Source organism: Leucopleurus acutus (assembly GCF_964270905.1).
Source record: "Leucopleurus acutus genome assembly, chromosome: 9".
In the NCBI taxonomy this organism is placed as follows: Eukaryota; Metazoa; Chordata; class Mammalia; order Artiodactyla; family Delphinidae; genus Leucopleurus; species Leucopleurus acutus.
In genome coordinates, this window is record NC_139144.1 from 91,038,666 (window position 1) to 91,145,033 (window position 106,368).

Sequence of the window (106,368 nt, forward strand, 5' to 3'; positions counted from 1 at the left end):
TTCCTTTTTCAACTGAATTATTTACGTGATTTGTCTTATTCTGACTTGTCTCTTTCTTATAAAAATGGAGAATTTCTTCAAATCTTTGAAATTAAAGGTTTAATTAGCTGTGTCTTAATTTACTTTTTAGAGAAGCCTGTTGTCACTGTTAATTAAATAAAATTGAATATATTTGGGGGTACACATTTAATGTGTACTTAAAAAGAAAACTGTCAAGTAAGTTCCTTACAAATTGTTTTACAGCCTACCTACATAATAAAAGAAATTTCGAGCCAGATACTGGAAGAGATGTCAGAAGATTCAGAAAAGGAAGACTATTCAGACAGAACAATCAGTGAAGATGAATCAGTATGTTTTTCTCAACTTAATCCTACTTAGAAATAAAACTTGTTATAAAATATAAATTCCCAGTAAAAATACTATAAATTCAGTTGGCTGTAAAAATCCGTTGGATATTTAAATCACTTTTCACTGAAGTTGGGAAATAAATTGATTGAAAGCAAAGCTATTAATGTGTGCAGTATGCCCTATCTAGAAAGAGAATCTATATTGATTTTGGGGGTTTTTTGGGAAAATATTTTGGCTGAGATTCTTCTGAGTTTTATTAAAATGTGTGTAATAAGTAATTATTAGGGTTTTATTTTTATAATTCATGTCCACTTATTTTCTTATATGTACTAATTCTATGTTACATTATAATGTGTATCATAATAGTGAAACCTATTTCTAAACCTACTGTGTGTCACCATCATAGGTTTCATGTGGCACTGTTGTAACAAAGGAAAGTACATGGAGGAAGAAGGGGGTAGTGGGGAAACAAAATGCAGTAGTTACAAATATTTTGTCTGGTCCCAGCACATATTTCTAAGAAATTTCCTTCACATTTTAGTAAAGTATAAATTATCTATGTAAGTTAAGGTCCCAAAATAAACTCCCCAAATGATGTATAACCCTTTAAGTCAATGGCTTTCTCCCCCCCAATAAATTTATTTATTTATTTATTTTTGGCTGCATTGCTTGCTGTGCGCACGCGGGCTTCCTCTAGTTGCGCCGAGCGCGGGCTACTCTTCGTTGCGGTGCGCGGGCTTCTCATTGCGATAGCTTCTCTTTGCCGGGGGGCACAGGCTCTAGGTGCGAGGGCTTCAGTAGTTGTGGCACTCGGGCTGAGTAGTTGTGGCTCGCGGGCTCTGGAGTGCAGGCTCAGTAGTTGTGGCGCACAGGCTTATTTGCTTCGCGGCATGTGGGATCTTCCCGGACCAGGGCTCAAACCCGTGTCCCCTGCATTGGCAGGCGGATTCTTCACCACTGGGTCACTAGGGAAGTCCCGGCAATGGCTTTCTGTGTTTCTTTTTTCTTCTTTTTTTGGTTAATTTTAGTCGTAATTTAACCTGTTTTGCCAGGTTTACCAAGAATCTTTAAACTGTTCCTTCTCTATAATCATTAATATGAGCTTACCTTGTGGAAGAAGAGAAATGAAAGATGAAAACTTTGTTTCAGGATATTTGAAGTGTTGGGTGCTTTGAGATCAATAGCCAATAATAACCTTGAATTTTTTCATTTATTAAAGATTAAAGACACACTCAATTCTAAGTACTAAGGTAGATGTAAAAAATTTCTGGATTGGGAAACCGCTGGTTTTTAAAAGATAAATAATTTAAAACTCTCTTGTTTTAGGATGAGGATAACTTTATGAAGTTTGTAAATGAAGACATCCATCAGTGTGCACTTTTAACAGGTTTGACATTATTCATATATTCCCCCTTCTCTTTCTGATAATACCTTAAGTGGATGAAAAATGAGAGAGCGCTAGAAAAAAAAAGTCAGTGAATAATATAGGGAATTATTATTCTATTTTTGGTAAGGAGATATGTATTTACTTTTATAATAGTATTTTGGACTTCAAACTTTTTTTTTAATTGAAGTATAGGTGATTTACACTATTCTGTTAGTTTCGGGTATACAGAAAGTGACTCAGTTGTATATATATATTTTTCAGATTATTTCCCATTATAGGTTATTTCAAGATAACATAATTCCCTGTTCTATTCAGTAAATCCTTGTTCTTATCTATTTTATATGTAGTAGATTGTTAATCCCGTACTCCTAATTTATCCCTCCCCCTTCCTTTCCCCTCTGATAACCGTTTGTTTTCTGTGTCTGTGAGTCTGTTTCTGTTTTGTATATAGATTCATTTGTATTATTTTTTAGATTCTATATATAAGTGATATAATATTTGTCTTCCTCTGTCTAACTTATTTCACTAAGTATAATACTCTCGAGGTCCATCTATGTTGTTGCAAATGGCAATATTTCATTCTTTTTTATGGCTGAGTAATATTCCATTATACACACACACACACACACACACACACACACACACACACACACACACCCCACATCTTCTTAAGCCAGTCATCTGTTGATAGGCACATGGGTTGCTTCCATGTCTTGGCTATTGTAAATACTGCTGCTATGAACACTGGGGTCTTTGTATCTTTTTTTTTTTTTTTTTTTTGTGGTACACAGGCCTCTCACTGTTATGACCTCCCCAATTGTGGAGCACAGGCTCCGGACACGCAGGCTCAGCGGCCATGGCTCACGGGCCTAGCCGCTCTGCGGCATGTGGGATCTTCCCGGACCGGGGCACAAACCTGTGTCCCCTGCATCGGCAGGCGGACTCTCAACCACTGCGCCACCAGGGAAGCCCTGGGGTGTATTTATCTTTTTAAATTAGAGTTTTAGTTATTTCTGGATATATACCCAGGAATGGGATTGCTGGATCATATGGTAGCTCTACTTTTAGCTTTTTAAGGAACCTCCGTATTGTTTTCCATAGTGGCTGCACCAATTTACGTTCCCACCAACAGTATAGGAGGGTTCCCTTCTCTCCACACCCTCTCCAGCTTTATTATTTGTAGACTTTTTGATGATAGTCATTCTGACCTGTTTGAGTGATACCTCATTGTGCTTTTGATTTACATTTCTCTAATAATTAGTGATGTTGAACATCTTTTTGTGGGCCTGTTGGTCATCTGTATGTCTCCTCTGGAAAAATATCTAAATAAGTCTTCTGCTTATTTTTTGACTGGGTTGTTATTTGTTTGTTGGTTGGTTTTTAAATTTTATTGGCGTATAGTTGATTCACAATGTTGTTTTAGTTTCAGGTGTACAGCAAAGTGATTCAGTTATACATATACATATATTCATTCTTTTTCAGATTCTTTCCTCATATAGGTTATCACAGAATACTGAGTAGAGTTCCCTGTGCTATACAGTAGGTCCTTTCTGGTTATCTATCTTATATATAGTGGTGTCTGTATGTAATCCCAAGCTCCTGATTTATTCCTCCCTGCCCAACGTTTCCCCTTTGGTAACCATAAGTTTGTTTTTGAAATCTATTAAGTCGGTTTCTGTTTTGTAAATAAGTTCATGTGTATCATTTTTTTAAATTAGATTCCACATATGAGTGATTTCATATGATATTTGTCTTTCTCTGTCTGACTTATTAGTATGATAAGCTCTAGGTTCATCCATGTTGCTGCAGATGGCATTATTTCACTGTTTTTATGGCTGAGTAATATTCCATTGTATATATGTGCCACATCTTCTTTATCCATTCCTCTGTCAATGGACAGTTAGGTTGCTTCCATGTCTTGGCTGTTGTAAATAGTGCTGAACATTGGGGTGCATGTAGCTTTTCAGTTATGGTTTTCTCTGGATATGTGCCCAGAAGTGGGATTGCTGGATCATTGTAGTTCTATTTTTAGTTTTCTAAGGAACCTTCATACTGTTCTCCATAGTGGCTGTACCAGTTTACATCCCCACCAACAGTGCAAGAGGGTTCCCTTTTCTCCACACCCTCTCCAGCATTTATTGTTTGTAGACTTGTTGATGATGGCCATTCTGACTGGTGTATGGTGATACCTCATTGTAGTTTTGAATTGCATTTCTCGGATAATTAGTGATGTTGAGCATCTTTTCATGTGCCTGTTGGCCATCTGTGTGTCTCCTTTGGAGGCATGTCTATTTAGATCTTCTGCCCATTTTTTGATTGGGTTGTTTGTTTCTGTTTGTATAATTTGAGATTAATCCCTTGTTGGTCACTTCGTTTGCAAATGTTTTCTCCCATTCTGTGGGTCTGTTCGTTTTGGTTATGTTTTCCTTTGCTGTGCAGAAACTTTTAAGTTTAAATAGATCCCATTTGTTTATTTTTGCTTTATTTTCATTACTCTAAGAGGTGGATCAAAGAACATAATTGTTGCAATTTATGTCAAAGATTGTTCTCCCTATGTTTTCCTCTAGGAAGTTTTTAGCATCTGGCCTTACATTTAGGTCTTTGATCCATTTTGACTTTATGTGTGTATATGGTGTTAGAGAATGTTCTAATTTCATTCTTTTGCATGTAGCTGTCCAGTTTTCCCAGCACCACTTATTGAAGAGACTGTCTTTTCTACATTGTATATTCTTGCCTCCTTTGTCATAGATTAATTGACCATAGGTGTGTGGGTTTATTTCTGGGCTTTCTATCCTGTTCCATTGATCTATGTGTTTATTTTTGTGCCAGTACCACACTGTTTTGTAGTATAGTCTGAAGCCAGGGAGCCTGATTCTTCCAACTCTGTTTTTCTTTCTCAGGATTGATTTGGCTATTCAGGGTATTTTGTGTTTCCATACAAATTTAAAATTTTTTGTTCTAGTCCTGTGAAAAATGCCATTGGTAATTTGATAAGGATTGCACTGAATCTGTAGATTGCCTTGGGTAGTATAGTTATTTTGACAGTATTGATTCTTCCGATCCAGGAACATGGTATATCTTTCCATCTGTTTGTATCATCTTCAATTTCTTGCATCAGTGTCTTACAGTTTTCAGAGTACAAGTCTTTTGTCTCCTTAGTAGGTTATATTTTTTGATGCAATGGTGAATGGGATTGTTTCCTTAATTTCTCTTTCTGATCTTTTGTTGTTAGTATATAGGAATGCAAGAGATTTCTGTGTATTAATTTTGTATCCTGCAACTTTACCTAATTCATTGATGAGCTCTAGTACTTTTCTGGTAGCATCTGTAGGATTTTCTGTGTATAATATCATGTCATCTGCAAACAGTGGTAATTTTACTTCTTCTTTTCCAATTTCGATTCCTTTTATTTCTTTCTCTTCTCTTATTGCTGTAGCTAGGACTTCCAAAACTATGTTGAATGAAAGTGGTGACAGTGGGTGTCCTTGTCTTGTTCCTGATATTAGAAGGAATGCTTTTAGCTTTTCACCATTGAAAATGATGTTAGCTGTGGGTTTGTCATATATGGCCTTTATTATGTTGAGGTAAGTTCCCTCTATGCCCACTTCTGGAGAGTTTTTATCATTAACTGGGTGTTGAATTTTGTCAAATACTTTTTCTGCATCTATTGAGATGATTATATGGTTTTTATTCTTCAATTTGTTAATGTGGTATATCACACTGATTGATTTGCAGTTGTTGAAGAATCCTTGCATCCCTGGGATAAATCATGGTGTATGATCCTTTTAATGTAGAATATGCTTGGGAGTGTTCCTTCCTCTGCAATTTTTTGGAAGAGTTTGAGAAGGATGGGTGTTAGCTCTTCTCTAAATGTTTGATAGAATTTGCCTCTGAAGCCATCTGGTCCTGGACTTTTGTTTGTTGGAAGGTTTTCAATCACTGTTTCAATTTCAGTACTTCTGATTGGTCTGTTCATATTTTCTGTTTCTTCCTGGTTCAGTCTTGGAAGGTTGTACGCTTCTAAGAATTTGTCCATTTCTTCTAGGTTGTCCATTTTATTGGCATATTGTTGTTTGTAGTAGTCTCTTATGTTCCTTTGTGTTTCTGTGGTGTCCATTGTAACTTCTCCTTTTTCATTTCTAATTTTATTGATTTGAACCCTCTCCCTTTTTTTCTTGATGAGTCTGGCTAAAGATCTATCAGTTTTGTTTATCTTTTCAAAGATCCAGCTTTCAGTTTCATTGATCTTTTCTATTGTTTTCTTTGTCTCTATTTCATTATTTCTTCTCTGATCTTTATGATTTCTTTCCTTCTACTAACATTGAGTTTTGTTTGTTCTTCTTTCTCTAGTTGCTTTAGGTGTAAGATTTAGGTTGTTTGAGATTTTTATTGTTTTCTGAGGTAAGATTTTATTGCTATAAACTTCCCTCTTAGAACTGCTTTTGCTGCATCCCATAGGTTTTGGATCATCGTGTTTTCACTGTCATTTGTCTCTAGGTATTTTTTGATTTCCTTTTTGATTTCTTCAGTGATCCATTGTTCTTTTAGTAACATATTGTTTAGCCTCCATGTGTTTGTGTTTTTTTACTGTTTTTTTCCTGTAACTGATTTCTAATCTCATAACATTGTGGTTGGAAAGGATGCTTGATATGATTTCAGTTTTCTTAAATTTACTGAGGCTTGATTTGTGGCCCAACATGTGATCTGTCCTGGAGAATGTTCCAGGTGCACTTAAGAAGGAAGTCTATTCTACTGCTTTTGGATGGAATGTTCTATAAATATCAATTAAGTCCATCTGGTGAATGTGTCATTTAAGGCGTGTGTTTCCTTAGTGATTTTCTGTCTAGATGATCCAAGCATTTCTGTGCCTATTTAAATGATCATGTGGTTTTTGCTTTCCTCTTGGTAATGTGGTGTATCACATTGACTGATTTCCATATGATGAACTATCCTTGCAAACCTGGAATGAATCCAACTTGACCATAGTGTATGATCCTTTTTATGTATTTGGCTTACTAATATTTTGTTAAGGATTTTTTGCATCTGTTTTTATCACAGATATTGGCCTGTAATTTTCTTTCTTTGTAGTCCCTTTTTGGTTTTGTTATCAGGGCGATGGTAGCTTAATAGAATAAGTTTGGAAGTGTTCCCTCGTCTTCAGTTTTTTGGAATAGTTTGAGAAAGATCAGTGTAAGTTCTTCTTTGTATGTTCCGTAGAATTCCCTAGTGAAGCCATCTGGTCCTGGACTTTTGTTTGCAGGAGGTTTTTTTTTTGGTTGTTGTTGTTTTGTTTTGTTTTTTTTTTTGCGGTACGTGGACCTCCCACTGCCGTGGCCTCTCCCGTTGCGGAGCACAGGCTCCGGACACGCAGGCCCAGCGGCCATGGTTCACAGGCCCAGCCGCTCCGCGGCATGTGGGATCCTCCCGGACCAGGGCACGAACCCGTGTCCCCTGCATCGGTAGGCGGACTCTCAACCACTGCGCCACCAGGGAAGCCCAGGAGGTTTTTTTATTGCTGATTCTATTTCACTTGTAGTGATTGGTCTGCACAAGTTATCTGTTTCTTCTTGACTCAGTTTTGGCAGGCTGTGTGTTTCTAGAAACTATTTGTTGGCATATAATTCCTCATAGTATTCTCTTAACAGTTTTTTGTATTTCTGCAATATTGGCTGTTATTTCTCCTCTTTCATTTCCTATTTTGTTTATCTGGGTCCTCTCTCTTTTCTTCTTGGCAGGCCTGGCTAGAGGTGTGTTGATTTTGTTTATCTTTTCAAAAAAACCAGCTCTTGGGTTTTTTATCCTTTCTATTGTTTTTTGGATCTCTAATTTATTTATTTCCTCTTTTAACTTTATTATTTCCTTCCTTTTGCTGACATTGGTTTTTTTTTGTTCTTTTTTTAGGTGGTAGGTTAGGTTGTTTTTTTGAGTTTTTTTTTTTTCCTTCTTGAGGAAAGCCTATATCACTATGATCTTCTGTCTTAGAACTGCTTTTGCTGTGTCCCATAGATTTTGGGAGTTTGTGTTTTCATTTTCCTTTGTGCTCAGGTATTTTCCAATTTCTTCTTTGATTTCATCACTTACCCATTGGTTTTTTCAGTAGCATGTTGCTTAGTCTCCGTGTGTTCATTCTTCTCCCATTTTTCTTTCTGTGGTTGATTTCTAGTATCATACCATTGTGGTCAGAAAAGATACTTGAGATAATTTCTATCCTCTTAAATTTGTTGAGACTTGTTTTGTAACCTAATATGTGGTCTATCCTAGAGAACGTTCCATGTGCACTTGAAAAGAATGCGTATTAAGGGGTGGGGGGCTTGACGTAGTGTCCTGTATGTATCAAGTCCAGCTGGTTGTGTCATTTGGGATCTCCGTTGCCTTACTGATTTTCTGCCTGGAAGATCTGTTCATTGATGTCAGTGGGGTGTTAAAGTTTCCTACTATTATTGTATTCCTGTCAAATCTCTCTCTTTATGTCTGTTAGTATTTGTTTTATATATTTAGGTGTTCCTATATTGGGGGCATATATGTAAATGAGTATAATATCCTCTTCTTGTATTGCTCCCTTTAGCATTATATACTGTCCTTCTTTGTCTTTCTTTAAAGTCTATTTTGTCTGATATGAGTACTGCTATTCCTACTTTCTTATTGTTTCCATTTGCATGAAATATCCTTTTCCATTGCCTCACTTTCAATCTGTGTGTGTCTTTTGCCCTAAAATGAGTCTCCTGTAGGCAGCATACTGTTGGTGTTTGTTTTTTAATCCAGTCTGTCACTCTTTCTTTTGATTTGAGTATTTAGTCCACTGACATTTAAAGTAATTATTGATAGGTATGTACTTATTGCCATCTTATTTATTTTTCTTCTATTTTATTTTATTATTTAGTTATTTATTTTAACATCTTTATTGGAGTATAACTGCTTTACAATGGTGTGTTAGTTTCTGCTTTATAACAAAGTGAATCAGCTATACATACACATATATCCCCACATCTCCTCCCTCTAGTGTCTCCCTCCCACCCTCCCTATCCCACCCCACTAGGTGGTCACAAAGCACCAGGCTGATCTCCCTGTGCTATGCGGCTGCTTCCCACTAGCTATCTGTTTTACATTTGGTAGTGTATATGTGTCCATGCCACTCTCTCACTTTGTCCCGGCTTACCCTTCCCACTCCCCATGTCCTCAAGCACATTCTCTACCGTCTGCGTCTTTATTCCTGTCCTGCACCTAGGTTCTTCAGAACCCTTTTTTTTTTTAGATTCCATATATATGTGTTAGCATACAGTATTTGTTTTCCTCTTTCAGCCTTACTTCACTCTGTATGACAGATTCTAGGTCCATCCACCTCACTGCAAATAACTCAATTTTGTTTCTTTTTATGGCTGAGTAATATTCCATTGTATATATGTGCCATATCTTCTTTATCCATTCATCTGTCAATGGACACTTAGGTTGCGTCCATGTCCTGGCTGTTGTAAATAGAGCTGCACTTAATTTCCATTTTAAACCTTGTTTTCTAGTTGTTTTTGTAGTTCTTTCTTGTTCATTTCTTCTTTTTGTTTTCCCTTTTGTGGTTTAATGGTTTTCTTTTGTATTATGCTTGAGTTCCTTTCTTTTTGGTTTCTGTGAAACTATTGTATCTTTTTGATGTGTGGTTACCCTGGTTTTCAAGTATGTTAACCCATAACTATATCTACTTGCTTTAAACTGATAGTCATACAAGTTTAAACACATTCTAAAAGATATTCATTTTTATACTCCCCTCCCCTACATTTTGTGATTTTGATGTCCTATTTTACATCCTCATGCCTATCCTTTTACCATTAATAGTAGATATAATCACTTTTACAATTTTTTTGGATTTTTAAAAATTTATGTACTGACTTATTAAAGTGATCTTCAATCCTTTTATATATTTGCCTTTCCTATAGATACCTGCTTCTTTTCTATTTAGAGAAGACCTTTCAATATTTCTTTTAGGTTAGGTTTAATATTGCTATATTCTTTCAGTTTTTGCTTGTCTGAGAAATTCTTTATCTCTCCTCCTATTCTAAATGATAATCTTGCTGGGTAGAGTATCCCAGGTTGCAGGGTTTTCCCTTTCAGGACTTTGAATATATCATGCCACTCCGTTCTGATCTGCACAGTTTCTGCAGAGAAATCAGCTGATAGCCTTATGGGAGTTCCCTTGTAACTGACTCTGTTTTTCTCTTCCAGCCTTTAGAATCATCTCTTTAACTTTTGCCATTTTAATGCTAATAATGTCTTGGTGTGGGTCTGTTTGTGTTCACCTTGTTCTTTAGATTTTAGGAAGTGTTCAGCCATAGTTTCTTCAAGTACATTTTCAATCCCCTTTTCTCTCTCTTCTCCTTCTGGAACCCCTATTATGCATATATTATAATATTATATTTTATATTTATATAAATAAATATTATATTTAATATTATATTTATATTATCCTGTAAACCTCATGTGTTGCTTTCATTTTGTTGTCTTTCTGTCTGCTATTCTGATTGGGTGATTTCCATTATTCTATCTTCCAGATCACTTATTTATTCTTCTGCAGCACTTAGTCTGCTATTCATTGCTTCTAGATTGGTTTTTTACTTGGCAATTGAATTAGCTAATTTTGACTGTTTCATTTATATAGTCTAGTTCCTTGTTACAGTGATCTGCATTTCTACTGATAATCTTTCTCAATTCCTTTAGCATTTTTATTACTTCCTTTTTGAAGTTGGGGCTTAGAAGACCAGTGAGGTCTGTTTCATTAGCTGTTCTTTCAGGGGAGTTCTCTTGTTTTTTTAATTGGGAGTAGTAGTAGTTCCTCTGCTTTTTCATTTTACTTAACTTTCTCTGTCTCTATGAATTTAGGAGAAACAGTTATCTACTGTGGTCCTAAGGGGTGTTTTTATGTGGGAGCACCCCTGGATAGACTGTGTGAGTTCAATATTTTTGGTGCGAGGGCTGGTTTTGGTATGGATACCAGCCACATCTTTCTTCAGAGTTTGCTGGCCATTATCCCCTTGATAAGGGGTGTGATTTGTTTTGTAGTGTCTAGAGTCTGTGCTTGATGTGAGGTGGGGTTTCCTCTTTCTCCGTGGTTGTCATTGCCTCGTTGGGTTCTGGGTCTGCTCCCGGGTTTTGGAGTAGAAGTCCTGAGTAGAAGTCCTGAGGGTTGGGTTCAGTAAGGTTCCATTGCCCTTGAGTGCGTGCCTTTCCCCAAAGGAGATGATTGCTGAAGCAAGTGAGGTTCTTGTGGTCACAGCAAACCTGTGCACTGCCTGTGTAGGTCTCTGCGCTTCCTCTCAGATGCAGCCCAAGGTCATATCCCTTTCTCCGTTGTGTTTGTCCCAGGTCTAGTACAAGGCTGTGGTGTGGAGTAGGCTGAGGCTGAGGATGTGGGCATTGTGGCTGCAGAAATTGAGGTAGCTGTGCTGCTGCCTGGGGTCTGGGCTGCCTCTGTGGCACACTTCTCCCTGGACCTGTCTGCCACATATCTGGTGCTGAGCTGCAGCGTGGAGTGGGCGGAGCCAGTGTGCTCTCACTGGGGAACAGATTGCTTCACACTCCTCACCAGGACCTGTCTGCCCAAGATTCAGCACGTAGCTGCTGCATATTGTGGCACTGCCTTGTGTGTGTGCTGACAGTGGTCACCACAGCTATGCCTGGATCACACCGCATGCACCCTGGTCTGATCCTGTGCAGTTAGACCAAATCTTTGCCCTGATCTCGCACCAGGCTGTGGTGTGGTTTGAGCAGAGACAGGGCGTTCACCCCTTCCAATTGGGAAGTGCAGGAAGTCAGCAGCTGCCAGTGCAAGGCCCTCTCCACCTTGATTATTAGCAAGCCAGCTCACGTGCACTCCTCACAAGTAGAGTCTAGGCTTCTCCAGCTCTTCTCTCTGTCTCAGTGGATTTCCCAGCAGGCAAGAGGGCTTGTCTCCTTTGTGCAGGACCCCAAGACATGGATGCCCAGATTGTGAGTCTGTCTGTTCCCTCCCCAGGGTACGGGTCTGCCCATATGGACCTTCTCTTCCTTATGGATCCCTCTCAGAGGCACAGGTCCTGACCTGATACCTTTTTTCCTGTCCTACCCAGTTACATGGAGATCTTTCTTGCAGCTTTAGTTGTATAGGACATCTTCTGCCAGTTTCCAGGTTTTCTCTGAGAATTGTGCCACATGTAGATTTTTTTTTTAAATGTATTTGTTGAGGAAGGTGAGCTCCACGTCCTCCTACTCTGTCTTCTTTTTTTTTTTTTTTTTTTTAAAGAAGATGTTGGGGGTAGGAGTTTATTTATTTATTAATTTTTGCTGTGTTGTGTCCTCGTTTCTGTGCAAGGGCTTTCTCTAGTTGTGGCAAGCGGGGGCCACTCTTCATTGCGGTGCACGGGCCTCTCACTATGGTGGCCTCTCTTGTTGCGGAGTACAGGCTCCAGATGCGCAGGCTCAGTAGTTGTGGCGCACGGGCCTAGTTGCTCCGCGCCATGTGGGATCCTCCCAGACCAGGGCTCGAACCCGTGTCCCCTGCATTAGCAGGTAGATTCTCAACCACTGCGCCACCAGGGAAGCCCTACTCTGTCTTCGTGATCCTCCCATGAAGTTCAAACTTTTAAGGTTTGTTTAAGGTTTGATTTTTAATTAAACTAAATGAAAGTGGTCATTGTAAAGGACTTCACTTAACAAAAGAATTTACCTTGACATTTCTTTAAATAATTAGCTCTTTAAATGCATTTACAGTATGATTCAAATTTTTATGGACACAACGTTTTGGAAGTACATCTTTATTTAAATGAAGTATGCCTGTGTGAAGAGTTTCCTTAATAAAGTCATTCATTTGCAAATATATATGGCCATTTTGATGTATACTTGATTTTTAAAATTTTATACATTTAGAGTGCTTTCAAATACACATGAAAATATTTCTTCTAAATATTCACATATCTATCTGAAGATATTCTGAAATTGAAGATAAGGTTTTTATCCTTTTTTTTTGATAATTTTCACCGCCATCCTATAACAAATCTTCCTTTTTGAGAAAACAATTATTCTCAGTTTGGTATGTATCCTTCTAGACCTTTTTCTTTGGATTTATACACATACCTATACCCATATTCATAGAAAGTTTATAGTACTATTTTGCAGACTTCTTCACCCACTTTTTTGTCTTTAAAATTTTGCCTGTCTGTTGGAAGAAAGAGGGTACCTCACTATTTTAAGTAACATTTCCTTGATTGCTACAGAAATTGAGAATTATTTCATATGCTTGACTATTTATATTCCACCTTGTTATGAATTGCCCATTCATAGTAATCCTTTGTTAACTTTGTTGCTTCTGTTGTTTAGAATTATTTTGATGTTAAGTTTATCATTCATTTGTGGCTTTTTATTTTTATATCTATTTAAGCTACAAAGACCTTCCCTACACCGAGGTCATGAATATAATCATCTAAATTTCCTTTAAGTACTTTTATCTACTTGTTTGAATTTTGGTATTTAATTTCTCTATGATTTACAAATAGTAAGCGGTATGGATCTAATTTTATTTTCCAACTCATAAATAGCTACCTTGCCTTTTTTTTTTTTTTTTTTTGCGGTACGCGGGCCTCTCCCGTTGTGGAGCACAGGCTCCAGACACGCAGGCTCAGCAGTCACGGCTCACGGGCCCAAGCCACTCCGCAGCATGTGCGATCTTCCCGGACCGGGTCACGAACCCGTGTCTCCTGCATCGGCAGGTGGACTCTCAACCACTGCACCACCAGGGAAGCCCTAGCTTTTATATTTTGAAAGGTTTTGTTATAAACGTTTCTCAAAGTCCTTTCCCTATGTTCTAGAACAATTTGAATAATACTGCAATTAACTGTTCTTTTAAGTTTGATAGAATTTCCTTAAAGCTATCTGGACATAATTGTTGTTGTTTTAGAGTTACAAAGAATATTTTTATTATACAACTTATGTTTCTTCTTTGTTAGTTTAGGTTTTCTATCTATTCTAGGGACAGTTTTGGTTATTTGTATATTCCTAGAAAAATAATGCTTTTCATGGAGTGTTTTTAATTTATTTACATAGTTTTAGGCAAAGAATTCTTTTATAATTGTTATAATTTCCTTTGAACCTGAGATTTTTTCTCTGTTCTCATATTTTATGTTAAGTATTTGTGCATTCTTATTTTCTTCTCCCTGATTATATTAGTGGGATTTATCTTATTTTGTCAAAGAGTCAATGTTTGAATACATTTATTCTGTTGTGCTGTTTTCTAATTCATTAATTTATGATTATTATAATTATCTCAGAATTATTGATAATATAGTAATAAATTATGTTGATGTATCTAATTGTGGCATACCGTTAAGGGAAGTTTTAACTCCTAGTCTTTAACTTAAAAGGTTAATGCTATTTAGCTTCTTAATGAATTTATAGTACTGGTGCGGATCATTTTTCTAAGTATTTTAGTGGTACTAGTTCAAAGATGATAGGTATAAAACTATAATTTGACCCACAAATTTTCTGAACATTGTCTGTAGTACAGACCTGGTCGTGTTGATATGAGAGTTATTTGATTTAGGCATCCTGGGATTGCATCTGTCTTTAGGCCTAGTGAAAGCATGGCTCATGAGTATAAAAATCTTCTGAGGAGATTAGTATTTGGATTGTTATTTCTATGGGTAATACTACTTGGTTATTTACTTCTAATAGTCATAATTCTCCTGTCTTTAGGTCTGATGTTGGGATTATGTAGGATCAAAGTTTAAATCCTCATAGTCTGTATATTCTTAGATTCAGTATCACTGATGTGCTATAGTTCTTACGGTAAGGGAAGGATTATTAATTTCATCTATCATGTAAAGAATTCTTAATGATGGCAGGGCAGTTAGAATTAGGATAATGGCTGGTAAGTTTGTCGGGATAGTTTCTACTTATCGTGCTTCTGTTGTACTTGTGTTAGTTTAGTTGTTAATATTAGTGAAATAATATAGAGGACCAGGGAGCTGATTAAAAACACAGTTATCAATGTGTGATCATGAAAATGTAGTAATTCTTCTATAATGGGTGATGTTGCATCTTGAAAACCTAATTGTAGAGGATATGCCATGGAGATATATAGGACTTTCACCTATAATTTAACTCTGATAAAGTTATGGAAAATTTTACTAATATCTCATTTATTGAGAAAGACATAATGATTATGATGTTGGCTTGAAACCAGTAGAAGAGGATTCGATTCCTTCCTTTCTTAGCTATTTTGAGTTAACATAAGTGGGCTCTTCGAATGTGTGATAGGGTGGACATCCATTTAGTCATTCTAGTTAGCTCTACTGTTAAGACTTCTCATTTTGATGCAAATGCTTCTCAAATTATGAAAATTATTAATATTACTGCTGTTAGTGAAATGAATGAGCTTATTGATGAGATAGTGTTTCATGTTGTGTATGCATCTAGGTATATCATTGTGGTATTCCAGATAGACCTAGGAAATGTTGTGGGAAGAAGGTTATATTTACACCTACAACAAATATAGTTACGAAATGAATTTTTGGTCATGTTGAGTTGAGTGTATAGCCTAAGAATAGTGGGAATCAATGTACAAAGCCTCCCATAATAGCGAATACAGCTCCAATTGATAATACTTAGTGGAAGTGTGCAACCATGTAATCTATATCATGAAGGACAGTGTCTAGTGATGAGTCAGCTAGGACAATTCCTGTTAGTCCACCTACTGTAAAAAGGAAGATGAAGCCTAGGGCTCATATTATGGCTGGAGATCATTTGATATTACCTCCATGAAGCGTTGCTAGTCAACTAAATACTTTTACTCCTGTTGGAATAGCAATAATTATAGTGGCTGATATAAAATATGCTCATGTTTCAACATCTGTATTTACTGTAAACATGTGGTGAGCTCATACGATGAATCCTAAAAGTCCAATTGATATCATAGCTCATAGTATACCTATGTACCCAGAAAGCTCTTTTTTCCTGAGCAATAAGTTACAATATGTGAGATTATTCCAAATCCAAGTAAAATTAGAATATAGACCTCAGGATGTCTGAAGAATCAGAATAGGTGCTGATATAAGGTTTGATCTCCCCCTCCCGCAGGGTCAAAAATGGTTGTGTTTAGGTTTCGTTTCTGTTAATAGCATAGTAATTCCAGCTACTAGAACAGGTGATGATAGTAGCAGTAGCACAGCTGTAATTAAAACTGATCATACAAATAATGGTGTTTGATATTGGGGTATAGCATATGGTTTTATGTTAATAATTGTAATAAAATTAATAGCATCTAAAATTGAGGCAACAGCTGCTAAATGCAGGGAAAAGATAGTAAGGTCTACTGAAGCTCCAGCATGGGCTAAGTTTCTGGCTAAAGCCTGTACCAGCACTGGCTTCAACAATAGATGATGAAAGAAGTAGTAGGAAAGAGGGTGGAAGTAATCAGAAGCTTATATGATTTATATGGGGAAAGGCTATATCGGGTGCCCCGATCATTAGTGGAACTAGTCAGTTCCTGAAGCCTCCAATTATAATGGGCATAACTATAAAGAAAATTATTACAAATGTGTGGGCTGTTACAACTACGTTGTAAATCTGATAGTCTTCAAGCAGTGTTCCAGGTTGACCTAGTTCAGCATGAATTAGTAGGCTTAAGGTAGTGCCCACTATCCCAGCCCAAGCACCAAGTAGTAGATATAAAGTACCAATGTCTTTATGGTTAGTTGAGAATAGTCTGTGGTTTATGAACATAGGTTAAATGGCTGAGTAAGTATTAGACTGTAAATGTAAAGATGGGGGTTGAGTCCTCTTTTTGCCAAGTCCTGTGGTGAATTTTACACATTGAATTGCAAATTCAAAGAAGCAGCTTCAATTCTGCCAGGGCTTCTCCCACCTTTTTTTTTCCTGGTGGTAGGAGAAGTAGATTGAAGCAAGTTGACCAGGGTATTTAGCTGTTAACTAAAAGTTTCTTGGGAAGTGTAATCCCACCAATCTAGTGAGGATTTAGCTTAAAGTGTTCAATTTGCATTCAGTTGATGTAAGATATAGTCTTGCAGTCCTTATTAAGCAGGAATTAAGTAAACTTGCTTAGGGCTTTGAAGGCTCTTGGTCTGTGTAACCTAAATTCCTAATCCATTACTCAGAGTATTGGTGTAAGGGGTAGGAGTATTATGGATATTACAATTATTGTTGGTAGGAAAATTGTTTTGCAAAATCAAATTGTCATTTTATTTTTATATTATTTATGGAGGGAAATATAGTTAGTGCTGTAGAGTATGTGAGTCATATGTAGAAGTATAGGTTGAGTAGTGCTGTAATAGCTATTAGTTTAGGTAAAATAATGTTGTTGTTTTTTGTTATTTCTTAAATGATTATTCACTTTGGCATAAATCCTGATAGTGGTGGAAGGCCTCCCACTGAGAATAGGGTGATGGGGATGAGGGTTGTAATAATGGATATTTTGTTTCATGTGTGTGATAGCGATAGTATAGCCGTAGCTGAGCTGTAATATGTTATTGTAATATAAATTATAAGGTTTAGGGTTGTTATAGTTGGGTTTTACAGTATAATGGCTGATAGTCATCCTATGTGAGCAATTGATGAGTAAGCTATAATTTTTTATAGTTGGGTTTGGTTTAATCCACCTCACCCCCAATTATGATGGATAGTATGGTTATAGATAGTACTTGGTTTAGGCTGATGGATGGTGAGATTTGGTATAATACTGACAGGGGTGCAAGTTTTTGTCATGTTAGTAAGATGAAGCCTGCTATTAACGAGATGCCTTGTGTAACTTCAGGTACTCAGAAGTGGAATGGAGATAGTCCTAGTTTTATGGTTAGGGCTATGGTTATTACTGTCGATGCTGTTGGATTAAAGATTTTTGTAATGGTTCATTGGCCGGAATATAACACGTTAATAATAACGGCTATTATACGTAATATTGATGTGGTAACTTGTGTTAGGAAATATTTAGTGGGTGCTTCTAGAGCTCGTGAGTTAAATTTTTTTATTAAAATGGGAATAATGGCTAGTATATTTATTTCAAAATCGATTCAGATTAATAGTCAGTGGGAGCTGGTTATTACAATTATGGTTCCTGAGATAATGGTTGTTAGGATGATGATAAAGATGATGGGATTTATTAGTACGGGAAGGGTATAAACCAACATTTTTTGGGTAAGCGTCCAATAGCTTATTTAGCTGATCTTACTATAGAATATGGTGTAATGTGGTAGCACGAATTTTGAACTCTTAATCAATTCCTATGATTCTAGAAATAAGATGATTTAAACCTCTATTATTTACTCTATCAAAGTAACTCTTTTATCAGACATATTTCTTGATGGATGCTTGATATTGTAATAGGTAATGAGGTGTGTCATATGCATAGGGCTGGCGTTAGTGCTAGGAAGTTTTTTCAAAGTAAATATATTAATTCATCGTATCAAAATCAAGGACAGGATGCTCAAATTCATAGGAAAGAGATTGTTTGTAATAGTGTTTCGATGATAAAGTTGGTTGTGTATAACTCTGACATATAGGGGTTATAGAATGCTCCTAGAAATAGTATTGTTGGGAAAATGTTTATTATGATAATGTTGGCGTATTCTGCTAAGAAATGGAGGATGTAGCTGGTCGAAGTGATTCTTTACTGAGTAACTTGACTGCATCAGCAATGGGTTGTATTAGACCACATGGTCCTATGATATTTGGCCCTTTTCGAAGTTGCATATAACCTAAAATTTTTTGTTCAATTAATGTTAGGAATGCTACAGCTAAAAGAATGGGGATAATAAGTGTTAAGATATTAATTATAAACATTTTGTTGGGGAGAGGATTTGAACCTTTGGTTGTAAAGTTTTAAGTTTTACGCAATTTCCAGGCTCTGCCACCTTAACAAACCCTAGTCTTGGGTAGATGTTTTGTATCTGTTAATTAAGTTGAGATTATATCATTATTTAGTTTTAAGGCACTTTTTAAAGTGGGCCTTATTTCTCTTGTCCTTTCGTACTGGGAGAAATGTATAATAGATAGAAACCGACCTGGATTACTCTGGTCTGAACTCAGATCGTATAGGACTTTAATCGTTGAACAAATGAACCTTTAATAGCAGTTACATCATTGGGGTGTCCTGATCCAACATCGAGGTCGTAAACCCTATTGTCGGTTTGAACTCTAGAATAGGATTGTGCTGTTATCCCTAGGGTAACTTGTTCCATTGATCAGCTTTTTAGATCAATAAGTGATAATATGTTTTGACTGGTAAGTCTAGACTTTAATTACTCGGAGGCTTTTTTGTTCTCCGAGGTCACCCCAACCAAGTTGTCAACCAATATAAATTTTTGTTATCACTTGATGGTTTAGTTATTTTTTGGGGGGGTTGACAAATTAAAGCTCCATTGGGTCTTATTTTGTTTTTCCCGCCTCTTCATGGGAAGGTCAGGTTCACTGATTGAAACTAAGAGACAGTAAAACCCTTGTGTGGCCATTCATACAAGTCCTTATTTAGAGAACAAAGGTTTGTGCTACCTTTGGTCAGGATACTGTGGCTATTTAACAGTTGTCACTGGGCAGGCAGTGCCTCTAATACTTGTTATGCTAGAGGTGATGTTTTTGGTAAATAGGTGGGGTTTATGTTTGCTGAGTCCCTTTTACTTTTTTTAATCTTTCTTTGGGTGCATGGCTGTTGGATTAATAGTGTGTTTGATAAATAGTTTAACGTTGAGTTGTATTTATTTACTGTTAATTATTCATATATTATTAGTTACTGATGTAAACTTATGCAAGGAGAAATACTTCTTGTTACTCATATTAACATTATCGCCTCTATTGGTTAATAGATTAGTCCAGTATAAACCTATGAGTTGATTTGCTTGTTATTGGTATTAAGGTAAAATTACTGTTGAGCTTGAATGCTTTCTTAATTGGTGGCTGCTTTTAAGCCAGCTATGGTGTTGCTTATTTTTACTCTCTACATAAGGTTGTACCCATTTCTAAAAGGCTGTACCTTTTTAGACTAACATTTAAAAATACATTAAAATTTATAAAAGGTTTCTGGTGATTTTTAAAGTTGAACTGAAATTCTTTTCCTGGACAACCAGCTATCACTAGGCTCATTAGGCTTCTCACCTCTACTTATGAATCTCCTCACTATTTTGCTACACAGAAGAGTTTGTTCTAATAAACTGTTCATAAGTAGTTCGTCTGGTTTGGGGATATTTAACTTAAGTTCTCTTTGTTGAATATTAGTTAAATCATTATGTGAAAGGTACAGAGGGTAAACTTAGCTTTTTGTTACTTTTAATGCTTCTTTCATCATTCCCTTACGGTACTTTCTCTGTAGCGCCAGGGATATTTTAAATTTCTATCTCCTATAATTTGAATGTTGAGTGAATGTTTTATTTAGTTTGCTTGTACTAGTAGAATGGAAAGGGGTGTTGGCCTAGATTTATTTCAAAGTATTCATAAATTATGAAATCTACTAGGTGAAAACTAGGTATTTTGGTTTTTTTTTACATCTTTATTGGAGTATAATTGCTTTACAATGGTGTGTTAGTTTCTGCTTTATAACAAAGTGAATCAGTTATACATATACATATGTTCCCATATCTCTTCCCTCTTGCGTCTCCCTCCCTCCCATCCTCCCTATCCCACCCCTCTAGGTGGTCACAGAACACCAAGCTGATCTCCCTGTGCTATGCGGCTGCTTCCCACTAGCTATCTATTTTATGTTTGGTAGTGTATATATATCCATGCCACTCTCTTACTTTGTCACAGCTTACCCTTCCCCCTCCCCATATCCTCAAGTCCATTCTCTAGTAGGTCTGTGTCTTTATTCCTGTCTTACCCCTAGGTTCTTCATGACATTTTTTTTTCTTAGATTCCATTTATACATGTTAGCATACGGTATTTGTCTTTCTTTTTCTGACTTACTTCACTCTGTATGACAGACTCTAGGTCCATCTACCTCACTACAAATAACTCAATTTCGTTTCTTTTTATGGCTTAGTAATATTCCATTGTATATATGTGCCACATCTTCTTTATCCATTCATCCAATGATGGACACTTAGATTCTTTCCATCTCCTGGCTATTGTAAATAGAGCTGCAATGAACATTTTGGTACATGACTCTTTTTGACTTATGGTTTTCTCAGGGTATATGCCCAGTAGTGGGATTGCTGGGTCATATGGTAGTTATATTTGTAGTTTTTTAAGGAACCTCCATACTGTTCTCCATAGTGGCTGTACCAATTCACTTCCCACCAGCAGTGCAAGAGTGTTCCCTTTCCTCCACACCCTCTCCAGCATTTATTGTTTCTAGATTTTTTGATGATAGCCATTCTGACTGGTGTGAGATGATATCACATTATAGTTTTGATTCGCATTTCTCAAATGATTAATGATGTTGAGCATTGTTTCATGTGTTTGTTGGCAATCTGTATATCTTTGGAGAAATGTCTGTTTAGGTCTTTTGCCCATTTTTGGATTGGGTTGTTTGTTTTTTTGTTATTGAGCTGCATGAGCTGCTTGTACATTTTGGTGATTAATCCTTTGTCAGTTGCTTCCTTTGCAAATATTTTCTCCCATTCTGAGGGTTTTGGTCTTGTTTATGGTTTACTTTGCTGTGCAAAAGCTTTGAAGTTTCATTAGGTCCCATTTGTTTATTTTTGTTTTTATTTCCATTTCTCTAGGAGGTGGGTCAAAAAGGATCTTGCTGTGATTTATGTCATAGAGTGTTCTGCCTATGTTTTCCTCTAAGAGTTTGATAGTTTCAGGCCTTACATTTAGCTCTTTAATCCATTTTGAGCTTATTTTTGTGTATGGTGTTAGTGAGTGTTCTAATCTCATACTTTACATGTACCTGTCCAGTTTTCCCAGCACCACTTATTGAAGAGGCTGTCCTTTCTCCACTGTACAGTCCTGCCTCCTTTATCAAAGATAAGGTGACCATATGTGCATGGGTTTATCTCTGGGCTTTCTGTCCTGTTCCATTGATCTATATTTCTGTTTTTGTGCCAGTACCATACTGTCTTGATCACTGTAGCTTTGTAGTATAGCCTGAAGTCAAGGAGCCTGATTCCTCCAGCTCTGTTTCTTGTTCTCAAGATTGCTTTGGCTATTCTGGGTCTTTTGTGTTTCCATACAAATTGTGCAATTTTTTGTTCTAGTTCTGTGAAAAATGCCAGTGGTAGTTTGATGGGGATTGCATTCAATCTGTAGATTGCTTTGGGTAGTAGAGTCATTTTCACAATGTTGATTCTTCCAATCCAAGAACATGGTATATCTCTCCATCTATTTGTATCATCTTTAATTTCTTTCATCAGTGTCTTATAATTTTCTGCATACAGGTCTTTTGTCTATTAGGTAGGTTTATTCCTAGATATATTATTCTTTTTGTTGCAGTGGTAAATGGGAGTGTTTTCTTGATTTCACTTTCAGATTTTTCATCATTAGTGTATAGGAATGCCAGAGATTTCTGTGCATTAATTTTGTATCCTGCTACTTTACCAAATTCATTGATAGCTCTAGTAGTTTTCTGGAGGCATATTTAGGATTCTCTATGTATAGTATCATGTCATCTGCAAACAGTGACAGCTTTACTTCTTCTTTTCCGATTTGGATTCCTTTTATTTCCTTTTCTTCTCTGATTGCTGTGGCTAAAACTTCCAAAACAGTGTTGAACAAGAGTGGTGAGAGTGGGCAACCTTGTCTTGTTTCTGATCTTAGTGGAAATGCTTTCAGTTTTTCACCATTGAGGACAGTGTTGGCTGTGGGTTTGTCATATATGGCCTTTATCATGTTGAGGAAAGTTCCCGCTATGCCTACTTTCTGGAGGGTTTTTATCATAAATGGGTGTTGAATTTTGTCGAAAGCTTTCTCTGCATCTATTGAGATGATCATATGGTTTTTCTCTTTCAACTTGTTAATATGGTGTATCACGTTGATTGATTTGCGTATATTGAAGAATCCTTGCATTCCTGGAATAAAGCCCACTTGATCATGGTGTATGATCCTTTTAATGTGCTGTTGGATTCTGTTTGCTAGTATTTTGTGGAGGATTTTTGCATCTATGTTCATCAGTGATATTGGCCTGTAGTTTTCTTTCTTTGTGACATCCTTGTCTGGTTTTGGTATCAAGGTGATGGTGACCTCGTAGAATGAGTTTGGGAGTATTCCTCCCTCTGCTATATTTTGCAAGAGTTTGAGAAGGATAGGTGTTAGCTCTTCTCTAAAAGTTTGATAGAATTCACCTGTGAAGCCATCTGATCCTGGGCTTTTGTTTGTTGGAAGATTTTTAATCACAGTTTCAATTTCAGTGCTTCTGATTGGTCTGTTCATATTTTCTATTTCTTCCTGATTCAGTCTTGGCAGGGTATGCATTTCTAAGAATTTGTCCATTTCTTCCAGGTTGTCCATTTTATTGGCATAGAGTTGCTTGTAGTAACCTCTCATGATATTTTGCATTTCTGCAGTGTTAGTTGTTACTTCTTTTTCATTTCTAATTCTATTGATTTGAGTCTTCTCCCTTTTTTTCTTGATGAGTCTGGCTAATGGTTTATCAATTTTGTTTATCTTCTCAAAGAACCAGCTTTTAGTTTTATTGATCTTTGCTATCGTTTCCTTCATTTCTTTTTCATTTATTTCTCATCTGATCTTTATGATTTCTTTCCTTCTGCTATCTTCGGGGGTTTTTTGTTCTTCTTTCTCTAATTGCTTTAGTCACAAGTTTAGGTTGTTTATTCGAGATGTTTCATGTTTCTTAAGGTAGTATTGTATTGCTATAAACTTCCCTCTTAGAACTGCTTTTGCTGCATCCCATAGGTTTTGCGTTGTCGTGTTTCCATTGTCATTTGTTTCTAGGTATTTTTTTATTTCCTCTTTGATTTCTTCAGTGATCACTTCGTTATTAAGTAGTGTATTGTTTAGCCTCCATATGTTTGTATTTTTTACAGATCTTTTCCTGTAATTGATATCTAGTCCTATAGTGTTGTGGTCGGAAAAGATACTTGATAGAATTTCAATTTTTTAAAATTTACCAAGGCTTGATTTGTGACCCAAGGTACGATCTATCCTGGAGAGTGTTCCATGAGCACTTGAGAAAAATGTGTATTCTGTTGTTTCTGGTTGGAATGTCCTATAAATATCAATTAAGTCCATCTTGTTTAAGGTATCATTTAAAGCTTGTGTTTCCTTATTTATTTTCATTTTGGATGATCTGTCCATTGGTGAAAGTGGGGTGTTAAAGTCCCCTACTATGAATGTGTTACTGTCGATTTCCCCTTTTATGGCTGGTAGTATTTGCTTTATGTTTTGAGGTGCTCCTATGTTGGGTGCATAAATATTTACAATTGTTATATCTTCTTCTTGGATCGATCCCTTGATCATTATGTAGTGTCCTTCTTTGTCTCTTCTAATAGTCTTTATTTTAAAGTCTATTTTGTCTGATATGAGAATTGCTACTCCAGCTTTCTTTTGGTTTCCATTTGCATGGAATATCTTTTTCCATCCCCTCACTTTCAGTCTGTATGTGTCCCTAGGTCTGAAGTGGGTCTCTTGTAGACAGCATTATATGGGTCTTGTTTTTGCATCCATTCAGCCAGTCTGTGTCTTTTGGTGGGAGCATTTAATCCATTTACATTTAAGGTAATTATTGATATGTATGTTCCTATTCTCATTTTCTTAATTGTTTTGGGTTTGTTATTTTAGGTCTTTTCCTTCTCTTGTGTTTCTTGCCTAGAGAAGATCCTTTAGCATTTGTTGTAAAGCTGGTTTGGTGGTGCTGAACTCTCTCAGCTTTTGCTTGTCTGTAAAGGTTTTAATTTCTCCATCAAATCTGAATGAGATCCTTGCTGGGTAGAGTAATCTTGGTTGTAGTTTTTCTCCTTCATCACTTTAAATATGTCCTGCTAGTCCCTTCTGTCTTGCAGAGTTTCTGCTGAAAGATCAGCTGTTAACCTTATGGGGATTCCCTTGTGTGTTATTTGTTGTTTTTCCCTTGCTGCTTTTAATATGTTTTCTTTGTATTTAATTTCTGACAGTTTGGTTAATATGTGTCTTGGCATGTTTCTCCATGGATTTATCCTGTATGGGACTCTGTGTGCTTCCTGGACTTGATTAACTGTTTCCTTTCCCATATTAGGGAAGTTTTCAACTATAATCACTTCAAATATTTTCTCAGTCCCTTTCTTTTTCTCTTCTTCTGGAACCCCTATAATTCGAATGTTGGTGCATTTAATATTGTCCCAGAGGTCTCTGAGACTGCCCTCAGTTCTTTTCATTCTTTTTTCTTTATTCTGCTCTGCAGTAGTTATTTCCACTATTTCATCTTCCAGGTCACTTATCCGTTCTTCTGCCTCAGTTATACTGCTATTGATCCCTTTTATTTTTAATTTCATTTATTGTGTTGTTCATCATTGCTTGTTTCATCTTTAGTTCCTCTGAATCCTTGTTAAATGTTTCTTGCATTTTCTCTATTCTATTTCCAAGATTTTGGATCATCTTTACTATCATTTTTCTCACTTATTTTTCAGGTAGACTGCCTATTTCCTCTTCATTTGTTAGGTCTGGTGGGTTTTTATCTTGCTCCTTCATCTGCTGTGTGTTTTTCTGTCTTCTCATTTTGCTTAACTTACTGTGTTTGGGGTTGTCTTTTTGCAGACTGCAGGTTTGTAGTTCCCGTTGTTTTTGGTGTCTGTCCCCAGTGGCTAAAGTTGGTTCAGTGGGTTGTGTAGGCTTCCTGGTGGAGGGGACTAGTGCCTGTGTTCTGGTGGATGAAGCTGGATCTTGTCTTTCTGGTTGGCAGGTCCACGTCTGGTGGTGTGTTTTGGGGTGTCTGTGGACTTATTATGATTTTAGGTTGCCTCTCTGCTAATGGGTGGGGTTGTGTTCCTGTCTTGCTAGTTGTTTGGCATAGGGTGTCCAGCACTGTAGCTTGCTGGCCGTTGAGTGAAGCTGGGTGTTGGTGTTGAGACGGGGATCTCTGGGAGATTTTTGCCATATTATATTACATGGAGCTGGGAGGTCTTTTGTGGACCAGTGTCCTGAAGTTGGCTCTCCCACCTCAGAGGCACAGCACTGACTCCTGGCTGCAGCACCAAGAGCCTTTCATCCACACAGCTCAGAATAAAAGGGAGAAAAAGTAGAAAGGAAGGAAGGAAGGGAGGGAGGGAGGAAGGAAGGAAGGAGATAAAAGAAAATAAAGATAAAATAAAATAAAGTTATTAAAATAAAAAATAATTATTAAGAAAAAAATTTTTTAAGAAATAAAAAACAACAGACGGATAGAACCCTAGGACAAATGGTGAAAGCAAAGCTATACAGACAAAATCTCACACAGAAGCATACACATACACACTCACAAAAAGAGGAAAAGGGAAAAAATAATAAATCTTGCTCTCAAAGTCCACCTCCTCTATTTGGGATGATTCATTGTCTATTCAGGTATTCCACAGATGCAGGTCCATCAAGTTGATTGTGGAGATTTAATCCGCTGCTCCTGAGGCTGCTGGGAGAGATTTCCCTTTCTCTTCTTTGTTGCACAGCTCCCGGGGCTCAGCTTTGGATTTGGCCCCACCTCTGCGTGTAGGTCGCGGGAGGGCATCTGTTCTTTGCTCAGACAGGACGGGGTTAAAGGAGCCGCTGATTCGGGGCCTCTTGCTCACTCAGGCCGGGGGGAGGGAGGGGCACGATGCTGGGTGAGCCTGCGGCGGCAGAGGCCGGCAGGACGTTGCACCAGCCTGAGGCGTGCCGTGCGTTCTCCCGGGGAAGTTGTCCCTGGATCCCGGGACCCTGGCAGTGGCGGGCTGCACAGCCTCCCTGGAAGGGAGGTGTGGATAGTGACCTGTGCTCGCACACAGGTTTCTTGATGGCGGCAGCAACAGCCTTAGCGTCTTGTGCCCATCTCTGGGGTCCGCGCTGTTAGCCGCGGCTCACGCCCGTCTCTGGAGCTCCTTTAAGCAGCGCTCTTAATCCCCTCCAGGTACGTGGGGAGTTCCTTGCCTTTTGGGAGGTCTGAGGTCTTCTGCTAGCATTCAGTAGGTGTTCTGTAGGAATCGTTCCATGTGTAGATGTATTTCTGATGTATCTGTGGGGAGGAAGGTGGTCTCCGCGTCTTACTCTTCCGCCATCTTCCCCCTCTCCTACTCCCTAGGTGCTTTTTTGAAGCTATGCTTTGATTTATTCAAGCACACTTTCCAGTATGCTTACCTTGTTATGACTTGTCTCCTCTCATATGATTAGTGTTTGCTAATAGATTATAGAAAATTATTATAATACTTAAGGAGGGTGACGGGCGGTGTGTGCGTGCTTCATGGTCTTAATCAAGTAAGCACTCTATTCTTAATTTACTACTAAATCCTCCTTTGGTTTTTAGTTTTCATAAACTAAAACTAAAATGTGGTGAAAATATATTCTTGAAGTAGAAAATGTAGCCCATTTCTTCCCATCCCATAGGTTACACCTTGACCTAACGTGTTTATGTATAATAATTATGCTTACTTTTACTCCTTTTAAGGGTTTGCTGAAGATGGCGGTATATAGACTCAATTAGCAAGAGTTGGTGAGGTTTATCAGGGTTTATCGATTATAGAACAGGCTCCTCTAGAGGGGTGTGAAGGACCTCCAAGTCCTTTGAGTTTTAAGCTGCTGCTAGTAGTACTCTGACGAATAATTTTGTTCTTGTAATTATTTGGGTTTAGGGCTAAGCATAGTGGGGTATCTAATCCCAGTTTGGGTCAGGAAATACTAAAGTCACTTTCATAGTCTACTTTTATTTTAGTTACGGCTTTTTATGACTTAATTAAAACTTTATTTTATGTAACTCTTTAACACGCCTTACATCATATTTTTATTAATTTGGGTTAATCGTATGACTGAGGTGGCTGGCACGAAATTTACCAACCCTTGTTGGTATAACTTAGTCGAACTTTTGTTTATGGCTTAATTTTTGTCACTGCTGCTTCCCGTGGGGGTGTGGTTAAGCAAGGCGTTATGAGCTGCTAATGTTAATGTGCTTGATGCCTTCTCCTTTTAATCGTAATGATTTAGAGGGTATTCTCACTGGGGTGTGGCTGCTTACATGTGTAATTTTATTAAAAACTAATAGGCTGGGACCAAACCTACGTGTTTGTGGAGTTAGTAAACTCATCTAGGCATTTTCAGTGCCTTGCTTTAAGGTTTTAAGCTACATTAACAAGTTGTTTTCACATATTGAAGTAACATGTATATAGTTGTTTTATGTGATTTATGTTAGATTTAGTGTTAAAATTTTGATTAAAATGGTCGGTAGATCTAGGGAGATGTCTGTCTATATAAATGGTGAATAAGTAGTTTATTGGTATGATTGGGGTTTATTTTCTAGGTCTGTCTAATCTTGGGCATTAAGTGGTCCATGTTATTGCGTAGATGGCTAAGTTCTACGTACTTACGTGTTTTTGCCTTGTTTTGGGGGCTTGACAGGGCATTATAGGGATGCAGAGCATGGGATTTAGTGGGGGGTAAAGGGGGTTTGTTAAACAGGTCCTTTACCTGTTCATATGCATATGTGTGTACATGTATGTGTGTCTGCAGTTATCCTTATGTCCTGTAACCACTGACTGAATAACACCTTATGGTCGATGATGTTGGTAAATAATATTCAATTAAAGTCCAGCTACAATTTATTTGACTGTGTTAAGGCCTCAGACGGCCATAGCTGAGTCATAGCATCCCTTAAAAATTAGAAAATACTGAATGCATGAAATCACAGTTATGGGTGAGCATGGGCTGATTAGTCATTAGTCCATCAAGATGTCTTATTTAAGAGGAAAGAGTGAGTGATTTTAGGTGAGATGGTCTTGAAGTAAGAACCAGATGTCTGATAAAGTTCATTAACAGAAACTCCCACAAATTATGGGCCCAGAGCAAGAAGAGGGACACCTCTTTCAATTTATTTCAAAGTAAATTGTAGACATTCTTACATTTCTCCTCTAAAGTTCAGTCTTTGTGATTCTTTTTCTATTTTGAGGTAATTTCTACATTAAATGAAATGCACAAATCTAAGTGTTATCAATCAGTGAATTTTAGCAAACGCATATACATCTGTGTGATCCAAACCCCTACCACAATATACAGCATAATCACTCAGAAAACTTAAATACTTAGGTGTAAATTTCACAAAACATCTACAAGACTTGAATGCTTAAAACTACACAATGCCAATGAAAGGAATCAAAGAAGATCTAAATAAATCAAGAAATATACCATGTTCATTGATTGGAAAACTCAGTCTAGTAAAGGTGTCAGTTCTTCCCAAATAGATATACGGGTTCCAGGCAATTCCTATCAAGACTTTTTTTTAAAGATATAGACACGTTTACCTGAAAAGGTAAAATGACTAGAATAGCTAAAATAATTTTGAAAAGAAGCATAAAGTGGGAGCATTAAGCTTATCTGATTTCAAGAACTTTTATATAGCTACAGTGGTCAAGGCCCTGTGGTATTAGTGGAGGGATATATACATAGATAAGTGGAACACAATAGAGAGCCCCAAAGCAGAGCTACACAAATATGCCCAAGTAATTTTTGACAAAAGTGCAAAAGCAATTCAATGGCAGAAAGTGCCAGTCCTCTGACCTCCGAAGTCCGAGCCTCAGCTCCCAGCCCCGCCCGTCCCAGCCGGGGAGCAGACAAGCCTCTCAGGCTGGTGAGTGCTGGTGGGCACCGATCCTCTGTGTGGAAATCTCTCTGCTTTGCCCTCTGCACCCCTGTTGCTGTGCTCTCCTCCGCGGCTCCGAAGCTTCCCCCCTCCGCCACCCGCAGTCTCCGCCTGCAAAGGGTCTTCCTAGTGTGTGGAAGTCTTTCCTCCTTCACGGCTCCCTCCCACTGGTGCAGGTCCTGTCCCTATCCTTTTGTCTCTATTTTTCCTTTTTTCTTTTACCCTACCCAGGTATGTGGGGAGTTTCTTGCCTTTTGGGAGGTCTGAGGTCTTCTGCCAGCATTCAGTAGGTGTTCTGTAGGGGTTGTTCCACATGTAGATGTATTTCTGACGTATTTGTGGGGAGGAAGGTGATCTCCACGTCTTACTCTTCTGCCATCTTTAAGCTCCCCCAGGAACACCTTTTATAATCAATGCCCAAAGAATTTCTATTAAGAAAATACTGTTGTTACAGGAAGTTGTCATCAGGGTTTCTGAAGTAGTTTCGAAGTTTACAGGGACAGCAAATCATACTCCATTTGAACGCAGACATTAGGTTAATTCCTCTGTGAGCCAAATAGGCTCCTCTTGCTTTTAAGAGAGAGAGATGAAAATGAAATAACTTTGTAACCTAAGTATGAAAAGGTATCCTCAAACAAATTGCGCAAAGATATAAAATGAGATGGCTGTACTTTTTTTTTTTTTTAAAAGGGGAAAGATGTAGTGCTAGGAGTGGAAACAGATGCTTTTGTATCTGGGAGGAAAGAAGTGCTGTGGAGGCCAAGTTGAGGAAAGTATTTCTTTCTTTTTTTCATTAATTTATTATTTATTTTTGGCTGCATTGGGTCTTTGTTGCAGTGCACGGGCTTCTCATTGCCATGGCCTCTCCTGCTGTGGAGCACGGGCCCTAGGCACGCAGGCTTCAGTAGTTGTGGCTTGCTGGCCCAGTTGCTCCGCGGCCTGTGGGATCCTCCCAGACCAGGGGTCAAACCCGTGTCCCCTGCATTGGCAGGCGAGTTCTTAAGCACTGTGCAACCAGAGAAGCCCCGCTGAACTCTTTTTAAAGGGCAGATATATAGCTTTATATATCAAGGTGTTAAAAAAAAAAAGGCAAATGGCTGAAATTCCCAAAAATTTCAGAACAGATGCTATATTATCAGTTAATGATTAATTTTGGTTTGAGGTGATTAAGTTTTCAACTAATGAGAATCTCACTTTTAAATTTTAGTTTGCTTTATTGTTTATTGTCAGTTTATTTGGTTGTGTGTTGTTCAGTTAACGCTACAATGTACACTGATGAGTCTTTGCATCAATATTCTAGTCCATGCTTTTTCTGTAGCTAGACTTGACCCCTATTCATTGTGTCAAACACACTTCTGTTGCTAAAGCAGTTGTACATATTATCCCAAAAACATGTTTGCCCAGTGATACTTGTTTCATGTCACCAAGTTCTTTTGTTTATTGTTTCAGTGAATATATTTGGGATCATAGAGGCTGGCTTCCTCTATTGGAGCATATTTTTTCCCAGAGCCAAGCATAGTCTGACACATAACAGCCAATAATAAACGAGAAGTAGGAGAATGAGTCATCACCAATTCTTGTCCACTAAAAAGTGGGAAAAATGAGGGTAGTTGGGCCATAAAGTCATTTTTTTCCAATCAGATAGATCATGGTAAAAAATTTGGTCCTAAAAATAACGAAGAGGGCTTCCCTGGTGGCACAGTGGTTGAGGGTCCACCTGCCGATGCAGGGAACACGGGTTTGTGCCCCGGTCTGGGAAGATCCCACATGCCGCGGAGCAGCTGGGCCCGTGAGCCATGGCCGCTGAGCCTGCGCATCCGGAGCCTGTGCTCCGCAACGGGAGGGGCCACAACAGTGAGAGGCCCACGTACCGCAAAAAAAATAAATAATGAACAGTACGAAAGCTGGTATAGATAAGGAAAATGGTGGGGCTCCAAGGATAGCCTTCCTGTGGAGAGACAAAAGAAACTTGAACCATGTGTATAAGCTTAGGGGACAACCATTATCAAGCAATAAGCTGAAGATGCAGGGAAAGGGAGAATAGAATGTGGAGCAAGATTCCCAGAGGTAGGTTAGAAAGGCATCAAGCACCCAGGAGAAATGAAACTTTAGTATAAAATCTGTGATGACACAAAATAATCATGAACTATATAATAACTTAGAACCAAGGTGCAAATGAAATGTTATGGGTTTTGTTAAAGTGTGACCATGCTCATTGTTACCTTCAGTGAACCCCTGGTAAAATCCAGTTTTGCATAAAACACTAAATTTGAGCCTAGATCTACCAATGAATAATTTGAAAATATACAATAAAATTTTCCTCTTTTCTTTTGAAGTCATATTCAATTAATGTTTTTCCTTTTTTTATTTTTTAACATCTTTATTGGAGTATAATTGCTTTACAATGGTGTGTTAGTTTCTGCTGTATAACAAGGTGAATCAGCTATACATATAAATATATCCCCATTTTTCCTCCCTCTTGCGTCTCCCTCCCAGCCTTCCTATCCCACCCCTCTAGGTGGTCACAAAGCACCAAGCTGATCTCCCTGTGCTATGTGGCTGCTTCGCACTAGCTATTTTACATTTGGTAGTGTATATCCATGACACTCTCTCACTTCGTCCCAGCATACCCTTCACCCTCCCCGTGTCCTCAAGTCCATTCTCTACGTCTGCATCTTTATTCCTGTCCTGCCCTCAGTTCTTCAGAACCACTTTTTTTTTAATGTTCCATATATATGTGTTAGCATATGGTATTTGTTTTTTTCTTTCTGACGTCACTCTGTATGACAGTCTCTAGGTCCATCTACCTCACTACAAATAACTCAATTTCGTTTCTTTTTATGGCTGAGTAATATTCCATTTTATATATGTGCCACATCTTATTTATCCATTCATCTGTTGATGGACACTTAGGTTGCTTCCATGTCCTGGCTATTGTAAATAGTGGTGCCATGAACACTGTGGTACATGACTCTTTTTGAATTACAGTTTTCTCAGGGTATATGCCCAGTAGTGGGATTCCTGGGGCGTAGGGTAGTTCTATTTTTAGTTTTTTAAGGAACCTCCATACTGTTCTCCATAGTGGCTCTATCAATTTAAAGTCCCACCAACAGTGCAAGAGGGTTCCCTTTTCTCCACACCCTCCCCAGCATTTATTGTTTTTTGCTGTTTTGATGATGACCATTCTGACCCATGTGAGGTGATACCTTATTGTAGTTCTCATTTGCATTTCTCTGATGATTAGTGATGTGGAGCATCCTTTCATGTGTTTGTTGGCAATCTGTATATCTTCTTTGGAGAAATGTCCATTTAGGTCTACTGCCCATTTTTAGATTGGGTTGTTTGTTTTTTTGATATTGAGCTGCATGACCTGCTTATATATTTTGGAAATTAGTTCTTTGTCAGTTGCTTCATTTGCAAATATTTTCTCCCATTCTGAGGGTTGTCTTTACGTCTTGTTTATGGTTTCCTTTGCTGTGCAAAAGCTTTTAAGTTTCATTACGTCCCATTTGTTTATTTTTTTTATTTCCATTTCTCTAGGAGCTGGGTCAAAAAGGATCTTACTGTGATTTATTTCATAGAGTGTTCAGCCTGTGTTTTCCTCTAAGAGTTTGATAGTGTCTGGCCTTACATTTAGCTCTTTAATTTTGAGTTTATTTCTGTGTATGGTGTTAGGGAATGTTCTAATTTCATTCTTTTACATGTAGCTGTCCAGTCTTCCCAGCACCAATTATTGAGGAGGCTGTCTTTTCTCCATTGTATACTCCTGTCTCCTTTATCAAAGATAAGGTGACCATATGTGTGTGGGTTTATCTCTGGGCTTTCTATCCAGTTACATTAATCTATATTTCTGTTTCTGTGCCAGTACCGTACTGTCTTGATTATTTTAGCTTTGGAGTATAGTCTGAAGTCAAGGAGCCTGATTCCTCCAGCTCCATTTTTCGTTCTCAAGATTGCTTTGGCTATTTGGGGTCTTTTGTGTTTCCATACAAATTGTGAAATTTTTTGTTCTAGTTCTGTGAAAAATGCCATTGGTAGTTTGATAGGGATTGCACTGAATCTGTAGATTGCTTTGGATAGTATAGTCATTTTCACAATGTTGATTCTTCCAATCCAAGAACATGGTATATCTCTCCATCTATTTGTATCATCTTTAATTTCTTTCATCGCTGTCTTATAGTTTTCTGAATAGCGGTCCTTTGTCTCCTTAGGTAGGTTTATTCCTAGGTATTTTACTCTTTTTCTTGCAGTGGTAAATGGGAGTGTTTCCTTAATTTCTCTTTCAGATTTTTCATTATTAGTGTACAGGAATGCCAGAGATTTCTGTGCATTAATTTTGTATCCTGCTACTTTACCAAATTCATTGATTAGCTCTAGTAGTTTTCTGGAGGCATATTTAGGATTCTCTATGTATAGTATCATGTCATCTGCAAACAGTGACAGCTTTACTTCTTCTTTTCCAATTTGGATTCCTTTATTTCTTTTTCTTCTCTGATTGCTGTGGCTAAAACTTCCAAAACTATGTTGAATAATAGTGGTGAGAGTGGGCAACCTTGTCGTCTTCCTGATCTTAGTGGAAATGGTTTCAATTTTTCACCATTGAGGACGATGTTGGCTGTGGGATTGTCATATATGGCCTTTATTATGTTGAGGAAAGTTCCCTCTATGCCTACTTTCTGGAGGGTTTTATCATAAATGGGTGTTGAATTTTCTCAAAAGCTTTCTCTGCATCTGTTGAGATGATCATGTTTTTTCTCTTTCAATTTTTTAATATGGTGTATCACATTGATTGATTTGCATATATTGAAGAATCCTTGCATTCCTGGGATAAACCCACTAGATCATGGTGTATGATCCTTTTAATGTGCTGTTGGATTCTGTTTGCTAGTATTTTGTGGAGGATTTTTGCATCTATGTTCATCAGTGATATTGGCCTGTAGTTTTCTTTCTTTGTGACACCTTTGTCTGGTTTTGGTATCAGGGTGATGGTGGCCTCGTAGAATGAGTTTGGGAGTGTTCCTCCCTCTGCTATATTTTGGGAGAGTTTGAGAAGGATAGGTGTTAGCGCTTCTCTAAATGTTTGATAGAATTCGCCTGTGAAGCCATCTGGTCCTGGGCTTTTGTTTGTTGGAAGATTTTTTTTTTTTTTTTTTTTTTTTGTGGTACGCGGGGCTCTCACTGTTGTGGCCTCTCCCGTTGCGGAGCACAGGCTCCAGACGCGCAAGCTCAGCAGCCATGGCTCACGGGCCCAGCCGCTCTGCGGCATGTGGGATCTTCCCGGACCGGGGCACGAACCCATGTCCCCTGCATCGGCAGGCGGACTCTCAACCACTGCGCCACCAGGGAAGCCCTGTTGGAAGATTTTTAATCACAGTTTCAATTTCAGTGCTTCTGATTGGTCTGTTCATATTTTCTATTTCTTCCTGGTTCAGTGTCGGAAGGTTGTGCTTTTCTAAGAATTTGTGCATTTCTTCCAGGTTGTCCATTTTATTGGCATATAGTTGCTTGTAGTGATCCCTCATGATCCTTTGTGTGTCAGTTGTTACTTCTCCTTTTTCATTTCTAATTCTATTGATTTGAGTCTTCTCCCTTTTTTTCTTGACGAGTCTGGCTAATGGTTTATCAATCTTGTTTATCTTCTCAGAGAACCAGCTTTTAGTTTTATTGATCTTTGCTATCGTTTCCTTCATTTCTTTTTCATTTATTTCTCATCTGATCTTTATGATTTCTTTTTTTCTGCTAACTTCGGGGTCTTTTTGTTCCTCTTTCTCTAATTGCTTTAGGTGTAAGGTTAGGTTGTTTATTTGAGATGTTTCTTGTTTCTTGAGGTAGGCTTGTATTGCTATAAACTTCCCTCCTAGAACTGCTTTTGCTGCATCCCATCGGTTTTGGGTCGTCGTGTTTTCGTTGTCATTTGTTTCTAGGCATTTTTTGATTTCCTCTTTGATTTCTTCAGTGATCTCTTGGTTATTTAGTAGTGTATTGTTTAGCCCCCATGTGTTTGTATTTTTTTACAGATTTTTTCCTGTAATTGATATCTAGTCTCATAGCATTGTGGTCAGAAAAGATACTTGATACAATTTAACTATTCTTAAATTTACCAGGGCTTGATTTGTGACCCAAGATATGATCTATCCTAGGGAAAGTTCCATGAGCACTTGAGAGGAAATTGTATTCTGTTGTTTTGGGATGGAATGTCCTATATATACCACTTAAGTCCATCTTGTTTAATATGTCATTTAAAGCTTGTGTTTCCTTATTTATTTTAATTTTGGATGCTCTGCCCATCGGTGAAAGTGGGGTGTTAAAGTCCCCTACTATGAATGTGTTACTGTTGATTTTCCCTTTTATGGCTGTTAGTATTTGCCTTATGTCTTGAAGTGCTCCTATGTTTGGTGCATAAATATTTACAATTGTTATATCTTCTTCTTGGACTGATCCCTTTATCATTATGTAGTGTCTTTCTTTGTCTCTTGTAATAGTCTTTAATGTCTATTTTGTCTGATATGAGAATTGCTACTCCAGCTTTCTTTTGATTTCCATTTGCATGGAATATCTTTTTTCCATCCCCTCACTTTCAGTCTGTATGTGTCCCTAGGTCTGAAGTGGGTCTCTTGTAGACAGCATATATACGGGTCTTGTTTTTGTATCCATTCAGCATCTGTGTCTTTTGGTTGGAGCATTTAGTCCATTTACATTTAAGGTAATTATCGATATGTATGTTCCTATTCCCATTTTCTTACTTGTTTTGGGTTTGTTTTTGTAGGTCTTGTCCTTCTCTTGTGTTCCTGCTTAGAGAAGTTCCTTTAGCATTTGTTGTAAAGCTGATTTGGTGGTGCAGAATTCTCTTAAAGAGCTTTTGCTTTTCTGTAAAGGTTTTTTAACTTTTATTTTTGGCTGCGTTGGGTCTTCGTTGCTGTACACAGGCTATCTCTAGTTGTGGCGAGCCAGGGGTACTCTTCGTTGTGGTGCACGGGCTTCTCATTGCAGTGGCTTCTCTTGTTGCAGAGTACGGGCTCTAGGTGCGTGGGCTTCCGTAGTTGTGGCTCGCGGGCTCAAGAGCACAGGCTCAGTAGTTGTGGCGCATGGGCTTAGTTGCTCCGTGGCATGTGGGATCTTCCTGGACCAGGGCTCGAACCCATGTGTCCTGCATTGGCAGGTGGATTCTTATCCACTGCGCCACCAGGGAAGACCTCTGTAAAGGTTTTAATTTCTCCGTCAAATGTGAATGAGATCCTTGCTGGGTAGAGTATTCTTGTTTGTAGATTTTTCCGTTTCATCACTTTAAATATGTCCTGCCACTCCTTTCTGGCTTGCAGAGTCTGCTGAAAGATCAGCTGTTAACCTTATGGGGATTCCCTTGTATGTTATTTGTTGCTTTTGGCTTGCTGCTTTTAATATTTTTTCTTTGTATTTAATTTTTGATAGTTTGATTAATATGTGTTTTGGCGTGTTTCTCCTTGGATTTATCCTCACTGGGACTCTCTGTGCTTCCTGGAGTTGATTATTTCCATTCCCACATTAGGGAAGTTTTGAACTATAATCTCTTCAAATATTTTCTTAGTTCATTTTTTTTTCTTTTCTCTTCTGGGACCCCCTGTAATTCGAAGGTTCATGCATTTAATGTTGTCCCAGAGGTCTCTGAGACTGTCCTCAATTCTTTTCATTCTTTTTTCTTTATTCTGCTCTGCAGTAGTTATTTCCACTGTTTTATCTTCCAGGTCACTTATCCATTCTTCTGCCTCAGTTATTCTGCTATTGATTCCTTCTAGAGAATTTTTAATATCTTTTATTGTGTTGTTCATCATTGTTTGTTTTCTCTTTAGTTCTTTTAGTTCCTTGTTAAACGTTTCTTGTATTTTCTCCATCTATTTCCAAGATTTTGGATCATCTTTACTATCATTACTCGGAATTCTTTTTCAGGTAAACTGCCTATTTCCTCTTCATTTGTTTGGCCTGGTGGGTTTTTGCCTTGCTCCTTCATCTGCTGTGTGTTTCTCTGTCTTCTCATTTTGCTTAACTTACTGTGTTTGGGGTCTTCTTTTTGCAGGCTGCAGGTTCCTAGTTCCCGTTGTTTTTGGTTTCTACCCCCAGTGGGTAAGGTTGGTTCAGTTGGGTTGTGTAGGTTTTGTGGTGGAAGGGACTGGTGCCTGTATTCTGGTGGATGAGGCTGGATCTTACCTGTCTGGTGGGCAGGACCACGTCTGGTCGTGTGCTTTAGGGTGTCTGTGAACTTACTATGATTTTAGGCAGCCTCTCTGCTAATGGGTGGGATTGTGTTCCTGTCTTGCTAGTTGTTTGGCATGGGGTGTCCAGCACTGTAGCTTGCTGGTCGTTGAGTGGAGCAGGGTCTTTGCGTTGAGATGGAGATCTCTGGGAGAGCTTTCACCATTTCATATTATGTCGGGCAGGGAGGTCTCTGGTAGACCAGTATCCTGAACTCAGCTCAGGTCTGACACCCAGCCAGAGCACCAAGACCCTGTCAGTCACTTGGCTCAGATGAAAAGGGAGGAAAGGGAGGGAAAAAACAAAGAAGGAAAGTAAAACAAAATAAAGTTACTAAAATAAAAAATAAATATTAAAAACAAAAGTAATAAAAATAAAGAAGGGAGCAAGCAAACCGAAAAACAAATCCACCAATGATAACAAGCGCTAAAAACTACCAAGAAAAAAAAAGACAACCCTAGGAAAAATGGTAAAAGCAAAGCTATACAGACAAAATCACACAAAGAAGCATACACATACACAGTCACAAAAAGAAAAAAAGGAAAAAATATTATATAAATTTAAAAAAAGGAAGAGTGCAACCAAATCAATAAACACATCTACCAACGACAATAAGCTCTAAATATTAAACTAAGATAAACATAAAACCAGAAACAAATTAGATGCAGAAAGCAAACCCCAAGTCTACATTGCTCCCAAAGTCCACCGCCTCAATTTTGGGATGATTTGTTTTCTATTCAGGTGTTCCACAAATGCAGGGTACCTCAAGTTGATTGTGGAGATTTTATCCGCTGCTCCTGAGGTTGCTGGGAGAGATTTCCCTTTCTCTTCTTTGTTCGCACAGCTCCTGGGGTTCAGCTTTGGATTTGGCCCCACCTCTGTGTGTAGGTCGCCGGAGGGTGCCTGTTTCTGCTCAGACAGGACAGGGTTTAAGTAGCAGCTGATTAGGGGCCTCTGGCTCACTCAGGCCAGGGGGCAGGGAGGGGTTTGGAATACGGGGCGAGCCTGTGGCGGCAGAGGCCAGCATGACGTTTTAAGAGGCTGAGGTGTGCTGTGTGTTCTCTCGGGGAAGTTGCCCCTGGATCACAGGACCCTGGCAGTGGCGGGCTGCACAGGCTCCCAGGAGAGGAGGTGTGGATAGTGACCTGTGCTCGCGCACAGGCTTCTTGGTGGCGGCAGCAGCAGCCTTAGCGTCTCATGCCTGTCTCTGGGGTCCGCGCTGATAGCCCCGGCTTGCACCCGTCTCTGGAGCTCCTTTAAGCGGCACTCTTAATCCCCTCTCCTCACACACCAGGAAACAAAGAGGCAGGAAAAAGTCTCTTGCCTCTTTAGCAGCTCCAGACCTTTTCCCCGGATTCCCTCCTGGCTAGCTGTGGTGCACTAGCCCCCTTCAGGCTGTGTTCATGCAGCCAACCCCAGTCCTGTCCCTGGGATCCAACCTCCGAAGCCCAAGCCTCAGCTCCAAGCCCCCACCCGCCCTGGAGGATGAGCAGACAAGCCTCTCAGGCTGGTGAGTGCTGGTCGGCAGCAATCCTCTGTGCGGGAATCTCTCTGCCTTGCCCTCTGCACCCCTGTTGCTGTGCTCTCCTCCGTGGCTCTGAAGCTTCCCGCCACCCCCAGTCTCCGCCAGTTAAGGGGCTTCCTAGTGTGTGGAAACCTTTTCTCCTTCACAGCTCCCTCCCAGAAGTGCAGGTCCCATCCCTATTTTTTGTCTCTCTTTTTTCTTTTGCCCTACTCAGGTACATCGGGAGTTTCTTGCCTTTTGGGAGGTCTGAGGTCTTCTGCCAGTGTTCAGTAGGTGTTCTGTAGGAGTTGTTCCATGTGTGGATGTATTTGTGGGGAGGAAGATGATCTCCACATCTTACTCCTCCGCCATCTTGAAGGTCCCTCTGTTTTCTCTTTTTCTCCAGATTGGACCCCTTCTAATCCTGAGCGAATGTACATCCCAACAGGCCTGGAGATAGAACCCCTTTATCCAAGCTCCAAGGAGGATCCTGTGGTTTACCTAGCTGAAGATGGTGGGTATATGAGACATGTTGCTATAAAAAATAACTTGGTACCTGGGCTAATCTCTTAGTTATATTTGTTCTGCTGTTTATAGTGGAAATTGTAAATTAACAGGAAGTCCCTGACTCCACAAACACGTCTGGTTACATATTAATCCAAATGTTGATTCAGTGCTAATTATGTTCTTGAAGGTGCATATTGCAGCTTATGCATACTTACTTTAAGATAAAGCATCATGTTGACCATGAGAATGAAGAGTCTTATTGCGATGGAATTAAGCTTCGCATCAGTTTTCAAAGGTAAATCCAGCAGAGTGCTCTGCAACTATCATCCCCTTTCCATCTATAGGTCATTTTCATGCAGTCTTTCAGGTGATTTATTTTCATATTATGCCAGTTTGATGCATTTCTTGGGACTGCATTCTTGAAAAGAGGAAAATATCCCACATTGCAAATAACATCTAAGATTACATCTCAGGAAAGTGTTCTTAACACTCAGGATTAATAAGTGCACCTTGAGAGCTCTGGTAATGCAGAATCTCTGCTTCATGTTAGAGTACGCTAATAATCAAACATAGAAGTCTCAACCTACATTCTAAACTGCGCTGCTCCTGAAGCACCAATGTAAGGAAGTATGGGACTCCTGTACAGTTTCACCACATCTTATGGAAAAACCGGAATGAACTTTTTGGCCAACCCAGTATCTTAGACTATATATTAAAGATGACTTCCAGGAAGCAAATGTATTTTATTTAAAGAGCTGGCAAAACAGAGAAATTCACGGGAATTTCTTCTTACACAGTAAGCAATTACAGAAATCATATACTCATGCATTTTTAAGCAACTGGGGTGAGAAAAGCACCTCTGATTTTTTATATTTGATTTCAAATATTTACATAGCTAATGTACCTCATAACTTTCACACATAAATGAGATCTAATATGAAATTAAAGTAGATGAGGTGAGTCGGTCAGGCTCTTGTCAGGAAGTGGATGGCTTACATAGAGTAATTTAAGAAACTTTAATGAAAGGATAACTTACAAAAGGGTGGACAGAATTAAGGGAGACTAATAAGGGATGGTGAAGCAACATAGAATTGTCAATAGAACAGAACCATTATTCCTCCTAGGCCTGAAGGGGTAAGAGAACAGAGTGGTTTCCAAACCTGTAGCTGTAGAAGGAAGTCCCCAAACAACTGAGTATATAGAATTCTGGGTTTACATTTTTTTCTTTTAAATATTTTTCTTTCTTTAAAGATATTGTTCCATTGTCTCATGACATCTGTTCTCTTTAGTAAAAAGTCAGCCATAATTTATATCATTGTTCCTTATATGTGATGTGTCTTTTTCTGTTTGGCTGTTTTCAGCAATTTGACTGTGACCTGCCTAGATTTGGTTATCTTTATATTTATCCGGCTTGGAGTTTGCTGAACCTCTTAGATCCATAATTTAATAGAGTTCTTTGTTTTTTTTTCCAAATTTGAGAAATTTTCAGCCATTATTTCTTCACGTATTTTCTCCATAATATTCTTTCTCTTCTGTCCTTTGTAATTCCAACTCCAATCCATATGGTAGATTTCTAGCTATCTCCCACATGTCACTGGGTCTTTGTTCTTTTTTTCTCCTCTGGCCTTGGGTTTGGATAATTGTATTCATTTGTTTTTAAGTTCACTGAGTCTTTCCTTTGCAATATTCAGTTTCTCTTAAGCCCATCTGGTAAATCTTTCATTTCCATTATTGTACTTTTTATTTCTAGAATTTTCATTTCATTCTTCTTATAGTTAACATTTCTTCTTTTTTTGAATTACTTGATCTGTTTATTCACTATCTCTATCTTTTCCTTTAAGTATTTTAACATATATTCAAAGTCCTTCTCTGTTAATCGTACCATCTGAGTTATCTTTGGGTCTGTTAAATATTTATTGGATCACATTTCCTTCTTTGTGTGCTTCATAATTTTTTTTTATCATATGTGGGAAATTGTGAAAGATATGTTGTAGGAGTTTGTATTATGTTCTTTTTAAACATGCTGAATTTTTTTCTGGTAGGCAGCTAAATTGCTGGCAAATCATTTTGCTTCCTTTGGAATTGGTTTATTTTTTATAAAAGCAGGTCTGTTTTCATTTTGTCCTTAGTCCTAGGTCATGGCCCTTACTCCTGAATGCGGTTCTTATGCCTAATATACAACCTTTCTAGAGTCACGATTGAATGCCTGAGGTGCTCAGTGAAGTCCTTGTATTCTGGATAGGTTGAATTTCAATATATCCTAGAACGTTTATCCTCTGGTATCTCAGTCCTACAGTAGCACTCTGTCCTATCTTCCCTAGTCTTATCCTGTGCTTGTAGAGCCAAGCCTTCAGCCAAGGACTGGGGAACCACCATGTAGACTATTGAAGCCCTCCCTTCTACATAGCGTTCTTCTCTCTGGTACCCAGGGTACCAATTTCAGCAGCCCCAGGGAACAATCTCGCCTCCTCAGCTCAACATGACTGTTATGCTATCCTTAAGTGCCATCTTCCTAAGAGGTAAAAAGTACCCCCAGGAAGAAAACAAGAATTAAACATGGGCTTATTTCATGTATTTACCTTCTTTCAAGAACCATATGTAGTTCTGGTATTTGTGTTGTCCAAATGCATGAAAACAGTTAATTCATATTTTTTGTCCAGTTTTATAGTTATTTACAGTGAAAAGATGACTTCAGGACCAATTACTTCATTATAACCAGAAGTAGAGTAAGTATTTTTACTGTGAGAAATATATGAATTTATTTCAGGCATTGCTTTTCTAGTCTAAATACTTAGACTTACTTATTTCAACATAAACCTATATATGCTAGTGTCAAATTATGTTAAAATTTATAATCCTTAGTGACACTTCAGTTATACTGTAGTTCCAAACTCTATGCAGAATAGCCTATATACGTTAGCTATGGCTTGATATCTTTATGGTTTCTCATCAGCCTACAAAGAGCCTTGTTTTGTGTATTCCCAAGTTGGGGGCAACCGAACACCCTTGAAGCAGCCTGTGAATAACTGTGATGATACTTTGATGTTTGAAGCAAGGTTTGAGAGTGGTAATCTACGGAAGGTAGTCAAAGTGTAGGTTTTAATTATTTTTATTTGAGGAGGTAGACTATCAACTATTTATTATTTCCTGTATTAGATACATTACTTTTAGTATCCATTACTGAACTATAAGTCCTTGAAGTATAGATGCTACTTAGAGATTATTTTAAGGGGGTAGGTATGGAAGGTTCTGGATTCAAACAATTTTGAGAACTATGAATTAAACAGGTTTCTGTAGTGTACATTTTCAGTATGCCAATATGAATTGTCACACACACACCCCGCTTCTCAGACTTTTTAATGGAGTAGTTCTTCAGATGAGTGTTCTGTAAAACGTGCTTGGGAACATGCCTGCAATCCAAGGATATTTTTTTTTTAATTTTTTAATGAAAAATTTTAAACATACACTTAAGTACAGAGCATAATACAGTTCTACATTAACTATCATATACCCATCACCTAGACTCAATGGCTCTCAAGGTTTTACAACATTCATTTCCTAGTTCGCTGTTTATAACTACACACACAAACACATATACACACACAATAAGTGCATAATGCTGATAGAAGTACTTGGTAAAAAAAAGTCACAACTAACCAGGTAAAATTGTTAGATATGTAAGTAATATACTAATGAAATTATTTTTGCCTTTAAGTATCTTCAATGATTAAGTATGGGGGATGCACACAGTTATGAAATACAGTTCCTGTCCTCTCAGAGTTTACAGTTTTATAATCCATATGCTTATAGTAATTTATATAGGTTTTTAACCTTTCTTAGCGATAGGTATTTCAGATTCCTAGAGCTAGAATCTAATATAAAACAGAAATATATGTCTGAAGTAAAAAAAGAAATATTGGACTTGAATTCTTAAAAACTTAAGAACTCTTTAATCACTTCTTTTATAGGAAACATAACCTGGTTGACATATATAATTTTTGTCAAATGCCCATTTTTTTATGTGCTCTCTCGAATTACAAAGGAGTAAAAAGACTTTAGAATTCACATAGAAGCAGTTTTGCATCCAATAAAAGAGAAAGCTTCAAAACATTGATTTTTTGCAATTACTTGCTTATTGGACATTGCCTAAATAAATGTTGTTTCCCAAATAAAAAGCTTTCTGTGAATAGGTAGTTTATTATTTGTATATTTATTATTACTTTTATTATTTAATTTAAACTTGAATGTCATTTTTACATTTTTATGTGCTTTTTTTCCCCTTCCTTTTTTTGTGTTTTAGGGCAGAATATGAATACCAGCTGACTGTGTGCCCTGACCTGTTCACAAATAAACACACCCAGTGGTACTACTTCCAAGTCACTAATACCCAAGCAGGAATAGACTACAGATTCACTATTATCCATTTCACCAAGCCTGCTAGTCTTTATAATCGGGGTATGCACCCACTGTTTTATTCTGAAAACGAGGCCAGTGCTCATAATATTGGCTGGCAGAGAATAGGAGACCAAATGAAGTATTATAGAAGCAACCAGGGGCAAGACGGGTGCCATTATTTCTCTTACATGGACATTTCAATTTCCACACAATAAAGATACCTGCTATCCATACACTTACACAAACCTGCAAGAATACCTTTCTAGCATCAATAATGACCCAGTACAGTCAAAGCTTTGTAAAATACGTGTCTTGTGCCACACAATTACTAGGAACATGGTGTATGTTTTAACGATTACTACCCCCTTGAAGAACAGTGAGTCAAGAAAGCGAAAGGCCATGATTTTGACTGCAAGGGTACATCCAAGAGAAACCACAGCTTTTGGATCATGAAGGGCTTCCTAGATTATATTTTAGGAGACTCAAGTGATACACAGTTGCTCTGGGACACTTTCATCTTCAAGGTGGTACTCATGCTGAATCCAGATGGTGTGATTGTGGGAAATTATCGGTGTTCCTTAGCTGGATGGGATTTAAACCTTAACTATACATCTCTCCTGAAGGAGTCATTTCCTTCTGTTTGGTATACCCAGAACATGATCTGTAGGTAAAATAAGCATCAAATTACCCTATGCTTATTTAGTAAACTTGGTAGTAAGAATTTTGCTCCCACAATCCCACTCATTTTACTCTAGATTTTCTTAAGATAGTTTAACTATAGCTACTTAATTTTTTTCCTTATTCTTCCCAACTCTGCTTCTGTACCTTTCTGGCATTATGCCACTACGTTCACTAGCTTTCTTTTAAGTAATGAAATAGACTCTAGAACATTTTAATGGCTTAGTGAAAATGTATAGTTACATTTGCCTATCCTAAAATTTGGTTAGCACTGATGTTTATTTTGGGATCCTTGAATCCCTTATATGTGAAAATTAGTTACATCTACAGAGCCTTCTGGCACTATGTTGACCATACATTGCTCTATGATGAGTCTTTTGATGATAGGTTACATACTTATTTAAACTTTTATGAATAGTCTTATTTGCCCCTGGAAAAAATGAACAGCTTTAAATTTTCTAAAGAATCAGAACAGTAAAATGCACATAGTATTTAAAGCTTTGTTGAATTACTGGGTGAATTCTTTAATAGATTCAAGTAATAACAATCAGGAATAGGCATTGCTAGAGTAGAAAGATTTATTGGAGTCAAAGAACACCCAAATCCTCTTAACCTTTTTGGTTAAGAATGTGGAGACTAGAGTGGAAACATATCAGATTGGAATCCCTGCTATATCATTTGCTAACTGTGTGATCTTGAGTAATTTTAAAAACAAACCCAAACCTCAGTTTTCTCATCTATAAAGTGGGAATAATAATGCTTACCTCACAGACAAGAGGATTAAATGAGAATATTACTACTAAAGTGCCCAGAATAAAGTGCCCAATATTACTGGAACACTGGAAGCTCTAAATATATTCAGTGTTTCCGCAGATGTAAAAAGAAAAGAAGTTAATGAATTAGATATAGATGTAATAACTCTTCGTAAACTATTTAGGATTGTTCAAATGTTACAATGATAAGTACTATTATAGAGGGTGTTTATATCCTCATCCAGCTCTGTCATCAGGGCCCCTAGTAAAAGCATAAGAGCCCTGTTTCAAGGAGGAGGACCTCAAAGATACCTCCAGTCCCTCAGAGGAGCTGACAGGCTTCAGGAGCACCCAGCATGGCTCTGGTTACTTAGTTCAGCCGCAACTTTCATGTTAATCCTTTTATCTTTATAGACACGTGGGGAGTGAAGTGCAGATCTCCACAAAAATGAGTAAAAACTCTTGTTTTATACCCCTCACAAATGTGGACTTCAGGATTCTCTGAAATTATTTGGGAAATATTTAAGTCATAAAGAGTAACCCATAACTAATTTTCCTGGGGATGGCACACAATGGAGAGAGCTGAGTAAATGCAATGTGGTATCCTAGATTGGATTCTGGGACAGAAAAAGGACATTATTGGGAAAACTAGTGAAATCCAAATAAGGTTGGGAGTTTAATAGTAATGTACCAACGTTGGTTCCTTAGTTTTTGACAATGTGCCATGGTTATGTAATATGTTAACATTAGGGGAAACTGGATGAGGGGTAGATATATGGAAACTCTCTCTACTATTTTGCCAGTTTTGTGTAAATCTAAAGTTATTCCAAAATTTAAAGTTTATTTTTTAATAGAAAGGGAGCTGATGGGATGCCCATTAGAGTATTTATAATGTCTACTTAATGCTCTTTGACATTAAGGGTGCCTGGCCCAACACAAGATGGATTACAGGCCAAGGCCCTTTGGCTTGTCTCTGTGGAAGATATTTTATATGTCTTTGTTCTTCTTAAATTGCCTCATAAGAAGGTTAAGGCAGGAATCTATTCAATAAGTTTCAGAAAGACTTCCAAGAAAGAGAACTACTTTAATGCAATTAATTAATCATAGGCAGATAAATGGAATAAAAGTCAGTCACATACGTGTGGAAAGGTGAGAGGCTGTAAGTATGTCTAAAACTAAATATATTTAAAGTATTTGAGGATAACAGAGAGTAGCTTTTAATATAGGATACTTAGTGTAAGGTACTTAGGATATCTTAACTGGCTAAGAAAGGAATCCCAACTGTTTCTAAAGTGATTTAAATTAGTGTTAAGATGAGAGACCCTATTATGCTGTTTGACTTCAAAAGTAGTAACATTTCTTTGGGATTTAATTACTTAGAGGTTTCTTTTGACTCACTTATAAGAAACCAAGTGTTCATTAAAACTGGGGAAATGGTTTAAAAATGTACAGCATATCTTATTTAAGGAGCTAACTTGATAGTCTTACTTTATAATCTAGTCCTTTTCCTAAAAACTTGTAATGATCATTTGGTGACTTTATGTCAATTTTATGTTATCAGTTAGAATTTACTGGTCATCAAATGAAAAAGGGCAATAAATTAATACATGTAACAGACTTCAACTTGGGATTTCACTATAGTTTAAAGAAGTATTGTTTTGGATAGAAGCTACACTTTGAATATTTAGATTTTAGGATTTAATATTTTGTTATAAAAGTATTACATTTCATGTTACTATAAATTATTAACATTTGGTATTCTTACAGATGTAAGCAGTATATGTAATTTTAGTTATTTAAGTAATATAATAATGCTATATGAAGTTTGGAAATATGATATGAAAATAAAGGCAAAAATGTCGGTAATCCTACCACCTTAACACCACCACTTTTTCACCTTTTGAAAGCCTCTCTGCTAGTTATTTTCACCAACCAGTTTGGGGGACTTATTTTTTATTAGTTTAATATTCATTGAATGCCTAAATTATGCAGGCTAAGAATTCTGCTCTTGAGAAATGATTTCTTTAAATTATTTATTAGAAATTTACCAGAAAAACAATCAATTCAAACTTTGGTACTATTTTTCTCAAAATGATATTTACTCACCACATTACTCAAAGGTTAAATATTAATTGGCTTCAGCACTAAGTCGTCAGGCACTCAATTTTTAACACATATTTTGGTACTTGTGTGCATAGCACTGTTTTAGATGTTTTGAAGCATTCCCTATCCATGTTTGATTAAATATCAAAAATATGAAAACTTACCTAGGCAAGTGCCAAGTAAATGGTACCAACATTAAGTGCTACAGGAGTTCAAAAAAGAAAAGTCTGTGGGCTTGACTAGTCAGAGAGGAAGTGAGACGTGAGGTTGGTGTTGAGGGATAAGGGGTAGTATTTGCATTTACAAAGATGAAGAAAGAAGATACTTCAGTCAGAAAGAATCTATGTGAGAGCTAAAAGGCAAAGATAAGAGTGAGCTGTTTTCTGTGTACAACAAAAAACACAATCAAAAAAGCAGAGAGATCCTCTTGGAGAAAGTCTTGGGAGTAAGGTAAAAATTTTGTCCTTATACTGGAAGGCTGAAACATTCATATTTTATATACAATTAATAGGAACTTATTGTAGGTGTTTAAAAAATTATATGTTAATAATCATAAGAGGTAAGAAAAGAAACTGAAAAGTAGGATATAAGAAATTGTTTATTTGGATATTAGACTTGTTAATCCATAATTACAGCCATAGAAGAAAAATGCAGAGGTAAAATGTAGTAACTTGTTCTTTTTCTTCTTTGTAGATTGATGGAGAAACGAGAGGTTATTTTGTATTGTGACCTTCATGACCATAGTAAGAAAGAGAACATCTTCATGTATGGCTGTGATGATAGTGACAGATGTAAAGCATTATACTTACAGCAACGAATCTTTCCACTTAGCAAAATCTTTCCACTGAGCAAAAATTGTCCAGATAAAGTAAGCACCTTTAATATTTTGACTTTTTCCTATTTTGACTTTTCCTTTACTACATGTTGCCCATGCAAGACAGCAAAATGGATAATTTTAGTTAGTAAACTGCTTTTTTATTTAGTTATTCTGATTGGTTTATACAATTGACCATAAGAAAGCAACTGTGTGAAATGTTTAATGACCAGTAATTTGAGATATGAAAAAAAATGCCCAATATCCTACCACCATACTTAATGATAAAAGACTGATTGTTTTCCTCCTGAGGTCAGGAACAAGGCAAGGATATCCACTTTTACCCCTTCAATTCAGCCTATACTGGAGGTTCTAACAAGTGCAATAAGGGAAGAAAAAGAAATAAAAGGCAGACAGATTGGAAAGGCAGGCGTGATTGTGTTCATAGAAAACCCATGCAATCCACAAAAACTCCTAGAACTAATAACTGAGTTTAGCAGTGTCATAGGATACAAGGTCGACCCACAAAAACCAACTGCAGTTCTATATACTCACAGTGAACAACTGGAAACCAAAATTTAAAAGAATATCATTTACCATCACTCCAAAATAAGTGAAATACTTGTGACTGCAAAGGGATGGCACAAGGGAGTTTTTAAGAGGTGATGGAATTGTCCTATATCCTGATTTGTGGTAGTGTTTACACAAACCTATACATGTGTTAAAATTCACAGAATGGAACACAAAGTAAATTTTTCTAATTGTAATTAAATTACAAAAACTCATTGTAGATACTGATGTTATAACAGTACTTGAGGGCGACTTTCAAATTATCTTTCATGTGATAATAAAGCATCGTATTCGATTCTGAAAATCTACAACACTGATCTTCATTCCTAAACATGTTTAGGCTCCTTCCTATAGCCTTTTAAAGTCAACACTATCAAGAATTCATCAGCTGGTTTTGAATGCATATGTTATATATAGATAAAAAATAAAATTTATTTCAGAATTTAAGTCTATAATTCTCAGAAATGTAAATATGTCATCCTTAAAATGAGTTATTTTCATTGGTCAGGATATAAAAGGTCCCAAAGCTTTAGAGAGAATTATTGCTTTTGCACAACTACTTTTTCATTTCCAACCTTACTTCCTATGAAAGACATTGTGATTAGAAAAGCAATGGGTCTCATTTTCATTTGCGTCTTTTCAGTTTTCATTCTCAGCTTGCAAGTTTAATATTCAGAAGAGCAAAGAGGGAATAGGAAGGGTGGTAATGTGGAAAGTGGGAATCAGGAACAGCTTTACCATGGAGGCCACTTTTTGTGGATCTACTCTGGGTAGGATCAAGTGTCCTCATTCATGACTGTCAGAGCTTTAAACCAAAGAGACGTTTTTAATGTAAGATTAATAGTGTAGGCAACTGGATCGTGAGCACTTTCTTCCTGCTTAGATACATACTGATATCTAATCAATTCTATAGATAGGATGAATAAACAGACTCCCACTATATATCTCTATCATCATTTTCCTTTGTTTAGAAAAGGAAGTTTTAGCACATACATAGAATACCTAATTGGTTGTTTCATGAACTAATCTTTAATTGCTTGTTTGGGGTTTTTGTTTTTGTTTTAGAAGGGGGTTCCTACAGATGACTCTAATGATTTCAAGAAAAAGCAATGCTCATAATTAAAATATCGGAATAGAAATATCTTTAGTAGATTTGCCATTTTTAAGGCAAACTTAGACTGGGCTTTGTTTTTGTTTTTTGTCAATTTGTATTTTAATTGGTTCCTTGAACTAAAAAGTGTGCCCTAGTTCCATTTAAGAAAGCTTTCAGTCACATTTAACATTATCCTTAGAATGCCCCATATTAAGGTAATTGTCACATTATTAGAAAATGTATCAACTCAAAGGAAAGTGCTGGAAATCCACACTTGTAACTTCTGGCTAGTTTTTAAAGCACCTTGAAATTCTTATAACACTATTAATGATAATGAAAACATTAAAATATTTACCCAGGTTTTTCTCTAAGTGATAACTAGGGTGCTTATACCTGGTAACCAAGTATTCTATAACTTTCTTACTGATTTTCTCCTGCTTTGCAACACAGACTAATCTGTATTAAGTCACCTTTGGTCCAGGTGGTGGAGAAGGAACAAGGGAAAGCAATAAGCTGTTAAATGACCTGTCCCAGTGTAGAAAATCCAAAGGACAGAATATGGAATCATATCAGATGTTTTGTTTACACTTTGTTGGGCAACTTAGGCCTACCTGCTAAGAAAATATGTTTAAGTCACCTTCAAGGGTGGCTAAACTTATTGATGTTTTAGGTAATAAAAGAGGCATTCATTTCAACACAAAAGACTTGGAGTCGATGGGGTATCATTTTTGTGATTCTCTCTTGGACTACTGTGATCCAGACCGAACCAAGGTAAGTAAAGTCCATCTGATGATACATCAGACTCCAGTCTCTCAGATAACATAACCTGCCTATGGGCCTACAGCAGTTTGTTCCTTTTAATATCCTAACAGTGTTCAGTGTTTTTTGTACTTGATGTTCCAGGTATCTATAAATATTCAGTTTAATTAGGAAATAGTTATTTTATAATTAACTCATCTATCATTTTCCCCTAGTATTATCAGTGCCTGAAAGAATTAGAAGAAATGGAAAAACATATAAACTTGGAAGAAGTCCTTGATGATTCAGATACTTCTCTGAAAGAAATTACATTGGATCTAGAGTCTAGGTAAGTCAGGATGGTGGTAGTAATGTAATCTGCTGTGCTGTTCTACTGATACTATGCTCTTTATAATAATATGAGTATATAATTTTCAGTCTGTACTGAAAATCCTGGCTATAGGTGGAGGAAAATTTTTCCCATGCACATTACTTTAGCCAGACCTCATCAAGACTTCATTTATTCATTTATTTAGATGATATTAATTGAGCACCCACTATGTACTGTATATGAAAGACATATTCAAATTGTTTTTAATGCTGTCATTACCCACAGAGAACTGACACACTTACAGAGATGCCATATAAATAATCTAAGTTAGTGAATAATAAGTGCAAAATTTAATGCCAAGGGAATGTTATTGGAAGAAGGAAGGTGCTAATTTTAGTGCAGTTCCTATAGGAAAAGCAGAACAAATGTTTGATTCTTCCCCTTTATTTATAAATGTTCAGACTTTGAGTTAGTGCCCCTGTATTGTTTGCAGATAGAGAGTATCATTTTGAACTCAGATTTGTTTATATTTGACGTGTTCCAATCAGTTTCAGTCATCATTCTTCTAATACTCTTATAATGCCTAGAACTACCAAACATCTATACCACCTTTGTAAACATTCTTCTTATAATTAGAACTATTTCTACCATTCCAATAAGATAATAAAGTAAAAGTAACAGTTGAAATCTTAAAATACCACCAAAACATTCTGTAAATTAAAATAATTTATTATTTTTTGTAGTTGCTATGGCTCTGACAGTTCAGAATCCAGTGACTCTCAGACTGATCTTCTCAAGTTAAGTTCTCAGGTACGATTGAAAATTTCTGCCTATGATATGGATATGCCAAATAAGTACTCTTCTTATTATGACTAACAATCAGGCAAAAAAAAAGTTTGCAGTTGTATAATTATTGTATATCATAATTGTTATTTTCTTACTATGTACCATATCCTTAGAATTTTCTAACCTTAGGGCTTTTTAATACTCTTGCTTATTGATGAGAACAGTTAAAATCCAGAGAGATTAAATTACATTTCAAAAGCCACACCGCTTGTTAATGAGAGTTGGTAGCATAACACACATCACCTGACTGCTAGTCCTATATTCATTCATTCATTCATTCATTTAACAACTGTGTACTGAGCTCCAACTATGTGCTTGGGAATAGAGCAGTGAACAAAACAAGACAAAAATCCCTCCCTCTGTAACTTATATTCTAGTTAGTAAGTAAAATATACGATGTGTTAGATGATCAGAAGTGCCCAAGGAGATAAGAGCAGGAGGATTAGGGAGTTCAGGTGGTATTAGTACTGAATGTTTGTGCCCCCGCCCCAACCCTGACCTCCAATGTGACGGTGTTAGGAGGTGACCAAGACAAGCTTAGACAGTACTCTATTGGTACCTGTTAGAAAATGCTGATATTGCCATGAAAGGACTTCTGCAGGTGATTGTGGAGAAAGCTCAGAAAGAAAGGAAGAGAGCGGGAGAGTAAGTGTCCATCTTTTTAGACAATACAAGTAATCATGTACAGATAAGGTCTCAGAAATGAAGAACACATTACTGGACAATGGACAAAAAGCAGTCCTTGCTATAAAATGGTAAAGAACTTGGCTGAACTGTGTTTGTGTTCTAGTGTTTTGTGCAAGGTAGAACTTGTGAGTAATAAAATTGTATATTTACACAATATAAATATCTGAGGAGATATCTAAGCAAAGTGTTGAAGGAGTGGCTTGGTTCCTCCTGACTGCATACAGTTAAATGCAAGAAGAGATAAATGAACTGAAGAAGGAATTGTTAAGCAAAAAGGACCCAGAACATTGAAGTCTGGAAAATTCTCAGCCCATCCATAATCCAAAGAATGTGAATGTGTGTTCAGAATAGAACAGTTAAGTGTGTGGAGAACCAACCATTTGATAAGGAGATGAGTGTGGGTATGAAGCATGGAACTAATCAGCCACCCCAGCAGGAAAACTGCCAGTTTGAACTGAAGGGGAGAGCCACAATTTTTAAATGTTACACTCCATTTATAGTTATTATAAAATATTGGCTATATTCCCCATGTTGTACAATTATCCTTGTAGCTTATTTTATACATAATAGTTTGTACCTCTTAATTCCCCACCCCTATAATGCCCCTCCCCCTTCCCTCTTCCCACTGGTAACCACTAGTTGTCTATACCTGTGAGTGTGCTTCTTTTTTGTTATATTCACTAGTTTGTTGTATTTTTTAGATTTCACATATAAGTGATATCATTCAGTATTTGTTTTTCTGACTTATTTCACTTATCATAATACCCCTCAAGTCCATCCATGTTGCTGCAAATGGCAAAATTTCATTCTTTTTTTTGGCTGAGTAGTATTCCAGTGTGTGTGTGTGTGTGTGTGTGTGTGTGTGTGTGTGTGTGTGTGTGTGTGTGTGTGTACTTACATACACGTCATCTTTATCCATTCATCTGTTAACGGACACTTCCTTAGGTTGCTTCCATATCTTGGCAATTGTAAATAATGCTGCTGTGAACATTGGGATGGATGTATCTTTTCAAATGAGGGGTCTTGTTTTTTTCAGATATATACCCAGGAGTGGAACTGCTGGGTCATATGGTAGTTCTGTTTTTGAGAAACCTCCATACTGTTTTCCATAGTGGATCCACCAATTTACATTCTCACCAACAGTGTATGAGGGTTCCTTTTTTTTTTTTTTTTTTTTGTGGTATGCAGGCCTCTCACTGTTGTGGCCTCTCCCGTTGCTGAGCGCAGGCTCAGTGGCCATGGCTCATGGGCCTAGCTGCTCCACGGCATGTGGGATCTTCCCAGACTGGGGCACGAACTCATGTCCCCTGCATCAGCAGGCAGACTCCCAACCATTGCGCCACCAGGAAAGCCCTATTTGTGTTCTTTTTGATGATAGCCATTCTGACAGGTGTGAGGTGATATCTCATTGTGGTTTTGATTTGCATTTCCCTAATGATTAGCAGTGTTGAGCATCTTTTCATGTACCTGTTGGCCATCTGCATTTTCTCTTTGGAAAAATGTCTCTTCAGTTCTGCCCATTTTTTAATTGGGTGGTATGGATTTTTGTTTGCTTGTTTGTTCTTTTTCTTTCTTTTTTGGTTGTCTGGCATGTGGGATCTTAGTTCCCTGATCAGGGATCAAACCCGTGCCCACTGTGGTAGAAGTGTGGAGTCTTAACCACTGGGCCATCAGGGAAGTCCTGGGTTGTTTTATTGATGTTGAGTCATATGAGCGGTTTATATATGTTAGATGTTAACCCCTTATCAATCATATCATTTGCAAATAGTTTCTCCCATTCAGTAGGCTTTTTGTTTTGTTTATGGTTTCCTTTGCTGTGCAAAAGATTTTAAGTTTAAATAGGTCCCATTTGTTTATTTTTGCTTTTATTTCCTTTGCTTTAAAAGATAGATCCAAAAAAATATTGCTACAATTCATGTCAGTGTTCTGCCTATGTTTTCCTCTAGGAGTTTTATGGTTTCCAGTCTTACATTTAGGTCTCTAATCCATTTTGACTTTATTTTTGTATATGGTATTAGTGAATGTTCTAATTTCATTCTTTTACATGTAGCTGTACAGTTTTCCCACCCACACTTGGTGAAGAGATTCTTTTCTCCATTGTATATTCTTGCCTCCTTTGTCATAGATTAATTGAGCATAAGTGTGTGGGTTTATTTCTGGGCTCTCTATTCTGTTCCATTGATGTTTGTGTTTATTTTGTGCTAGTACCATACTGTTTTGATTAATGTGGCTTTGTAGTATAGTCTGAAGTCAGGGAGTGTGATTCCTCCAGCTCTGTTCTTTCTCAAGATTGTTTTGGCTGTTGGGTTTTTCATGTTTCCATATAAATTTTTAAAATATTTGTTCTAGTTCTGTGAAAAATGCCATTGGTATTTTGATAGGGATTGCATTGAATCTGTAGATTGCCTTGGGTACATTTTAACAATATTAATTCTTCTAATCTATGAACACAGTATATCTTTCCATCTGTTTGTGTCATGAAGACAAATTTTCAAAAGCCCTGAAGGTGACTAAGAGATCATCAGGGCCATTAACACTAGGTTTTAACAGGGCAGACGGCTTCCAACAGAGGCCATGGAGGTGAGCACTGCCTGGAGCTGTGCACTGTGGTGTGGGCAGAGTCCGGACAGAGAGCCAGGCATGAGTAGCACCCTGCCAAGCTGTTGGCGTGCTGTTGCCACCCTAGTGGGTCCAGAAGGCAGAGCATTGGGGCAAGAGGATTATTCTTGACCATTAAGATCTCATTGAATCTGCTTTACTAGGTTTTGAGCTTGCTTGGGACCCATCCCCCCATCCTTCTTTCCTTTTTCTCCCTTTTGCAATGGGAATGTCTTATCCTATGCCTGTCCCACAGTTGTATTTTGGAAGCACACAACTTGATTGGTTCCATGGGTTCACAACTGGACAGGAAATTTACCTCAGGATGAATCATATTTTGAGTCTCATCCATATCTGATTTAGATGTTACTGAGATAAGACTTTGGAGTTTAGAGTTGATGCTGGAATTAGTTAAGACGTTAGGGGTTGCTGGGATGGGATGAATGAATTTTGCATGTGAGAATGACATGAATCTGAGGGGATTAGGGGTGGAATGCTATGGTCTAGATATTTCTGTCCCCCAAAGTCATATGTTGAAATTATAATGCCCCATATTATGGTACAAGAAGGTGGGGCCTTTGGAAGGTGATTATGTCATGAGGGCAGAGCCCTCTGGATGGGATTAGTGCCTTATAAAAGAGGCTCCAGAGAGATCCCAAGCCCCTTCTGCCTTGTGAGGATACAACAAGCAGTCTGCAACCCAAAAGAAAGCTCTCATCTGACCATACTGGCACCCTCATCTCAACCTTCCAGCCTCCAGAACTATGAGAAATATATGTCCCTTATTTATTAGCCACACAGTTGGAGGTATTTTGTTATAACAGGTGAATGGACCAAGACAGATGTTGTATTCATTTTCTATTGCTGAGTAACTAATTACCCCAAATTTTAGCAGCTTTAAACAACAAACGTTTATTATCACATAGTTCCTGTGGGTCCGGAATCCAGGAGTGGCTTATCTGGGTTCCTTTATCTAAGGTCTCTGAAAAGACTGCAGTGAAGGTAGCCTAATCTCAGAAGCAGAATCCCATTACTTTTGCCATATACCATTCAGTAGAAGTAAGTCACTAGGTTTAGCCCAGTGACCTAGGATTACAGAAGGGTATGAATACTAAAAGATGGGGATCATCAGAGGTCACCTTAGAGATTGTCTACCACAGATGTAAAAGCCATTACTTTGATTTGACCTTTGCCTCAAGGCTATGTTGAAGACAACCTACAAATTCTAGAATTTGGGGCTGTTTTCCCTCTCAATTCAGTTTTTTTATCCACATTTTTTGAGCTGATTTCTTTCTTGTAGCACACCTTATCAAATAAAGCTAGCAACAACCAACTCATAAACTTCCTGCCTCAAAATCTCTTTGCCCAATGACTCAGTTCTGTTATGTACATTTTCTGTCTTTCACACTGTCACAGAAGATAGTTTTACTAAATGTATCACCTCTACATAACTTGTGTCACTATTTTTCTAGGTTCCTATAACCACCTGTTGTTATTCAGTCACAAAGCCAATGACTGCCATATAATTTAGGTTTTTATTAGGACAGCATTCTATTTCTAGGTATCAGTTTCAACACTATTCATATTTTATTCATTAAAACAAAATTCTCAGAATCTCAGTAGCTTATAATAGCAAATACCTATTTTCCTGTTCATGGATCATCTATGGCTCTACTGGGCTAATAGGGGGTCAGTTGAACTTATATCCAGACTGTGGGTTGTTTCAGATCTATTCTACGTTTCTTCCTCCCCCCACCCCAAGACCAGCAGCCAGTTAGGGTACGTTCTGCTCATGGTAAATCACAAGAGTTCAGGAGGGCATGCCAAACCAAGAAAGTATGTTTAAAGTCCCTGTTTCTCATTCCACTGGCTAAATCAAGTCATATATCCAAATCTAACATAATGGAATAGGAAGGGTAAAAATTTGGGAACAATCCAGGGGGATCTATTCCTGGGGTAGGTACTAGAAGTGCAAAGGCCATGAGAAAGGAGCATGTCTGTCATCTTCTAGGAAGACCAAGGAGGCTAATTTGGGTAGAGAAGACTGAAAAAGGAGAACAGTGGTAAGAGATAAAGTGAGATAGGTGTTGGAAGTTGAGGGGGACAAATCATGTAAAACCTGGCTTAGGACTTCACTTTTTACTCTAAGTGAGTCTGGAGAGTTTTGGTCAGAGGAGTGACATGATGTGCTTTAAGTGTCAGCAAGGTCACTTTGGCTGTTGTTTTGAGAGTAGAATGATGAACCCCAAGGGGAGACCATTTAAGGGGCTACTACAGTTATCCAGGCAAGAAAAAGTGGTGGCTGGACCAAGGTGGTAGCCGTAGAGAGGATGAGGAGTGATCAGATTTTAGATATATCTGACAGAGTCTAGAGAATTTGCTGATGGCTTGGGTGTGAGTTTGAACAATAAAAAGGAGAGCTAGAAGTCTCTAGAATTCCAGGCCTGAGCAACTGAAGATGGAGCTTCCACTTACTGACATGGGGACTATTTTCTTCTCTTCCTACTAAATCATGTTCTGAAGGTATGTATCAGGACTCCATCCATTGCAAGGAACAAAAAACTCTTCAAAAAAAATGGCTTAGCTGGGGTCTCCTGGTGGCGCAGTGGTTGAGAGTCCATCTGCCGATGCAGGGGACACGGGTTCATGCCCCGGTCCGGGAAGATCCCACATGCCGCGGAGCGGCTGGGCCTGTGAGCCATGGCTGCTGAGCCTGCGCATCCGGAGCCTGTGCTCCGCAACGGGAGAGGCCACAACAGTGAGAGGCCCACGTACCGCAAATTAAAAAAAAAAAAAAAAGGCTTAGCTAAAAGGGGAATTGGTTGGCTTAGTAAGGGAAAAAGTCTAGGGATGAGACTGGCTTTAGCCATGGCTTAAATAAGGGGCTCAAAGGATATCACTAGGATTCAAAGTTTTTTCCCCATTTTAATGTCATTTCTGCCTCTTCTGGGTTGGTTCCATTCTCAAACTCTCCTCTCTTGCTGGCGAAATGGAATTCCAGCCTCACATTCTCACAACTGTAAGTCTGGTAGATACCCTCTTTTCCAGTAGCCCCCTCAAAAACATAGAGTTTGATTCTTTTATTGTAGTAAAAATACACATAACATTTACCATCTTAGCCATTTTTAAGTGCACACTTCAGTGGTATTAAGTACATTCACATTGTTGTACAACCATCGCCACCATCCCATAACTCTTGTCATCTTCAAAAACTGAAATTCTATTCCCATTAATAACTCCCCATTCTCTGCCCCCCTGGCCCTTGGAAACCACTGTATACTTTCTTTCTTCATGATTTTGACTACACTAAGTACCTCATATTAAGTAGAATCATACAGTATTTGTCTTTCTGTGATTGGTTTATTTCATCTAGCATAATGTCCTCAAGGTTCATCCATGTTGTAGCATATTTCAGAATTTCTTTCCTTTATGAGGCTGAATAATATTCTATTGTACGTTTATACCACATTTTGCTAATCCATTCTTCCATCAATGGACACCAGGGTTGCTTTCACATTTTAGCTATTGAATTGAATAATGCTGCTATGTACATGATTGTACAGATGTCTCTTCAAGACGTTGCTTTTCATTCTCTTGGTTATATACCCTAAAATGAAATTGCTGGATCATATGGTAATTCTACTTTTAATTTTTTGAGGAACCTCCATACTGTTTTTCACAGCAGCTATACCATTTTACATTCCCATCAACAGTGCACACAGGCTCTGATTTTTCTACATGCTTGACAGCACTTGTTATTTTCTGGGTTTTTTTTTTTTATTTAAATAATGGCCATTCTAACAGGTGTGAGGTGATATCTCACTGTGGCTTTGATTTGCATTGCCCTAATGGTTAGTGATATTGAGCATCTATTTATATGCCTATTGGCCATTCATATATTTTCTTTGGAGAAATGTCTATTCAAGTCCTTGGCCCATTTCTGAATTGGTTTGTTTATTGTTGTTGTTGAGTTTTAGGAGTTCTTTATATATTCTGGACATTAATCCCTTATCAGGTATGTGATTTGCAAATATTTCTCCCATTCTGTATTTTGCCTTTTTACTCTCTGAATAGTGTCTGTGATGCACAAAATTTTAAAATTTTCATTAAGTTCAGTTTGTCTATTTTTCTTTTTTAAACCTTTGCCTTTAGTGTCATATCCAATATATCATTGACAAATCCAATGTCATGAAGCTTTTGCTCTATGTTTTCTTCTAAGATATTTATTGTTTTAAGTATTACATTTAGGCCCTTGATCAATTTTGAGTTAATTTTTGTATAAGGTGCTAGGTAAGGGTCCAACTTCATTCTTTTGCAAATCGATATCCAGTTTTCCCAGCACGATTTGATGAAAGACTGTTCTTTCCCTGTTGAATATTTTAGCACCCTTGTCAAAAATCACTTGACCATATATGCAAAGATTTATTCATGGGCTCTCTATTCTGTCCATTAGTCTATATGTCTGTCTTCATACCAGTACCACATTGTCTTGATTACTGTAGAAATGTAGTAAGTTTTGAAATCAGGAAGTGTGAACCCTCTAATTTCCTTCTCCCTTTTCAAGATTATTTTGGCATTCAGAGTTCCTTGAGATTCCATATAAATTTTAGAATGAATTTTTCTATTTCTGCAAAAAATATCATTGGGATTTTGCTAGGGATTGCATTGAATCCATAGATTGCTTTGGGCAGTATTGGCATTTTAATAATATTAATAAGTCTTCTAATCCATGAACAAGGGATGTGTTTATATTTATTTATGTCTTCTTTAATTTCTTTCAGCAATGTTTTGTAGTTTCCGTTACACAGTTCTTTCACCTCCTTGGTTAATTCCTAACTATTCTATTCTTTTTGATGTTCTTATACATGGAATTGTTTTTGTAATTTCCTTTCTTATCTTTCATTATTTGTTTATAGAAATGCAACTGTTTTTGTGTGTTGAGTTTGTATCCTGATACTTTGCTGAATTAATGTATCAGTTCAAACAGGTTTTTTGTGGACTCTAGGGTTTTTAAATATATCATCTGCAAACAGAGATCATTTTACTTCTTCCTTTCCAATTTGGATGCCTTTTATTTCTTCTTCTTGCTTTATTGCTAGGGCTTGAACTTCCAATACTATGTTGAATGGAAGTGGTGAAAGCAGACACCCTAGCCTTGTTCCTGATCTTAGAGGAGGTGCTTTTTGGTCTTTCGCCATTGAGTGTGATGTTTGCTGTAGGTTTTTTATAGATGGCTTTTATTATGGTGAGGTAGTTTCCTTCTATGCCTAGTTTGTTGAGTTTTTTTAAATCATGAAAGGGTGTTGAGTTTTGTCAGATGCCTTTTCTGCATTAATTGAGATGGTCATGTGTTTTTTTCCTCCATTCTATTGATTTGGTGTATTACATTGATCAATTTTCATATGTTAAAACTATTCTTGCATTCCAGATATAAATCCTATTTGGTCATGGTGTAAATCCTTTTAATATGCTGCTGAATTTGGTTTGCTATTATTTTGTTGAGGATTTTTGCATCAGTGTTCATAAGGGATATTGGTCTATAATTTTCTTGTAGTGTCTTTTTCTGGCTTTTGTATCACAGTAATGCTGGCCTTACAGAGTTAGGAAATGTTCCTTCCTCTTCAGTTTTTTGGAAAAGTTTGAGAAAGATCAGCATTAGTTTTTTAAATATTTGGTGGAATTCACCCAAGAAACTGTCAGGTCCAGGGCTTTATTTTTGGTTGGGAGAATTTTCATTACTGATTCAATCTCCTCAACTAGTTATATATAGGTCTACTCATATTTTCTATTTCTGCATGAGATAGTCTTGGTAAGTTCTGTGTTTCTAGTAATTTGTCCATTTCATCTAGGTTATCTAATTTATTGGCATACACTTGTTTGCAATACTCTTATAATCCTTTCTATTTCTGTAGAATTGGTAGTAATATCTCTACTTTCATTTCTGATTTTAGTAATTTAACTTTTTTTCTTAGTCCATTTAGCTAAAGGTTTGTCAATTTTGTTGATCTTTTCAAAGAATCAACTTTTGGTTTCATTGATTTTCTCTAGTTTTTCTATTTCATTTATCTCTGCTCTAATCCTTATTACTTCCTTCCTCTTCTGTCTGTGGATTTAATTTTTTCTTCTTTTTCTAGTTCCTTAAGTTTAAAGTTAGGTTACTGACTTGAGATCTTTAGTTTTTGAATGTTTATAGTTATAAATTTCCCCCTTAGCACTACTTTCACTGTGTCCCATAAATTTTGCTCTGTTGTGTTTTCATTTTCATTCAACTCTCTAAGTATTTCCTAGTTTCTCTTGTGACTTCTTTCTTTGATTCATTGACTGTTTAAAAGTGTGTGTATAATTTCCACAATTTTTTGAACATTTTATTTTTCCTTTTGTTATTTCTAACTTTATCCCATTGTGGTAAGAAAAGATACTTTGTATGATATCTATCTTTTAAAATCTATTAAAACTTAATTGGTGGTCTAACATATGTTCTGTCCTGGAAAATGTCCTATATATGCACTTGAGAAGAATGTTCTATTTTTGTTGGGTGGTGTTCTGTATATGTCTGTTAAGTTTCGATGGCTCATTGTGTTAAGTCCTTTTTCCTTATATATCATCTGTCTGACTGGTCTCCCTATTGTAAGTGGCATATTGAAGTCTCCTATTATATTGTAGAACTGTCTATTTCTCCCTTCAATTCGGTCAGTTTTTGCTTCATACATTTTGATTGTCATTAGGTATGTAAATGTTTATAATTAATTGTTATGTCTTCTTGCTGTATTGAATCTTTTAACATATCCTTTTTAAAGTAGTTTCTAGTAACATTTTTAAATTTAAAGTCTATTTTGTCTAATAGAGCCACTCCTGCCCTCTTTTGGTTACTATTTGCATAGAATATCTCTTTCCTTCCTTTCACTTTCAACCAGTTTGTGTCTTTGGATCTCAGTGAGTCTTTTATAGACTGAATATAGTTGGATCATGTGTTTTTATCCATTCTGACAGTGTCTGTCTTCTGATTGGAGAGTTTAATCCATTTACAATGAAAATAATTACTGATAAAAAGAGATTCCTGTCTCTGTGCTGTTTTCTATATGCCTTAGAGTATTTTTGTCCGTCATTTCCTGCATTCCTGTCTTCTTTTAGTGTTTAGTTGATTTTTTGTGGTGAAATGTTTAAATTCCTTTCTTACTTCCTTTTGTGTATATTCTATAGGCGTTTCTTTGTTGTCACCAGGGGGATTACATTTAATATCCTGAAGTTATAACACTCTAATTTGATACAACTTAACTTCAAAACATACAAAAACTCTGTTCCTTTACAGCTGCACTCCCAGGCTTTCAGTTGTATATGTCACCAAATTACGTAGTTATATGTTGTGTGCCCAAAAACATAAACTAATAATTCTTTAAGTGTATTAGTCTCTTAAATTGTGTAATAAATAAGGTTTACAGTTACAGACCAAAGTGACAGTAGTCTAATACTAATTTTATACTAATAAATGCTATTTTTTCTTTAAATGTTTTTCTTTTAAATCATGTAGACAACAAAAAATTCAGTTTGAAACTATTGTTACAATAGTACTTACTAGCTTTTATAATTTCCCGTGTATTTAACTTCACTGAGACCTTTATTTTTCTCTACAGCTTCAATTTACTATCATTTCACCCTGCAGAAATCCCTTGGGCATTTCTTTCAAGGCATGTCAAATGGTCACAAACTCCCTCAGCTTTTGTTCATCTGGAAATGTCTTTAATTTCTACCTAAAACTTTTGAAGGACAGTTCTGCTGTTTTTTGGGTTTTTTTCCCTATTTTGCACTGTGTTCTGGCTTCCAAAGTTTCTGATGAGAAATCTGATAACGATCTTATTGAGGATCCCTTGCATGTAATAATTTGCTTCTCTCTTAATGCTGTCAAAAGTCTCTCTTTGACTTTGAAAGTTTATGTGACTTACTGTGGGTTTTTAAATTTCATCTTACTTGGAGTTCACTGAGCTTCTTTGATATTTACCTTCCTGTCTTTCATCAAATTTGGGAAGTTTTCAGGCATTATTTCTTTACTCCTTGGCATTTGCTGACTTCTCCAGCTCTAAGGCTGGGATGCATGAGGCAAAAAGAAAACACATGAAACTACTCACCATCATGCTCCTCTTCTGCTGCTGAAGTCCCTCATCATCTGCCTTCTTCTTTTCACCTTTTAGAGCCTCTTGTGTTTATTTGGTATGTAATACCCAGGGTATTAGTTGTACTTAGTGGAAAGAAGAGGGCGAGTACTTCATCTTCCTAGAAGTGGAAGTCTTAAGATAGTTTTATGTCTGCATACATACTATCTTTGATATATTGATTAAATAATGATTTTAAATATGATTCTCTTACCTAGATAAAAAACAAGAAAAAACATCTGAAAACAAAGAAGGAAAGAAACTCTACCACAGCAAGCCATCAGAGAAGAGCAAGAGGTAAATATTCATTGATATGGTTGTTAACAGTCGTTGAAAAAAAAACAAGAATGGCAAATTATTTCCTCTTATACCCAGGAAGACGTCATGATTTTTCCCCAGGTAAAATTAATGATTAAAATTTTGCTCATATTATTTACTGTTTATAAAAATACAAAAGAATCTTGACAGATGAGAGGTGGGTCTTATTACGGTGCTATATTTAAATTTCACTTATACTTACCTTACTTGGAAAAGTATTTGAGGCATCTTACAAAGATGTTTCCAGGAGAGCAAGAAGAAATAAATTAAAACTAAGAAAAATTAATGGGAAAACAAGAGTATAAAATAGATCGTACTGAGAGATTGCCTTCCATCATGATAGCATGAGGATCTCTGCAAACCCACTCACCAGCAAAAATCAGAGAAAATTACTTTTTTAAAAAAACAAAAATTTAAAGTTTCTGGAAATGGTCCTAAGGGCATACAGCAAATGAAAAATCATCTGTTCGGGAAAATCTACTAAAATTGGGTACAAACAAAAAAACAACCAAAAGGAAACCAGTGAGAGCCTGGGGTATTTGAATCAAGACTCTCCACACCCTGCCCCCCAGCTTCCAGCTCAATGATACTCTACTCCAGGAGAGTGCAGCCAAGGACACAGGGTCCGCGTTCCCCACAGATGCCAGCCAGAGGGCTATCTTCCCAGGAAGGGCAGGGCTTGCACATTTCTTATCCTGTCTCCAGCTGCCTGCTGTTGAAGTGAAGTTCCAGGTAAGTGCAGTCAGGAGGTGGGGGCTCCCTTCTTTCTACGCAGACCCCACTCTTGAAAAGAAGGCTCCACACTTTGTGTGCTACATCACTGAAAATATTTTGGTCCTAATCACCCGTCTTGGATTGTAAGGTGTTGGTTCCACACTGGAAGAGGCAAATAGAGAAGACCTGAGGCTCCTGCCCTCCTTCCCTCCTTCCACCTACATCTTAGCTCCTAAAGTGGGGTACCACTGAGAGAAGAGTGCCACTGTCCCCACTCTCAGCTCCAGAGACACATCAGAAATTTTGCAGAAGTGCATTAAGATGGCAGAGTAGGAGGATGTGGAGCTCACTTCCCCTCAAAAACACATCTACATGTGGCACAGTTCTCACAGCAAACCAACTGGAAACTGGCAAAAGATCTCTTATACAACCAAAGCTGCAAGAAACATCCCCATGTCATTGGGTACGATGGGAAAAAAAAGGTATCAAGACACAAGACGCCCCTGGGAGGTATCTGTGAAGGAGGGAGGGTCCACACAGGCAGGCCCTCACCCTGGGAACCCCATGACTGCTAGGAACTCCACCAGGACATACAGAGGGACTGGAGGGGCCTGGACTCTGATCTCAAGCCGTGTACATGTGCTGGCTTGCTATCAGTCAGGGCAGAAAGAGACTAGAGCTGATGGCTGCCACTTCATCACACTTCCCAGCCTGAAGCACATGCCAGGTGGGGTAGCTAGTATGTGCAGTGGCTAGGCACTGAATCTCGGGTTTGTGTGCCCTGGGAGTGAACTCAATCTAGCTGCACAGAGACAGCCCAGAGCATCTGGGGTGTGGCCCAGGCCAAACCTCAGAGCCCATTGTCAGTACCTGCACTGCAGAGCACAAGTCTGCCATTGGAGCCCATCATCAGCACATGCACGGTGGGGCACAGGTACAGTGGCAGCGGACTTCGTTGGCATACACACCACGTGGCATCACAGAATCGCATGTCTCTGGCAGACAGCCCCTGGGGAGGAATACACAGTGGTTCCTTTCCCTGTGAGAGTGCTCTGGTTCTTCCCACCTCACACCCCAGCTTGGAGCTGGATTGTGGGTCAACAGGTCCTGGGAGAGCAGCCCCAGGCAGCAGCACAATGACCTCAATTCCTGCAGCCACAACACCCCAGCTCCCAGCACCAGCCTAGCACTAGGTCTGGGATAAACACAACGGAGAAACGGACAAGACCTTGGGCTGCTTCTGGGAAGAACTGTGGATGCCTTCAATGGTGGCACATAGGTCTGCTATGACTACATGGGCCTCACTTGCTTCAGCACTCACCTTTTGGAACAGAGCACATACTTAAGGGCAACAGAGTCTTACTGAGCCCAACTTTCAGGGCTTCTACTCCAACAACCAGGGAGCAGACCCCACCCCCAGCAAGGCTCTGACAGCCACAGAGCAAAGAGGAGGCCCCCACCCAAAATCCAGTGCAGGCTCTGGACAACACAACACCAATCCCATCCCCTATCAAGGGGATAATGGCCAGCATACTCTGAGGAAAGATGTGGCTAGCATCCATACCAAAACTAGCCCTCACACCAAAAATATTGAACTCACACAGCCTATACAGGGACACTCTCACATAAAAGCACCCCTTCAAGACAACAGTAGCTGTTTCTCCTAAACTCAGAGACAGAGAAAGTTAAGTAAAATGAAAAAGAAGGAGAGGAACTGTTCCCAATTAAAAAAATAAGAGATATCCCCTGAATAAACAAATCATGAAACAGACCTCAGTGGTCTATTACACCCTGAGTTCAAACAGGAGTTAATAAAAATGCTAAAGGAATTAAGAAAGATTATCAACAGAAAGGCAGATCACTGTAACAAGGATCTAGAAACTATAAAAAGGAACCAATCAAAATTAGACAAGTCAATTGCCAAGATAAAAACCAATCTACAAGCAATGAATAGCAAACTAAGTGCCACAGAAGAATGAACAACTGATCTGGAAGACAGAATAATGGAAATCAGTCAGAACAGCAGACAGAAAGACAAATGAAAACAGAAAAGTGAAAGCAATATATGAGATCTATGGGATAATATAAAGCATGCCAACCGACATATGATATTGGTTCCAGAAGGAGAAGAAAGAGAGAAGGGGATCGAAAATGTAATCTAAAGAAGGAAACAGATATCCAGGTACAGGAAGCACAGAGGGTCCCAAAGAAGATGAACACAAACAGACCCACACCAAGACATATCGGAATTAAAATGGCAAAAGATAAAGAGAGGATTCTAAAGGCAGATAGAGAAAAGCAGTCAGTTACAAGGCAACCCCCATAAGACTATCAGCGTATTTCTCCGCAGAAACTGTGCAGGTCAGAAGGCAGTGGCATGATATATTCAAAGTCCTGAAAGAGAAAACCCTGCCCCCTGGGATACTCTACCCAGCAAGATTATAATTTAGACCAGGAGGAGAGAGAAAGAATTTCTCAGACAAGCAAAAACTAAAAGAATACAGCAATACTAAGCCTAACCTAAAAGAAATATTGAAAGGTCTTCTCTAGATAGAAAAGAAGCAAGTATCTATAGGAAAGGGAAAATCACAATAGGAAAGGCAAATACATAAAAGGATTGAAGATCACTTAAGTCAGTACATAGATTAAAAAACAATCCAAAAAATTGTAAAAATGATTAAAACTACAATTAACAGTAAAAGGATAAGGATGTAAAACAGGACATCAAAATCACAAAATGTAGGGAATGGGAGTATAATAATGAAGATCTTTTAGAATGTGTTTGAACTTGTATGACTATCAGTCTAAAGCAAGTAGATATAGTTATGGTTAACATACTTGAAAACCAGGGTAACCAAACATCAAAAAGGTACAGTAGAGTCACAGAAACCCAAAAGAAAGGAACTCAAGCATAATACAAAAGAAATCCATCAAACCACAAAAGGGAAAACAAAAAAGAAATGAACGAAGAAGTACAAAAACTGGAAAAAAAGGTTTAAAATGGTAATAAGTACATACCTATCAATAATTACTTTAAATGTCAATGGACTAAGTTCTCATCAAAAGACATAGAGTGGCAGATTGGATAAAAAATCAAGAACCTACAATATGTGGCCCACAAGTACAATATGCTGCCTACAAGACTCACTTCAGGGCAAAAGACACACAGGTTGAAAGTGAGGGGATGGAAAAGGATATTTCATGCAAATGAAAACAATAAGAAAGCAGGGGTAGCAATACTCGTATCTGACAAAGTAGACTAAAACAAAGTAGTCTTTAAAACATAAAGACAGAGAAGGACATTATATAATGATAAAAGGAGCAATACAAGAAGAGGATATTACACTTGATAACATAAATGTACCCAATATAGGAGCACCTAAATACATAAAACAAATAGCAGCAGACATAAAGGAAGAGATTGACAGGAATACAATAACAGTAGGAGACTTTAACACCCCACTGACATCAATGGACAGATCTTCTAGACAGAAAATCAGTAAGGCAGCAGAGATGCTAAATGACACAACAGACCAAATATTTTTCCTTGGTCAGGGGAACCGGGTAAAACAGATAGCTCCTAATGTCTTCCCAAAATAAATGACTTAATTTGCAACAGATCCTGGAGAAATTCAAGCTTAACAGCATTCTCAGAAACAGTAGAAGTAGAGTAAAAGGCAATTCGGAGAAGATTGATAGATCCATTGGAGAAACAGGCTAAACTTGTAGGCTGGCTAGTTCACCAGAGAGAACTGCAGGGAGGGGAACAGCTGGGAGGAGTCTGAGGTGGCATCAGAACAAATCTGAAACCCTGACCTGGGAAACTGTTCCTTTGGAGCCCAAATTTGATTGGATTAGTCTGTAGGGCAATTTATGCCCCAGGGCACTGTTGAAAACAATAGATCTATCAGCCAGAAATTAGTGGAATTTAACAGCGGGGTGTGTGATCAGGGAAGGTGTCAAAGACAACCCTGCCAAAACCATTGCCTTCCCAGAGAGACTGGGGCACAACCAAGTCTGCACCCCTCAGGGAGCAAATTAGAGGTTTAACACTTCAGGGGGTAATGGACTTCGCTAAAATACACCAGCCAGTCACTAAAGAAACAAATACGTAAATAACAATAAATAGCTCCAGAAGGTATGGAAGGGGTAGCAGGGAAAGATTAGTACCCAGAGTTCAACAGAATTGTCTAGTTGGGAAATAAGCCTGACAAACACAGACGAAGGACAACATCCCTAGTTGATGCAATCCAAAAAATCATCCTTGGAGCCAATCAATCAATCTTTCAAGCATCTGTTACCTGCAGAGAGCCCAGAAGTTGAAGACCTGAGTACCAGACTTAGAAGATTTCTACTCAGATGTTTCTGGAGTTTAATAACAGTGGTCCAGTGGGAAATTTAAAGTTAGCAGTCACAAGTTCATTCAGCAGATACTGAGCACCAAATACACTGTCATCTGCTAAATGTGGATTGAATTAACGGAATCTAATTTCCCAAGAACTTCTGAAATTTTTTCTCTTTTCCTCCTTTATTATTTACTAATAATCTTTGGCAGAAAGAGTGAACAGTATCATCTTAACTGAGGTTAATGCCTGAGGTCAACTTAAGTTCATGCTCTTGAATTATTTCTTACTTTAAATGATTGCTTGTTATCAGTATATCCCTAAAAAAATATTAGAGTATTTTAGTTAACTTTATTTCCTACCAGGACACTTTCAATAATTCATTTTGCAGACTTTAAGCAAAAACAAATAATTATAGATTACTGTGATTAGAATTTATAGATCACATTCATAAGGACACTGGCCTGGTGATTTTCTATGAGATAAATATAATAGTTTATTATGGTTCATAGCATTATTTCAATCAAAGGAAGAGGGCTAAAAAATGACATCAAGAGTTCGTTGAATGGGCTTCCCTGGTGGCGCAGTGGTTGAGGGTCTGCCTGCTGATGAAGGGGACACGGGTTCGTGCCCCGGTCCGGGAGGATCCCGCATGCTGCGGAGCGGCTGGGCCCGTGAGCCATGGCCGCTGAGCCTGTGCTCCGCAACGGGAGGGGGGCCACGGCAGTGGGAGGCCCGCGTACCGCAAAAAAAAAAAAGTTCATTGAATCAAGTCTTATTACAAGTGAATTTTTTTCAGCCTAATTTCACCCCTTGTCTCTCCAAATTCTTTATAATGATTATATAATATTGCTACTTTTAACTTTGTGTAATTTTTTCTAGAATATTTCCTTTGCTCTCTCCCTTTAACAATCAAGTTTTGATTTTTACAGTTTCCTCCCATTTTTATCCTGATTATGTCAATTTTTTTTTTTTGCTGCCATTCAATTTCATCTAAAAAGAGGATTTTAGCTTTTAACTATTTCATAGTCTACTTTTTATCATGAGTTGGTATGCATTACATCTTGGCAAAATATTTTCAGTTCTTTTCTCAGGCCCTTTTGGGAAATTCTTTCTAATATCCACATAGCACAGATGCAGAAACAAAAGCTGGGAATCATTTAAAATGTTTTCACAATCACATAATGATTTGTAGACTACTCAAAATTAGCAGTCATAATTCTGCGGTGTTTTGTGTCTCTTTTAATCCAACTGGATCATATTGGCAAGTATCTCCTCTCAAGGTAGACAGCAATGTCATGTGTATGATCTTTCTTACTCTGAACTTTTTTATAAGCTACAAGAAAATACTTTTTCAACTTTTCTATATAAACATAGTTTTGTAATTGCTTATACCTTTTCATACAGTTTTATATAGTTTCACTCATTTCACACTTACCTTGCTACATCTTTATTCTTCTCATTAAGTGAGATTATAAGCATATATTTTTGTCCCTTTCTCATCATAAATAAGTTCTATATGAAGTAAAAAATTTTTAAACTCCCTTTAATGCCAAAATACAATATTAATACTTCTATCATTGTTGTAGAAGAAAAGTAGTGTTGCAAAAGACAGTAAAAGGCTGTGATTTAAAAGATTGTTTTTGTCCATTCTAAATCTATGAGGATAAAATGAGAAATGTTGAAAATTACGATAAATCATATAAAATATACCTCATTTTCATGTTTATAATATAGTACTGCCTTCCTTCTGGTTCTGTGTTCCATTAGGTTTGTGAAAAAGGAAATTTAGTTCAAAGACACAAGAATCAAATTCTGATGTGACAGGTAATGTTCTGCTTTTACCCTCTCATAAACAATTAATTCATTTCCTCAACAAACACTTTTTTGTGCTACAGCTTTGAGGTTATCACCGTGCTTTGTGCTAGGGATATTAAGACTATACTTTACCATTTCTTAGTCCCAGGAACTCATCTTTTAATAGGAGGAGACAAACAAGTTAAGCACGGTGTTACAGGTGCAATGCCTGTAGTCTGCACAGGGTAAGGGAGCACAGAGAAGGGAGTGGTCAGTTAGACTGGAGGGTTGGATTGAGTGGTCCCTGTACTTGAGAGATATCGCCGATTTGAAAGATTTTTCCCAAAACAGAATATAGGGATTTTATGTTTTAAAAAACATCTTGGTCCTTTTGTGATGAGCCAGGAGAGAAATTAAATTTTGGATTATTCATTTGCTTCTGTAGGAATCTGCTAAGTCTAAGTCTAACATAAATCTCTGAATCTCTAACATTTCTGGTATATTTTTTTCTTAATTTTTATCTCATTATCTTTACTTGAGGTCCTTTGAAAAATATTCATAAAATTTAAACAATATTTTAATTTTGTCTAAAATACTTCTTTAATTTTATGTGTGTATATATTAATTTTTATACATTTATACCACACTTATTTTCAAAGAGAATTTCAGGTAACTTAATTAAAAGTATATATACAAGTACATAAATCCACTTAGTTTATGATACAGCAGGCTAATTAAAAATAGAAATGGAAGTAAGAACCACACCTAGGAAACGAGAGAATTTTATTATAATTAAGATGGTTACTTCATTGAACTTTAAATTATTCTTTCTCATAGTGATCAGCCAAGCAAATCAGTCACTTTTTATATGTAACTTTTATATATTCTTCTGTTAAATTTAATGTCAGAAATTAAAGAACACATTTTAGAATCCTTATTTTAGACTTTTTTCTATATATGTGTATAGAAATTGTGTATAGAAATTAATTAATGTTAATTAATCACAGGTTATTAATCTTCAGGGTTTTTGGCAACCTATGTTTTCATTTAAAAGTACAGGATATTATTAACTTCTTTACATGTTAGTAAATGGTGGCAAAGTATTCCATTGTATTAGTGAACCTTTATTTAGCCACCCCCATTGTTAAACATTTTTTTCTGTTGTAAACAACAATGAAGATGTTTAACTCCCTATTTGTGTATATTCTTAATTATTTATTTATAATAGATTCCTAGAAAGGAACTGCTGACCCAAAGAGTATGAACATTTTTTAGACCTTACTATAAATAGCAAAAATGCAACAAAAATCATATAAGATTTGAGAACTGTTTGTATTAATTTCATTGAGCTAAACTACTATTTACATATTATCTGCTAGCATTTTTCATTTAGAAAAAGATAAAAATATGAAATGTAAAAGAGTCAATGAACTATTTTCATGCTTATACTAATGAACTTTTACCATCTTTTCTAGATACAAGGCCAGATATATCAGATGACTGTACATTTGATTATTTCAGAAGACAGTTCCCTAATCAAGGTTTGTGAATAAGATGGGAATATAGACAGTAATGTGTGGTCACCTATCATCTGAATGTAAGCTATTTAATATGTATCTGGTTAAGATTTACACATAAGAAACTAGAAGATTATCTTCAAATCGGACAGCCAAAGAACAATTCACCTTCCCAGAAATTCTGAATCTCAAATTTTTATTTTTCTCTCTAACTCTAGAAATATAAAAGACAGTAGAACTTCCTTATATGTCAACTTGATGTCTTGTAATTTTACTGAGTCGAAAAAAAAATATTTTGAAAAATATTATTTTCAAAAAAATATTATTCATCTCATTGTCTAATCTTTTCATTCCCATCTCATTGAATCTTAAAGCAGAGAGAAACCCTGAGAGCACCCTACTCTCACCTCCTACTGATGACAGGACCCAGGCGCATCCAACTTTTGATTGACTACACTTGGTGACAAGTAGTTTACCAAATTGTAGTCACTTCATTCCATTGTTAGAGAGCAATGTTCTTTTTATGTTGAGTTAGAAACATATGTCCCTGTAAATTTAATTCACCTCTTTAATAATACAAAGCAAAAAAGAATGAAAAGACCTTAAAGGTAAACATTTCTCATTTTCCCTAATTCTCCTTGAAATAATAAGAACAAATATAATGCCTCTTCCACATGACAGACCATAAATATTTTTTTAAAGCTATCATTTCCCTGACACTTTCCTTCCATTTCTTTCAGCCATCCATAATGTGATTCCCTTTACTATTATATTTTACTGTTTTCTATCACTATTCAAGCTTGAATGAAACTGAACACAGTATTGCAGATGTCATCTAACTAGGACAGCCATTCCTTGGTATCTGTGGGGGACTGGTTCCAGGAACCCCACGGATAGCAAAATCTGAGGATGCTCAAGTCCCTTATATAAAATGGCGCAGTATTTGCATATAACCTATGCATATCCTTCAGTATCTCTAGATTACTTACAATACCTGTACAATGTAAATGCTATGTAAATAGTTGCCAGGGCACAGAAAATTCAAGATTTGCTTTTTGGAACTTCTTGGAATTTTTTTCCTACTATTTTTGATCCACAGTTGGTTGAATCCACAGATGCAGAACCCATTGATATGGAAGCCTGACTGTATACAATAAATTATCATTCTCATTTGCTTCTTTCTATATACCAGATTTCCATTAATGCAGTCTAAGATTACATATGTTTTTTTGAAAATTATCCTAAAATATTGACATATTGGATTTACAAATACTCAAACCTATAAAGTTTTATTTTCATAGTGCCACTGCTAACTTACGTCTCCTCCATTCTCTACTTCTTCAATTTTGGTTTGATATCTTGGTCCAGTGTACTGAGCCTTAAATTTATTCTTGTTAAACTAAGTCTTCTTAGATTCAGCCTTTCATGAACTTGATCTTGATTATGTCATATTGTTGTACTATATACACGTGTATATACCTTATACATATATACAATATATAAATACATATCCTATATCTGACCTCTTGTCAAAGCTTCAGCTTCTTTATCTGTTTATGTCTTCACTTAAATGTCCCTTATAGCCAAATTCAAATTCATCTAATCCCACATTGAATGCTGTTCCTTCTGTATTCACTGTAACTTTGGTAGCAGTACTATCTATATAACTACCCAAGCTAGAAACCTAATAGTTATCTTTTTTCTTCTTTCACTTCCACCATTCATATCTAGATAGCCACTGAATCCAACTGATTTTACCACATAATCCCTTTTGTCTCCACCTTAACTACCATCATTCTTCTCAGTGCTTATTTATCAGAAGCACTTTAGATTTCTAAGTGGTCTCCTTGCCACCAATATTGTCATCCTAATTCCACCTCTCATACTACCATAAAAGCAATCTATCAAAAACAGAAATCTGATTAATGCTACTACCTGAAGCCTTTCAGTAATTCCCAGTTTTCTAAAGTAATTCCCAGTTTTCTAACAGTGGTTGAAGTTGGCACAGTCCTGAGACTTCAATTTGTTCTAGGCTTTCTCTTTTCAATTTTTTTTCAACTTTTAATTTTTAAATAATTTCAAGCATAGTACAAAGAGCTATATCTATCTACCTACCTAGCTATATTTTCCGCCCAATCCATTTTTTGTAGACATAATGCTCCTTTATTCCTAAAGGGCTTCAGCATATATTTTCCAAGAACAAGAACATTCTCTTACATTAAAATAAGTAAATTCAACTTTGATACAATACTACTTTGTATCATACTGTAGTGAAATTTTGCCAAATGTACCAATGATGTCCTATAGGGCACAACTTCTCCCTGATTGAGGCTCATGGATTGCATTTAATTGCCATATCCCTTTATTCTCTTTTAATTTGGAACATCTGCTCAGCCCTTCTTTGTCATTCACAGCACTGGCACTGTGAAGATTATGGGCCAGCAGTCTTATAGAATGTCTGGTTTTAAAATTTTAGAATTATCTGGGGAGTTTATGATAATCCCAGCTTTGAATTCTGGGTTGGCCTTTGCTGTCAACCCCCAAATCTGCATTTTTAATAAGGTACCATAGATAATTCTGATGTTGATGATCTGCTCTTTTCGACTCACCACATTGGGAACTATAGTGAGAGTCGGTGGGAGGCCAAGCATTTGGGACCTAGCCCATCCAACCCTTATTCATCCTGAGTAGCTTTCATGTACAATTTTTCTTCCAATAATGGTCTGTTACTTTAAAAACAACAAAAAAATTTTTTTGACAACCACTTGCTGCATCAGAGAAACCAATTCCCTAACATGACGTACAAGACTTCCAGTGAACTGGCCCCGACTGCCTCTCCAGTTTTACCTCTTGCCATTCTCTGCCTTTTCCTTTACACTGCAGCAATGATGATCCTCTTGTGGCCTCAAAATACATCAGTCTTCTCACCTCCTTGCCTTTTGCTCATTCTGTCTTCTCTGCCTGAAACATAATTCTCCCTCTTCAACTAGATAAGCTACTTCATCATTTAAGGAGTAGGTATCAAAGTGTAATAAGACTCATACACAGTTCATTACAATAAGAGTGAGATAGACTGAGTGATAATGATATGCACAAATTGCTCTGGTTGCTCAGAGAAGGGCATGTAATCCAGCCTGGAAATCTCAGGGAATGTTTTCCTGAAGGAACTGATCCTTAAATTATGATCATGATTATGATGGAGTCTTAAGTGATAAGTTAGGCATTTAGCAGCAAGAGGAGAGTCACTTCCTTGAATTCTTAAAAGATTAATGTCAATGGTTTTGTGATCTTATTTATATGAAAATTCTTGCCTTACTTGAGATGAACTATGTCTGGGACTGAAGATAAGGCATTCAGAGCCTTTTGACTCCTGACGTCTCTCACCAATATTTATTCTCCCCTGTCTAAACAGAAGAAAACTCTATTCAATAGAAAAGACAGGTGCAACAGAGGAGCTGAGGGATTCTGCTCTTTGTCATTGATCAGTATTTTAAAATAATCCCAGCAGAACAAATCTAAACATTATTTGATATATTTTCATTCTGAATATAGCTAAGTAAAATTTACTTCTTTTTCTCAATACTTCTTCATATCTGAGTTCATCTGGTGTTTTAACCTTCCTGATACTATTCTCCTGTGGCTCAGTCACTCTCTTATAATCCTCCTTTGTTACATAATCTCCTTTCCATCTTTGTTCATGTTCTTTTAAAAATCTGATGTTTATCTGCTTTGCAGAGGTCTCAACATACTAGCCGATGACTGTGCTAGATACTGGGCTACAATGGAAAAAAATATATAGTCTGTTCTCAAGAAGCAGAGAGAGTGACAAGTAGACAGTAGAAACATAACGGGATAAATGCTATTTACTGTGCTGTGATATTATACAGGAGTTGTTTGGGGATAAGGGAGTTATCAGAGAAAGTTTCTCAGAAAAGGTAACTGTTACGGTTCCAGGGCCCAAATAAATAAATACTATTTTTTCTTTACCAGGTTTTGAATCTATTAAAAATTAAGACAAAAGAGTAGGGCAAAATACTAGCAAACTGAATCCAGCAACATATAAAAAGGATTATACACAGTGACCAAGTAGGATTTATCCCAGAAATGCAAGGTTGGTTTAACATATAAAAATTATCCACCTCCAAGAGTAATGTAAGTAAAAACAAAAATAAACAAGTGGAACCTAATTAAGCTTAAAAGCTTTTGCACAGCAAAGGAAACCATAAACAAAACGAAAAGAAAACCCACAGAATGGGAGAAAATATCTGCAAACAAAGCGACCAACAGGGATTCATCTCCAAAATATACAAACAGCTCATGCAGCTCAATATTAAAAAAACAAACAACCCAATCCAAAACTGGGCATAAGATCTAAACAGACATTTCTCCAAAGAAGACATACAGATGGCCAAAAGGCAAATGAAAAGATACTCAACATCACTAATTATTAGAGAGATACAAATCAAAACTTACAATGAGGTATCACCTCACACCGGTTAGAATGGCCATCATCAAAAAAATCTATAAACAATAAATGCTGGAGAGGGTGTTGAGAAAAGGGAACCCTCCTATACACTGTTGGTGGGAATGTAAATTGGTACAGCCACTATGGAGAACAGTAGGGAGGTTCCTTAAAAAACTAAAAAAAGCTACCATATGATCCAGCAATTCTACTCCTGGGCATATATCCAGAGAAAACCATAATTTGAAAGGATACATGCACCACAATGTTCATTGCAGCACTACTTACAATAGCCAGGACATGGAAGCAACCTAAATGTCCATCAGCAGAGGAATGGAAAAAGAAGATGTGGTACATATATGCAATGGAATATTACTGAGCCATTAAAAAGAATGAAATCATGCCATTTGCAGCAACAAAGATGGACCTAGAGATTGTCATACTGAGTGAATAAGTCAGACAGAGAAAGACAAATATCATGATATCACTTATACATGGAATCTTAAAAAATGGTACAAATGAACCTATTTACAAAACAGAAATAGGGTCACAGATGTAGAAAACAATCTTATGGTTACAAAGGGGGAAAGGTGGAGGAGGGGTAAATCGGGAGATTGGGATTGACATACACACACTACTATATATAAAATAGATAACCAACAAGGACCTATTGTATACCACAGGGAACTCTATTCAGTACTCTGTAATGACCTATATGAGAATAGAATCTATAAAAAGAGTGGATATATGCATAACTGATTCACTTTTGCTGTACAGCAGAAACTAACACAACATTGTAAATCAACTATACTCCAATAAAAATTAATTTAAAAAGAAATAAAATTAAACAACGTAATACACATTAATTGAAAAAAGAACAAAATGCACATGATCATCTCAGTACATGCAGGAATAATGTCTGGCAAAATCCAACATCCTTTCATGATTTAAAAAAAAATACGCAACAAAGTAGGAGTAGATGGATGTTCCTCAACCTGATAAAGGCTATCTATAAAAATCCCACAGCTAGGGCTTCCCTGGTGGCACAGTGGTTGAGAATCTGCCTGCCAATGCAGGGGACACGGGTTCGAGCCCTGGTCTGGGAAGATCCAACATGCCGCGGAGCGACTGGGCCCGTGAGCCACAATTACTGAACCTGCGCGTCTGGAGTCTGTGCTCCGCAACAAGAGAGGCCACGACAGTGAGAGGCCCGCGCACCGCGATGAAGAGTGGCCCCCGCTCGCCGCAACTAGAGAAAGCCCTTGCACAGAAATGAAGACCCAACACAGCCAAAAGTAAATAAATAAATAAATTTAAAAAAAATCCCACAGCTAATATCATAGTTGATGGTACAAGACAATGCTTTCCCCCTAAGATCAGGACCAAGACAATGGAGGTTTAGGCAGGGCAGTTTGGAAAGAAGAATGAATACAATGCATCCAGACTGGAAAGAAGTAAAATTACCTCTATTTGCAGAACACATGATCTTGTATGTAGAAAATCCTAAGGAACATACATACATACACACACACAACCTACCAGAGCTAATTATCAGTTCAGCAAGGTTGCAAGATAGAAAATCAACATGCAAAACTCAGTTGTAATGGGTGAATTGTATAGTATGTGAATTAGATCTCAATAAATCTGTTGTAAAAATCAATTGTATTTCTATATACTAGCAATGAACATTCTGAAAATGAAATTAAGAAAATTCCATTTACAAAGCATCAAAAAGAATAAAATACTTAGAAATAAATTTAACAAAAATAGTGTAATACTTGCATGCTGAAAAGCACAAAACACTGTTGAAATATATTAAAGAAGATTTAAATGAATGGAAAGATTCCCCCACACTCAGGAATCAGAAGACTTGTTGAGATGGCAATACTCACCAAATTGATACGCAGATTCAATGCAATCCTATCAAAATCTCTGCCGAAACAGAAATTACAAGCTAAACCTAAAATGCATAGGAAATGTAAAGGACGAGAATGACCAAGGCAATTTTGAAAAAGAACCAAGTTCAAAGAGTCATACTTTGCAATTTCAAAACTTACCACCAAGCTGCAGTAATCGTAACAGTGTGGTACTGGCATAATAGCAGATACAGAGATCAATGAAATAGAATTGAGAATACAGAAATGAACCCTTATATTTTTTGTCAATTAAGTTTCAACAAAGGTACCAAGACAATTCAATGAAGAAAATAAGAGCATTTACAACAAATGGTACTGAGACAACTAGATATTCACATGCAAAAGAATGAAGTTGGACTCATTCCTTACACCAATTCATTAATTCAAAATGGGTGACAGACCTAAATGTAAGACCTGAAACTACTCTTAGAAGAAAAGATAGACATATAATGTAAGCATAGTAAGGGGACTGCTAGCGTTAAGCTCCAACATGTAAAGGGCTGGATTTGGAGAGTAGACCTTTGTTAGGGAGAACGTTCTGGATAGTTTGCAATGCTTACTCTTCCCCCCCTCCAGCCACAGCCAGCCCCTTCTAGCCGCCTTGTCTCATTGAAAGGTAGGGGGAAGAAGAGCTAAGAAATGCCTATTAAGGTCACAGCCCAGGGACACAGACCCACTAAAAGACTAAGATTTAATAAGATTATAGGATGTTCCCTTTCCCCATACCTTACCACCACACCAACATGACTCCAGTATAAGAACAATGATTTACAGGTAAAAGAGCTGCAAGCCAGACATGTATTCTATCTGATAAGTGGTGCATAGGGAACCCCAAAGACAACAGGATAGACAAAAACAAGGCTATTATAGGAATTCCTATAATGTATACACACACACACACACACACACACACACACACACACACACATACCTAGCACATCATATTCAAACTTCAGAAAACCAAAGACAAAGACAAAAATCTTTGAATTTATCTTTCTCTGACTGACTTATTTCACCTAGCCTAATGCTCTCAAGGTCCTGTTGTCCCAAATGGCAGGATTTCCTTCTTTCTCATGGCTGAATAATATTCCATTGTGTGTGTGTATGTGTGCGGGAGTGTGATTTGCTATCCTGTGATAATGAGGCTTTCATAATGAAATTTTTTGGTCACGTTTTAGTTTTCTCAAAAAATGCAGAAGCACTTAATGAGATTTTCGACTTTACAGAAATGAAAGAGGCCAGTTTCCTTAGACCTGTGCCAATAAGGTGGCTATCATTGTTGCCAGCCATAGAAAAGACATTAAAATGTTAGTCTGCCATTAAATCGCATTTTCAACATGTGGGACAAGAAGAATGGCTTTCTCTAATTTGCAAATAGTTTGAGATGGGAATAGAGGAAAGGGCTACAGTAAAACAATTTATATGCTGTTTCTCTAATTCTGTTTGATGATCTTTGAAGAGGTCATATGGAGCACAGAAAAGGATGAACTGCACCTCAGTGGTTTGACATTATATGTAGGTTATGACAGAAACTCATACAGTGAAAAAAAATGACATTTAGGAGGAAGTAAGACTGACTCAGAAGTCAAAAATATGTCACCAGAAAGGGCAGCCAAGTTAAACAGCACTAAAAACTGTAATTTATTTGAAATCCACCTTCAGTTTAAGTTCGAATTACCTCTGTGCTTTAAAAACCTATTCTCTGAGAAAGAAAAGTTTACGTACAGTGATATCCAGTGTGCTTCAGAGTATCTAAAAACAGTGGACATTTTAGACATGGCAAACACTACATGATGAATTTAAGGATGCAAAGGGCCAAATGCCCTAAAGCCAGCCTACTAAATTAAGCCTGTAGATATAAAGTGGATGGACATTTTTGTAAAGCTGGAAACTAATTCCTTACAAGTCTAGAAACCTGCTATTAATAAGTACGGTCATATTCCATGATCAAATTCCCTTGTTGACAGGATATCTAACTTGCTGTCATTGCATTGGCCTGCCACCAGGGGTCAGCATAATGTGGGGCTTCATAAGAGCAGACCTCAGAGGCCTTGACTTTGAATGTATTCAGTTTTACCACTACATAAAAGAAAAGAAGGATATCCTGAAGGCTGCAGGCAGTTCAGAGAAGTATTACTGGAAGAGGACACACAAAGAGCAAAAATATCCTACTTTATCATGGGACATAAAGAAATGTCAGTTTTTATTAATTATAAGTAATGTCTGTTTACTTAGCCCCATTGTATTTACATTCAACTTTTTAAAGGTCTTATATTTATGTATCTTAAAAAGACATAATATGGCCTATAAAATGTAAATATCCTATAAAGAGTTAAAATCTGTATCAGAGGAAAAAACTATTTATAATGTTATATTATTCTCACACATACTATTTGTTTAATTGGTTCCACTATTAATAACTACTAATTGCCACTGTTAACTAGTCCTACTGTTTTCTTAAATAATGGCATTTATGTAACAAAAAAGCAAATACAGAATAATATATAATTTAAAATAAATGCCTAATTTATATTTTATGTTAAAATAATCATGTGTGTATAAGTATTTATTACATATTGTACTAATTTTTTGGTCTGTTGTAGCTGTGTCTTGAGTTGGCACTCTAAAAGTTAGTCACCCTACTACACATGTAGATGGCCTTCATAGAGCCTGACATGCAGAATTCAGTTCTGAAACGCTTGATAATTATTGGACAGGTATTTCTACTGTTTGCTCTTCTCTTGAAACAGTTTGATTTAAAAGCTTCCAGAGGAAGTATTCACTGATATATTTCATATGTCTGAATGAGATAATGTCAGATTAATTGAAGATAAACTCAAGCTAGCCATTAAATATATGAATGAGGTAATTGTGAAGAAAGTAAAAAAATTGTTTTGTTAACCTTAAAACCTAAGTTCAGAAATTTTATGGTATATTCTCTTTTTTAGCAAAAATACCTGGACAAGCCCCTTCTTGGCTTCTAAAAAGATATCTTGGTTTCTAAAAAGAGGTAGGAGAACTACACTTCATTTCTTCTACCAGGTTACCTTACTCCCTTTCCTCTGTCTTATAAGATTTTTATTTTGCATTAAAGTAACAGCTAAAAGTGACGTTTTAATAACAATTGCTAATTGTCTCCTTAGAGTCTACATAGTGTCTGTGGCTAGGTCAGTTTTATACACAGGAGTGCACATATGATGCATTTTGAATGGTTCTGAGATTTCAGCATCCCTAAAGTATCCCTAATGGATGCCTTAACATCTGCAGTTAGACAGTTATTTCTTCTAAGCAATTACCATTGCTGTATTTGAGTTTCTCTTTTTAAATAGAAATACTTCTGGCATAAGATAGTTGCTTAGAATGAATACTATCAAATGTTTTACTATCTATAATAGCAATTGAAGCATTGGTCACGTAGGGATTATACTAGTACCTAAAAATTGGAAAAGGAATAGAAAGGGAAGTCAGGGATAACATAGATAAACTTTGTAGTTTTGTCTAAACCGGTAATTATTATACCACTAGCCCCCCTGGCAAGTTTCCCTATCTCTAGGAATAATGATATGAACAACCACCTGAACAGTGGATTTGTAAGTATTTTAGAATAGAATGAATTTGCACAACAGAGGAAACATGGTATGCCTGTTCTCCCTTCCTTGGCCTCTTTTCTAAGAACTTGGTTTCAGCTCAATAATGGTTCTGTTGAAATATGTAGGCTCTCTTGCCCCCAAAACCTAGAAAATTAGGTTAAGAAACCATCTTTGGCCATACCTGTACTTGGATCTAGAATTGATTAATTTAAACTAAGACTTAACTTTTTAAAATATATTACTTATCTATGGAAAGAAATGAAATAATATATCAACATAAGAGAAGGTAATAGATAAAGTAGTGGAGTTAGAAGATATGTATTCTAGACCTGCCCCTCCTTATTAGCTATGTTATCTTGAACAAATAGCTTAACCTCTCTGATTCCCTAACATTCCCTTACGTTCCCTCTCTGATGTAAGATGGGGATAACACTGGCCATCCTGCCTGTATCACAGGACTGGTGAGAGCCCCAAGTAAGATAATATCTGTAACAATACTTTGCATACTGTGAGATGTAAAATACAGATATAACATGGCATTACATTACTCTTGATTAGATAGTTCATTGTTGACATTGAAATCAGAGTACCTAATTTCTTTCAGCTCCCAAACTATGATTCAGAGGCTTAGCAAAGACCAACAAAGATATTTTTTAGAAACTGATGAGAGGCTGGTCCAGGAAACAATTCAGCCCAGAATCAATGATTTGTATGGAAACTGTGTCAAAGTGACATCCTTGAAGTGTCCTATGAGCAAACAAACTCCCATCTGGACTGAGAAGACAAGGATACCAACAGAAGGTTTTTCTTTTTTGTTGTTGTTTAGGAGTTTAATACTATATACAAAGGTGGCTTTCACTGTATCATCATTAATATTGATAAATCCTATGAAATTTGGATTATGGGAACTTTTTATAAACAGAGGACAGCCATTTTATTCCTGACTCTGTAAAGTATTTGTCTTATTTAATTTCTATATAAGTTGAATATAGAAGAAAACTGTTTGCTTAATATAGCCTTGAAAAATCAATTTAATTTCCTTATTCCCATCACTTCCTTGTTATTGATGCCCTTTCCATATCATAGAATAAAAAAGTAATGAGCTGATACACACAACATGGATGAATCTCAAAATCACTGTGCTGAGAAAAAGAAGCCAGACACAGAAAAGTAAATACTATATGAAATCACATTTATATGAAATGCAAGCTAATCTATAGAGACAAAAAGTAGATAAAGGTTTCCTAGAGTAGGAAGGGACAGAGTAGGGAGGAAGGAAAGAATGGACTGTAAAGGAGCATCAGGAATCTTTTAGGGATGATCCTCTCTAGATCTTGTTTATGGTAATGGTTTCACAGGTATTTACAACTGTTGAAACTCCAGGGTGTTGGGCCAGACCAACTAGCTGGATTGAAGTTTCATCCGCCAGATGGCAAAGATCAAGTGGAGGAGCAGCAATTCAGGTTAGACGTGTTGCTTTTTAAATGCCTTTTAGACACTGAAGTGGAGGTACTGAATAGGCAGTTGGATATATGAGTCCAGCATTCAGGGAAGAGATCTGGGCTGAAGATGCATTTGGGAATTTTCAGCCTATAGATAGTATTCTAAGGCATGGAGCTGGATGAGATTTAAGTGAGTGTAGATATAGAAGAGGGTTAAGGAGCAAGTCCTTGGGAACTCTAACACGGATGGATCAGGAAAAGAGTAAGAACCCAACAAAAGAAGACTAAGAAGCCCCCTCTGGGGTAGGAGGAAAAGCAAGAGAATGTGTTGTCCTGGAAGCTAAGTGAGAAAGTGTATCAAACAGAAGGGAATAAGCAGCCAAGTCTAATGCTTCTGATTAAGTCAAGTGGATTTACTATTGGATTTTACAACATGGAGGTTTTATTTGGGATCTTGATCAGAGAAATTTCAGTAGAATGATAGAGGTGCAAGTCTAATTAAAGTGTATTTTAAAATAGGAGCAGAGAAATTGGAGACAGGTAGTATTTACAGAATTTTGCTGCAACAGGGAGATTTGTTTTTCAGTTTTTCCCACTGCTGCCACCACACTGCTTAATTTAAAATTTGTTTCTCATCTTTCCCATCTTCCCTGAGCTGAGATTCTCATGGCTTTTTTATTATATTATCTCTAAACATGTCCTGATGAATCTTGATGACATATGAATAAAAATTCTACAATCTTCTTTTTTACTGAAGTAAATCATTTCAGAGAGTTATCTTTTGTTATTTTTTGCTGTTGTCCCTTTCTTTATAATATATACATTTAGGGCTATAAATTTTCCTTCACCTCCTCACCTGTATAATTCTCCACCTACTACAATCTAGCTTCTCACCATAACAATGATATTATTTCCAAAGTCATCAGCTCCTATCATACTTGACTTCTCTACTGTTGGTTAATTCCAGAGCCTTAAAACTCTCTCCCTTCATTCACTTAGCAATTCCAACGGACGTATCTGTGGAACTTCTCTTTTAGTCCTGTTTCTCTGCCCATTCATGTTTGGTGTCCTACATGGGCTTCACTTCCTCTGCCTGAATTTTAAGTGGGCTATTCCCCAGTATTCCATCCTTTGGTCTCTCCTCTTCTCACCACATACTTTATTTCTGAGCACTCTCATCTATACCTGTAGCTTCAACAAACAACTGCTGATCATGATCATATTTTTTTAATCATCAATATAGGCATCTCTTCTGAATTCCATACTGTGCCTACTGGAATTATCCTTGTTTTTCCTCACAGATACTTCTAATACAACTTGCCCACTGCAGATCTCTTTCTCCTGCTGCATTCCATTTCTCAATCAATAATACTGCTGTCCTCCTGTTATCTAAATAATAGCCCAAGACATATCCTAATCTTCTCCATCTCTTTGGTATCCAACAATGAGAAGCTCTATCAATCTGCCCTCAAAGATTCTCTTGACTCTGCATTTCTTCATCATACTGCTGCTCCTTTAGTTCAGACTCCCTTTCTGCCTCCCTTGAATTACTGCATTAGCCTCCTAACTTGTCTCTCTGCCTCAACTCTCACTTTTCTTCAACCTGTCATCCTCCTGGTTGCCGGCGTGATCTTTCAAAAATGCACATCTAATTATATCACTTCCATGTATAGTTTTCAATGGCCTCCTAACAATTCCATTTTTAAAACATTAAGCATCTACCAGTCACAAATTATTCCTGTCTCAGGAAATCTCCCAAAAGTACTATTATTACAAGATCTCTAGTTTTGAACCACTTATTCACAGCTACCTGATTTCTAGTCATTCTAAACCATACTTGTGATTTCCTGAATGTGCCATGTTAGTCCCACTATCTAGATTACTACCCTTTTTTTTTTTTTTACTTAGCTGACATAGCTATGCATCAAGACTCAGATTAATCAGGAATTAGGAATATTTCCTTTTCCAGCTCTAAGTATGGCTAGAAGTCCCTCTTCAGCAGTCCTTTAGTAAGTACCTTGCCTTATCTCTATAGATAAATATTCTAATTGATGCTTTACTTCTCTCTCTCTAGTCCCAACTGTTGGCATATTAAAGGCAAGGACTATATTTTTCATACCTATTTACCAAACCAAACATAATGCCGGATACATAATAATGATTCAGTGAGTATTTGCTGAATGGCCTAGGAATGGCTTCTCAAGAGACTGTAGGTAAATTCAGTTTATTTGCCAGCACTGCCAGATATTGTAATCATACATACCCTCAATCATTGTCTTTCAAGACTAGCTTAATTCAGTGAGTGCTTTAGTCATCTGTTTCCTTTCTTTTTAGTAATGGATAATTCCTTTTTTAAAAGCATTATTGTGGATATTTCAAGCATAAACAAAAGTAGAATAAAATAATGAACCACTGGTGCCCGTCACCCACCCTTAATAGTTATCAGCATCCTGCTATTCTTGTTTCATCTATATTCCCACTGCTTTTTTTTTTTTTGCTAAAGTAGTTAAAGCAAAGTCAGCAAATCATATTGTTTTGCCCATAAATAGTTCAGTGTATATCTCTAACTAGATAAAGCATAATGTATTTCTTGCTTTTATTCTAAGTGTATTCTACTTTTTCTTATGCTGTCTACATATCAATTTAGGCATCATTATGATAAGTAACACTGCTACATCCTTTAAAATGTCTACCTATTTTCCTTCAGGCTTTACTTAGGGTTCTTTTTTCCCCCTCTCTCTACCTCTGTATATTGAACTATTTTTAATTGTGTTAAAATACACATGACATAAAATTTACCATCTTAACTATTTTTAAGTGTCAAGTTCAGCAGTGTTAAGTACATTCACACTGTTGTGCAATCTCCAGAACTCTTTTTGTCTTGCAAAACTGAAACGCCATACCCATTAAACAACAACTGCCCATTCCTCCCTCCTCCCAGCCCCTGGCAACTATCCTACTTTGACTGACTATTCTCGGGATCCCATATAAGTGGAATCAAATATTTGGAAGACAAATACAGTATTTGTCTTTTTGTGACTAGCTTATTTCACTTAGCATAATGTCCTCAAGGTTCATCTATGTTGTAGCAGGTGTCAGAATTTCCTTCCTTTTTAAGACTGAATGACATTCCATTGTACATACACCACATTTTGCTTATCCATTCATCCATCGATGGGCACTTGGGTTGCTTCCACCTTTTGGCTATTGTGAATAATGCTACTATGAACATGGATGTACAAATAACTCTTCAAGACGCTGCTATCAGTTCTTCGGGGAGTATACCCAGAAGTGGAATTGCTGGATCATATGGTAATTCTATTTTCAATTTTTTAAGGAACCACCATACTGTTCTCCACATTGACTACACCATTTTACATTCCAACCAACACTGCACAAGGGTTTTAATCTCCCCACATCCTTGCCTACACTTATTATTTTCTGTTTTTTGACAATGGCCATCCTAATGGGTATGGGGTGGAATAAACACTTTTAAAATGAACTTTATTTTTTAAAACAGTTTTCTACACATTTTAATGTTATTATACTCTTATTATCGCAATTAACAAAATAATTCCTTCATATCATCTAATAAAGAAGGAATTTCTAACATGCTCTTACCATAGTTTTCACTGTATCTCCATCCTTCTGTTTCCTCAAACAGAAGCTTTGGAGCCACCGCTGATTTCACTCTTCTTTTCTCACCCCACATCTAAGTCATTAGAAAATCCCAAAATATATTCAGGATACTTCCCTCCCCCCCTCACTTCTCACTGTTCCGGCAACTGCCACCACCCTGGTCCAAGCTACCATCCTCTCTCCTAAATTATTTCAGTAGCCTTCTAAGAGATCTCCCTGCCTGTTTACCCTTACCCCTGTTCAATCTGTTCTCAACTCATCAACCAGCATGATCCTCTTAGAGCAAATCTCAGATGTGACACTCCTCAAAGCCTTCCAGTGGCTCCCTGTTTCACACTCAGTAAAAATCAAAATCCTTATAATGGCCTGTGAGGCCTTATGTGAACTAAGTCCAAGTTACCTATCTGAGCTCATATTACCTTATATCTTTCCCTTTGTTCATTCTGCTTTAGTCACTTGTCCCATCTTGGTGTTCCTTGAACACACTAACATGCTCCTAGCTCAGGGCCTTTGCACTTACTATTCCCCTTGCCTAGAACGCTCTTCCCTCTGCTTGACTGCTTGACTGCTTGTCTCATTCCTTAACTCCTTTGACGTGGAAGCTTCACAGGGAGGCCTTCTCTGAACACCTTTTTAAGAACAGAAGTCAGCCCCTCCCCAAAGAATTCTCTATTCCCCTTCCCAGCTTTATTTTCTCCCGTAAATTTTTTATTATCTGACATAGCTTATTTGTTTGCTTATTTTCTGCCTCATAATTAAAGTATAAGCTTCAGATGGATATGAATTTTTAGATAGAATGTTTGGCAGATAATGCTCAATATGTAATTGCTTAATCAATTCAGTTTATATATCTATACGTATTTTTATGGTTGCTCCCCAGATCTGCAGTACAACTTAAAAAGCAATATGAAAGAACGTCCATCTTTCCAAATCAAGAAGCCTGGAGTAAACTGGACAGATGATGAAAAAAGAATCTACAGTGATAAAAAAAATAGCTGAAACTCAAGAAATATTGCAGTATTTGCTCCCCATCATGAAAAGCACTAAAAATGTGCAAACTACTCAGAGAAAACAGATACTCAATCCAAGAACCAACTTTCAAATCCAACATAAGTCAATACAATTTTGTCATTCTTAGCTATTTAATACATATGCTCTTTTATAAGGAAACAAGGCTTATTAAATTCATTATCCTAAGAAACAAACATAGGCTTTTAAAAATACTGGCAGCTACACCATGTTTGACAAAGGGAGAAAGGCCCAAAGCCTTAAGAAAACATTGGATATGTGAAGGAGTACGTTTTCAGGCCTTATTTGATTGTTTGTTTACATGAAACCACTCATTAATTTGGATCTATGAATAAAGTATGCATTAATAAAGTATGACCACAGCCTGACTTGAAATTTCTTAGGTGTGTTTAAACCTTATAATCCTAGGGGGCAACTGGAATTAGAAATAATTAACCGGAGCTACTTCAGCTTATTGATATTCAGAGGAAAGCAGGAAGGATAAGACCAGATTTCTTTTCAAGATTATAAAAAAGAACCATCACTAAGGCCAAAAGGAAACTCATATAAATACAAGTAAGACAATGACAAGCTGAAAACGATAAATATAATACTAATATTATCAACAAATTTTGATGAAGTATTTCTATGTGCTACACACCATTCTGTGTTTACACACACAAACACATTTTACATTCTACACATAAGGAAATTGAAGTACAAAAGGTTAAGCAATTTGTTCAAGGTCACACAGACAATAGGTAGCAATCGGATTCAACCCTAACTAGACATTTTGACTGCAGAGTCCTTCATCAGTATGCTTTGACATTTCTCTTCATAATATAAATGAAAAACAGAGGACCAATATACTTAATATTCAAAGACTGCCTACAAATCAATGATAAAATTATGAATATTTTAATAGGAAAATGGGCAAAGGCTATGGACCAGAAATTCACAAAAGGAAAGAAGAAAAAAATGGCCAATGATCATTTTAAAATGTTCGATCTCACTTAAATCCAAGGAGTGAAAATTAAAACAATAATGAAATTCTCTTCATTTTTGTCTATCAATGGAAGAATTCATTCACTGATTGTTGGAATATAAATGGGTACAATTTCTGGAAGGCAATCCAACAATATATGAAAAATCCGTAATATCTACATTCGTTTTGACTAAGAAATTCCACTTTTAGAAACTGATCCTAAGGAAAAAAACCTAGGAAAGGGCTCAAAGATTTCTGTAGTGATATTCATTTCAGTATTGCTTATAAGAGCCAAAGAGAAAGAAAAATGAATCTAAATGTCCAACAATAGAAGATTGCTTAAATAAATTATGGTACATCCATAAAGTGAAAGATTATGTAACTATTAAATATATCAGTGTATATTTTAACATGAAACGATGTTCACAATATATAAGTGAATAAAAGCTGCAGACCAGTTTGATTTGGTATGGTTGCATTTATATATGACGTGTATATATTTAATGTGTGCATACTGTACATACTCAAACACATATATACCTAGAAAAAAACTCTGGAAGTACATATTCTCAACAGTGATTATCGTAACCATTGAAAGAGTAATGGCAGAGTATGATACTCCTCTTCCTGATTTTTTTCTAAATTTTTATTAATGCCTATTTCTTTGCTGTATAATCATCAAAGTAATAAAAACTACAAAAATAGGCAATTGGTGGCAGTTTCTAGTGGGATGGGGTAGCTATCATGCTGGAGAAAGCAGTGCCTGAAAGAAATTGAATGTAATAGGTCAGCTAATATGAGAGAAGCAAACAGTACAGGCAAACAAGGGATCAAGTATGATAATATCAGCAAAATCAAAAATCAGAAAATGAATAACAAAACACAATGGGCCTAGGCAAAGAAACTGAGGAGTTGAGAATCTGGATATAAGCAAGGGGTCTGAGAGGTGACAATTCGGCCATTGCTTGATTTTTAGGCATTATCTTCACAAGAGATTCCTTATATGCTTTGAACCTAGACATGTACTCATTGTGGTCTGGCCAGAACCTGAAGGTGTAAATAAATGGTAGTCTTTATTAATTAAGAACTCTTTGGTTACATGTAACAAAATAATTCAAGCTAGCTTAATCAAAAAGCATAACATAGGGTAGGGGGGAAGAATTGTAAGAAAATATAAGGCTATTCATGGAAATAAGGGAGAGAATGAACTCAGGCACGATTCAGGAAAGGCCTGGAACTGGGAATGGAAAGCTATCCGTCTTCAGTCTCTGCTTTTCTCTCTCTGCAGAAAAGTCTTCACACCCCTGACTCACAAATTTGTACCCTACAGCAGTTTCACTTAAAAGACTGACTCACTATCTGTCATTCCCAATTCTAAATTATAGGAAAGATAATCTGACTGGCAACTATTCCAGTGGGTAGAGGTCAAATAGTTGCAAACACGGCTGACTGAAGCCCTTACCCTTGTGGATCTAGAGGCAGTTCCCAGGAAGGGAAAATTTTGCCTGGGCTGGACACTTTCCAGAAGTATCTAATATAGGTATAGGTGGAAATAAGAAAAATTAGGGAAGCCAAAAGCAAAACCATTCTTAACAGATGATCTCACTATATATTTAACATCATCAAAATTGATATTTTTTGCTCTTAAAAGTTATTTCTTTATGGCTGCCTTTTCTCTGTTTTCTATATCCTTTACCTGACTGGCTCAACACACTGACATACTATTACATGATTACAGGGTAGAGTAAGAATAAGCAAAGAATGAAAAGATCACACCTTTGCTAAACCATTTTAGGCATCAATCCAAGTTTCGACTAAAGAAAGACTACTTAACTTATTGAAACAGCCTGCAGAATTATCATGCTTAAGGATATAAAATCTGAATATAATTATAAGACTGGAACTTAAACTGTTTTGTTCTTATGTGAAAATTAATAGGGTATATATAGGTGGATTACTAATCAATAGCATATTAGCAAAATGATTTACACCTCTTAAATGTATCTCTGATCAAACATTGGTCAGACGTCAAACATGGAGGAATAAATCTCATGTTTGGTATTCCATCTGGGAATGATGAAAATTCTTGAGAATTTTCAAATTGGAGAGTTTTTTCACTTCCAGGAAGATGAAGTAAAATGTATTTTCCCTACTCTTTCACTAAAAACAGTTAAAGACCCTAGACATTACATATAAAACAAACATAAGATAACTTTGAAAGGTGGAGAAAAGAAGGTAGACTAGCTAGGGACCTCAAGAGCCAAAGAATGGTAACACAGTGGTGAGTGGCCTGGGTTTTCTTTTTGCCTCATATATCCAAGAACTGGAGCTGAAGAAGCCACCAACATAGAAACACCAATGGACACAGACCAAGAAAAAAAGAAAGACAATAAAGCCTGCATTATACCAAAAGACCTACCAGGAAAAGGATGACCTACCAAAATAGAAAACATTTAGATAAAAACTGCACTACTCCAGCCAAACACTACGGATAAACAGTGGCTCCACTCTCACCCACATAAGCAGAAGCAGAGGGAGAGGTCTAGACTTCCACTCTTATAAGATTATAATGAGGCCTCTCAACCCCCCTTGTAGGTAGTGTCAAAGAAGGGCAAGTACCAAGTCAGGACTTTCATCCCCACTGGCCTGTAAAGACCCCCCGCCCCAGGGTGTCATTGGACACCATGTGGGGAGCTTAGACTTCCACACCCATTGGACAATAATGAGGTGTCTTTCCCCCTCCCCACTATGGTGGTGTCAGAGTAGATCTAGTGGACAGTCAGAACTTTTACCAATGCCCAGCGGTAATGAGACCACCTCTACCTCAGTATCAGTGGAGGCTACATGGGGAAATGAAACTCCCACACCTGTCCAGCAGGAATGAGAAGCTCCTCCCCTCTGGTGTCAGTGGAGTCCAAGTGGGGAATCTGGGCTTCTGCTTCCATCTGTCAGTAATGAGGTCTCACCCCTGCTACAGCAGAGTTACAAAAAGTCAGCTAAAACAGAAGGTTTAAATAAGATCCAGAGTCTCATAACATAATATGAGAATGTCTATGTTTTAATCAGAAATAAATCATCATACCAAGAACCAGGAAGATTAAAATTGATTAGAAAAAATAATCAGTAAATGCAAACAATGAGATGACAGTGACGACAGAATCTTCTGAAAAAGATTTTTACAACAGTCATGATAAAAAATGCTTCAACAAACACAAACACACTTGAAACAAATGAAAGAAAATATAAAGCCTCAGTGGGGAAAAACAAAAAAGTGGGGGCGGGTAGACAGAGAAGGAAAGAAAGAAATAGAAGGTAATAACCAAAGGGAAATTTTTGAATGTAAAAATACAATAACTGAAATTGAAAGCTCAGTGGCTGAACTCAACAGCACAATTGAGGGGACAGAGGAAAGAATCTATGAACTGGAAGAGATAGAACTACAGAAATAACCCAACCTGAACATCAGAGAGAAAACAGACTGGAAATAAAATGAACAGAGCCTCAGAGACCTGTGGGACTATAAAACAAGATCTAACATTCATATTATCAGAGTCCCAGGAAGAGAGGAGAAAACAGCAAGGCTGAGAAGGTACTCAAAGGTACTCCAAATTTGGCAAGAGACATAAACCTACAGATCAAAAAGCTGAGCAAACCACTAACAGGATAAACCCAAAGAAATCCATGCCAAGATATACCAAATAAAAAAATTTTTTTCTTGGCTGTGTTGGTCTTTGTTGCTGCGTACATCCTTTCTCTAGTTGCGGCGAGCGGGGGCTACTGTTTGTTGCTGTGCACGGGCTTCTCGTTGCAGAGCACAGGCTCTAGGCATGCGGGCTTCAGTAGTTGCAGCACCTGGGCTCAGCAGTTGTGGCTCATGGGCTCTAGAGCGCAGGCTCAGCAGTTGTGGTGCATGGGTTTAGCTGCTCCGCGGCACGTGGGATCTTCCCGGACCAGGGACTGAACCCATGTCCCCTGCATTGGCAGGCAGATCGTACCCACTGCACCACCAGGGAAGTCCAGATACACCAAAATTTAACTTCTGAAAACTAAAGAAAAAGAAAAACTCTTGGAGAAGCCAGAGAAAAATGGCACCTTATTTATAGGGGAAAACAATCTGTCTCACCATAAACTATGGAGGCTATGGAACTTCCCTGGTGGTCCAGTGGTTAAGACTCCACACTCCCAATGCAAGGGGCCCAGGTTCAATCCCTGGTCAGGGAACTAGATCCCACATTCATGCCACAACTAAGAGTTCACATGCCGCAACTAAGAGTCTGCATGCTGCAATGAAGATCCTGCACATGGCAACAAAGATCCCACGTGCCACAACTAAGACCTGGCACAGCCAAGTACATAAATAAATAAATATTTTTTAAAAACTATGGAGGCTAGAAAAAGTGGCACGATGTTTTCAACTATTGAAAGAAAGGAACTGTCAACCCATAATCCTACACCCAGCAAAAATAAAGGAGAACTCAAGAAATGTTGAGATGAAGGAAAACTAAGAGAATTTTTCACTAAAAGACCTACACTAAAAGAATGGCTGATGGAATTTTTCTCAACAGATAGAAAATAATTAAAGGAGGAACATCAGGAAATAAATAACATACTGAGCAAATGTACAGGTAAATATAATGGGATTTCCTTCTCTTCTTCAGTTCTGTAAAATATTTTGATGGTTGAAGCAAAAATTATAACATTGATATGGTTCTAAATGTATGTAAAGGAAATATTTAAGACAAATATAAATAAGGTAAAGGGAGATAAAGGGAGGTAAGATATCTACACTTCACTCAAACTGGTAAAATTACACCATGAGATATAAGTTATCCATATGTAATATTTAGAGTAACCACTCAAAAACCTATTCAAAAAGATACACTCAAAAACACTATAGATAAATAAAAATGGAATTCCCTCGAATATTCACATTATTCACAGGAAGGCAGGAAAAAGAAAACAATGAGAAAAACCTGAGAACAAACAGAAACAAAACAAAAAGGCAGGCTAACGTCCTAAGATAATAATAACTACATTAAATGTAAATGGTCTAAATATAACAATTAAGAGACAGAGATTAGAAAAGTGAATTTAAAAATATTACCCAGTGATATGCAGTCCACAAGAAACTCATTTCAAATATGACAGTGTAGGCAGGCTGAAAGTATAAGGATAGAAGACAATATATCATGAAAACAATAAACGAAAGCAGGAGTGACTATGTTAATATAAGATGAAGTGGGTTTCAGAGCAAAGAAAATTACCAGAGACAGAGAGGGACATTATACAACGATAAAAAGGTCAACCAACTAAGAACACATAGTGATCTTATATGTGTATGCACAAAACTATAGAACTACAAAATATGTGAAGTAAAAATTTAAAGGAGAAATACACAAATCCACTAATGATCAAATCACTAGATGGAAATGGAATAAGGATGTAAAAGAATTCAACACCACTGACCAACAAAATCTAATTTGCGTTTATAGTGTACTCCACTCAACAACAGATGAATATATATTCTTTTCAAGTATGCATGCAGCATATATCAAGATAGACTATATCCTGGCCGTAAGACAAGCCTCTATGTATTTAAAAGAATTTAAATCATATAAATCATATTTTTTTACCACAATGGCATCAAACTAGAAATCAATGCACAAAGATAACAGACAAACTCATGAACACTTGAAAATTATAAAACATCCTTATGAACAATTCATGAGTCAATTCATGAGTCTCAAAGGAAATAAAAACATATACTGAAACGAATGAAAATGAAGACAATATATCAAAATTTGTGGGACGCAGCTAAAGCAGGGCTGGGAAGGACATTTATAGAACTAAACACATACATTAAGAGGAAAAATCTCAAACCAATAAGCTCCAACTGTAAGAACCTATAAAAAGAAGAGCAAAATAAACCCAAAGCAAGTAAAAGGAAGGGAATAATAAAGAGATGAAATTCAAAACAGAAAAATGACACACACAGCATGTTCATGGATTAGAAAACCCAACTGAGTAAAGATGTCAGTTCTTCCCAAATTGATATACAAGTTTTATGTAATTCCTATCAAAATCCCAGCAAGATTTTTTGTAGATATAGAAAAGATTATCCTAAAATATATATACAAAGGCATTAAAATAGCAAAAACAATTTTGAAAAAGAAAGATAACATGGAAAGAATCAGTCTATCTGATTTAAAGACCTTTAATATAGCTACAATAATTAAGAGAATATAGTATGGGAAGAGGAACAGACATACACATCAATGGAACCAAATAAAGAACCAAGAAATAGACCCTATGCAAATATCCTTGACTAGTTTTGACAAAAAAGCAAAAGCAACTCAATGGAGCAGAAAAAGCCTCTTTAACCAATCTTGCTGCAGCAATTAAACATCCACAGGCCAAAAAAATGAACCTTGACCTAAACTCATACCTTAAACAAAAAATTAACTCAAAATAGATCACAGACTTAACTGCACAACATGAACCTGTAAAACTTTTAGAAAAAAAGAAAATCTTCAGAATCTAGAGCTGGACAAAAAGCATGATCCATAAAAGAAAACTTGATAAGTTGGAATTTATCAAAATAACAGCGTTTGCCCTTTGAAAGACCCGTTAAGAGGAAAAAAAACAAGCTATAATATTGGAAGAAATTAAAAAACAGCCCTCAAACCTAAAATATTAGACTCATGCAAGCTACACAGGATGCTCCCACATAAAAATAGCCATTCAAGACCACAATAGATATTTGCTTCTTCTAAATTCACAGAGTCAGAGGACTATAAGTAAAATGAAGAAGCAGAGGAACCACTCCCAATTAAAATATCAAGAGAATTTACCCTGAAAGAACAATGAAATAGATCTATCTAGTCTATTAGATTCTGAGTTCAAAAAGGAGATAATAAAAATACTGAAGGAATTAAGAAAGGCTATTGATAGAAATGCAGATTACTGTAAAAAGGAACTAGAAACTATAAAGAGTAACCAAGTAAAATTAGAAAATGCATTTGCCAAGACAAAAGCTGAGTTAAAGGCAATAAAATAGCAAACTGAATAATGCAGAAGAATGAATAATTGATCTGCAAGACAGAATAATGGAAATCACTCAATCAAAACAGCAGACAGAAAGACAAATTTAAAAAAAGCAGTATACGAGACCCATGGGATAACATAAAGTGTTCCAATATATGCATAATAGGGATGCCAAAAGGAGAAGAAAGAAAAAAGGGGATCAAAAATGTATTTGAAAAAAATTATGGCTGAACCTTCCTGAAATCTAGAGAAGGAAACAGATATCCAGGTACAGGAAGCACAGAGGGTCCCAAACAAGATGAACACAAACAGACCCACACCAAGACACAGCATAATTAAAATGTCAAAAGTTAAAAGATAAAGAAAAGATTCTAAAGACAGCAAGATAAAAACAGAACTCAGTTACAAGGAATCTCCCATAAGACTATCAGCTGATTTCTCTGCAGATACTCTGTGGGTCAGAAGGGAGTGGCATGATATATTCGAAGTCCTGAAAGGGAAAACCCTATAACCTAGGATACTCTACCCAGCAAGATTATAATTTAGAACAGAAGGGATCAGGAATTTCTTAGACAGGAGGACCTTCAAGATGGTGGAGGAGTAAGACATGGAGATCACCTTCCTCCCCACAAATACATCAAAAATACATCTACATGTGGAACAACTCCTACAGAACACCTACTGAATGCTGACAACAGACCTCAGACTTCCCAAAAGGCAAGAAACTCCCCACGTACCTGGGTAGGGCAAAAGAAAAAAGAAAAAACAGAGACAAAAGAATAGGGATGGGACCTGCACCTCTGGGAGAGAGCTGTGAAGGAGGAAAGGTTTCCACACACTAGGAAGCCCCTTCGCGGGCGGAGCCTGCGGGTGGCGGAGGGGGGAAGCTTCGGAGCTGTGGAGGTGAGCACTGCAACAAGGGTGCAGAGGGCAAAGCAGATTCCTGCACAGAAGATGGGTGTCAACCAGCACTCACCAGCCCGAGAGGCTTGTCTGCTCACCCCGCCAGGGTGGGTGGGGCTGGGAGCTGAGGCTCGGGCTTCGGGCGGATTGCAGGGAGAGGACTGGGGTTGGCTGTGTGAACACAGCCTGAAGGGGGCTAGTGCACCACGGCTAGCCGGGAGAGAGTCCGGGAAAAAGTCTGGACCTGCCTAAGAGGCAAGAGACCATTGTTTCAGGGTGCACGAGGATAGGGGATTCAGAGCACCGCCTAAATGAGCTCCAGAGATGGGCGCGAGCCACGGCTATCAGCGCGGACCCCAGAGACGGGGATGAGATGCTAACGCTGCTGCTGCCGCCACCAAGAAGCCTGTGTGCGAGCACAGGTCACTATCCAGACCTCCCCTCCTGGGAGCCCATGCAGCCCGCCAATGCCAGGGTCCCATGATCCAGGGAGAACACACAGCACGCCTCAGGCTGTTACAACAACATGCCGGCCTCTGCCACTGCAGGCTTGCCCGGCAGTCCATACCCCTCCCTCCCCCAAGCCTGAGTGAGCCAGAGACCCCTCATCAGCTGCTTCTTTAACCCCGTCCTGTCTGAGCGGGAACAGGCGCCTTCAGGCGACCTACATGCAGAAGCGGGGCCAAATCCAAAGCTGAGCCCCGGGAGCTGTGTGAACAAAGAAGAGAAAGGGAAATCTCTCCCAGCAGGCTCGGGAGCAGCGGATTAAAGCTCCACAATCAACCTGATGTACCTGCATCTGTGGAATACCTGAAGAGACAACAAATCATCTCAAAATTCAGGCAGTGGACTTTGGGAGCGATGGTTTTTTTTTTTTTCCTTTTTCTCCTTTTGTGAGTGTGCATCTGTATGCTTCTTTGTGTGCTTTTGTCTGTATAGCTTTGTTTTTACCATTTGTTCTAGGGTTCTGTCTGTGCGGTTTTTTGTTCTTTTTCTTTTTTTTTTGTATAGTTTTTAGCACTTCTTATCATTGGTGGATTGGTTTTTTGGTTTGGTTGCTCTCTTCTTTCTTTTTTTATTACATTTTATTTTTTCTTATTTTTAATAACTATTTTTTTGTTATTTTTATTATTTTCCTCCCTCTCCCTCTCCCTCTCCCTCTCTTTCTTTCTCCCTTTTATTCTGAGCCATGTGGATGACAGGGTCTTGGTGCTCCGGCTGGGCATCAGGCCTGTGCCTCTGAGGTGAGGGAACTGAGTTCAGGACATTGGTCCACCACAGACGTCCCAGATCCATGTAATATCAAATGGCGAAAACTCTCCCAGAAATATCTATCTCAACACTAAGACCCAGCTACACTCAACGACCAGCCAGCTACAGTGCTGGACACCCCATGCCAAACAACTAGCAAGACAGGAACACAACCCCACCCATTAGCAGACAGGCTGCCTAAAATCATACTAAGGTCACAGACACCCCAAAACATACCACTGGACGCGGACCTGTCCACCAGAAAGACAAGATCCAGACTCATCCACCAGAACGCAGGCACCAGTCCCCTCCACCAGAAAACCTACACAAGCCACTGAACCAACCTTACCCACTGGGGAGAGAACCAAAAACAATGGGAACTACGAACATGCAGCCTGCAAAAAGGAGACCCCAAACACAGTATGTTAAGCAAAATGAGAAGACAGAAAAACACACAGCAGATGAAGGACCAAGGTAAAAACCCACCAGACCAAACAAATGAAGAGGAAATAGGCAGTCTACCTAAAAAAGAATTCAGAGTAAAGATAGTAAAGATGATCAAAAATCTTGGAAATAGAATGGAGAAACTACAAGAAATGTTTAACAAGGACCTAGAAGAACTAAAGAGCAAACAAACAATGATGAACAACACAATAAATGAAATTAAAAATTCTCCAGAAGGAATCAATATCAGAATAACTGAGGCAGAAGAACAGATAAGTGACCTAGAAGATAAAATAGTAGAAATAACTACCGCAGAAGAGAACAAAGAAAAAAGAATGAAAAGAATTGAGGACAGTCTCACAGACCTCTGGGACAACATTAAAAACACCAACATTTAAATTATAGGGGTCCCAGAAGAAGAAGAGAAAAAAACGGGGCTCAAAAAATATTTGAAGAGATTACAGTTGAAAACTTCCCTAATATGCGAAAGGAAATAGTCAATCAAGTCCAGGAAGTGCAGAGAGTCCCATACAGAATAAATTCAAAGAGAAACACGCCAAGACACATATTAATCAAACTATCAAAAATTAAATACAAAAAAAAATATTAAAAGCAGCAAGTGAAAAGCAACAAATAACATAAAAGGGAATCCCCATAAGGTTAACAACTGATCTTTCAGCAGACACTCTGCAAGACAGAAGGGACTAGCAGGACATATTTAAAGTGATGAAAGGGGAAAAACCTACAACCAAGATTACTCTACCCAGCAAGGATCTCATTCAGAGTCGATGGAGAAATTAAAACCTTTACAGACAAGCAAAAGCTAAGAGAATTCAGTGCCACCAAACCAGCTTTACAACAAATGCTAAAGGAACTTCTCTAGGCAGGAAACACAAGAGAAGGAAAAGACCTACAAAAACAAACCCAAAACAATTAAGAAAATGGGAATAGGAATATACATATCAATAATTACCAATAATTATACTGGTGATTATGTTAATTACCAATTAATTGGTAATTATACTAATTATTAATTAATTGTATTACCAATTGATTGGTAATCAATAATTATCAATAACTGTATTGTAATGAAATACAAATGGATTAAATGCTCCAACCAAAAGACATAGACTGGCTGAATGGATACAAAAACAAGACTCGTATATATGCTGCCTACAAGAGACCGACCTCAGACCTAGGGACACATACAGACTGAAAGTGAGGGGATGGAAAAAGATATTCCATGCAAATGGAAATCAAAAGAAAGCTGGAGTAGCAATTCTCATAGACAAAATTGACTTTACAACAAAGACTATTACAAGAGACAAAGAAGGACACTACATAATAATCAAGGGACCAATACAACAAGAAGATAAAACAATTGTAAATATTTATGCACACAACATAGGAGCAACTCAATACATAAGGCAAATGCTAACAACCATAAAAGGGGAAATCGACAGTAACACAATCATAGTAGGGGACTTTAACACCCCACTTTCACCAATGGACAGAGCATCCAAAATGAAAATAAATAAGGAAATACAAGCTTTAAATGACATATTAAACAAGATGGACTTAACTGATATATAAAGGACATTCCATCCAAAAACAACAGAATACACATTCCTCTCAAGTGCTCATGGAACATTCTCCAGGATAGGTCATATCTTGGGTCACAAATCAAGCCTTGGTAAATTTAAGAAAACTGAAATAGTATCAGGTATCCTTTCTGCCCACAATGCTATGAGACTAGATATCAATTATAGGAAAAAAACTAAAAAATACAAACACATGGAGGCTAAAAAATATGCTACTAACTAACCAAGAGATCACTGAAGAAATCAAAGAGGAAATCAAAAAATACCTAGAAACAAATGACAATGAAAACACGACGACCCAAAACCTATGGGATGCAGCAAAAGCAGTTCTAAGAGGGAAGTTCATAGCAATACACTCGTACCTCAAGAAACAAGAAAGATCTCAAAAAAACAACCAACTTACACCTAAAACAATGAGAGAAAGAAGAACAAAAACAGCCCCAAAGTTAGCAGAAGGAAAGAAACTATAAAGATCAGATTAGAAATAAATGAAAAAGAAATGAAGGAAATGATAGCAAAGATCAATAAAACTAAAAGCTGGTTCTTTCAAAAGATAAACAAAATTGATAAACCATTAGCCAGACTCATCAAGAAAAAGAGAAGATTCAAATCACAGAATTAGAAATGAAAAAGGAGAAGTAATAACTGACACTGCAGAAATACAAAGGATCATGAGAGATTACTACAAGCAACTATATGCCAATAAAATGGACAACCTGGAAGAAATGGACAAATTCTTAGAAAAGCACCACCTTCCAAAACTGAACCAGGAAGAAACAGAAAATATAAACACACCATTCACAAGCACTGAAATTGAGACTGTGATTAAAAATCTTCTAACAAACAAAAGCCCAGGACCAGATGGCTTCACAGGCAAATCCTATCAAACATTTAGAGAAGAGCTAACACCTAACCTTCTGAAACTCTTCCAAAATATAGAAGAGGGAGGAACACTCCCAAACTCATTCTACGAGGCCACCATCATCCTGATATGAAAACCAGACAAAGATGTCACAAAGAAAGAAAACTACAGGCCAATATCACTGATGAACATAGATGCAAAAATCCTCCACAAAATATTAGCAAACAGAATCCAAGAGCACATTTAAAGGATCATACACCATGATCAAGTGGGGTTTATTCCAGGAATGCAAGGATTCTTCAATATATGCAAATCAATGTGATACACCATATCAACAAATGGAAGGATAAAAACCATAAGATAATTTCAACAGATGAAGAAAAAGCTTTTGACAAAATTTAACAACTATTTATGATAAAAACCCTCCAGAAAGTAGGCATAGAGGGAACTTTCCTCAATATAATAAAGACCACATATGACAAACCCACAGCCAACATCATTCTCAATGGTGAAAAGCTGAAACCATTTCCACTAAGATCAGGAACAAGACATAGTTGCCCACTCTCACCACTCTTATTCAACATAGTTTTGGAAGTCTTAGCCACAGCAATCAGAGAAGAAAAAGAAATAAAAGGAATCCAAATCGGAAAAGAAGAAGTAAAACTGTCACTGTTTGCAGATGACATGATTACTACACACAGAGAATCCTAAAGATGCTACCAGAAAACTACTAGAGCTAATCAATGAATTTTGTAAAGTAGGAGGGTACAAAATTAATGCACAGAAATCTCTTGCATTCCTATACACTAATGATGATATATCTGAAAGAGAAATTAGGTAAACCCTCCCATTTACCACTGCAACAAAAAGAATAAAATACCTAGGAATAACCCTACCTAAGAAGACAAAAGATCTGTATGCAGAGAACTATAAGACACTGATGAAAGAAAGATGACACAAACAGATGGAGAGATATACCATGTTCTTGGATTGGAAGAATCAACATTGGGAAAATGACTATACTACCCAAAGCAATCTACAGATTCATACAATCCCTATCAAACTACCAATGGCACTTTTCACAGAACTAGAACAAAAAATTTCACAATCTGTATGGAAACACAAAAGGCCCCGAAGAGCCAAAGCAATCTTGAGAAAGAAAAACGGAGCTGGAGGAATCAGGCTCCCTGACTTCAGACTATACTCCAAAGCTAAAATAATCAAGACAGTATGGTACTGGCACAGAAACAGAAATATAGATTAATGGAACTGGATAGAAAGCCCAGAGATAAACCCACACACATATGGTCACCTTATCTTTGATAAAGGAGGCAAGAATATACAGTGGAGAAAAGACAGCCTCTTCTATAAGTGGTGCTAGGAAAACTGGACAGCTACATGTAAAAGAATGAATTTAGAACACTCCCTAACACCATACACAAAAATAAGCTCCAAATGGATTAAAGACCTAAATGTAAGGCCAGACAATATAAAACTCTTAGAGGAAAACATAGGCAGAACACTCTATAACATAAATCACAGCAAGATCCTTTCTGACCCACCTCCTAGACAAATGGAAATAAAAACAAAAATAAGCAAATGGGACCTAATGAAACATAAAAGCTTTTGCACAGCAAAGGAAAACATAAACAAGACCAAAAGACAACCCTCAGAATGGGAGAAAATATTTGCAAATGAAGCAACTGACAAAGGATTAATCTCCAAAATCTACAAGCAGCTCATGCAGCTCAATATCAAAAAAGCAAACAACCCAATCCAAAAATGGGCAGAAGACCTAAACAGACATTTCTCCAAAGAAGATATACAGATAGCCAACAAACCCATGAAAGAATGCTCAACATCACTAATAATTAGAGAATTGCAAATCAAAACTACAATGAGGTATCACCTCACACCGGTCAGAATGGCCATCATCAAAAAATCTACTAACAATAAGTGCTGGAGGGGGTGTGGAGAAAAGGGAACCCTCTTGCACTGTTGGTGGGAATGTAAATTGATATAGCCACTATGGAGTACAATATGGAGGTTCCTTATAAAACTAAAAATAGAACTACCATAGCAATCTCAATACTGGGCACATACCCTGAGAAAACCGTAATTCAAAGAGTCATGTACCACAATATTCATGCAGCTCTATTTACAATAGCCAGGGCATGGAAGCAACCTAAGTGTCCATCGACAGATGAATGGATAAAGAAGATGTGGCACATAAATACAATGGAATATTACTCAGCCATAAAAAGAAACTAAATTGAGTTATTTGTAGTGAGGTGGATGGACCTAGAGTCTGTCATACAGAGTGAAGTAAGTCAGAAAAACAAATACCATATGCTAACACATATATATGGAATCTAAAAAGGTTCTGAAGAATCTAGGGGCAGGACAGGAATAAAGATGCAGACATAGAGAATGGACTTGACATGGGGAGGGGGAAGGATAAGCTGGGATGAAGTGAGAAAGTGGCACTGACATATATAAATACAAATGTAAAATAGATAGCTAGTGGGAAGCAGCCTCATAGCACAGGGGGATCAGCTCAGTGCTTTGTGACCACCTAGAGGGGTGGGATAGGGAGGGTGGGAGAGAGACGCAAGAGGGAGGGGATATTGCGGTATATGTATGCATGTAGCTGATTCACTTTGTTATAAGCAGAAATTAACACAACACTGTAAAACAATTATACCAATAAAGATGTTAAAAGAAAGAAAGAAAAATTAAAAATCCAAAGGGGAAAAAAAAATTTCTCAGACAGGCAAAAATTAGAATAATACTAAACCTATGCTAAAAGAAATGTTGAAAGATCTTCTCTAAATAGAAAAGAAGTAAGAATCTATAGGAAAGAGATAAACACAACTAGAAAATAAATCACTTAAATAAGCCAGTATACAGATTAAATAGAAAAAAAATTTTTTAATTTGTATATGTGAAAGTGATTATAACTACAATGAATAGCAAAAGGATCAATATGAAGATGTAAAAGAGGACATCAAAATCATAGAATGTGGGGGAGAGAAGTAAGAAAATGTAGATTTTTTCTGAGATTGTATTTGAGTCTATATGACTACCAATCTAAAGCAAGTAGATATAGTAATGGGTTAACATTCTTGAAAATCAGGGTAACCACAAATCAAAAACATAAAATATATTCACAAAAACCAAAAAGAATAGAGCAAAAGCATAATATAAAAGAAAACCATCAAACCCCAAAAGGAAAAAGAAAAAGAAAGGAATAAAGAAGAAATACAAAATCAACTGGAAAACAAGGTTTAAAATGGCAGTAAATTCATAACTATCAATAATTACCTTAGGGACTTCCCTGGTCGTCCAGTGGTAAAGAATCCGCCTTCCAATGCAGGGGACATGGGTTTGATCGCTAGTCAGAGAACTAAGATCCCACATGCCGCAGGGCAACTAAGCCCACGCACCACAACTACTGAGCTCCTGGGCCTCAACTAGAGAGCCTGTGTGCTGCAAACTACAGAGCCCATGCACTCTCGAACCCGCGCGCCACAACTACAGAGCCCACTCACCCTGGAGCCTGCATGCCATAACTAGAGAGAGAAAACCTGCACGCCACAACTAGTGAGAAGCCTGCGTGCCACAACGAAAGATCCTGCATGCCGCCAAAAATAAATAAATAAATAATAGAAAATCTTTTTTAAAAGTTAGCTTAAATGTCCATAGACTAAATGCTCCAATCAAAAGACACAGAGTGGCAGACTGAATAATAAAACATAACCTATAATATGCTGCCTACAAAAGACTCACTTTAGGGTGAAAGACACACACAGATTAAAGTGAGGTGATAGAAAAGGAAATTTCATGTAAATGGAAATGACAAGAAAACAAGGGTAGCAATACTCATATCAGACAAAATAGACTTTAAAACGAAGGCTATAAAGAAAGGCAATAAAGGACATTATATAATGATAAAGAGATCAATACAAGAAGAGGATATTGCACTCTTTAACATACATGCACCCTACATAGGAGCACCTAAATACATAAAACAAATACTAACAGACATAAAGTAAGAAATTGACAGGGATACAATAATAGTAGGATACTTTAATACCCCACTGCCATCAATGGACATATCTTCCAAACATCAAACCAATAAGGCAACAGAGATTCTAAATGATACAATAGAACAGTTAGACTTAATTGACATTTTCAGGACATTACATCCAAACACACACACACACACACACACACACACACACACACACATACACAGAATACACATTCTTTTCAAGTGCACATGGAACATTCTCCAGGACTGACCACATACTAGGATACAAAACAAGCCTCAACAAATTTAAGAGGATAGAAATTATTTCAAGCATCTTTTCTGACCACAATGGTATGAAACTAGAAATCAACCACAGAAAGAAATGAGAAAGAAACAATTACATGGAGACTAAACAACATGCTACAAAAAAAACCAATGGGTCAACAATGAAATCAAATAGGTATTTTTAAAATACCTTGAGACAAATGACAATGAAAACACAACCATACGAAATCTATGGGATGCAGCAAAAGCAGTCTTTAGAGGGAAGTTCATTGCAATATAGGCCTTCCTCAGAAAACAAGAAAAATCAGCAAAAATGATCAAATAAACACCTATCCTATTACCTAAAAGAATTAGAAAAAAGAGGAACAAACAAAACCTAAAAGTCAGCAGAAGAAAGAGAATAATAAAGACCAGAGAGGAAATAAATAAAATAGAAACAAAAAAGAAAAAAAATCAATAAAACCAAGAGCTGGTTATTTGAAAAGGTAAACAAAACTGACAAACCTCTGGCCACGCTCACCAAGAAGAAAAGAGAGAGGACCCAAATAAACAAAATAAGAAATGAAAGAGGAGAAATAACAACTGATACCACAGAAATACAAAGAAACCATAAATGAATACTATAAACAATTGTATGCCAACAAATTGGACAACCTAGAAAAAAATGGACAAGTCCATAGAAACATACAGCCCACCACAACTGAATCAAGAAGAAATAGATGGGAATTCCCTGGTGGTCCAGTGGTTAGAACTTGGTGCTATCACTTCGACATGTGGGCCCAAGTTTGATCCCTGGTTGGGGAAC

At 37.2% G+C, this 106,368-nt stretch overlaps 1 protein-coding gene across 1 annotated transcript; it reads left to right on the top strand.

Annotated features, from left to right (window-relative positions):
- Window positions 1-288: 288 nt before the first annotated feature.
- On the top strand, window positions 289-88,512 carry AGBL3 (AGBL carboxypeptidase 3; the record flags this gene model as incomplete). Its single annotated transcript, XM_082846026.1, is given in 22 exon segments — window positions 289-348; window positions 1,675-1,735; window positions 39,557-39,664; window positions 42,611-42,749; window positions 43,958-44,233; window positions 44,235-44,485; window positions 44,488-44,719; window positions 48,279-48,453; window positions 49,613-49,739; window positions 50,733-50,833; window positions 51,037-51,149; window positions 51,875-51,941; window positions 63,628-63,689; window positions 63,691-63,706; window positions 70,555-70,591; window positions 70,594-70,611; window positions 72,057-72,123; window positions 72,125-72,126; window positions 81,425-81,472; window positions 82,652-82,867; window positions 88,028-88,131; window positions 88,133-88,512. Coding segments are annotated over 22 exon segments (2,433 nt in total). The 3' UTR covers window positions 88,286-88,512.
- Window positions 88,513-106,368: the final 17,856 nt, after the last annotated feature.